The 131,118-nt window shown below is 39.2% G+C and overlaps 2 protein-coding genes across 2 annotated transcripts; one reads left to right on the top strand and one right to left on the bottom strand.

The window, feature by feature from the left end:
* Positions 1-431: 431 nt before the first annotated feature.
* Positions 432-46,648, top strand: vopp1b (VOPP1 WW domain binding protein b). The gene is made up of 5 exons (XM_084747179.1): positions 432-743; positions 35,497-35,555; positions 42,155-42,232; positions 43,286-43,419; positions 44,740-46,648. The coding sequence occupies exons 1-5, from the start codon at positions 693-695 to the stop codon at positions 44,943-44,945; spliced, it is 528 nt and encodes a 175-aa protein (XP_084603305.1). The 5' UTR covers positions 432-692; the 3' UTR covers positions 44,946-46,648.
* A 12,085-nt stretch (positions 46,649-58,733) lies between these two features.
* Positions 58,734-100,182, bottom strand: lancl2 (LanC lantibiotic synthetase component C-like 2 (bacterial)). Its single transcript, XM_084747602.1, has 10 exons — positions 99,898-100,182; positions 96,605-96,812; positions 86,643-86,760; positions 86,337-86,544; positions 84,169-84,316; positions 73,674-73,820; positions 67,464-67,646; positions 65,385-65,561; positions 63,075-63,147; positions 58,734-59,715 (listed from the first exon to the last, which is right to left on the bottom strand). The coding sequence occupies exons 2-10, from the start codon at positions 96,767-96,769 to the stop codon at positions 59,639-59,641; spliced, it is 1,296 nt and encodes a 431-aa protein (XP_084603728.1). The 5' UTR covers positions 96,770-96,812; positions 99,898-100,182; the 3' UTR covers positions 58,734-59,638.
* Positions 100,183-131,118: the final 30,936 nt, after the last annotated feature.

Here is a 131,118-nt window from a genome sequence, read left to right as displayed (position 1 = left end):
CGACCCAAATAAAATCTCCTGTGACCCACCTGAGTGTCACAACCCAGTCTCTGAGAATGATTGTTTCAGAAACACGTTGTGCATCAAATGGTTAATGTACACTGTGGATCTGAAAGCAGTTCATATTGAATGGAGCTTTAATTAGCATCATTGGTAACACCTGTGTTTACCCACTATTTCGAGTCAATACGGCTGCCATGAAAAGTGGACTAACAAAATATAAAATACAAAATGTCGAAAAAAAATCTGAACAAAAAATACAAACACACAAAAAAAACCCCCAAAAAACAAACAAAAAAAAAGAAAAACAAAAGAACAGCACTTAAAAATTTCTGCGTGTGTGTGTGTCTGTCTGAGTGTGTGCAGGGTGGGGGGGGAGGCTGGGAAAAGGGGCGTGGATTGCTCAACAACATCACAGGCTAATGCAGCTCCCCACCATGCCATTAATCTCCGTCTGCAGGCCGTCTGATCGTCACCCAGGTCGCCTTCATCCGTCCCGTCACCCCGAGGACTGCGCGTCGGCCGCGGCTGCTCTGGACCTGATCTCCGGGTGTCTCCAGTAGCGGGATGAAAGCGACATAGTGATAAAGGAGCATCTCCTCCTCCTCCTCCTCCTCCTCCTCCTCCTCCTCCTCTTTGCCTTTCTTTCCTCCAGAAGCGGAGCCTGGCTCCACTCTCCTCCCGGCGGAGATATGAGGAACCCACTGACCGATGTAGCCCTGACATTCTGGCTATTTCTAGAGGTGAGCGACGCTTGCCATTATAATCGCGATATTATTAGAGCTTTGACAGACAGGCGTGTGTGTTTGACAGGACAGTGTTGCCCTTTATGATGCACGGACAATGCGTGGTTTTGTTGCGGGCTTATCGCTCCTGCCAGCGGGCTGTCTGTGATGTAACGTTACCTCTGATACGTGCCGCTCCGTATTGTTTTGAGAGCGATGTTCGCCAAATCCCATTCAAAATTCCTATAATTTCATATTCCTTCGGCTAACGCTAAAATTTCACAAACCCTAGAAGATTAATTGTGATCTTTGTAACACAAATGAGACGTTCCGGTAACTTCGGCATGCAAGTGACCCACATAGAAACACTTTATACTAATAAAATCTTAACTTTTAGATTGGTTGGCGCTCTTCTCACCCATCATCTCCATTGTGATTTACAGAGCAGGGGTGATTGAAAAGAAATGTCAAAAGAGAGGATACTGGTGGCATAAAATGCAGCAGATAAGATAAAGATAAGCGGAGGCTAAAACAGCCCTCTCTTGATGACACAACCACATTAGATTGTCTGCAGAGATGCTGTACAGCAGGCTACAGAGCTACCTGTGATTCCATCATCCTTTGTCCTTGTTCCCATGCAGACCCCCATAACAGCTCACTAGGTTACTGGGCCTGTAGGACACACACACACACACACTCACTCACTCACTCACTCACTCACTCACACACACACACACACACACACACACACACACACACACACACACACACAGAGTTTATGGTAGACAGAAGGCTGGATCCCAGTATAGGCAATGATATTGAAGTTTTCTTTGTCTCATGATATTTTACGTGGTGTGTGGTTTTTAAGTAGTACACAGATTTTTTTGCCCCTTGTACATATATACTTTTTGTGAATGCAGTTGGGTGCCACCTAAGTGCTCCTCTTGTCCTTACCTTGTCGTCTGAAAATTAGTAAAATTTTTAGTCAAGGGGATTTCAGGATCATTTAAGGAGAACGAGGGGACAACTGTGAGTTCTAATTTTGTTTTACAGGCCTCCCTGAAAGTAGCACAATGTGGTCACGATCCCCACTCTTCCTGGCAGTCCAGTACCTCTGACACTCATGTCTATTCATGTATTATTTACTCTTCATCATTATTATTTTATTTCGTTCAGCTGACTTGGCGAAGCACATCCATTTTGAATGTGAGCATGCAGGCAGCCTGGAGGGAATCCAGCCCTCAGACCGTGTAGCGGTGCTGCTGTGCTCACTTTGATAAGTGGTTCTGACAAGCTGTGTGTTTGGGTTGAGGCGACTAATGTTTTATTTTCAGCAGCTTTGACCCACATCAGGGTATGACATGTTACGTCTGTCATGGTGGACTCACCCTTGTTAGCAAAATGACCAAAATGCATTCGCCTTGTCGACCTGCCATCGCCCTCTCCATCCCCCAGTAGCAGAGAGAGTTCAGAGGGTTTGTTTAGTTGGATATGTTTGTCTAGTGTGTGACTCATTGGTCTTTTATCTGACTGTGGCCCTGACCATGGCTCTGACATATCAGCAGTCTGTGCTGTATGTTGATAAAGCCATTGCGCTGTCCGTGGTGCTGAAGTAGCAGACAGATCTGTAAATGAGACTTTTGACTGAGTCCTGCCTGTCCATATTAAAAAATACAGACTCAGAACAGTTGTTCATGATTTGGTTTGCTGGTCACAGGTGAACAAAAAAAGATGGTTCCATCCACCATGACAAAATTTAGCAAATTGCTTATTGGAAGTCAATGAAACCAGGATATTGTGAAACATTTATCTTACACATGCCCAGTAACAGTTCAGGCTTAGATTAGAATTAGGTCAAGATTCTGTCCATACTCATGATCAGTCTTTATGGTCACTTTTGGGGCATTGAAAAACATTAATTCAAAAAGATAATGTGGATTTCTAAGTCACTTATACTTGAGAAATGTGACAAAAATGCATTTTGAGGGATTTTGATTAAATTTGTTATTAAATGTTACAGTTGACGATGTTAGATTTGTTCATTTCACAGCATAGCTGTAGTGAGCAGCCATTTTATTTTTTAAAGTTGCTCAGAGCTGCAGAGTTGATATGTTATGGCTGACACATAGCAATATTATTTAATGAATTTATCAAAAAAATCGAAAGTTAAGCAGTATTCTTGCCTTTCTTAATCTAGGAAGTGAGACAGGGGTCCTTAAGGTATAGCTAACCCTTTTTATGCCTGATTAAATCATGTTTTTGTAAAAATATAATGGTACTTGACACCATCTGAGGGGCAACATTTTCATAAAAATTAGATACGTTTCACCAAAAAATATGAATCAAAGTGCTGGTGTTAACAATTTTTAAGATTTCTTTTGTTAGGACTTCATTTATCCCAATTCTTAAGAGTGGGTGAAGCGTTTTTGAAGGCCAATCTCACTAACTACAAGGAATTAAAATGGTTACTATTGCTCTGTCCGTGGTGCTGAAGTAGCAGATGGATTTGTAATTGCGACTTTTGACTGAGTCCCGCCTGTTCATATTAAAAGATATAGAATTAGAAGACTTGTTCATGATTTGGTTCACTAGTCACGGGTGAATGAAATTAGATGGATCCATCCACCACGTTAAAAATGAACAAATGGCTTACTGGATATGACTCTCAAATGAAGGCCAGTCTGGCTAACTTTTCTGGGTTTTTCAAATGGAATCGTCCACTCAGTGCTGATACCCTCCTTCCACTATCCTCCTCTCGCCACCAGCGACGTTGCAACCTTCACAAGCTGTTAGCTTTTATGGTAACAAAAATGTCAGGAAAGTAAATATTCTTACACCACTTATCTGTAATAAACTGTACACCACTTTTTTAGTCTCTCCACTGTTCAACAATCACCAGCTCTGGTTTGGTTGAAAATAAATCCTTAATCCACTGTGGTAGATGTGAAAATACTGTGGCCCCTCGCTGCCTCTCTGATGCCCAAACTTGTTGGGGTGGTCCCTGTCGCTCTCAGGGACTGTGCTTGGTGCTGACTTGGATGTATTCACCGAAAAGCTGCTGAGCTCGATTCAGTTTGTTATACCCCTGGTGCTCCAAGCTTCAGGTCTGTCCAGACTCCAGATGTATTAGGGCCTTTAGCTGCACAGCTAACTGAGCTAACAGCAGCTGGGAGGTTAGCTACAGCCAAAGAGAGTTACAGCAGAGAGTATAGTGAGCAGTTGTTTGTTTGGAGTTACCTTTGAAAGGTGGTCATATTTTACATGCTGCTCCAATCTCAGGGGTTTGTATAGCAATCATCATGCAGAACACTACGCCACGTCACATGGGAAAACTTTTTTAGAATGGCTTGGACAAATAGCACTTTGACCCACAAACCTATGTATTTCAGTCGAAATTTAAATGTTCAAAGAAAAATCCTCCACCTCATAACTTATATCAGAGGGGCCGCTGCTGCTACCCATACTAATATCCAGGCTATCGCTCTCCATGCTAATGATGACAAGTCTGGTTGCCATGGCAATGGCTTATGTCAGACTATTAATCACACCTCCATTCTTTGTATGAGAAAGAACGCTCAGCTGAAAACATGAGTTAACACTGGCTGGATCAGGGCTTTAAGTGTCCAGTCTTTAGGATTTTGCCATTTTCAGCGTAATACAAGTTGTCTGTGATTCTTTTTCACGGTGAATGACGTGAGTCAGAGATGATCTTTGTGCCAAAACATGTAGCCCATTGAATCAAGGAGACTGAGGGTCAGTGACATGGGTCCCAGCCATGTAGGATTAGACTGTTTCTGGGTAAGAAGAGAGCTGACTGATGCTCAAAGCCTCTATATTATATGAACACACTCTACACAGACTTAAAGGTGCCCTGTGGAGTTTTCTTGTAAACAAACAAAAAGATATATTTACAGTCAGCTCTACCAAACACTTCATTGCATTTTCCTCCTCATAAAACATTTGCAAAGCCCATTTTAAGTATTTTAAACCTACATTGTTACATCCATGTTATGTCCACATGATAAACAAAATACTAATGGAAACACTACTAGAGGGGTCAGAAACTCCACATAAGACCTTTAAATGCCAACTTGTACCATCAACGACATGAGCCAGAGAATAATGATGGCTTGACTGTCAAGTTGAAGGGCATCAGATGCATCACATGACCATGTGATGAAAGCTAAATGGACAGACAGCCATGGCTTTCCGTCACTGGTTTGATCCTCTGTTTGATGACAATGTGAGTCACTGCAGAGCAGGATTCTAGTGTGAAAACATTGTGGACCAGTTTGCAACATTTCTATCACTGAACCATATGTATACTCTCTCTGAGACTTGCAGCCATGTGTGCTCTCATTTGCAAAAATATTCATAGTGAAACCACAGTGTAACAGTGTTCATGACCAGGTTTGAAGAAGATCCTACAGTAGGAATGTTTTCTTTCTACTAGAAAGAAAGTAGTTCCTACATGAAACTGCTCACAACAAGGTCTGTGGATTATCTTTAGTAACATGGTCATGATTTTTGGAAAGAGACACATCTGTTGAGTTTTTTAGGTTTATTTTGTTGGTGCTTCGAGCTGCACAAGCTGAGTGCAATTTAGTCCCATTATGTTGGAGAGAAGACAAACATCTCCACAGCCGATATCTCCAAAACTCACACCAAAACTAGGTAGATGGATAAATAGCATTACATGCCAGAGGAAAAATATGTATTTTTGATTTTGGGGTGAACTGTCCCTTTAATAATACAGTTGTTTGCTGTTCGAGAACCTCACCAGTGCAACACAATCTGAAAAATTGTCTAATGCTCTAATGAGTGATGGAACAGGAAGAATGACTAATATAGCAGGTGATTAAAACATCCAGTTATAGCTACCTGTATGAGTGAAAATCAATTAACAAAAACTGATATTTGTAAGACACAATAATGCATACTGCTATAAATCTGATAAAACAACAGAGGATGCACAGGGCTCCACACTGTGATCACTTTTTTTTTGCATTTTTCGAACATTTTTGGAGACATTGTTACTAAATCTTTGAACTAGGAGCACAAGTGTTTTTTTTCAAAATCATCATCATACTGTATGACACGTGAAACACCAGCAGTGCATCTTCCTCTAGTCTGTCTTGCTAACATTAGCTGAGCAGTGAGTGTATCTCCTGCACTTCCAGGGATGAAATACAGGAAATACAACTAGCCTGTTTATAACGATTGATAAACGCAATGGATAATGTGCTCAAGTGCATGTGCACAAAATAAAACATGGCTTTCCAGCAGCGACCTCTGTCGGGAGTCAAGACAATATATGGGCATGATGACACTCCTTATAGGTGCACATCAGGGTTTCTCCATGTGTATTGGAGGCCTGGTGGCTCACCACCGGGTCAAGCATCTGTGAATTTTATTTACAGGGAATGCGTTTTTAAGACATTTCCTTTAACAACAGTTACAGTGCGATGGCTCAGTTGAAAACGTAGATATAATGGTTGGAAAGTTCACCAGTGACATCTGTCGGTTAAAATATAAATCCCTCTCCCTCTCCTTCTTGTGCCTCTGATGGGACCTTATTTCAGATAAAATATAGTCAACAGCAAGTTATAAATAATATTTTGATAATGTTTGGATTGTGCCATGCATTATACATACGATCTTTGTCCGTTTAAAAGATAATTTTACAAATAAAAGTTGCAATTACATTTTTTTTTTTGTTGTAGAAAACACATAAATGACTTATTTATTACATATTACTTGCTGCAGGTTTTGTGGACACCCCTCAAAAAAGTCAAAAATACTTGCCACTGGACCTAACAACTTTGCTGGGGGGAACCCTGATTAAAACAAGAAAATGACTGTTTACTCTTCAGTTCAAGGTTTAGTAATAATTCTGGATTAGATGAATTTTAGTTAACTGACTGGACTAATTATCAGCCAGCAGAGCCAAAGCTCAGTGTTACATTTTATTATTTTCTACAGTTTCTGATTTATGCTAATAAATATTCATTTTTAGACTGACAGATGGAGCAACCTGGTTTAAAGGAAAGAGGATTGTAGTGGGAGCACTGGGGTTGACTGTGTGGCAATGGCAAATGCTTTATTTGGCACACGGGTCAGGTACAGTTAGAGGGCCCCTTATAGCAGAGTCTGTCTTAGGGCTTAGGGAGTTGTATGTTGATTTTTAGTGGTGGCCCTAAATTTTGTGCTGGTGCTCCTAAAATTTTCAGGTGGGAATGGTAAATGTTTGCAAAGAAAATGTTTGCACTGACTCTGTAGGCTTAGTAATAAGCACTGACACACGTGCTAATATGAGGTGTGTGTTCTGAGGACTTGGGATGCACAGTATTATTGTGACATCATCAGCATTGGCAGATAAAGGCCTTATCATGAAATATTTTATCGGCTTGAAATGCTAATCTTTCCACTTGTGAGCTGATGCTTTAGTTATGTGCACATGGTGTGAGTGTGTCTGTGGTGTGTAGTGTGGTGGCAAACGAGAGCTGATGCAGACAGGAGGCAGAGACAGGTGTATAAACATCAGTGGATAAGAGGAGCAGTTTCTTTGACAAATACAAAATGTGTGTGCCTCTGCATATGCATGTATGTGGGTGTGACCTTGATTGAACCCAGATGTTTCCTCAGTTGGTAATTTCTGAGAACCCCGTCCACAGATGCTTCATTGTCTTGGTGTTTTTAAGAATGTGGTGTGCCACAGCCTGTTGAAGTTAACAACCTCTCAAAGTCACAGAAAGTTCATGACAAACACAGGAAGAATTACACTGTTGTTTGTGATAGAATATGAAAGCATGATGCAATATATTTTACGTGACATATGTTGGCACCACCATCGTAGGTTTAGTATCTAAACAGACATCAAAGCTGCTGTTTGCAACGATTGTTCAGCATTGGTCATGTAAGAAGGAGCTAATCACATTCCTTCAATACCACAGATTTAACTGATCCATTTTAAGAGACATCATCATGAAGAAATTGACAAAGAGAAAAAAAAAACTGTCAGGTGAAGTAGTTTTCTTATTTTGCTAAGCGAATGTGTCCGTTTTGAAAAGTGTATTTTATTTTGGAAACAATTGTATTTTATTTTGAAAAGCATGCTATTTTATTTTGAAAAGCATGCTATTTTATTTTGAAAATAAGTGCATTTTATTTTGAAAAGCATTGTATGTCATGTTTGCATCTGTCAGTGGGCCAGCATGATAAGAGCAGGCAGAGTAACATGTTAATTCTTTACAGGAGACACTTGATGTTCTCTGACGTCAGGCGGGAACAACGTGTGCAGATATCTGTATCTGTGTCTGCCAAAATTAACTGGAAAATATCAGCATATCATATCAGATCAAAAATACAATGTTGTGCATCCCTCCTGTGCACTTAACATGGTATTTAGAGCTTTCAATTTTGTTTGCAAGTTCAACATTTTGTGTTTAAAGTTAAGAATTTAGCACAACTTCACAGTGAAACTTGACAGAATTTGACTTGAGGGTGATGTCAGAGAAAACCACGTTTTTATCTGAATCAAACAGGTGTCTCCTGTGTGCAGTGGACAGGTTAGGACACCTCACAATCACTGTAGGACAAGCAGTGACAAGGATCACTGATATTTCAAACCGGGAAGGTCACAGCCGGTAAACGCCAGTGTCTCAAAACAACCATGTACATCATGGAGAATAATTTGCACCATTAAATCTTAGCTGTTAAACCTTTTTTTTTTTTTTCCAGTTTAATTACTCGATAGGACAGAGAGCTGCATTCATTTGTCTTTGCAACAAGAAGTTCAATGCACCTTCCATTGTTTTACAGTTTCAATTTGCAAAGGACAAAATGGTGTACTGGTGTTTCTGGCCACATAATCTAACATAGCACACAAAACCTCTACCAGAATTGGGACATACATCATACTAATGTTTAATCATTGTTGCATTAAAAAAAGAACAGGCATCATCAAATAATGTTCTCAAATAGCACCTAACTAAAACTGAATTTACAGTCATCATCTCCTCCAGATTATACAAATAGCAATAAAATAAAAGAAGTCGATCTATTAATCAGACTTTATATAGCACTTTCCACACAAACAGAATGCAGCATAAAACAATACCCCCGACCCACCCACACACACACACACACACACACACACACACACACACACACACACACACACACACACACACACACACACACACACACACACAGCAACAACTTTGTAATGGATAAAGCACTAAAATAAGAAGAGCACTCATTAAACACAGGAACTGAGGAAACACTATCATAACTTGAAGACTCCAGAGGCAGAATAAAAAGTAAGTGAAAAGTTAAGAACACAAAATAATAAAACATGTATTGAAATGAGAACAAAAAGGTTGGGAATTAAAATGAAAACATCCAGAGAGAATAAATAAATCATAAATCATCCACAGAGAATGAGTCATAAATAAGTTAATAGTCAAAAATAAAAGGATAGTTTACAAGGAAAACAGATTATGATGTATAAATAAATACACAATAAATAGATAAAAATCAGTTAAAAGCCAGGATAAAAAGTTAGGTGTTGAATTTGCTTTTAAAAATATCAACACTCTCTGCAGGCTGTTCCACAGATGAAGATATTAATAATAAAAGGATATCTCACCATGGCTTTTTGTTCTGACTTTGGAGATAATTAAAAGGCCACTACCAGAAGACCTGAGAGTTGTAGAGGGTTCACAGGATGAGAACAAATCTGATAAACGCGTAGAACCAAGACCATAAAGAGTTTTATAAACCAGTAAAAGGATAAAAACATCAATTCTGTAGCAAACAGGAATCCAATGCAGAGACTTTAAAGTTGGTGTAATGTGTTGACTTTGGAGAGAAACGGTCACACTTTGGTAATGTGCTTAGATGATAAAATGCAGTTTTAGTCATATTTCTAATATGCAGTTCAAAACTACGATCCGACTTTGTTTTGCACTGAGTTTCTTTCTCTGAGCTAAATGACCAATGATTAAGACCTCATTTTTGTCCTGGTTGAGCTGTAGAAAGCAGCATGTAAAGGTTAAAAGGTGTCAGACCTAAAATTGAGCCTTAAGGGACACCACAATCTATTCCATAGCTTCTTGATGAACATTCATCCATGCTTACATAAAATGTTCTATTGGTAAGATTATATTAAAAACAGTTAATAACACTAGAGAGGCCAACCGCATTGTGAAGTTGTCTAAAAGAAGTCAGTGATCTACTGCAGTGTTTCCCAACCCTGGTCCTCAGAGCTCACTGTCCTGCATGTTTGAGATGTTTCCCTGCTCCAACACACCTGATTCAAATGATCAGGTTGTTATCAGGCTTCTGCAGAGTCTTGATGACGAGCTGATCATTTGAATCAGGTGTGTTTTAGCAGGGAAACATCTAAAACATGTAGGGCAGGGGTCCCTGAGGACCAGGGTTGACAAACACTGATCTACTGTATCAATACTGATGAAATATTGTATTGTATTGTAGTGTAAATAGGCCAGCTATAGTCTAGAGTCTGACTTTATGTTATGTTGTACATACATTACCATTTTTAAAAAGGGGCACTGGAGGGTTTGCTCCAATTATCAGGGGGATCACACTGCTCAGCCTCCATGAGTATGTTTGCGCTTTTTATGGGAGCTTGATCATCCATTTTACATTTGCTTTTGTGGACTTGGAGAAGGCCTACGACTGTGGGGGGTACTGCAGGAGTATGGGGTACCTGGGCTGTTATTATGAGCCATCCGGTCCTTGTACAACCAAAGTGAGAGCTGTGTCTCTATCCTCGGCACAAAGTCAATCACGTTCTTAGTGTAGGTTGGTCTCTGCCAGGGCTGCTGATGATTCTGTTTGTGATATTCATGGACAGGATCTCTAGGTGCAGCCAGAGTGTCCGCAGGTGATATGGTTCTATTGGCTTCATCAGACCATGACCTTCAGCATGCACTGAGGCAGTCTGCAGCTGAATGTGCAGAGGCTGGGATTAGAGTCACTACTCTCAGAGTCTGAGTCCATGGTTCTCTGCTGGAAAACATTGGATTTCTTCCTCTGGGTGCAGAATTAGTTGCTGCTCCAAGCATCAGCAGTGATGCAGGCGTTGGACTGGACTATCATGGTGAAGAGGAAGCCTTTGATTTACCAGTCCATCCAGGTTCCGGTCCTCACCTATGCTCATGAGTTTAGTGACCGAAAGAATGAGATTGTGGATACAAGCGGCCAAACTGAGTAGAGAGGAGCTCAGACATCTGGAAAGAGCTCAGAGTAGAGCTGCTGCTCCTTCCCATCAAAAGGACCCCAGGGTTGACTCAGAATTTGCTGCAAGGATTACTCATCTGCCCTGGGAATGCCTTGGGATCTCCCAGGAGGATCTGGAAAGTGTTGCTAGGGAGAGGGACGTCTGGAATACTATGCTTAGTCTGAATGGATTACAGTTTAAACAACAATTTACACCACTGCAACAGATATTGTAACATTTTTAAAGTAATCAAAGAGCAAAAATTCCCTTTAGTGAAGTATTAAGAAACTATGTTGCAATACTGCTCATGAGGACAAAGATAGTAATGTAAGAAGAAATGTTTGCAATCACATGGTGCATTGACAGGGCCTTTCTCTGTGAGTTTGCATGTTCTCCTTGTGTCCACATGGGTTCTCTTCAGGTGCTCCAGCTTCCTCCCGCAGTCCAAAGACATGCAGGTTAATTGGTGACTCTAACTTGCCCATATGTGTGAATATGAGTGTGAATGTCTCTGTGTCAGCCCTGAGATGAACTGGCGACTTGTCCAGGGACAGGCTCCAACTCCCCCCCTGCCAACCCCTCAAGGATAAATAGTTGAATGAATGAATGTGCAAATATGAAGAGTCTGTATTCTGAGGACTGAGCATGATATTTAGAGTTTTACAGTGAAACCCTGTCGTGAGAACTGAGCTGAAGTACTTGTAACATTTGGACAGAGCTGCTCTTTGACCTGAGGGTGATGTCTGAGGAAACCCATGTTTTTATCTGAATCAAACAAGCTTCTCCTCTGTGCAGTGGACATGTTAGGACACCTCGTACTCAGCTGTGCTATGAGCCAAATGGAAACATGTTAATATTACAGAGGAGAAGTTGCATCTGGCACATTATGGCTTTTAGAGTTCAGCAGCTTAGTTCTTCAATCTGGTGTCTGACACACACACACACACACACACACACACACACACACACACACACACACACGCACACACACATACACACACACATCCTCAGATGACATGTGGAGTTCCTCAAGGGTCCATTCTTGGGCCTCTTCTCTTCAACATTTATATGCTCCCTCTTGCTCAGATTATGGAATATCACAACATCTCCTACCATACTTATGCAGATGACACACAACTCTATATTACAGTGTCACCAGATGACTACAGTCCCCTACATCTGTTAAATAAGTGCATTGATGAAATCAATACATGGATGTGCCAGAATTTCCTACAACTAAACACAGACAAAACTGAGATAGTTGTTTTTGGCCCTAAAGAACAAAGATCAAAAGTCAGTGCTCACCTTGAATCCATGACGCTAAAACCTAAAAATCAAGCCAGAAATCTTGGTGTCATTCTGGACTCAGACCTAAATTTCACCAGTCACATAAAGACAATTACTAAATCAGCCTACTACCACCTTAAAAACATAGCAAGAATTAAAGGATTTCTGTCTGGGGAAGATACAGAAAAACTTGTTCATGCTTTCATTTTCAGCAGGCTGGACTATTGTAACGGTGTCTTCACAGGTCTGAGTAAAAAATCAATCAGACAACTGCAGCTCGTCCAGAACGCTGCTGCCAGAATCCTCACCAACACCAAGAGAGTCGAGCACATTACACCAGTGCTTAAATCACTACACTGGCTTCCCGTGTGTCAAAGGATAGACTTTAAAATCTTGTTACTAGTTTACAAAGCACTAAATGGTCTCGGGCCTAAATATATCTCTGATTTGCTTATACGTTATGAAGCACCAAGACCCCTCAGATCATCTGGAACAGGTTTACTCAGTGTTCCCAGGATCAGAACCAAACAAGGTGAAGCAGCCTTTAGTTTCTGTGCTCCCCACCTGTGGAACAAACTTCCAGAACACCTGAGGTCAGCTGAAACTGTCGGTTTATTTAAATCAGGTCTTAAAACATTACTGTTTACTGCAGCCTACCAGTGAAGTGGATACGTTACATATTTTTAGGATAATCTGTAGCTATTGTTTTTATATTTGTCTGCTGTCGCTTTTGTTTTATGTTTGCTTCTCTCTTTATATGCATTTCTGTAATGTTTTAAACTATTTATTGTCCTGCTTTTAGCTTTTGTTTTTAATTATCTCAAATGCAATTTTAATGCTCTTTTATTGTTTCTAATTTAATGCATTTTCAAGTTCTGTAAAGCACCTTGAATTGCCTTGTGTATGAATGGTGCTATATAAATAAAATTGCCTTGCCTTGCCTTGCCTCAGGGTATGACTGCATTACCTTCTAGAGGCTTCTTACTTAGCAATGCATCTTGCTGCATTGGACCTGTTTTAGTGTTTTAGTGGCTTCCTCCTGGCCCCGTCCACTATACATTGTTTTACTATCTAATGTGCAGATGGCTAGAGGGACAAGCGTGCAGCATGACTCAGTGCTGTAAAAAAAAATCATAACGGCAGTATTAAAGAGCAGGTTTGTGGGTTTGGGTTGTTTCTCTTTTCTATGTAAAACAACTTCTATTTTAAGCGTTACTCAAATGGCACAAACATTTGTTACACTCACTTTTAATTGTCTGTTCTGTGGTAACACATCTCTAGACATGCTAAAAAAACAATGTTAGAATTAAGGATGAAAGATTTTAGGAAAACATTTATATATTATCTATTTTTCTGGCAAATATTGTGGTTTTAATTGTGACTATGTTCTGTATTAAATGACACAAATGCATGTCCAAAAATAATTACAGCAGTCCAAGTAGCAAGAAAGAGTCACAGACTGTATATTAAATAGGTTGAAATAATATAGTATCTATGGTTGAAGTGATTTGTTTCATCCACATTCTCCCCAGACTTGAGGAAGCTCAGGCAGGTCGCAGGAACACTGCAGGAGAAGCAATATTACACACTGACAACGACAAGCGATGACAAGCTCTGCACTGCAAGTCGATCAGCTGTTTATAACTGTCAGTTCAGCCTGTTATCCTGAAAACTGCTCTGAAAATACACACTCTGGAGTTTGAGTTCAGTGGCTGCATGTCTCACTCCTTCCAACATATTGATCAGTTTACCCGTTCTAAACATCTTTCGTCTTTCTAAAAGATTATTACTGATTTCTTACAACTCATAAACAGACACTAACTAATACAGTGAACATTCAACATTAAATTGGACTCTAATTCACAAGTAACAGACCAGATTGAAACTTCAAAGGACACTGCAGCTGAAGCGTTGTTGAGAAGACAGTAGGGCTGTGCGATTGCCTCTAAATTTCAAATTGTAGATTGTCATTGCTCTAGATTGCCAATACACGATTAAATTGGCCGGGGGGGGGGGGGGTCCAGCTGAAAATGTTCGAAAATTATGAAAAAAATTCAGGGACTCCTCAAACCACAAGGCAATAAATAGTATTTATTGCCTTGTGGTTTTGCCATCAATACAAGGCCAGCTGACTTGCTATCTTGCAAGGATCATACAAGCTCCTACATAACAGCTGTTTAAAGTTTTGCTTTTTAAATCGGCGCTACCCAAGCCAGCCGTAGTGAGTAACGCACTTCTGGTCATTTTCACAAAAATAAAACACCCGTTGTCTTTTACTATAAAGAAAACCATAAGGATAGAATTTGCGCTTTTATTTTATAAACAGGAAGCGAACCTCCCCTCGCTATAGCTAACTTGAAACCACCGTAACTGTGTTTTAAATTCCGCTATAGCGCTGGGAAAATCAGGTTTTAAAGCTTTTTCGTGTGAGAAAGTAGCCGTTTAGTTCCCCATTGTGCCGCGAGTTTATCCAAATAACGCTTGTTTGCACATTTGTTCTGACATGGTGGGAGAAGTCCAGACCAGCCGCACCTGTAGCGGAGCGGCGGAGCAGCCTAGCCCGGGTCTGCTGAGGTGACCTGCGGTCAAAACTTCACCGTCATACCGGTAGAAGAACAAGAGCCGATTACTGTACCTGCAGCTTTTTGTAGATTAAACACGGGCTGGATAGCTTCATTTCGGAAGATAAATGTATGTCTCATACATGAAAATAAACATCTGTGGCAGCTAGTTTATTTGAATGAAAAGTGTAAAATGTAAATAGCACCCGACAGTGTACAGAGAAACAGACAACAAGCGCGCACATCAGAGTCAAAAGCACACACGCCAATAGCGCCAATTCATCTAGCTGCAAACTAATGTAACTGTAAGGTTATTATTAGAAATTCACCTAAATCCGTCTTGTACAGCCAAGCCTTGTACTTGGGGTCGGCAGCCCAATCTGGGTCCCATCCAGATGTGCGGTGTTTTTCAGCTGCTGTCCCACCCGCCCTCTCCACACCTTGCTCTGCCCTCTCACCGTCGTTCTCCGTCACCGAGGTTGATGCAGCAGGTGTTTTTGTAAAGAAGGATGTAATTGATCCCTGTTTGGGATCACTGGCCTTCCTCTTTGACATGGTGAATGAAATTTGTCATGCAATGGGATGCTCTATTGCGCGGTTGTCACTTTTCGCGCTTTTTGATTTAGCATCATATCGTGCGCAAAGCGGGGGGCGCCTAAATTTTCACCTTTCTTCAGGGGGGGTGGCGGCCCGCCCCGCCAACAGAATGGTAGGGGAAACACTGAATGACGTTATTTTTAATGTTTTGCATCACATGCAAAAGTGAGCGACACCGCTGCGCTGACAAGCCGGAGACGTGTTGCTCCTCCTCACTTCAAGTCGCTGTCATTAACTTTTAACCTGCAAAGGCGGCAGTGCCGCAACACTGTAGGAATTTATGAAAGCCCTTGTGTGAACATTTCAGTAGTTACACATTAAAACAATATTTATTTGCAATTAGCCTACTGTGTTGAACGACCCCGAAGCATGAGCAAACGGGCTGCGTCAGTTCGAATCAAAGAGATGCGCCCTGTCACTGTCACAGGGCTGACAGTGTACCCTGTGCTGAGAGGAGACAAGAGAAGAGAAGAGAGAATGTGGATTGTAGGTCTGTTTGTAAACGGGGCTTCTCTAACAGTCATGTTTTTCCTCCAGAAACATCTCTTAATGCACAGTAGAGCGCCGTTTTTTTTTGTTTTTTTTTTCCAAAATCGCCTTGATAAACAGCAAATCGCCTGGCAACCTTCCAATTGCCAATATATGATTTAATCGGCGATCGTCCCAGCCCTAGAAGACAGTATTTCAACTTAGCATGTTTCCTTAATCTCTGATGAATATCATGGTCATTTTATGATGCAGTGCAGTAAACATATTACAGACATGTTCCTATATTGTGGAATTTATTTTATATATAGCAGTGTTTTTGTCTGGGGACTGACTTCTTTAAAAATGACAAACCATCATGACTCTGTTCACAATAGTCCTTATTAATAAATCTCTGTAAAATTTGCATAAATTAATGTTACTGACCATTTTAACTTCCATTTCCACTTTTCCTTATATTATGTTGACTAGAGCCGCAATAATTAATCGATTAATCGACTATTACATTAATCGCCAAATATTCTGAAAATCAGTTTGAGTAATTTTTTAAAGAAAAGAAAGTCATATTGACTATGAATATTTTCTTGTTTCTTTACTCCTCTATGACAGTAAACTGAGTAAACAGAATCTTTGGGTCATGGACAAAACAAGACATCTGAGGACGCCATCTTGGGCTTCAGGAAACACTGATCAATATTTTTCACCATTTTTGACATTTTATGGAACACTTATTGTGATGCATGTTGTTGCAAACATATAGCCGTTAAATATTTTGAATACTTCAACAGAAATAAATACATTTAAGCTGAGTTAACAGATGATCTGATTGTTTCCTCTCAGGAAAACAATATAGAACATTTTAGCCTACTAAATTATAATAGTATTATTTTAATAGTACTACTAAATTTCTTCCTTAGTCTTTTATTTATTTGGCGACCCAAATAAAATCTCCTGCGACCCACTTGTGGGACACAACCCAGTGTATGTATATAGTGTATCCTCTGGAGGTTACTGTACCAGATGAAAACAGGGAGAAGTTAAACAAAGCAGGAGCTCTATCTACCATATTGTGTCCCCCTCGTATTGATAATATTGATAACACAAATAACTCTTTTTACACTCATGTACTACACCTTTTTCACACCAGCCCATTTTCACATGAAGTAGCAGTGTAAACACAGGTGTTACAAATGATAGTAATCAAGGTGAAGTTACGGTCAGTCAGAGTCAGGGTGCTGCTGTTGTGCATGTTGTCTCACTGGAAGCACAACCTTAATTAGTATAATTAGTAACACCTGCGTTTTCACCAGTATTTCATATCAATATGGCCGCTGTGCCGTCTCTTGTATTAGCGATCTGGGGGAAGCTAGTGTGTATTGCACAGTTGGGACAGCACCCATTAAGAAAGACAATACGGAGATGATTAATTTTTGCAGTCCATTAAATTGCTAAATATGAGGTTATATGAAAATGCTTAAAAAGTAAAAAAAAAAAATTTAAATGTTTAATAACAGTTTATTAAGCTTGCTCAGCTCTGTGGCTGGTATGGTGCTGCACTTGCAGGCACTCAGATAACATTAACCCAACAACTCATCCAATCAAGGTTAATTAACTACAGCTGAGTAAACACTGCAGCTGGTCAGGTTTAAAACAATTTTTATGTAAATATGAAGTAATTAAATACATTTTCTGCTGTTTCTGAAACATGGATGCTTTTAGTGGGTGTTAACATTACGACTCTTTTCGATGTAGAGGTTTGTCTTCAGTACAGTATGTGGGAGCGATGTATCGAAATTCTCAAAATTAATATTAAGTATCACATATCTGCCAAGTGGGTGATTGGCTGTAACCTGCCATCCCCGCAGGACCTGCACGCCTTCAGGACCCTGCGGCATGCAGGTAAGACTGTGGCCGACCACTCCCATCCCAGCGGTCCACCTGGACCAAAACTTCACACCATAAGAACAGTTTCTTCCCATCTGCAACTGGCCTCATCAACAAGGCCCGAAACCCCTGCGCAAAATTACATTACACTAATGTAATTTTCACCTGACTTTATTTTGCACTTTCCAATATCCTCCTATACTATGAACTTGCACATTCCATGTCAAACTTTTTGCACTCCTACATAAATCCATGCAGTATATTTAATTAACAGAATACAGCAAATTCCTTATAAGTGAAAACCTACTTGGTAATAAACAGTTTTTGATTCTAATATATTTTGCTATATGTCACCTATATGCTAGTATCTGGCCAAAATTGACAAAAATCGTAGATATTATCAGATATTTCATGGTATTCTGGAGTTTGTCTTTTCCTGGAAAACAATTAGAAAAGGTTGATGATTTATTCAGCACTTGGGGCGTTACTATTCCAATTTCTCCCTTATGATGCTGCCAGTGTGAAAGGAGAAGACATCCAATCCATGGGAGCAGACTGGAGACTTTCTAGGGGTCAACAGCACTTTAGAAATAAGCTCATTCACTGATTTGGATAAACCTGGATCATATTTTATGGAGAAAATATCTTCTGGTTTCTCCTTTGGTGTCCTCCGGCTGCTCAGCTTCATCTCATGCTTATTTAATCACAGCATCTTTCCAGATAGACAGATGGTTTTAACTTACTTGTTGCTAATGTAGCTACCTGTAACTGTTAGCTGCAGACAGTGTGAAACAGAATTAGGCTCAGCAGCCTTCCTGTGAACATGGCTGGTCACCTGGACAAATCTAGCCTCCAAGACTGACAGGGAATACAGGATCATGGTCTTTAACAGAGTTTTCGTATGGAAAGATAGTTTTATGTGTTGCAGAGTAAGTTAGCTAAGTGCTTACTGAACTTAGCTTGGTTAGCCTTGGGTGTGGGACCAAACCCACAAAGAAGACCACCTTGATACTGTAGCCTATTCCCTGTCGTCACTGTGAAAACTGAGCCAGCTTATAGGGCTACTCTCCATTCTGGTCTTACATGTATGGGCCACTTTAGCTATGGCAGTGTAATGCACAGTACTATTGGCTGCTGTAAACGCCAATCAATACCTGTTACAAGTCCCTCCTGATCTGCTATGTAATGACAAATCAGGTCCAGGAAAGTTCTAAATCAAGTTTATCTAAAGAAGAAAAGTAAATTATCTAAACTAGGCAAAACTTCTTTAAAGCTGATTTCAGTCCAAAGGCTTGAGTTAGGCTCAAAACTCTAACATTCTCCAACTGTAAAAATATACAGCAAATTTGCAAAACGTTTTAATATTTTGTCAATTAAAATGTGCGTCATGGCCTATGTCTCTGGCTCCGTGTCTTTTCCTCTAAATTGTGACAGTGGCTAGTCTTCTTGAGTCTCCTTAAGCTACTTATGGATGCCAAATTTAAAAAAAAGAAATGTTTTCAGCAAAAAATGTCTCTTTTGATGGCAAAGGTTGCAGACTACTGCTCTAGTCGGTTCAAGGGAACTTTAAGCCTCCTGCTGTATTGTTGCAGTGTTGATTTGTTGTTAACATCGCTTTGAACGGTTTTGTTCTGTGTTTTCTTGAGTCACGCAAATCACACCTAATTAGTCTTGTAATGTGTGTGTCTAGAAAACATATACAGTATATAATATAACATATCATTTTCACCCAGAATAGCAGTTGATTTGAATAGTTACTGTGTTGAGCTGTGACAGACAGAGTTACTAGCATGGGGTAAATAGTGTGCATGTTCAGAATTATTGTAAAGTCACCTCTAATGGTGGCCCGTGGTGAGACATCCATGTGGTTTCCAGGAACATATTATTACTGCACAATCTGCTCATAATAACCAGCTGTAAAATTATAATTATGGTCATTTCAGACATGAAATCAGCCTGTTGCTAACTGACTGAACACTTGGATTTCATTTCCCACCAAAAAACATCTGAACAGTCTGCTAGGAGCTTAAAAAAACAGTTTCCATGTATTGTATAAAGCCTAATTTTAGACAGGATTTATTTTAGGAGCTGTTGGCCTTTTTGTGTTGTGTGACAGCTGGCAGGATGATGTGAAATATCTCAGGTTACATAAATTCCACTCAGCTGAACTATGAGTAGGGCAGCAGGAGCTATCTATCAGAGAAACTGACAGCCACTGTTGCCTCATTAAATACTAAGAGACTGGCTTAAGGATTTCACTGTAAGAGCTGCAAACCCGCTGTGAATGGCTTTTGTTGTGTTGCCTCCCAGTTTGAAGTGTACGGTATAATTAAATGAAAAGTAGCCAATGTGTTTTTTAGTCCTTTTAATGCCTGATCTGCCTCTCACATCTTTGAGTCTGTTCCTGCTATCATCTGGTTTGCTTGGATTGACTGTGGCATAGTTTTTGTAAATGCTCTGTGAGAGATAATTCATAGGTAATTTAGAAATTACAGAGTAGCTCTGCAGGAGTTTTAAAGACACCGTGCTTTAATTTTGGCTTTTTGCTTTCATTATGTGATGGGTGTAGCAAGAGATTGATAAGAAAGGGGGGAGAGACAGCAAAGGGCCACATGCTGATAATGTGTGGGCATCCTTATTGTGTAACAACAGGAGTGCCACTAGAAATAAGTAGCATAACTGTCACTGGTTTATCTTGATACAGATAATTTAGTATTGTCAGATTTTATGAGGACAGATGGGGAGTGTGTTTGCATAACTAAATATGCTCCTAAACAGAGGTACACATGCACAGCTGCAGACATCATGGACATTAGTAGGGGTACAATGGATCACAAAATTCACATTTCGGATTGTATCACAGTTTTGAGGCAGAGATCGAATCATTCTTTGGATCAGCAAAACAGAAAAAAGAGATGGGATCAGGGCTACATTATTTAAAAATGTTCTTGGCTTTGATCTCTCTCTCTGTCACCATAGTAATGAAATAATAATAATGATGATACTGATAATAATATTAAAAATGACACTGTATCAATAATAATAATAATAATAATACATACTGCTACAGTACTGTACTATGTATATACTATAGCACATATAATAGATAATTATACACTGTACAGTATAATACACTACCACACTCTGTAGTCTGGCTCAGTGTCCCGCCCACAGCATTATCTGATTGGTTATAACTGACAAGTACAATAAACAATAAACACAGACACACTGTGTCACAGACAGACAGACACAGATCTGCACCGCTGATCAGAGAGCAGCTGTTTAGGAATTAAGACAGCAGATATCACCAAAGTTTCAATAAATATCACAATCTTATCTGTTTCTTTGATGACAGCAGAGTTACACCAGTGAAAATGCCCAGAGCCATGATCGGGATTTCACTCGAGGCTTTTAAATCAGCTGTTCTTCACAGAGATGCGCTGCAGAGTAAAACACAGCGTGCATCTGCCCTGTCTTTCACTGCAACTCTGCATTGAGATTTTGTGCATTAAAAACAGTAATGCACAGTAATTGTACAGGAAAACTGCATCTCACACCATGATGGTTATATGTAATCCACAGATCACATGTTTGCCAAACCATGGGGTTTGGAGCGATCTGTATGGGACAAAAGACAACTACAATCTATTGCTCCCCTACCTATTAGTTGTGTTTATACTACTTTTTGGAGGACGTGTTCCACACATCCACAGTATTGGCATCTGTAGCGGCTGCATGGACAAGTCCACAAACAAACTGATTAATCAATTATCAAAATAGTTGCCAGTTAATTTAATAATCAATTAAGAATCTATTAACTGATTAATCATTGCAGCGCTACACCAGTTTTGTAAGTTTTTTTCTGTGTCAAAGGAATCTAGTTTCTGTACATCCACAGGTACACTACAAACAGACAACTAATGACTAAATCTGCATACTTTTAATGCTGCCAGTGTGTCAAAATGTAAATAAATATACAATAAGCTAAAAAAAATATAGGGTTCAATTTATAGCCCATAGCAGTATTCAGTTGATGCAATAGGCAGATTTATCTTACCATGATTCCTCTCTGATGTCCTTGTCCTCTTAAAATGTCATCATGTACAACCTGTACCAGCTCCTCAAATTAGCATCTGCACCATCTGTCCCATCCTCTGAATGTCTCAGAGCCTCTTTTTATGCCTCCGTTTGGCCCTTTATTTCACACGACAAAGACAGGCCACGATCTTCATTTGACCTGCGCAGGCCGCCGTATCCCTCCTGGTGCTGGAGCGGGCTTGTTGTGTGCAGTCATGCGGTTAATAAACAGCCCATTTCGAGCCTTGCAAGGAAGTCATTTCTGTGTCTATAATTAGAATATGATTGCATTATCACACAGCTATATGATCAAGGCTTGTCTTCTGCTGTTTGTCTCTTCTCTGGTGGTATTTTGGGAGAGATCAAAGATCAACAGTATGTGCCTCATAGAAGTGGTATACATCATCTGAAGATGAATGAGATGCATCTCAGCACTGTGTTTTCTTTAGGCACCTATTCACATTTTGAAAGTTTAGAGTGTAGAACATTATGAATTATATGATGCTCCGTCATGTCTCATAAGTTGCTGCAGAATATTTTTGGGTTTATATCATTTATGACATAGATTTGGGCTAAATTTAACCATTTTCACAACTCGAGAATTGATGCAAAGATGCCATAAAAAAAATCATACTGGATGATGAGCACTTTGTCGTCTGTACATATAGGAAAGCCATCCATCCTGTAGCTTGTGGTTGTGAAGTTTCACTACAATAAAATGGCTACTATGGGGACTAACATCATCACACATGAATAAAATTGGTCTGATTAAATCCAGAAGGGTCTCAGTGTTCAGGTTATGCCCAACTGGAAAGTCAGTGGAGTAATTAAAGGGCACCTATACCTTTACCTCATTTTCTGTTATATATTCATAATGTTGCAATGTTGGATGTTCATAAATGTTTTAAATAATAATATATGTAAAAGTAAGTCCTGTTAGCAATGAACTGAATGCAGCATTTTTCTACCTTTGTGATGAGCTGACATCAGCTTGTCACAGATTTCTTTTCTGGTCATCTGCTCCAGGCACAGCACACCCAGTAAGGAAGAAGCACCCACCCACTGTCTGTTTCTACCAAGGTGATTTACAGCAGCCATGACCTGGATCATATTTTATGGAGAAAATATTTTTCGTTTTCCTTCTGATGTCCTCTGGCTGCCTGAACTCTCTATGATTTGTGTAGTTTCTTAATGGGCAGATAGCGTTACTTGTTTAAAAAGTAAAGCTAACTGCTGCAAACTGTAACCTAGCTGCCATTATGTAGTTGTCTCAGTTAGCTGTGCAGTTAGTAGTCCTAGTATCTGACTCTCCACACTGGGATATATATATATATATATATATATATATATATATATTAATATTAATATTATTTTTATATTAATGTTATTTTATAATATAATATTATTTTCTGTATGTTACAGGATCCCGGTCATTTCTTTTCAAAAGCTGTGCAAAATCAGTTTAAAACCACAATTTTGCATTGTGTTTATAACTGAGGTACCAATGTAGTAATGATGTTTTTACTTCAGACCATAACTGGACATAGTCTATGGTAATGCAAGTGGGGTTTTTTTTGTGTTTGTGCTTGTTTTGTTTGTTTTTTTTAAAGATAATTTGACCATTCTTGTCGGGGGCATAACCAAAGTGAAAGTTTACTTACAGTAATACTGTAGATCATAATTAGAATATATGATACTTTGTCCAAATTAGGCTTTAAAACCTGCCATGCTAACAGCAGACAAACAGTAACAACTACCCAATAATACATACAGGTAGACCAGTAGATGTTTAATGGATGTGCTTGTTGCACATGACATAAGACACATCCTCTGGCTCTGTTTCCACCTAACACTTGAGGCCAAACGCTGACAGACAATCAAACAATACTTGCTGGCCTGTGTCTGCTTGCTAATGGCAGAGGCATCTGTGCGGTCTGCAGAGATCAATAAGACAGGAAGGAGAGGGAGAGGTGCATGCATAGGAAATGGAAGGAAAAGAATAAAGCAGTGAAGTACAGCAGACTGGAAGGGGTGAAACAGAATATTACAATCAAGCATTAAGAATTTTTAAAAGCTGATGTGGATGCAATTGTGTTATTTCCATTTCCATGCCAATGTGATGATCATTTCAAGTGGGCAAAGTGCTTATTATTACCAAATCACAGGGATTTAATTAATTCCTGGCAGGGTGGAAGACCATTTAGACCATAATGATAGATTAAAGCCTCCCTTGGCTTCGATGGCCTGTCCATGGTAGGTGGACACAGTACAAAACTACTATGTATGATGCAAAATATTGTTGGAAAGCTGAAATTCTTGTGTTTCAATCGATGTCAGCCATTTCGAGATGCAGTCGCAACAGCAGGTAAAATCAATGTCACCAACAAGCCAACAAACAGTTACAAAACTGAGGCAACTCACCACTGCAGACTCCCAGTAATCCACTGTTCGTAAATATTCTGACAAACAACAGGCTTGTTTCACTGGCAAAGGTCCAGTCGATCCAATCCAGTAACATATTTAGTCCAAAACACACTATTTGATAAATACCCACTAACAGAATTAACAAGCCTGTAGAAGTTGTGATAATCTAGCCTACTTAGATCCATCTGTGTCTGGAGTTTACATGCAAATAGAACCAATGTCTTGGTCCCGGCATGGCTGCTTCAGTCTGGTCTTTTCATTGACACCTCACTTGAGTCTATAGGATCTTCAATGTCCTGTCCACAGCCAACATTATCCAACGCGAGTATGTGTTGAAAGAAGGTACCTGCTGCTTTTCTCCAGTGTAGAGACAGAGTCATTTGAAATGGAAAATCCCAAAAATTAAAATATGCAGTTTTTATATGTAATATGAAGCCCGGGAAATTATGTATATTTAGATACTGAGTTGCTTTTTATATGAACTGCTTTTCCACCACCACTCTAATTTTGACACCTTGATATGCAGAAAATATTTCAGCAAGAGAAAAAGCAGTATACTGGGTTTTAATACTGGGAAACAAGATTCTTAGGAATTGACCTCCACACCATTTCTCATTTCCTGAGAAATAGAAAATGGGAAACCAGGATGAAACATTTGCAAAATATTCAGAGAATATTGGAATGTATTTAGAAAATATATGGGCCTGGTTTACTTTCTTAGAACATATTCAACAGCTGTGTGTGTGCGCAGGTGGAACATCTGTGTGCGTGTGCTGGTGGAGCAGTTTAATTAATTGATTAACAAGCACAAAGCGCACAAATGCTTCTGACTGTTAATGCAGTTAGTAGGATAATTTGTGTCTCTTCCATCTGAAAAAAGACAGACACAACATGATGTCTGCCACCAGCTTTGTGTGGAAGGGCTTAAAAAGATTGCAGTGTGCGCAGCTCTCTGACAATGCATCAAATGTCGTAGACTGCAGTTTAACAGGTGGTTTGCTGCAATATTTAAAATTTCAGACAAAACTCCAAGTGGAGCCCAAAGAGCACAAAATCACTGGATTCATACTTTATCAAAATACTAGCAGAAATGTTGCATGAAGGACTTACCTTCGGCAGTTGGCTGTGGAAGAAAGACGGCCAGAATCTCTTGAAAAATCCAGCCGAAATTTCAAACCAAGTGAGTGAGAGCTTTTTATAGCTTTGCTTTTTTAACTTTAAGTGATCATTAACTTTATCAGGCCGAGTAAATTTAACACCGCGGCTCGCACCGTGCCAGCCTTCTGCTGGAGACACGCCAGTCGTCTCTGAATGCAAACACAGTCTGTCTCAGCTTGATATCATGACTTTAAAAGCACCAAATGACTTTAATGAATTTGGTTAGTTTGTAATGTGAAGCACTGTAAACTATCACTTCCATGAAGTTGTTCAGACAGACAGTAATGAGTCACAGGCAATAAACTTTTATATTCTTTTCATTATAATGTTTTAATAATGTTCTCCCTCAGTAATTATTAATACCACAGATAATACATGAACACAGTCAGGTTTGGAACCCATATTTCACTTTGTTGTATATGATGTTATCTGAAATATGATGGTAGCCAAAATTATACCTCAAAAATAAGTTAAGGGGATTCCTGGGAAAATATGCTTCTTTTCCCTGGATAGAAAATGTGTCAGTTTTGGGAAAAATATTAATACCATGACTGTGCACGCCCTTAGATAAACATGTAAGTATTTATTTTTTGTGGTATTGTTTCATTTGAACTTGGGACTGGGTAAAGCTAAATGCTGTGGTACTGTTGTGTTTTCTAGCTAATAAGTCACAGCTATCTGCAGGCATCTTTTTGCAAAAATATTCAGGCAGAAATAAAAACCTTCTACGTCATAGTGTTCAATTTTTATTATTCAAAGCTGGTGACACTTAGAGTAATTCTGACTGAAGAGAATTAAGAGATCAAAGCCATGTATTGACTGAAAATTGGTCTCAGTGTCAGTTTGTCAGTCATCTTTTAAATGCTTTGAATGTATGAAAGGTACTTTACAAAAATCGATCGAAATGGTTTAAGGGCAGCTTTCAGCGTACTTTGGGAATACCATGGATAAGTGTTTTAAGTTTATTATTTTACAGGAGCAGACCTGGAAATAAGAGTAATAAGATAACATGCCATGCTTTGTGTTCAGTATGATGTAAATGTCCCAACAGAGAAGTCTTGTAACGTAGCGTACAAGCCAGAGAAAGAGTATGAGAACAGCCCTGCGTCGGAGCAAAGGTGTGCTCAGTGATGTCTGACTTTTCACAGGGAGCTTCTTTATTGACCCGTCTTTCACAATCTCATCCACTGCATCCTGCTACTTCAAAGGCAAAACACATCCTGATCACCGCACACACACACTCCAGCCTCTAAAGCTTTAATGTGCGGCGTAGAACCTTTTGAACTATTCATCCCCCCCGAACATCCTCCAGCCAAAACCCATCTGAGCTGCTTTTAAAGCAGGGAAACACATTCTGTGGTTGCGTAACGGTCATTTTTGTCCTGCGGGAGCACAGAGGGACATTTTCCTCCGCTGTCAGCGCTTTCACCGAGCTCTAATTAGAGGAAGACAATGAACAGAGCTGGACGGTGACCATTGCTGGCAGAGTGTAGGGAACAGGATAACAATTAGGTCCTAACTAATGTAGACTGATAACAACAAAGTCAGTAATTGTGAAATGAAAGCTTTGTTATTCAAGCTATTGTTTGTATTTCTATATCAGGCATAGTTTTTATTTTATATATGAGCACTGCAGTTTCGTCCTGTTTCTTTGCATGTTCTGTACATGGTATGCTAATGAAATAGTCCCCATTTGTCTCGCCTACTGTCGTATCCATCCTGCCAGAAGTGACATTGTTAACTGAGTCATATATAAAGGCTAATGCTGGCCTGAATATTGTGAGATGAGAGGCCAGAGGCTGTTAGATTCTGAGGAGGATTGAGAAGGAGGACCAAGAGTGTTCATCCCAGAGCCTGGACTGTTCACAGGATCTGCTTCAGTAGCAGAGTCTTGATGCACAGAGGAAGACACATATAGGAAATGGATGGTATTTCAATGAGACAGTTCACCTGAATTACACCAAAATTACATATTTTTTCTCTGGCCTGTAGTGCTATTTAATCCATCTAGATTGTTTTTGTGTGAGTTGCAGAGTTTTGGAGATAACCTTTATTGTGAGCAGTTTTATATAGGCATTACTTTCTGTCTACTGTCCACCAGCTGTATCATCACACATAGGGAAGTGTGTATCTACTCTAGGACTGACACTCTGTGGTCGATTGGTTGTTTGTTATGTTCTTATCCAACCAAATTCATTGGTCAGACAGGCACTGGTTACTTTAATGAGGAGAGAAACACTTCTTAACACTAGAAGTGGCAGAATTCCATAACTACAAAAATGGCCTTTCACCTCCCAACTCTATTATCTCTCGTGATAAATACCAGACTAAAAGATTACACCAAAATGTACATTGTGCAAAATTTAATTATCTATTAATCAATGATTGTATATATTGACGGCAGTATTTTTCTGTAGGATAATAACCATCAGTGATCTGATTCAAATTTTAGATTAATCTATAACAGTGTTTGTCAACCCTGGTCCTCAGGGACCACTGCCCTGTTTGTTTTAGGTGTGTCCCTGCTCCAACACACCTGATTCAAATGATCAGCTTGTCATCAAGCCTCTGCAGAAGCCTGACAACAACCGGATCATCATCATACAAAAATAAAACAAACAAACAAACAAACAAACAAACAAAAAAGCTGGAAACACTGCTGTTTCTAATAAGTAAGAGTACTTTGTTTCAAACTTTGAGAGCTTTAACATTAAAATCCAGTGAGTTATAGTTACTGAGACTAACAACAACTGTCCCTGGTCTCTCCTACTTTATTTCTAATTGAATGTAATTATTTGTATTTTAATGTCAGGAAATTGGAAATTTAGACCACTTGTGAAGTTTTATTGACAGAGACAATAATAGTTGCTTGGCAACCAAGACGCATCCTCATCTGTGTAAAAACGAATAATATAACAGTGGGAAATAACCACAGTAGTAGGTTGGATGCCAGTAAATGTTTTTTTCATGGGGCTTTATTGGAAGTTTATCCCGCAATGCACGTCGCATCGGCACTGAGCTTCGTTTGTGTATAGTAAGAGAGACACCACAAGGCCATAATACTTGTTCACGAGAAATATTCAAATCTAATAGGCAGATGTTCCCAGAGGAAGAACACGTCTTATTTGGATAGCAGTGTTGGTCAGATTGTCCACCACTTTGGTCCAGACTGAAATATGCCAACAGTTTTTGGATGGATTGCCATGACATTGGGTACAGACATTCGAGGGCCCCAGATGATGTATTTCAAAGTGATCCCTTGACTTTTAGCTCCTCCATGAGTTTAACCTTTTCATGTTTTAGTCAAGCATCTCGACAACTATTAGATACATTGTCAAGAAATTTGGTATCCATGGTTCCTAGAGGATGAATCCTCATGACTTTGGTGACATTTCCTCCAGCACCAAAAGCAGGTTGGAAATATCTAGAACGGACTGCCCTTAAATTTGGTCCACACATTCACGTTCCCCAGAGGATGAATCCTAATGAGCCACCAGTGAGTACAGTGATAGCAGGACACAGTGTGGACAAATGGAGTGGCTGTACATCGTGTCAGTGAGAGAGGGCAGGATGCTTTTCTCTCCTGCGGCTCTACATTGTTAACATCTCCCCTGCCATCTTTCTCTCAGCGTCTCTCCCTGTGTGTGTGCTCCTGCCATTTCCTCTGAGCCCAAGTGTCACAGTATGGTCCCATCCTCCACCAGTAGCCTGACAAATAACCTATTGTGTTGCCATGTTGTGAGCCACCAAAACAGCTCGACTTGGCATGCCATCCCCGTGGCTCTGCTCTCCACACAGATCACATAGAAGTGGATATTGTTCTGTCCTCTTGGGCCTGTATTTATCAAAGTGCTGAAAGAAAAAAAATGACACAAGTGAAAGATAAAAGTTAAAATCCTCCACTTATACTTGCAAACTTGAGAATAAACTTGAACTCTAAAATTTGTGAGAGCTTCTCTGAAATTGGTGATGAAGATTACTTGTATTCTACAAGTTACTTGTATTCTGTAGTTATTGTTGTTGTAGGCAGGTTGTTAGCCACTCCCTGGCAATGCCGACATTCCTTGGGTGAGTCTGATGACCAATCAGAGGCTGTATTCCTGACAGGGTGAGTCTATTGGACAATCAGAGGCTGTATTCCTGACAGGGTGAGTCTATTGACCAATCAGAGGCTGTATTCCTGACTTGTCAGCCAATCAGAGGCTGTATTCCTGACTAGATAAGTCCGTTGAACAATCAAAGGCTATTTTCCTGACGCGTCAATTAATGAAAGGCAGTATTCCTAACTTGTCAGCCAATCAGAGGCTGTTGTCCTGACTTGTGACAGTGCTGATCTTTAGGTGTATTGATAGACTGATGTCCTGATCTCAGTATGAGATTGACCCTTCAATCTAACATTTGCGGTGATGACTGTAATGAGCTCAGCCCTGCGGTGTCCAGGACATGACCACAGTATTGTGGTGATGTGGTTATCATCACAGCCCTAATAATATGCTGGCTGAAGCAGTTTGTACTGTGTAATTAAGAATATGGCATTTGCATTTGATTTGAACATTTAACGGGATGTTGCACCATTTTTATGGTATAATGCATTTATTAAGAGTGCAAACAACAAGATTATATATTATATTGGTTTTGTTTCCAGTCACTTCCCAAACATCTTCATTGTCAAGTTACATTTAAATATCCCTGCCATCAGTGCAGTGTATATAGGACTTCTAGTCATGGCTAATTTGTTGTCCTTGTCCCTGGTTCAGGATACCACACTGTAATACAGGCACAGAGACTAACAGTAAAACACAGACAGACCGTTTCATGTAGGAACTACTTTCTTTTCTAGTAGAAAGGTAGATTTTACTGCAGAAAGTAGTGAAGTGTGTGTGGATTATCCTGAGTAACTGGATCATAATTTCTGGAAAGAGACGCTGCTGCTGAGTTGTTCAGATTAAATTTTTTTGGCCACTTTGAGCACCACAAGCCATGGCTCATTTAGCTCCATTGTATTGGAGAAAAGACATCTTAATATCTCCAAAACTCTGAGACTCACACTAAAGAAGATCTATGAGGATAAATAGCACAACAGGCAAAGGGAAAATATGTATTTTTGATTTTGGGGTGCACTTTCCCTTTAACAATCAATTTTTTAAAGAGATTTAATGACATTCTCAAAGCTTAGTAAGTTATACTTCCTCTGAATTGACTTTTACAATGGTGCTGTAGTGATGTAGTGGTGATGGTGATGTAGTTTGCTTCTAATCAAATATTTTCAAATATTTCAAGCTTGTTTATGTAATTATGATTATAGGATAATTGCTGATTGGCTGGCCTGACCCCAGACGGTTACACAATAAGAAAGATGCAACAGAATCATGACGTGCATATATAGCTGCACAGTGAAACATTGTTTTTTCTTGAAGACTGCAAATTTTAAGCACTTCTTTAGTAACATTAACAATCGATTGATTGATTAATTACATATCAAACATATGCTTGAATATTGAATATCATGCGTAGCATGCTCATAATAAAAAATCTGATATAATTTAGATCTTTGATAGTAGACTGATTCATTTTATTTGATCCACTAAATTTTCAGTGACCAATTAATCAGTCATCAGCTAATCATTATCACGATGGTCCTGGACACTTTCCTTATATGTGCATCAAATTTCAAGTAGCAATCCAAGATAATAAAAAATGAAATAAATCAATCTTACTGCTCAGGCTCAGACTCTGAAGCACACTGCAGCATTACAGGATTTTTCAGTCTAATTCTTAGAGGTTTGATAAATACAGGCCCTGTGCTGCACCTTGTGTTGCTGGTAGTTCATATTACACCACCCTGATGCAATTTAACCACCACTGTTCTGTTTTCCGCCATAGACGACCCCTATAGACTCATTTTAGTTATTTAATTCCAGAGCACACGTCCTGTGTGACACATCTGGGTTACTGCAGTGAGCTGGGAGGAGATTCTGACAACTGGAGGCGCTGTTGGGTACTTATATAAAAGGAAGTGTATCAAAAGCCTGACTGATCCTGAATTTAAAGGCCAATAGCATTAAAACAGTCTAACAATATATATATATATATATATATATATATATATTAACATAACCAGAATGTAATATGTCTAAGTATAAATCTGTATGTTTTTGTGTGGACTATGTACAGGCTGTGAAAACAAGACTATCTACTACCAGACATTTTTGAAAGGATCCCTTAAATGATTGCAACCAATGTATGTGGCACCTTTTACTGTGTAAACATCAACTTGTCAGTGCTCTGTCATGGACAGACGATACCATGGAGACACTGTTTTTAAATGACTTCAAACATTCTGGCAGATATTTTACTTTCAAAGTGCTTTTCCGTAAATTACAGCAAAGAAATGTTATTGAATAATGGATAAAAAACATATGAGCAGTTTTCTTTGATGAAAAACAGGTAGTATTGGAGAGATGGGTGTACCTCCTCACAATGAAATACACATGACCTCTGCAGCTAAATGTCTAAAGGACATAGGTTAAAGGGGTAAATACTGTCTTTCACAAATATCTTATACTCTGGTAATACTTAACAGTCCAACTGCCCACTCATCACCTTTGTAGTCTGCCATGTCTCCCTCTTCTCGGGTCTCCAGCACTTCTGTCTTTCCCTTCAATTTTCTATCAGCAGACCAGTCTGCTGACCAAGATGTCAAAGCCCCCTTGGGTTCCAGGCCCGGACTGTGCTCTAAGGTCCTTGAAATCAGATTTGCACATGTTGTGAACCTGCAGTAGTACTGCAGGCCGAGAATTATGTCATTTTTAGGGCAAGGTCACTTTGATTTTTGGCCTTTTGATAAGTACTAATTTAATCATAATTATAAAAAATAAATGATATTTACACTGTATGTAGACATAATGTCATCAGTACAATTAGCTTATAATTAACCTGATCATCTACCATCAGTAATCAGTACTAATACAGAATAGTAGACTATTAATTATTAAACAAAACAATAACTAACTGTCATCAATGTCGTACAACCTTATCATACTTACTACCATGCCTACCATAGTGGTGAAAAAAACATTAGAAAATTTGCATACAGTATTATGAGTTTGAATTAAACTTAACTTCCCAGCACTCACTGGAGAAAATATGCCAAACTCCCTTTAAGAAATATGACTTTACAATTCCTTATATGTACATAAAATCCCACAACTCTAGAAACTTAAGATAAAAGGTTTTATATGTTGACAGTCTTCTTGTCAATTCTGCATCAATATAATTCATTATTATGATTTTAATATTTTTAATTGTCAGTAAAATTAAAATTGCAAGGCTAAAATTATCATTCCCACTAAACGTATTGCATATTGCCATTGAAATTTCAGTCAAATAATCACAATATGACTGTTTTTTTATTATTTTTTTTTACCATATTATGCAGCCCTGAACTACCACCAAGTAGTACCACTATACTGACCTGTAACTTTGAGGAAATTTAATAAAAAGGTATTACGTGTATTTTCATGGCAAAATGGAGGAGGAGGACAGAGGACTGGTAGAGAGCTGAACATTATGATGTCACAGTGAAGATGACCTTTGACTTTTGACTTCATCGTCTCCCATTAGATATTTGTGTGCAGTTTTGTCATAATTAGTGCATGAATTCTTGAGTTATGGACAAAAATGTGTTTAGCGTGATGTTTCTACACCTTTGACCTTTGACTACCAAAATCTAATCAGTTCATTCTTGAGTCCAAGTGATCATTTTTGCCATGTTTTAAAAGGATTCCTCAAGGCATTCTTGAGATATCGGGTTCACAGGAATGGGATGACCTGAAAACATAAGGCCTCTGGCCATGGCTGTTGCTGGTGTGGAACCATAAAAAAAAAGGTTTTCAAGGTTTTTCTAAAAATTGTGAATCACAGAGGTCCTTCAGCATACAGTCATGAATGTGTACAAAATGAACTAGGCTGATTGGCCCCATAGTGATCGAGATTATCTGCGGACAAGCTACAGATCTGTTGATCTTTCACTAATGCACACATGCAAACATGAATATCCAATCAGACTGACCAGGCCAATCATGGATTTATTTCAGTGAGCAGACAATTAAGATGAGGCTGAAATCCTGCTTTCTACAGGATACTTCCCGGGTTCAGAGACACTAACAAGAGCAAGGAAAGAAAAGTCTGATATGGCTGAAAAAAAAATGCAAGATCCACAGTATGTAAATCCAGTCCCCACAGACATGACAGAAGGAAAATATTGCAGGCAGGCGTGTGCGATTGTTTCATGTCATTGAGGACTGACTGACTGAGAGGATGTTTCACCTGCAGATGAAACATCAGCATTTGCTACTTTTTGCACTTTTAATTTTCAGAATAATTTTTATCACCAGCAGGAGTTAATAGAGTTCACCGCATAATGATGTGCTCTGAGTGAATGTCATATCAATTTCATTAGCGTATCCAAACTATCCTGCATGTTTTCATTTGCACTGAGACTCCAGTTAAACTTGTTATCTTTGAGAAGATGTCCCTGCTCTAATGGAAAGTGATGCTGTGTACGCTTCCTGCCACCCTGAGGCGAGACATGTCCCTGCAGTGTGATCCGCTTCATTTAGCACACTCTCCCCCCTCCGCCTGCAACCAGCTCCTTCTCCCTCCTATCTCACCTTCCTTCTCTCTTTCTCTCTTTCTTCTCGACACCCTCAGCCCATCCCGCGCCGCTTTGTTGCAGGGCGCGGGGCTGATAAAGCCGACAATCCTCTGTACGCTGCTACAAAGCAGGCTGTATTTTCACAGAAGGAGATCATTTCAAAGACAGTTAATTAAAGGCGCTCTTCAGCCAGCCAGCGTCAATGCTGTGTGCATTCTGGACTGAAGCCAGTAATGGAAAAAGGAGAGTTCATGCACAGTGGGTGCAGGGAATCCTCACTGGGTACACTGCTCTGCATGCCATAGATAGGTATCAAATTAGGCAAAGTAACAGGTTTCTAATACGAAGATACACCTCTAAATATTTCAAGATTTCACGCTGTTCGGCTTTTTGAGTATTAGTTGTTGTGCACACTCATGGCCACAAGAGTGCAGCGTGTGCTGACAGGATGTACTTGTATCAAGTGAAGCAATTTATGCTTCATTATCCTTCCAAAATTAGCCAAGAATTTATCATTTACTGACCCTCCCAACTGTGGTAACAGCTGTTCAAAGTGTCAAAAGCAAGAACTGGCTGAGCTACTCTTTTCCACTGAGAATATGACTGTAAGTCATCAGGGTGGCTCATTCTGATCATCACATATGCTAAGGAGAACCGACACTACGCTCTTAGTAATGAGGTTTCTTCCTGCAGGGCTGAGGCTCAACTTAGAACTATTTGCTTCTGATGAAAGGGCTTGTCTGTTTTCTATTAAAGAGAAATGGGAGAATCTAGTGTCATAATTCATAAATAATGTGAGGAAAGTCATTTGAGTAACTATAAGATCACAACAACAGTCCTATGTGGAGGGAGTCTGACTGGAAAGTTAAGGTTAGGTACACGTGGCTGTGGAATGATCAGGGATCATGTCCATATTTTTTGGGACTGTCCCAAAATTGCAAATTGTGGGAGAATATTAAAAGTGACATTAGTCATTTTAGATGATGCTTTGAATCTGCTATATTGTATGTTAGGATATTTTTGTAAATTGCAAGGAAGATTATCACAATATCTTTGTTGCTAAATTGACAAAGAGACTGAGACAGGTGTGCATAATGGAAGAACTGACTGCACAATTGAAATGAAAAAAGACATTTTTGAGCAGAGATGGATACTTGTGACTCAACATCTGGCGTTATTGCTACCCATGCTACAGTAGCTAGCTAAAAGTGGCTGATGTATCAATATGTCTCTGTTTCCTCTCTCAGCAGAAGTGATTTGTCTGTTTCTTGTTTGCCAGCCCTAAAACCCATACTGTGTTGTTTCTCTTCTTTCTAGCCAATGCCTGCTTGGCATAAAAATGCTGTTGCATCATTTTTTTAAATGATAACTTTGATCTGTCTTTCTCTTTTACAGTGTGTAGAAGCCAAAAAGTACTGCTGGTATTTTGAAGGTGGATACCCCATCTACTTCATGTAAGTACCTCAATGTTCAACTCCTATAACTTTAAACCAGTAAACTTGAAACACCTCAAATATATGTACAGCAGAGATTTGACAAAGCTGTGCAGCTCAAGTAGGAACGTCAGAAAATCGTGAAAAAAAAAGTTAAAATATTGCAAAACCACTTTTATACTTGATTGCTATATTGATAAAAAGAAAATGTGGGTTAGGGTTAGAAACAGACTAAGTAATTATCAGAACCTAAACATTATTCAAGTTTCTGCTGAGTAGCTGAAACTAGTACACAGCACAGTGCAGCAGTCATTGCTATTTTCTGACTGACACAGTTGTGATTTCCTCATATAGTGCCCACGTTGTGGTGGTACTTGCACCCATCTGTGTGCCCATGGGTGCATTGGTCTTAATATGAGGTGTCGTCAGCACATCGCTGGTGCATTGTTATTTTGAGGCACCAGAAAGCGACTGTGCTTTTGACCAACAAAAACCTGGTCTATAGTCTAATGTTGCAGCATTTTCTTACTATTTAAAGAGTGGATTATTCAGATAGTAAGATGTGCACAAATAAGCAGGTTCACAATGTGCACTCTGTTCTGCACTGCAGTTAAAGGCAGAGTCAATATAACTGGTCCAAGCTGTTCTTAAGTGACATCAAATACTAACATTTTGATTTGGTGAAGCATCCAGAGCACAGCAATACAATGAGAAAAAATAAGTAAACTCAGGCAGAGGGTAGGGTCTGTGTAGATACAGACACCACCAGACAATTTTGGTAGGTGGTGATTGAAAGGGATTGTGTCATACGAGTTTATACATTGTTTTCTTAAGGAAAATGTTGGAGATTATACCTTTAATCTGTGGGTCATAAAAATTAACATTCTGATTGATCATAGATGTTTTGCAGGTGGGTGAAAAAGGATGAAGCTCTGTGCACTAAGAGCGAGACACTGTGTCAGTTTACACAAAGCAGCTGTAACTTCACTGAGTCTTCACTGAGAATCTGCATTTATCTAATGTTAATTAATGTTCTGTGTTCTTCTACACATCCAAAAGGTCTCAAACACAGCCGAAGGTCATGTATAAATCCTGGCTTCCATCAGAGCTATATAGAAATTATTTCATCTGTAGAGTTTCCTCTGTCCCATCTGTTTATAACTGCAGTTTTTAGCTTTTCTACTTTAATATTAACAATATGTGCTGCAGCGACATTACTGCACACATGGAAATGAAACATCTTTCTGATCATTAAACCATTGTTTCAATGATGTCGAACACCACTGGCTTTCGCTGTGATGTCTTCATTGTGTGTTCTATTGTCTTTAACAATTTATTTTAATAATCAGAGAGGCTGCTTTCAGTAATTAATGTACTGCAGTAATGTTTCCATGTGTGCTGTAATGTCACGACAGTCATCTTTCTCTGCCTTGGATTGTGCACAACAGTGAACACACACAGTTAGGACAAGGGGAAGACGCTCCATCCCGTTTCACCACCTGCAGCCCACCTGCTGTTAATTACAATGTTAATGTTTATGACCCGGCCCGCCCAACCCGCAGCAAAATTCAATTCAGTTTGATTGAATTGCTTATTTGAGCTTTTAACTCTGCTCTTCTCAGTGTTGGGAAGCTGAGTTACGTTAACTGATTCAGACAGGTGACAGACTTCTCCCACACTCTCCAGCATTCATCCATCTAGTTTGCTTTCTCGCTGCCGGCCACAACTCCAGTGGTGATTAGGAGGAGGAAGAGAGGGAGAACATCAATGAAGAGAGATTAGTGCACTAATGAAAAACAACTGAGAGAGAGAAACTCCTCTCTCCTCCATTTTCTGTCTCCTCATCTTCCCAGCTCTCAATTTCTGTTTCTTGCTTCAACAACAGATAACAAAACTCAATGTGATTTATGTTATTTTATCAAATAGTTTAAATGTGTCATATGAAGTCATAATTAAGCTCTGTATCATACATTCTTTGACATTTTATAAAGATTCCACTTGAAGTAGAAATGCTAAAATGAAAAAAAAAAGATGTAATATCACTGTACATATTGAGGCAGTCTGGTATTGACATTTTTTTATTGTGATATTGTGATATTTTACATGTTGCTACATCTCTAGAATCAAAATAGTACTTGCTTCAAAATTTCACTTTGAATCTATACAAATAACGATGCCCTGCCTTGCCTTTTAATGGTGCCAAAATGTCAAATCCATGCCAACATTATACTTGGGAATTGTAGTTCCAACACTTCAGCATAACTGTGATTGTCCCCCACATCAAAACAGAAGAAGAAGAGGAAAAATACAAGTGTCAAAACCCATTATTATTTTTTCATATTGTACTATCAATGTTTTTTTGACAGTACTGAGGCTCCAAATATGAAAGTACATTGTGTTCGCAAAAGAAAAAAAAATGGTGACCTCATGTCATGATACTGAAATCCAGACTTTTTGTAATTATAACTCACCATCCTGTAATTACCAGAAAGGATCTTATAATTTTGTGAATTTCATAATAATCTCATAATTATGAGATTTATGAGATTTATGAGATCAGATCTTTTGGGAGCCACAAAATCAAACTGTCCATCCCCTGTACCTCTGGCACAGTATTCATATCATACAGCAGGGTGTCTATGTGTCACTGTGCAAAGACTCTACTAGTTTCATTAACAGAGATAGTGGTTTCTCATCCCCAGTGCCAAACAGGACTGGGAGTCTGAGGTATGCATTGCCATGCTGGCTATCCGCACTCATCTATCACACGCACACACCTTATTATCTCAGCTGTATTAATGCAGGCTTCCTGCTGTTCTCCATAGGCCGATCAATCACCGCTGGCCTCTGTTGTGAATATTTGGCTCTCAGGCTGCTGGTTCTGCCATTTAAAACAAAACTTTTTTAAAGTTTTGTTTACAAAGCAGAAAACGTGATGAATGGCAACATTACAATACACCTGTGTCTGTTGCTTTGAGGCTTTGTATTGTAGAGGAAATGTCAGTGCACTATAGTGAGAGTCTCTGCCCTGCAGTAAAACTGTATATATAGACAAGAAGTGATTCTCTGCAACTACAGAGGGAAACTTTTTTACTTCCTCTGGTCTGTCTTCCTCCCCTGTTGACTAGTGTTTAAAGCTGCAATCAATATTTTTGTCAGAACAATGGATCAAATGATTATATATAATGTGGAAGGGACATAGGTAATGAATTATCAACCACTCTGTAGCAGGGATGGGATGGATACAAAATCACAGAATCAAATATTGGAGAATAAATGAAAAAAGTATAATCTGATACAATTCATCAGTCTAAACTATCATCTACATGTTTAACACTGTGTATCAGGTGAACGGTACTAACAGTAAGAGTGTAATTTATGTTAGTTATCTAAAATAAAATAAATATTGAATGCTGATCAACCAAGAATGCTGCTAAAAGCTCTGTGTAAAATTTTAAAGGAGAAATCTGTAATATATTTACTGTAGAAATGTCAATAACTCTTTTAGTTCACCCTTTTCATGTTTGCATGCAAATTAATGCTGAATGTGTGCCCAATGACTAAGTGTCCATTTGAGTCATAAGATGATAATGAGCTACTCTTATAATGTTTCTTATGGTTAAACTGAGCAATATGTTAATGGAGTCTGGCAGGCAGTGACTCAACTATTATAAGACTATTTCCGTTATTAACAGCTAATCAACTCACAGCGTTGGACTTGTCCTCACTTGTTATTGTCAATTTAAGAAGAAGAAGGCATACAAATTACATTCTTTTCACTCTGTTGTAATTTTTTGTACATACATACACAGGCCCAAAACACACACACATGCACAAACAGGACCTATAGACATGCATTTGAAAGAGGAGGCTGCACACATACATGTAGTCAGGCACCCCAAGTTGTTACAGGTCTAGTGCCTTGCACAGGGGCTCCTCAGCAGTGCCCAAGAGGTGAACTGGCACCTCTCCAGCTACTAGTACACACTCCATACTTTGGTCCGTGTGGGATTTGAACTGGCAACCCTTCAGTTCCCAAGCTAAGTCCTTACACACTGAGCTACTTGCCCCTGACTGTTTTAGCCAGGCTGGTTAGCCAGCTCTGTGTTGTTGTTTATGGACCGGCTCACTAGGTTCAGCCAGCCTTTGGCTTCCCCTTCCTCCCTGACATCTGGAAGTGTGTCAGCTGAACGGCTGGTTGACTTCCTGAGAGTACAGGGCAACACAGAGGTTGATTACTCCAGTGTGCCCCCACTTGGATGAAGGCCTCACCCTCATCCATCCACCAACCTGATTCCTTAATTGACCAGCTGGTCAGCGAGCAGGAAGTTGCTACCACTGCTAGCGGGGAATAAGGGAATAAAGAACAGCGTGGAAGGCATCTGTGCTGCCAACTACCCCCCCCCCCCCCACACACACACCTGGTCAAGCTGTTCTTCTGGGAAGCACCATTGGCTGGATGAATAACCTTTTTCAGGGTGTTTCAGCGCCTTGGGGTGTGTGTTGGCTCCCTTCCCCTTGCTATGAAACTTAGTATAATCAACCATTCACGTGGGAAATTTGGGCAAAAGTTTGACAGTCTCTTCCAGGCCAGCAGGGGACCCCTACAGATCTGCAAGCCACAACATATGCATTAACATCTATTATTTTTTAAAAAGTTTTTTTTTAATGTGCTTGCATTTGTCAAAGTACTTAAAACAGGCACCAGGTATTAGTTTTTTCCTGATATTTGGAAATATTTTTGACAAAGAGGAACATTTTTTTGACACTTGGGAGCATAGCTCCTTAAGCTCATCCAAAATGTCAAATATTTCTAGGTACATGGCAGGCTGTCCAAATGGAAATCCAGACCAGTTCCTCCCTCCAGCCATCTCCAGAGGGCCTAGGCAGGACCCTCAGTCTCCTTAAACCAACCTCCAGCAGTCTCAATGATGTATATTATGACATTTTGAATTCTTTTGAATGGGATCGCTAGAGACTCAAATGGACAATTGCAAATGGCAAAAAGTGTTTGCAAATTTCAGCATGAAACTTGGTAGTCCTGGTACTGCAGCAGCCGTAAAGACAACAGAGCTGGACCCCCATGTGTCAGTACCTGGACCATGTGTGAAAGCACAGAGTACTAAGTCCCATTCTGACAACTGATATTTGTGAGTTTAAAAAACTGGATAATGATAATAACATATCAGCTGATAGTAATCTCTAAACATAAACACACCACGTTAACAATAATCTTGATATTTATCTGTTATTTCTCCTTATTGTGAACAAGTTAAATACTCAGCAATACATTTTACAGTGTAAAAACAAACTTGTTGCTCTCTGGTGGACAAACTATGTAATGCAATGTAATTTCTGTACTGCAATATCCATTATTATTATTACTATTATTATTGGTCAACATATACACAGATACTGATATATGTGCAATTAACAATAATTGCAATAAAATATCGATCTGGCTGATTATCGGTTTTATTCTAATGTACACAAAACTGTATTCACATGCTTGGGTCTGTCTCGTCATGACTGCATGTGAGCAGGCAGGGAGACAAAACAGATCAAGTGTCTGCTTATGCATCTTAAACTGGAGGAACAACTAGTAAAGTACACATGTAACACCGCAGTTACCACCCAAATAACTAAAACAAATTATAACAACAAATTATTTGAAAAGAACTTTCAATTAATATACCTCATGACAACATGACACTGCCTGCCCATCTTTACCAAACAAAATGGAACAAAAACATACAAAAAATTCCAGAAATGACCAAAAAAGTCCCATGTTCTAATATCTCAAAAGATGTAACAGTAAATTTTAACTTTGAAGATGCTGTTGAGTGCTGTGTAAATGAATAAACTATCATCATGTATCTTAGTTTTCTGTCTCTTACTGTTGTAAGCTGCCAGATCTTTACAAAAACATGACTGAATCAAGAATAAAAAGGTTTAGCTACAGCCTAAGCTCCCCTGTCTTACTTCCTATTTTCAAAAAAGGCAGAAATACTGCCCAGACACATGCAAACACACGTAAATGTAACATTTTGTCACTTCTGTCAGATTTTCCATCTGACATCTATGTGATTATCTATGATTTGAATTAGTACCTTTTTCAATTTAATAATTAGATAAATGAATAAATAAATAAGTAAACAAAAAATAAGCATGTATGTGTGTGTATTATGCCTGGATGCCATACAAATCTTGTTCAACAGACTCAACAACTGTCACATCATCATGATTTCCAATATTTCATTAAATATAATGAAAATGAAAATATTGATACTAAAATGATCATTTCCACTAATGGTGAATCATAGTATTGTAATCACAGTATCTGTCAAAATAATTGCAGTAGTGGTGTCTTTTTTTAAAAAATTATTATTATTAACCATATCGTGATGAAAAATGGTAATAGAAATCCAGTATCAGTCGGCTTTGTTCAAACATGACCCAGTAAACCTTCTGATTATGGACATATGAGTACTTAAGACTAACCACTGTTGTAGTGGTTGGAGGGCTGGTATGAGTCAAAAAGTCCAGTTTCAGTTTTCATTCCCAGCCTGTCCCTGGCTCCTACTGACCTATATGTCTCACTGTGTGCCTTTTTGTTGCAGATGTCGCTCCTATGAGGACTGCTGTGGGACTCGCTGCTGTGTGAGAGCCCTGTCCATCCAGAGACTATGGTACTTCTGGTGAGTTATGGTCTTAGAGGGATGAATGCCTGTTTCTGATCATACTGCTGTTTCTCTGTTTATTTAATAGAGTGAACATTTGTCAGGCTCTGACTTTATGACAGCTGATGGAAAATGCATCACACTATAATGCCTATAATTTTTCAGAGAAAAAGACAGATGTTTCTTTTCATGATGCCGTTTGTCTAATAAACAACCGCTTACTTATTTAGTCCTGTATTAACACTGTGATATGAGGTTTTACTCTGACAACACATCTGGCACATACTCATCTGATGTCATATACTATATCTACTGCCTGGTGTGACTTGATGGTAAACAACACGGGTTTATTGTCTTAAAATTTTCAGGAAAATAGTCACTAAGGACCTTCACGCAACACATAAGGGAATACTTACTAAAAGTTTAAAGGGTTTTCCCTTATGCCACTCCTTTTTTTTTTCACAAACATCCTGGGATGAAAATTTAAGGGAAACCTTAGTCTAAGTGTAGTAATGGAACTGGACACTGGATCCTATTTCCCCATGTTTTTGTGTCCAAGTGACAGTTTTTGAAATTAGTTCGGTATTGAGCAAGACCACCAGTGAAACAAGCTGCTGTGTCGTCCTTATGGACAACTATGGAACATCAAAGTACGTCCACTAAAAGTGCTTGTTTTTGCCACTTAGTTAGCTTAGCTAACACACTTTGTTAGCCTGCATTCGCTATCTTCTCCAAAATGGACAACAAAAAACAGAAAAAAACAAGACAAAAAGACAAAAGACAAAAGATGTGGCAAGAAGTAACTGACAAAATCAGTTTGAGAAATCTGATGTGAAGCAAAGCAGAGTAGATATGAGAGTGTTTGCTTACTAATTACAGAGTTGCTTGTGCTAATGTCAAATCTGTACTCTGAAACAAGTTGCATATTGCTCAAAGTGTCCAGTGGGTTTTTCCTGTCCACTATAAATTATCCATATGTTCCACAAATTATTATACTTTTAAGGGACTGTTGTGGGTCTCTTAAAATGAACTGAGGAAAATGAGGTGAGCTGTCCTCTGTTTTTCACTCAGGGTGCTGCTGATGATGGGGGTATTGTTCTGCTGTGGTGCTGGCTTCTTTATCCGCAGAAGGATGTATCCGTCTCCTCTGAGAGATGAGCCAGCCTTCAACGTCTCCTTCACCAGACACCCTGTCACCACGCCAGGTACAGTAGGATTTACGCTAATACAAAAATTTTCCATTTGGTGACAAATGCACTGCCTCAAATGCCTTAAAACAGGGTCGAATGTTAAGAATAAAAAAATTAAAGAAAAAAGAAAAACCTAAGTTTTGCAAATAAAACTGTGAGATTTCATATTTATCACATTTAAGATGCTATTGGAGTTTACTGAGGGCTGGATGGATAATCTTAGCAGAGGCCATGTGTAGGATATTATTTGTCATAATTATTGGTAAGGTTCATTTAAAAAAAGTAAATGGTAAGTATTTCTGGGGAAATCCTTTCTGATCCTTTCCTTTCAGGTATATAAATATAGAGGCATAGGCCCACACTGCTCAGAGTCAGCCCTAGATTCAGATACGCATAGTGGTCTTATTTTATGTTAGTTTAATGAATGCATGTAAAAGTAGGACTGGAAACACCAGAAATTCAGAGAAAAGTTGGTAAATTCTGAGTAAATGCTATATACATAAGATCAGTCTTTTGATCAAGAGCAAGATACAGGCACAACCACTGTCCAGATTACAAAGAAAGTGGGGATGGAGTTACAGTCTATGGTCTAAGTCAAAATGTCTTGTTATGCCAAGTTATCTGAAATATTAAAAAAAGTGCTGTGAATCCTTATTATCCTGGATCAATCAGTCCTGTTCAATGAGATCAACACTGTAGCATTAAAAGATTCTTCTTTTAAACCTTGAGATTTTGGAAGAAAGTTGGGAAGCTGAACAAACTCTCTAAATCTTAAAGGAATGGAACTTAAATCTGTGTCAATCAGCCACACAGAAAATTGACTGGAGTGCTCCAGTAATAACCAACATCTAAAAGTCAAGTCATGTCAAACTTTATTATTACCTGTGATCACAATGTATGTTCTTCAAAGAAGAGATTGGGATCAAATAGAACATAGAGATGTTTAACACAGAGGCTTTGTGACATTGTGGAACCAGCTATGCTCAGAGACTACTGAATTTATTTCTAATCTGTTTCAGACCAAGAATTAGCAACTCTGTTTTCTGAGCATTTAAGAGAAGTTAGATGACATCCATCATTTGGTTTCTGACATGCATTCTTTTTCACCAGCTGATGACATGCATCAGGTTTAATGGAAATATAACATGTAAATGGACAAGAACAGGACAAGAATTGGACCGAGCACAGATCCCTGAGGCACACCATAACTAACCGTGTGGTTTTGTGAGCAGTTGTTGTGAAATCTGTCAGTCAAGTATGAGTAAAACCAGGTGAGAGCAGTGTCATTGAGACCAACATACATTTGATGATAATTGTGTATTTTCTTCTTCACAGTTTCCCAGCAGCCAGGAAGTATGCAGGGCTTTGGGGTAAACGGGATGACAGGTGGCGACCCAGGGGTTACCATGACACACCCGGCATACCCAGCACAGCCTGGCTCTGCACATATGATGATGAGCTCTTATCCTCCACCTCCGTCCTATTGCAACCACCCACCTCCGCCCTACGAACAAATATTTCAGAACAGCGACAAGAAGTAACGACTGCAGGGGACTAAAGAGATGGAACTTGAGCAGGAAAAGGGGAAGAAAGGAGGCAGTTAGAGGCCAAAAGTTCAGACAAGACAAGGAAGAAGAACGCCTGCCAATTGTTTGCAACTTAACTGTTTGTGGATGTAAGACTTGGAAAACACACAATCTTTTGTCCTGTGAAAAGACCAAAAGAGGCAAAATAAGCAGAATTTAGATGCACAGACACACACTTGTTCACTCACATACACTGCTTCATCTGCAGTACTTCATTTACCCTGGATTTATGTGGATCTATGTGTACAGTGACCGTGCCAGCCTTGTTGAAGTGAAGATGAGCGAGGATGGACCCGTTCAGGTGGAGGTTTTGGATTCATCCATTGTCACCTGTTTACTCCACCCTCCCAGTGCAACCACAGCTACAACTGTGCAGAATGGAACAGAAAATGATAGTCAGACTCATCATGTATTAAAATGCTGGATACTACTTGTCTCAATCAATATTATTTTAATAATTAAGAAATATTTTCAACTGAACAGCTGAAAAATGTAACAAAGTAAAATACATCATCATAAAAAGACATTTTGAAAAGGACTGTCTTTGGACAAATAATTCTTTGAGACAATTTCTGGGATCACACTGACTCAATCCAGCATTTTACAGCAAGATGGGCTCTTTACTAAATGATGACTTCTTGATACATGTTTTATTACAGTAAGTGTAGCCAAGTTACAGAATGACATAATGAACTGCTCCAGCAGTTTCTGCCTCTATTCCCTTTCAGCAGCAATGAAGTTTCAGTTCACCACAAGATGAGTCAGACATGGACAGAGTGATGCTGAGATGGAAAAGTTGCTCATAATATGCAGCTCCAGTTCTTGGGTCATATATTAAGTCTTATTGACATAATAACAGTTGGCATGTTGATGCAGTCCACCTGGCAAATGGGACATAAAAATGGCATGTCACACCACACTCCACTGGCATACACTGATTCTGCTACACATGCCACTGATCACTTTTTAGATACTGTGCTATCTAAAAAGTATAAAATAGTAGTTTATTCCATAACATAAGCCTTGATCGACACTGATCAACTCTATATTTTCAGACAGCTAACCCAGTGAGGCTTTCTGTAGCTACTTATTAGTCCTGTACAGCGAGCATAGAAAGTGTATGGCAAAGAAAAATGGCATATAACAAGTCTGAGTTGCACCAGCAAAGACTAATTCACTTTAAAATTAGTTCTAATCAGAGGCAAGCAAAACCTGATTTAAAATTTTGTAAATCCAGTTTTAAAATTAAGCTGAGCTTTATTGCACACTTAAAAACTAAGCTCTGTTTAGTAAATTCAAGTTCATCGATGTAAACCAAAATTAAATAGAGTTTAGTCAGTATGGATATGCTTGCTTACTTGAAAGGGTAAACCCTTTCAGCTGTTCTGTAGTCCCTAAGAGAACTTAACATTGTGTGCTAGCTAGCTTAAACGTTTCCAAAGCATTCCATAGTTTGCTAGCTTGCCAAAAAGATAACTAATTTCCTGGCTAGCTTAAAAGTTACAAAAACATTAGATTAATCACCACCCTGTAAAAGGTTAAGACAAACTTACATTGTTAACTAGCTAGCTTAAAAGTTAACACAATTTCACATTGTTTGCTAGCTAGCTAAAAGATTGACACAATGTTAAATTGTTTGCCAGCTACCTAAAAAAGTTAACAAAACGTCACATTTTTCTTATTTAGCTAAAGAGTTAGTTTGCACACCTGGTAGACCCTAAAACTCAGCTGGCTGTTGTTAATGTTAAGCCTCAAACACAAAAACTAATGGCATACTGTCAGTCATACTGTCTTGGCACAGCTTACAGACATGATGTGACATGTCATTGTAGGACCATCTGGGTAAATATTTTGGTCAAATTTAAATAAGTGAGTAAGTAACTGGAGTGACATATTGCCATAAACAAATCTGTACTGATATTTAAATAACAGTGAGAGGAAGGAGAGCACTGGATGCAAATGGTCAATCTTCTGCTCTCTGACTGTGACGCTGATGTCGTAGTGTGTAGGAGCTGCAGCAGTGATCCATGTCCCTCATTTGACTTTCCTGCTGAATCATTAAGTGTTATGTGCCAAGAGCCTCGTGCATCAAGCTGCTTCCCAGAGTGGCTCAGGGCAACTTTAGGAAACTATTTCTTTGCATCCTCTCTCATGCACGTTCAATGAAAGTCTAGTGAAGGAAAGTCAAGTTTAACTCTCCTTAACATTTATGTAAAGATCTTTATTTTTCTCTCAAGTTGCTGCAACAAAATATCAAGTGCATCAAAGGTAAAATCTCACAGTCCAGAGGGAATAGAGTTAAGTTGTCACTATAACACCCTTTCTGCTTGGGTGAATCAAACTGGCCTGAGGAGGAGAAACCTGTGTTATGAACAAAAAACACCTACCAGCACCTTTAATGCTCTCCGTTGGACTATTTCTCTGCCAGAACCAGCAGCTTCCTCTGCACTGGTGGTCTGGCAACTTCATGGTGACTAGTCCTGGCCAAGAAATAGTCCAGCACATAACATCGCAACAAAACCATACTGCATCATTTTTACACTTTGTTTTTGTATGTATCAATCAAACAAGTACCACAAATGAATTAGTGAGCTTTAGAGGGGCTGGTAGGTGGATTGTGTTACTTTTGTACAGAGCTGGGCCAGCTGTTTCTTCCTGCAACCGGTCTCTATGCTAAGCTAAGCTAACCAGGTGCTGGCAGTAGCTTTATATACAGATGCGAGACGGAAATCCATCCATCAAAACTCCTAATGTACCCTAGAACCTCATCAACAACCACTAAACCCTAGAATCCCCTAAAGGAACTCTACAACCTTCTCAATGTCCACAACCTCTTACAGGATCCCTCAGACCTGTTTTGACCATCAGAACCCCTTAGGTACAGCAGGACCTCCTTGATGACCACTAGAAACTCTGAAAAGATTCCTTGAATCAGTCTCATAACAGATCCCAAGAACTCCTCAAGGGCTTCTAGACCCTCCTCAATAACTACTTAAACTTCCTAAAACCCCTTAAAGACCCTAAGAACTTCTGTAGGTTAAAGTAAAATGCAACACTAAGTATGTTATTAAAGCTTGGACCAGGTTCTTCCTGTAATCTGTCACCTGTTTGTATATGGTACATGGGAATGGCATTAATATTTTTGTCTAAATTCTCTGCTGCAATATATGTTTTGGCCACTAGTGGCAGGTGGTGATGATGATGATGTGGTGGTTGTTTCAAGAGGTAGCCAAGCTCTTTCTGTAGCTCTGCTTAGTCACCACTGCCGTCCCATTGAAACACTCATCCAACAAGCAGCAACAACCCTGAAAACCCAACAAGGCCTCATGCAGCAACATTTTCATCCTTTTCTTCTACACCTTTGTCTTTTTTTTCCTCTGAGATTTGCTTGAGTCATAAGAGCTGACTGTCAAACGTCTGAGTGATGATCCCAGTGGTGGAAAGTAACTGAGTACTTTAAGTACTGAGCGTAAAAACAACGTCGTACTTGGTTGTACTTTACTTGAGTAATTCTATTTTGTACAAAAATTTTGAAAGGTGTACGCTCTTAGAAACAAGAGTTCCAAACAGGTTCTTCCTGAAGGGCTCAGGTTCTACCCAGAACCAATTGCTTTTGAAGAACCCTTTTCTGAAGCAAGGTTTTCATCAAGGGTTCCAATAAGAACCCTTTTCATCCAACAAACCCTTTTGAGAAGAGATAGTTCCTCAAGGATGTTTAAATCCTTGAAGAACTCTTTCATCAATGGTTGGTCAAGGGTTCTTTTGTACCATTAAACAAAAAGGTTCTCAGTGGAACCCCCAGTAGGTATTTGGCAGCACCCTTAGAAATTGAAAAGAGTCTGAATAGAACCCCCAGAAGGGGTTCTAGGAGAAACCATAGCACCATAGAAGAGTTCTCCTTTAGAAGCTCTCATTGGGGATTTAGGGTTAAACCTTTCACAGATGGTTCTATGTAGAAGCTTTTATGTTGGGTTCTAGGCTGAACTCGGGAGTGTTTGAAGTGTAACTTCTGTAAAAGCTTCTACCAGGAACTAAAAAGGGTGAAAAGGGTGCTGAAAAAACCTTCATGGTTCTAGGCAGAACCTTTAGTTTTAAGAGTGCACACCTTTGATTTTTTCTGAGGTTTGTTTGAGTCACAAGAGCCAAACCTCTAAGTGATAATGTTAGTGGTGGAAAATAACTAAGTACTTTTACTCAAGTACTGAACTTAAAAACAACAAGGTACTTGTATTTTACTTGAGTATTTCCATTTTGTACTACAGATTTATCAGCTGAAGTTACTTTTCAAATGAAGATTTAACATTGAAAAGAGATTTTATAGAATACAGAACGATTAGCTGAAGATTAAAAAAGTGACTGGTCCAGTTTGGTCTCATTGTCATGCATCAGATTTCTGTGAGTTGTTGATGGTTTCATTTAAATAACTGTTTGAATTATACTATAAAAATCAATTAGTAGAGCAAAAATCCCATTAATCATCTTGCAACCCCTCAGATTTATCTCATGACCCTTTGGAGGGGCCTGAACCCTAGGTTGGGAGCCACTGGACTAAACTACAGAACTTCACTGTATGAGGTATAATTTGGAGAAAATACTAACAACAATATTGACTGGTAGCTCACCACTACATGAAACACAAATCTGTTTGCCTGGTTCTTACATGAGGTGCGTTGTTCTTGGATGTAGACTGAGGACTTTGAGTTATTATAGTTATATCTGGTGATCATAACGAGTTCCACAGCTTCCAAACCTCAGGCTGTTGATGTTTCCATGTTTCAGATCACGTCTCAACAGAAGTCAGCCCGCCTGGTTGGTGTCTTTTTTAAGGAGAAGTGAACATTTATTTTGTGGCTTGCATGACTAAGTTTAAAATAAGGATAATAAAAGAAAACAACATTGCCCGTATAGGTTTAATAAAATCAAGGGTTTATCCTTTATATGGCACAATCTGCTGCTCCTCAGAGGATGAATGCTCTCTCTCAGAGAACGTTTTTGTCATTTTTCACACAAGTAGAAATTTGGACCTGATAGGGGTGATAATATATACAATAAAAATATTCAAAAAAGTTTCATCAAAATTTTTTCATTATTATGATTAAATATATAAGATCTCTTTATGACTTTCTGTCTCATAAAAATGACTAAGACTGGATTTCACCAACAAAGATTAATTTAAGAATAGTTCTAGTCGGAATTGAATTGTTAAATCAGTGTGCAGTCCTATCCAAATCAAAATGAATGAAAAAATCAGTTTGAATACTTTAAGAATAAAAAGACTTTTAGGTTCTTTCAGCTGCTCTGTATTCCTTTAAAAAGTGTTACATTGTTTACAGTATAGCTAAACAGGTAACAAAATGTTAGATTGTGTGCGAACTGAATAAAAAGTTGGTACTAGCTAGCAATCTATCTAAAAAAGGCAGCCATTTAAAAAGTTAAATTCTTTCATGTGTCAGTTTGAACTTTAAAGGTACACTTTCTACTTAATACTGGACACATTTTAAGTTGGAGTGTAATATTTTAGTTCAACAGAATTTAATCTAGGTTTAGACTGATAATTAAACCGAGGAGTGAGGTTGAAATTTCATCTTGCCTTGATGCAACTTAATGTAAATTCATGATTTAATCAGGTTTAAAAATGTATCCTTGTTGGTGAAACCCAGCCTTAGCACTGTAGGATCACTGAGAACCTTAATATTTCAGAAAATTGAATTACTCAATTACTGATGAAGTCACTTTTTATGAGTGAGTCATTGTGAGTCAAATCATAACTTTGAGATATTTTTCACAATTATGAGATAGTATAATTTTAACTTGGTGTCTCATAATTCTGACTTAATATCCATCAAAATGAGACAATAAATGTAATGATGAATAGCACCAGATGGGGCTGTGAAGTCCAACAGCAAAGCCTGTATTGGCACTTTGTTGGGACCCTTGAGTTCCTCGCCGTTTTCACATTGAAATATATTTCCACTCAGACTCCCGTCCTGGTCCATCCTGCTCTCGTGACACTTGTGGTGACGTTTGACTGTGAAAGAACATGCTGGTGCACACACCTCTGATGGAAGGTCACTTCAGAGAGTTTTCTTGTTGGATATTGGGAACACACAGCACAACATTAGAGGAGGTCTTCTGTTTAATCATGTCCAACTATGCAACAGCTACTGGAATTGTTAAAGCATCTTAACCCTGTGTTCTCTGTCTCTCTGCTGTTTTATCCTCTCTTTGTTAACCTCTTCTCCTTTTCTTCTGCTCTGAGGCTTTCAACATTAAAAAACATTATACATTGTGAAATATGTAAATAAATGTCACTTCTGATAAAATGTGAAACAGACTAATGGATTTACTGGAAGTTGTTTGTTCACTGTCATACTGTTTTATAAAATGAACAGACTGCATGTTTTCTATCACATCTATCACATTCAAGCAAACACATTTCTCTGCACATTAGTTTTTACCACAGCATTTACATGCTACATGAGGAGGGCAGAGTGTGGGGATTACCTCAACATAATGCAGACAACACTTCCACTGAGACCTCTTTCCCTGCCAGTGTTTTTTAGTGAAGTTTCCAGCCAGCGCCAGCATTTTTGAGAAAATTCTCAACATCCACAGAATACTCAGTATGTTAACTTGGAAAATATCAAAAGAAAAGACAAATCTTCTATATTCAAACACAAAAATGGTTTTGTTCTAGCTTCATTCATTCTTGTTTTAGGTTGGTTGCATCAAAAATCCACTTGTCAGTCAAAAAATGGAGTGGATGGAAAATTGACTTTTTGGGAAAGAGACATTTTTAAGCAGAATATGGACTTCTGTGGTGGGGTCATGATGTTCTCTGACCCACTGATCTCCAGCTGAGCACCGATGTTTTTATGCTAGCTAACACCATCTTCCTCTTCTGCTGCTCAATTTCAGTGGTTCCCTTCTTCTTCGACAAGGTATCTCATCAATAGCGGGGAAAGAGTTAAAAATTTACGTGTGGCTGAATGAACATCTCTCTGACAGTATCAATAAAAACTGAACATTATAAGCCTGAATTTATAGTGTAAGATTTTACGGACATGCTAGTGACCCTGAGGCTGCAGTACACAGTGGTGCTCTGAGCTACATGCTAACATCAGAATGCTAACATGCTCAAAATGATAACGCTATCATGCTGATGTTTAGCAGCTATAAAATATAACATGGTCACCATCTTAATTTAGCATGTTAGCATGCTTATATTTACTAATTAGCACTAAACACAAAATTCAGTTTGGGCTACTGTAGGATTCATGCAGCGGTCACAAATCAAGACTGTTTGCAGTGCATCATGGGGATGAGTCTGCTGTAAAAAGCACAATGTAAATTCACAAAATTTCTTCCCTCATTTGTTGGAAAATGCTACACTCCGAGTGCCAAGTGTTATTACTATTATTCATTTATTTTTTAAAATTTTTTTAATTTTTTTTAAAAGAAAGAAAGAAAAGGGGCAACAGCCTGGAAACACAAATATTTTTTCCATCCTCTTTTCTTTTGTCTGTAGTTATTCAGACCCTGAAGTTCCTCAAATCAAATCCCACAGTGTTCCAGACTGTGTAGGAACCCTGATAGACTCTTCTGCACCAACAAAATCTGAGACTTCAGGTCCAAAAGTTTCAGGCTATTAGCAGCTCCCTGTACAGACAACTATAACTGGATTATTTTGATATTGACAATATCTTAGATATGTGATTAATGGCAGACAACTTGTGAAGCATCTTTCATTGATGATTTCGAAGCAGATTTATGGAGGTTTGATTGTGATGGACATCAGAGACGTCACACTGAATGATATCAACATGTGTTTCAGCTTCAGATTTAGATTTGTGATAGATATGTCTGTACTTACTACAGACTAAATCCTGTCATTTCATCTCCCTCCACTCCAAATGGGGCTTTAGTCTCTCCATTGTTACTGTTCTGACCTGTGTCCAAACTTAAAAGCGTCCCTGACCCCAAAATCTGAGAGTTTCAATAGCGTCTTACATGATCCTATATAGAAAGAAAAGCTCTGAAAGAAAGTACAGTGTGAAGACGTGGATGAAGTGAAGAAACTCATCGTCCTCAGTTATGAACTACAGAGAAACTAAGTCTAGAATATTGTGCTGTGAACTGTACACAGACCTTTACGAGCACCACATGCAGCAAAGACACAAAGTCATTCATCATTTCATATTAATGTCACCACTGCAGATAATTATTTCCCACAAATCAATGAGATGCTTTTCTTGCCTTTATTAGATAGGATAGCTGAAGAGTAGACAGGAAAGGGGGGTGAAGAGAGAGGGGATGACAAGCAGCAAAGGGCCACAGGCTCTTACTGAACCTGAGCAGGAAGGTCCCGGGACACTTGTCTCTCAGCAGAGTCTTCTCCCTCTCCTTGCTGATGAAGCCCATGATGGAGCTGCACACAGACAACAAAGACATTCACAAATCCACTCTGGACCTCTGGGAAATGGTCACCACTCACTCTGAAAATCACAAAACACAAAAACACTTCTCAGCCATCGTTCCACAGGGGAAGCAGGCGTCTTTTAATCACATCCAGGATTCCTTCGATCCACAGCCAGAAGAGAAAAACTTTCTCATTGGCACTTTGCTGCAGGACAAAAGACACAGATGTTTAGTTGAGCAAAGATGAATTAACTGTACAGATACCACTTCTGAAAAAAGTACAATAAATACATTTTGCCTTAATCTTTAGTTCTATTTCTAGTATTATGTTAGTATGCACCAACATGCCACAGTAAATTCCTTGTAAGTGAAAACCTATTTGGCAATAAACTCATTTCTGATTTTGACATTTTCATAACCTGGCTAACAGGTAACTGTCCTCTTCTAGAAATGCCCCTGTCTGCAAGCAAAAGTCCTGTATGTACATTATAGCCGATCAATACTGGAGTTTTGAGGCTGATTTTGATATTTTTTTAAAATATCACATAATATAAACAATAATCTTGGTATGGATCTGTTTTTATTCATCCATTCATTCTTTGAGAGAATGGACTGTTTCTGTCTGATTTTATTCCTATTTATTAGTCTATTATGATGCTTATATTTTATTATGATGGTTTACTATTTTATTGATGTTTTTATTGCACTGCAGTCACTGATCAAGAAATGAAATTTCGTTCTGTTGTATATGTAAATGCACAGTGAAAATGACAATGAAAAAAATCCTTGATCCTTGTGATAAATACACATACTGAGCAGGACATTTTACAGTGTAAAAACAAATTTGTTAGTGCTCTCTGATGGACAAACTTTGTTATTTTACGTAGTCTGGATTTTATGTACTGTTATTTCAACCAGCACTGCAAACACTGCAACTGTATATTTTTTTCTCAGGTGTACACTCTCATGTGGTACTGCAGATACTGTTGAGTAAATCTTTTCCCACAGACATCACAACCAAATGGTTTCTCTCCTGTATGGACTCTCTTCTCTCTTGAGAAATTCATGTTGTGTAAAGCTGACAGTATTGCTGTTGGTTTGGCCAACTTGGGAACAACATGTCACCTCAAAACTGGCTGCTCTCTTACTTATATTCATAGTCAAAGGGAAATTTTAACAGAATGTTAGCTGTCTGGTTTTGGATGTTACATTAAAAAACTGACAGTGAACTCTTGATAACTGGGACTAAAATGTGAGTGTGAGCAGCAACAATAAAAAAGTGAAGACCTGTTCTGTGTTACTGAACTATGGGGTTGAAAATGTCCAGTAGGTTACGCTCAGTTTCTTTCACATGAGAAAGTTCCTCCTTGTACTCTGCTGTGGTTCTTTAAAACACGTGGTTTATGTGACATAATAATGAAAAAAGAACAATAAACACTCAGTACAGGAGCTCTATTAATCTTTATTTCCAACAATATCAAACCTTGCATGAACTTTTTGTAAGCGCTGGCTAGCCAAAAAGCAGGTTAAGAAGAACAATGAAGACATCTCACTTGTCACTGCTGCTGCTGTCACTGAAGCCCAGGAGTTTACTGAGGAAAAATAAACACGCACAGTCATATCTCCAAACCAGTTAGGCTGAGATCAAATCAAATACACAGACAGGGACAAAGATCCAACATTCCTCACCACCGGGATCAGGATACAAATCACTACCAAACACAGTGAACCTGGACACACTCCGACACATGAACACACACAATTTTATATGTGACATCCTCATGCAAAGACATTCATGATGAGATCTCTGCAAGAGAAGTAGGCATTTATGAGCATTCGTGTGCTGTCGGGATAACTGGATATACTGTACACTTTTACTACCAGGTATTATTTCATCTCCTTTTGGGTATCACACAAACCATGATGGCTACCAATGATGCTCTTTTGCCTAAAAGTGTCGCATCAAGTTCTGCCAGGACTAAACCATGTCAACTGCCTAATATGAAGTCTGTTTTAGTCCTCTGAAAACAGCATAATGCTTAAAGTAATTAATCACTTTTAAGCTTTAATTTTGTGCTGAATGTCTCATTAAACCCCCCCCCCCCCCCCCAAAAAAAAAAAGCAAAATCTCTAATTTCATTTTAGTGTCAGAGTGGATCCAATCAAGTCTGCTTGTAACATACATTTAACATTACATACATTTTCATATTTCAATCAGCTTTCAGTGTTTCCACACAATTATGATGTCATTAGCGTTTGTCCAAACTGTTCGTAAACGCATCAAGGCATAAAATATTGACGTTTTGGGTTGGTGAGACGTCCCGAGCACAACAAAACAATGAGAAAAAATAAGGAAATACAGGCAGTGGACAGGGTCTGTGGACAGACAGACAACACCATACACTTCCGGTAGATCGTGAGTGATGACTGAAAGGGATTATGTAATTTGAGTCAATACAGTGGTTTTTTTTTGGGGGGGGTTTTTTGTTTTTAGGAAAATGTTGCACATTATACTTTCTATAAAGATAAATCTGAATTTGATGTTTTTTATGCATTTACTAATTCAGCAAATAGTTTGACTAGCATTGCTTGAACTGAACATTTAGAAAACATGACCTAGTAGAAAGCCACAAAAAATGACCTCTTGGCTTTATTTAAACTACAACGTAGCTCTAATCTTAGGTTAGACTTGGGCAGTATCCAGGTATTACATTGTACCAGGCTATTAAGAAATCAGCAATGGCATGATTTTCGGTACTGTCAAAAATGCAGATGCTCCTCTTTCAATTAAACGGACATGGAGATACTGTATTGAGGTGATGTATTGCAGTGTGCAGCACATGCCACCAGAGGTCAGTCTCTCTTTGAGTGGACAAGGTAGCTGAGCTGAGAAACATGAATAACTGGGCAAAAAATGCCTCATATACTCTGAAAGTATTTTGGGTTTAGTCCTAATGATAAAGTTGAGCCAGCAAACACTGCAGACCACTGATTAGTTCGAGTAGCATAGTGTTCTGAGTGTGTAACTTTAGTTGAGCAAGAATGAAAGAGTGAGTGGCACAGTGGTCATGAATGCAAGCTGAGTGGAGGAAATGTTGAGTAGCAAAATTGTCAGTCTGGCAGTAAATGTACAGTTTAGGATTGGGTTTGTCAGTCAATAAAAGCTGTAGCTTCGCTGTAGCATCACTATGACAATCAGCTTCATCTATCTTAAGGGGGTACTATCTGCAGTAGAAAACAGAAGAGGGATTCAACCAAAAGCGAGCAGTGCCGAGTTAAAACATTTCACACAAATAACCTATACCTCATTATACTCTATACACTGGTCAAAGGTCAGGAAGGTATGAAGGGGTAAAAAGAGAGATTCAGCCCAAGCCTACCTCAGGTAACATATATGCACCTACCCAGCAAAACCAAATGATACAGAGGCCAATTAACTTAAGCACATCCATGTTTGGTTCCAGTTCTGATAAAAAAAACATGAGTGCACACAAAACAAATGTTTAATTTCACAGCTGTTCAAAGCAGGTGAAGGTGATACTGTAGGTGAAGAGAGCAACCACAGTGAGGAATAATTAGGAAATAAAACAGGATTAGTGCATGCTGTGGGAGGGAAAGTACAAGGCCATCAAACAGAAAACAAACTTATTTTAGTCCTTCTCTATTTACTCCCAAAATTATTTTAAGTCAATGATAATGTGTCATTACATATTATACCCAATTCCTGGTGTGGTAATAACAACAACGGAATCAGTTAATTGTAAATATTTTGACACTTAACTGAAAGCCAATGTGTGCTGCAAGATGCAAGCTAACAAACTAGCTTGGACTTGTTTCAGCAGAAATGCCGTTAATGCAAAACAGTGGTGTTTTTTTCCCCTGGTAGCAAAAGACCCCCCCCCCCCCCCAAAAAAAAAACCCAAAAAACCAAAAAACCAAAAAAACAGTATTCTAACTTTTAATTCAATTCATTTGACACTTGTCACATTGTGAAGAAAAAGTCTCTGCTTCAGCTGGGGACTGACAACCATTTAACTTGCTAGCTAACTACCTACATAACTTTTGGCTTTTCGGGGAAGGAGCTTAGTGCTGTTACCGTGATACTTTGCTTTTATATCTAAAATCACTAATAACTAATAACATAAATACATATTTGTTAAGAAATATCTTTACCCCTCATGTTTGGTGTGGCAGCAACAGGATGCCATAAAAAACAGGCAGAAAAACAGATCATCACATTATGGAAAATTTGTAACAATCACTCATTCTTGAGAAAACCATATTTTGGGGGGTATTGGTTTTTACTCTTCTATTATGCTGATTAAATTATATTTTAAAAGATCAAACTCTTGGCTATTAAGCCTTGTAACAGGCCAACAGCATATTGATTGAATTTATTTTTTAATATAGCTGTGCTTGAGCAGTATTCCTGCCTTTTTTAAACCAGGAAGTGACAGAGGTCTTAAGGGTATAGGTAACCCTTTTTATGACTGTTTAAATCATATTTTTGTTAAAAAAAAAAAAAAAAAAAAAAAAAAAGATGGAAATCTGGGACACAACTTTAAAGGGGCAACATTTCCATATAAATATATTTAAAAACAAAGATGAATATAATAGCATTTTTATATCCATGTTATCAGTAGGTATTGATAGTTTTAGATTTTGCTGCAAATCTGTTACTGACTGACTGAGAGACCATCAGTACTGTAAATACACACCGATAACATGTAGTAGAATGGACAGGATCAAAGCCCCCATGAAAGTGAAGTCGAGGCATCCTGGTCATCCCCTGGTGGCTGGCTGCAGTATAGGTCATAAATCCTGCCTTTCAATGTTAATACATCACACACGGGCCAGTTATAGTCATTTGATGATATAAAGATGGGTTTTATGACTGACAGCTCACAACAGAGTCAGCTGGCTGTGTGGGTGGGAACTTGATACCGTGGCTCCAACCCTGGTCTCCATTGTACAGACTCTGGCTCCAAATAGCGTCACCAGTGCAGGATGTTAACGCTTGTATCAGAGATTTTTTTTGGCTTCAGTTTTGTACAGTAGGAGGAAGTGGAAATGTGTTGTCTTTATTTACTGTCATTGATATACACTGTTATTTAAATATTTATTTCATTAAATATTTTGTTGATTTTGGAGGCTATTGTGGCCAAAAGTGGTAGTGTTTCTATTGTCATTTCCTGATTTAGCTTGTTTTTTTGAGTCATCTTTCTTTTGTGATTCTGAACTGGACTTGATTGAACTGCTTTTAAACACACTCAGATCAACCTAGTACAGTAACTGACACACAAAATTTAGGCATCAAAAGCAGTATTGGGAGGGAAAAATGTTATTGGAACATCTCTAATATGGTTTATATTCCTTCACACAAAAATTAAGAGAGAAATCAAATTGGCAGCCAGTACACTGATTAGCTTAACAAGTCTGGCAATCTTGAAACTCACACTAAGCTTGTTTGGACTTCTTAATGATGTGAAAGATGACAGAGAAACTTTTACCCACTATGTGACAAATGGAGAACTGAAACAGCACAACTACAAACACAGGAAGAGGAAAGCACTACATTGACAGGATATGAGGCACCAAGAGCTACTAACAATGAGCATGCAGAGGCATAGAAATACCAAAACAGCTTTAGTTCACTTCACGCACACATACACATCCACACACACACACACACACACACAAACACAATCACACCCTCTTTCTTGGCCTAGGTGCTACGATATTAAAGGCTGAGGGCGTAGAGTGTGTTCTTCTGTGTCCATGCCAGCTGGCAATAAATTGTAAGGATGAGACATGTCTTCACCCCAACACACTGGAGGATGACAGGGGACTTCTGAGCTGAAGGACAGATTTGACAGTGTTCCCATGATAGGCCTCACAGGGTGCGTGTCCATCTTTAAGAAGGAAAATGTTCATTAACACTGTCCTCTTCAGTCCACCTCAGCAACATTCAACCTGTAGTTTTGTCCTAAAATGATCCTCCCTTTATTTTCTTGTACATGTCATGAATCAAACCATATTTACTCCAGCAATAATCACCTGCACTCTGCTCAGTTCCAGCCTGATGTTCAGTCTAATTCAGTCACTACTTCCTCATGACCAAGGTTGAAACCTGGAGCACAACTACAGCCTTATCCAGCATTTGAGCAAATCCTCAAGTTCCAAAACAGTTCCCCGTCCCCTCTTCATCCTCAGTCCCACTGGTTGACAGGTCAAAGTTCAAAGGCAGGGAAACAGGAAGCTTCAGGGGTTGCCAACTCTGATAGATAGTAGATGGCTCCTGCCATACCTGAGACAAGGGACACAAACACATTTGACATCACTACCAATGTTTCATAGCAAATATTATTAAAGCTACAACAAGGAACTTTGATATAATGTTGATTTTGGAGCATCCTGTGGAAAAAAGTGGTAGTGTTTCAGCCAGAATAAATACAAAATAAAATGTCAATTATAAGATGATTTAAATAAAAATCTGCTTGTGCTTCTTCTTAACCGGCTAAGTGCTTTTCACTGTGACTTGGCTGGGAAAACAAACACAGGCTTGCTTCATCTGATTTGAAGGAGAATCCAAGCCAGTAGCAGCAATAAAGAATAACTATAGAAAAAGCCAGTGTTCTCTCTGATGGTCTTGCTAATTTATGTAGTTCATATAGAGGCATCAGTATTGAATTAAGACAGTTATATAACCAGTTAAAACATCTTGTAGTGGCTTTGAAGTTCCCATGAAATGGCTTAAGTGCTTATTGCTTGTGTACAGCAGCTAGGGAGGGACTTGCCACAGACATTGATCAGTGTTTAAAGTAGCCAATAGCACTGAATATGTGTTACGCAGAAAGGAGAGTGGGCTTATTGGTTGACTCTTCCCCGACTGAGAGGAAAAAAAACAGAAAATATTTTCCCCATAAAATATGATCCGGTTTCATCGAAATCAGTGAATAAAGTTGCGCGTATGTACAGTGTGGTCCAGAAACACTCCACTCTGGTGAATGGATCTATTCTCCTTTCATGCATCTGTGGCCTCATAAGCAAGAAGGTGGTCACAATTTTAGTGTACAGTCTGAGTGCACACAGGACAAAAGGGGTACAAAATATAACTGAAAATAAAATTATCTAAAAAAAAAAATCTTCTGCTTTTTAACTGGCTAAAACGACCTACATTTGCTTATGGAGGTCATATAGAGGCATGTAAGTTAAACTGAGACTTTTTCATAACTAGTTAAAACCTCCATGTAGTAGCTTTAAACATCCATTTAATCTCGTGGGAACTAGCCAAAAAGATCTTAGAGGATTCAGAATCTGAGGAGCAAAAAGGATTTTTCTAGAAAAACGATTACTCTCTTAACAGACAGGTACATGAACATGAAAATCTTAGCAAAAACACAACACTTATTCTAAACACATTTCTTGCATCACATATACTGAAAAACAGAATCGCACACAGTTCTGGTTTTACTCCACTGAGTGTCTGCCATGGTAGACGTCATTAATTTTGGGTTGCATGCTGCTGACCATCACTAGAGGCAGATGATGAAATTCATTTCAAATTATAGTTTGACACATGAAATATATGTCACGACTATGTGGATGTCAAAAGTGTCACTCTGGGTGGTGGGGTGTATTTTAGCTTACGTCCGATGTATGCTGTTGGATTTTCAGTGTTTGAGAGAGGCTCAACTTTTAGAGCTTTGAGATCTATTTTGACTGGATTCTCTTTTTTGCAAGGCCTCATATATTTTTGTCGAAAATATGGGGTTAAATTCAGTTCCATCAGCCATTGGGTTTATCATCCAGGCATTGTAGCTCAGTCATAGGATATTTTCCATGGCTGGAATCACCATAGTTCGAGCCCAAAGTGCTTTGATGTCCCCCACAGCCAGTATCTTTCCCACAGTCTCTTCCTCAAGTTCTTTTACCCACTTCATTGTCTCCTCATGGATTTCAGGAAGTCGAGTAACCAGCCTCTGAAGGTCAAAAGTTTGCCACGTTATGTATTGTCACTGTGTCACCTTTATTAATATAGGAAATTGTCCTGGATCAGTGTAATATTGTGGATGGTGTATGTCTGGTCTTTTGTTAATGTTTGTGGTAAATGCCAGACTTCCTCCTAGTATCTCTCTCCTGAATCCAGTTACTCTGCTCCCTCCTGTAACTTGTTTCCCTCTGTCTGTGCTACTTTGTTTTCTTCCCCACTTTTACGGTATTAGTCTGCTTCCTCTTCTGTCTCAACACCATTGTGGTTGGTCTAGGATTATCCAATACAACTCTCCTCCTCCCTTTCCCATTAGGGCCCTATTTCTTTCCTTGAAACAATCTAGTAGTGTTTTTTTCACAGCCTTTAGATTCTCCTTTTTTCTTTCAGTGCTGCAGTATTTTGCAAAGGGTTTCTTGTTGTTATCCATGTGGAGATGCTCTCTTTTATTATGTCTCTTATTGCTCTTGTCTTGTAGTCTTTTATTCAATGTTCCATATGATGATATGATATGAACTGAATGAATGAGGGATCTAAAACTTAAGTATCTTTGTTAAAAGCATTTAGATTTAGAACTACAAAGAGACAGCAACTAAATATTGAACATTTCAAAATGTTTTCAAGGTATCAGGGTGTTCTTGAACATTAAAGAGAATAAGGAAGAGAATTTCATTTTTGATGGTGTGAGGGACACTTGAGTGAGTCACAGTGAAGGCTGGACTTAAAGCTTGACTTTTAAAACAGATAAAGGTTTTAAAGAGCTTACCTTTTGTGTCTTTGTGTAAATATTATTTATGAATTGGTGGACCAAGATATGTGTACAGCCACATTATCATATATATGCACATAAATTTAACCTTTGTTCCAAAATGCATTATTTGATGTAACAAAACACTTCTTTTGTTTATTTCTTTTTCATTTTCTTTGTTTTCATATTGTTATTCTATTTCTAGTTCTCCTGCTGGTGGAACAGTGCCTACACATACCAGGATGCAATGCACACGAGCCTCTGATGTCCGCATCCATGTTCCCAGGCATCACCACCCTGGTTCGTTTGTTGGCCAAAACATTGTGTTAGGTGACAAACATACTTATCTAGCATATCCCCTGGTTACCCAGAGGTGAGGACTACAAAATCCATGCTGTAGTTCATCTTTAACCCCAGTGACATCACTGTGACATCAGGAGGAACAACAGATCTTCTTGGTCAGCATAGCAGCACTGAGGAATTTCTTGCTTCATTTAATACACATATCATCCTTCCTCGCTAAGAAGACAAATTATTTTAAAAACCAACAAATAAGAAGTATTTTATATCTCCTTAGCTGTGCAGTTTAAAAGCTATGATTAGACCTCACGCTTCTGTGCAGTCAGAGGTGGATTTCTACTCAAAGAAGCTTTTCTGCTTTGTTGTGCTGCCAGTCGGGTCTTTAATTCCTTCATTACAGCTCCGTGAAAGGCCACTCGAACTTCTCACTGAGAGAATTACACAGGATGCTGCGTAATTGGCCTTTGATGGAGGAAGAGACAGCGCCAGCAGACTTAATATTCGCAACATGAATAAAAGGCACATTATTACATTGATTCACAGGATGCTGTTATTGGGAGGGAAGAGGAATGTCAAAACAGTTTTTTCAGTCAGTCTGGTGGGAAATTGAATAATTAATATCTGGTACCTTCAAACAGAGAGTAGGGTCTGTCTGGGATGCGACAGCCGTGGGTCCCATAGGCCAAACACCACTCAGCAAACTGGAACACGGTAATAACAAGTTTACAGACATTCATGCAACATTCTTCTGTACATGTATCATCTATTACATGTAATATCTTGTTTCTTGGACTTTGAGTGTTTAGCATTTGAACTGAATACATTTGTGAGAAGATGCAAAAAACAAACAAACAAAAAAAAAAAACTCAGAATGCTATATATCAAGTTGTGAGTAGGGATGTGCACTATTAGTAAATTACACAGTTAAACCTACTTAAACCTGGTAGTTGGCACCAGAAATTAATATTTCATTCACATACAACACCAACAATGGTAAAATGCTGTAAACCAGCAAGGTGAAAGCTGGGACAGATGCCGGCTCATAAAACCAGTGTGGTTTGGTGTTTATTTTGATCTAGACCACTGGGTTTTTCATTTAAAATACAATTTGGTTTTTGATATCAATAAAACACAACTTCTTTTTTGAGGAAAATGTTTTAAGCATTGATTAATAAATTGTGATCAATTTAAATGAAAATGTCTGTCAATTTTACAATGAACTTGGTCTCTAGAAATATCTCTGGTCATTACTTTATCAAATCAGGGGTTTCCAAACTTTTCCACACCATTGCCCCCCTAATAGCATTAGCAAATGGTTGGGCACTGCCCTCCTTCAATAAGTCTTAAGAACCCAGGATTTTGATGCAGAGAGGACATCTGGGACACTCTGCTCGGGACAGCAGTAAATCCATTCTTTATGTATGCTGCATCATACCTGGGAGTTTTACTTGGCCAAGAGTTGTTCAGATTTTTTGTAGCTCAGCTTCTGTCAGCTGGACTGTTGGTCTGCTCAGCAAGTCTTTTCCATTTCAAAAACAAATCTATTTTTGTGAGTTACCACTAAATTTCAGGAGCAGAGCAGCTTCATGGCAGGTCAACACTGACAGCTTATGAATGATGGTTTGACTGGCAGGCAATTAGAAAAATAGGCACAGAAAATTTCAAGATTTCAATGTTACCTTTTGTAATAAATTAGATTTTACTCCAATTCCAAAGAAGTTGGCATGCTATGTAAAATGTAAATAAAAACAGAATGCAATGATCATTTCTGACTTGTATTAAACTATAGTACAAAGACAAAATATTTAATGCTCAAACTGATCAACTTTATTTTTTTTTATGTAAGCCTACACTCATTCTGAATTTGATAACTGCAATGTATTTCAAAAGTTTGGATAGGAACAACAAAAGACTGACAAAGTTGTGAAATTCTCCAATGTTCCTATTTGGAACATTTCACAGGTCAACAGGTTCACTGGTAAAAAATGACAGTATCATGATTGGCTATTAAAGGGGCGTCCTTGAAAGGCTCAGTCACTTTGTGAAAAACTGAGTGGGCAAATAGTCCATTAGTTTAAGAATAACATTTCTAAACACAAAACTGCAGGAATTTAGAGATTTGACTATCTATAATCCATAATATCATTAAAAAATTCAGAGAAATCTCTGCATGAAAGGCGCAAAGTCGAAAAACAACGCCGAATGCCTCAAAGGCACATACAGGTTTTGAAGTAACGTCTTTTTAAGAAATGTCCCTGCTTATTTCAGTAAGACAATACCAAGACACGTTCTGCAACAGCATGGCTTTGTAGTAAAAGAGTTCAGGTACTAGACTGACCTGCCTGCAGTCCAGACCTGTCTCCCAATGAAAATGTGTGGTGCATTATGAAGCACAAAACACAACAACAGAGACGGCGGACTGTTGAACAGCTGAAGTCATATATCAAGTGAGAATTAGAAACAATTTCACTTTCAAAACATCCACAACAAACACTGACTGAGTGTTTTTAAAAGAAAAGGTAATGTGTCCCAGCTTTCTGGAAACGTGTTGCAAGCATCAAATTCAGAATGACTGTAGATTAAAAAAAAACAGGTTAATCAGTTTAACATTGAATATCTTGTCTTTGTACTGTATTCCATCCAATATAGGTTGAAATGTCAAATCACTGGAATAAATCATTGTTGCAGTCAACATATTTAGTGTTCTTTTTTTGTTAATTCATTCTCACATGAAATATAATATGATCCAGTTAATGAAGCGTTTGAAGCTACAGTATGTACTGATTTCCTTAAGGGCATATTACTGATCTTAATAAGATCTTAATCTTTATATTTACAAGGGTGGTCCAAAACTGTTCATTTGTTGTCAAGTCAGCACCAAGAGACTTGTTTTTTGCTGTTTATAGTCTGGCAGACGTAGGCAGGCTCTTGTTCTTACCTTGCAGACACGGTACAGATATTTCTTCTCCTGGGTGAGCTTGTAAAGGGACAGGAAGGCGTAACCATTGCCAGCAGTGCCGTGGCAGATACCGTAGCCTTTTCTGAGCAGACCCCGGTGCCAGATCACCTCAGCACATTCTGTAGCCTCCTTCAAGTATTTCTCCTCCTTAAACACCTGGCAAGACACAGATGAAGCCCAATGAACAGTCAAGCCTGGGACACATGAGGAACTGATGTCAGATAAATTGGACGGGCTTGCACTTTAAATTCAGGACATCAGCATTCTGAGGGAAAAATAAATAAATAAAATCATAAAATGTAAGAAGATGACAGTGATGTAAAAAACATGATGAAAGCAAAGTAAAAGATGGAACAAGACAAAAAATGGCCTAACTGGACAAAATGACATAACAATCCATAACAAGACGAAAACAACAAAAGATGTAACAAGATGAAACAATGGAACAATATGCAACAAGATAAAATCAACATAACAAGACAAAATGATTTAACAATACATAGGATGAAAATTATGCAAAAGATGCAACAAGACAAAAACAACATAACATGATAAAAATGATGTGAAAGCCATAACAAGAAAAGCAACGTAACAAGACGAAAACAACAAAACAGATCCAACAAGACCAGAACAAAGTAAAATACATAACAAGACAAAAACGACATGAGGCACATAAACAAACAAATTAGACAGGAGGAGACTTGATGATGGAGAGAAGTTGAGGTTCAGTTATCTTTGAGTACATTTCAGAATGTGTACTTTCTTACTTTTATTTGAGTTCAGAAGTTGAATCAGTGCTTATACCTTTATTTTTTATTATTAGTAAAAGTACAGACAGAAAAATAAGTAATGTGTGTACTTTTATCACCTCTGGGCTACAAATCCCCTAAATTTAGCGTGCCACTACATTTTTGGTGGCCGCAATGTAAACTTGTGTGATACAAAACAACACAGAAAAAGCTTAACGCTGCCTCCCATCACTGTGACACTTTTGTAGTTTCTTCCCATGAATTGTGATGTGGTTACCTGATACCAGACAGAACTGTCTGTCCTCAGTAATGAGATGAGGAAAAAGAATGACCCCTCGCTAACCTGTTTCACAGGGAACATTAACATTAACAACATTAATCATGTAGCTGGTATACTGACATGCTTTCTGTTGCCAGGCAACAAGCAGCCTTTGAAATCCTCCTCTTATTAGTGATGCTCTCAGCTTTACTTGTGTAGGGAATACTCACAGACTTAAACTGTTTGTAACTTATTTCTGTAATAACAGATATTACTGTTCAATAAATCAAACACTGTATGAACATGCTTGTGGAGCCGAACTCATCATGTACTGCATCACACATTTGGTGGAGGAAAAAATGAATTAAACCAGCTTTAAATGGAAGCCAGCATGTAGACAGTACAGCTGTAACAGCTGACCTGAAATGATCCCGGACTAAATCCATGCAGCCACTGAAATGCTTCTCCTGCCACTACAAATGGACGATCTGCTGTGTTCTGTTCATAGGGAGACAGTGATAAGCAATTGTGTCTCCCATTGTGCTTTGTTCTCTGTGTGGTGCCACAGTGTCTCTGCATTAGTGAGAGGAATGCCAATGCCAGAATAGCAGCACATTAGCTGCCAAGTGGCTCCCTAATGGGCCAAGAAAAGAAGAAATTTGCCTAGAATGCATTACTGCAGTGTGTGTGTGTGTGTGTGTGTGTGTGTGTGTGTGTGTGTGTGTGTGTTTGCACAGCCTAGGGGGAGCATTCATATCCCTTCTTTGTCATAATCGTCTCTTAAATTAATCAGTGACAAGATTAAGTGTATTTAATCAAACAGATGAACCACTTTTTACAGCTCTTCTGTTCAAAGTGGCAACATACTCCACCTTTCCACATGTATGTAACACAGTATACACTCCATGTAGTGCAGAGCCCTGCCACTAGGTGACACTGCTGTTCATGTGTTTCACACAGACAAGGTGGTCTCATTAGAGGGGTCAGATCAGACAGATGTTGATGCTTTTACACAGGCTAAGCCCACACCGCAGCAAAAACCAGTCTCACCTTATGAGCCATAATGAGCATGTGGATGACGCCGGGGGCTCCGTGGCACCAGTGAACCAGCCGGTCGCTCTCGTTACTCAGCGATGACGGGAAGTTCCCTGAGCGAAACTTCTTGTGGCGCACGTAGTCGATGCTGGGGCGGACCAGCTCTGACAGGATGTCTGGATTGACCTTCGCTCCTGGCTAGAGAGAGACAGAGACAAAATTTCACTTTTATTGGTCATTTCTGTCTCAGTTAAAACTCTTCTGCTTGGCCAACAAGCACGTTCTGTCCATTTCAAGAGGCAGATTACCCCAAAATCAAAAACAAAGATTTTTGAGTACATAGAATACATTATCAGCTGTAGAGATGTCAGCCTTATCTCCAATATAATGAGACTAAATGGCACTCAGCAGGATTTTTCAAATGTATTGTTTTGTGCTCTGAGCACCACAAGCTGAGTGTCATTAAATCCCATTATACTGGAGAGAAGGCAGACTTCTCCATGGCTGGTATCTCCAAACCTTTGCAACTCACACGAAAAAAATGGAGATGGATTAATAGCATTGTAGGCACTTTTTTTTTTTTTTTTTCAATTTTGGGGCGAACTGTCCCTTTAATGCAGTTAAGGCAGTGTGAGGCTGAACAGAACTGTGAAAGATGGAGTCAGAATTTAAGGTAGGAGAGTAAGAATTGGGGAAAGAGAGTCTAGCAATTGATAATGATTGAAACTCATCATGTGGCAACATAAGCATCATGGAAATAGTAATAAAGCATTTCATTATTGAATAGTTAATTGTACATTATGTATGAATAATCAGACTAAATTACAAAGTAAGTAATTACTTGATATTTTAATGAGCAATATCAATAGAAATATCAATCGATCAATAAATAGTTATAATTAAAAAGGGATTTACAAAAACATAACAGTCAATAAGCACATCTTTTAGTAACACATTAATGGATTCACAAATAAAGAAATGGAATTTAAAAATCTAATTGAAAGTGCACTTAAAGGAGAAATAAATAACTGAATTTACAAATTGAATGAAGCACACAGATTTTAATTTTAAGGCATTGAAAAGTGAGATTTCCTTTCCCACTGTCATTTCCATTTCCCCACTGTTTTTATTTTCCCATTAGCTTTAACTTGCTCAGTCATTTAGTGTCTCCATTAAGCCTTGCCCTAACACTCTGGGCCTTGCACCAGTAAGAGTTAGGTAAAATAATGCAAATTAGCAATGGAGTGGACCAAGCTGTCCGACTGGTTAGAGAGCTGCAGGCAAAGTGTCACCCAAGTGTCAGTAAGACACACCGCTCACATATGTAGCTGATGTGGCCCACTGATCATGTTACCTCCCCCTTCATTTCCCCTCAGATTCTCACTGCACTCTCTTACAGAGGCAGAAAAACAGCAGCAGCACTGAGTCTCAACCAAAACAACTCTCAGTCCTGGACTGTGGCTAATTAATCAAGACGAAAAACAACAGAAAATGGAGCAGAGACATAACTAGTGCCAAAGATGCCTTTGAGTGGAGAAAAATTCACACTTGAAGACATAACTCCAAGGACAAAATGTTCTCCCAAACTTCACAAATTCCTGTCTGTCGGTCAAAAGAAAAGCTGAGCAGTTAATTAAAATTACTGTTTAAAAAAAGTTATTAATTTACATTAGTATTCAGTCAAATATGATTAAGCGTTGAGGTCCTTGTGTCACAGTTTGTATTCATCATAACAAATCTTTGTTACATAAAATGCAAGTATGTGCTTTTTGAGTTGGACGAAATATATAAAAATGTTAATTGTGCATGTTGGCTGACTGGGAAGGCTCTGCTTCACTAACTGGAATGAGTTAATTAGTATCATAGGTCAAAATGGCTGCTGTGAAAAAGGTCTATTAGGACAAAAAAAAAAGAAAGAAAGCCTGGTTTCTTCAGGCTTTATACTTTGAGCATTCTGACGTGCACATTCTTAAGAATTGGGACAAATCATGTCCTACAAAAAAATAAAAATAAATAAAAAATAAATAAAAACTGTAAAAATAATTAATACCAACACTCCAATTCCTAATTTCTAAATTTGCTCTGTGCCAGATAACACCCTTGTCCCAGACAAGAATTCACAACTACAAATAATTTAAAAATGTCTTAAAAAGAAATTTTAAAAGTAACATTACCTACTGATAACATAAGTATAAAATGCACTTTTATAATCTTTGTTTTAAAATGTATATTTCATGAAAATGTTGGCCCTTTAAAGTTGTGTCCCAGATTTGTGTGAACTGTCAAATTAAACAAAAACATGATTTAATCAGCCATAAAAAGGTTTTGTTATACCCTAAGGACATCTGTCTCACTTCCTTGTTTAATAAGGTGTATTCTGATTAGCATTAAGAGAACTCTGAGCAACTGTAGAAAATAGCATAGCCACTCACTATGACTCTGCTGTTAGATGACTCTATCAAATCGAACTCTATCAAATCGAAAATATGATGCCTACATTTAATGAAATATTTAATAACTACAAGGTTGGCCTTTTACAAGGTTTAATATATATCTTTTAAAAAATATTTTCCCAACAGAATCAAAGGGTAAAAAACCCTCAATATGCGGTTTTGTCCCTATTCTCACAAATGAGTGCATGATATAATGACAAACACTAATGCTGAACAATGCCCTTCTTCTCAGTCTTTTTTCAAAGTTGAACATGGACTTAAAACACAAAGCAGAACTTTTAACTGATCTAAATGGACTCAACACAAAGCACAACTTTTAACTGATCTAAATGGACTCAACACAAAGCACAACTTTTACTTGATCTAAATGGACTCAACACACAGCCAGAGATTGATGTAAAGATGAATTATTCATGTCCAGTAAGAAGTTCAGTGTGTTAATGAGAGCATCAGTTAACAGGAAGGAGACACAACACAGTCACCTCTGTGTGAAGGACTAGTCTGAATTTAAGTGGCAATATTGTGACTGTTGAAAGGTCGCTGTGCAGCACTAGACTATTACTCTCATAGTTAATATTATCATTTCCATGCTGTCTGATTGTTGATGTTGGCAAGAATTAAATAGCAGAGTAAATTCACTTTGCATACTGTGCATTAGGGTTGGGCAACTGAATGAGATATATATTGGCTATTTTTCTCATTTTATCTTGCCAATGAAATGTTCTGCCTCTGAAGAGCGACTGACAGCCGTTGCTCAGGGACAGACTCACATTCGGCTGCACTGCACACACCTGACAGGGTACACAATCTGACAGGGTTGAGAGAAATCTGTGAAACTCTCTGAAACTTTGAAGACTAACATTTTCATTAAAAAATTATTTTAAAACAAGGATGTTTATAATAGCACATTTTTACACCTATGTTATCAGTAGGTATTGTTAGTTTTAGATTTTGAAGGCTTGAAGGCACATTTTTAAATTGTTTAAAATTGTGAGTTCTTGTCTGAGACAAGGCTGTTTTCTGTCACCGAGTAAGTTTAGAAATTAAAAAAATGAAAGAAAACCAAAACATTTTTATAAATAAGATATATTTCAAACATAAATCCTTAAATAATACATGTTCACCAAAAAATTGTAAATAGTGTTGGTATTAATCATTTTTCAAGTTTTTTTAGGAGGACATGATTTGTCACAGTTCTCAAAAACAGATCACCAGCAATCATCTGTTGTTGGGTTGACTTAAACATATCGCCAAACCCTACTGTACCTGTATGTATCTTGTTTTTAGGCTGTTCACCCGAGCTCTAATTCGAGCTGATAACAATAATCCCAACAGCACTTGGAGGTGCAGGAGCCCCAGACTGTGGGCAGACTGAGATCCACGTAATTCTCATTTGCATGCCACTGTTTGATCAAATCTCACAAAAGGACTGATCTAGCTGAGCTGCCAACAGCACTTGTGTGATGTGTGGTTGTAGGAGTTAGCAGCTCCTCCACTGGCTCTCCGCCCAGGACAGAAAGACTCTACAACAAACATTAGAACAACATTAAACCACTGACCTACTGATTACTGTTTCCTGCTGCACTGTGTGCTGGCTAGAGTCCATTAATCAGAAGACAGTTTTCCTACCAAATAATGAAGCTGAGTCATTGGAGGATTTTAAAGATTGAAATGGTCACATCATAAATGAAACTAAGAGGGTCGAAGCTTTATTATAACAAGGTCTGTGAGGGATGGGAGCCAGCATCAATATTATGACAGCCAATATATTATTCTAATTATTTAGACCATTTTAAAACCATGTTTTAGAATTGTTTCTGCTGTCTATGAAAATGTCCTCCGAGTGAAATGAGAGAAATAAAGGTGGCAAAAACAGAACAAGCATGTTGGCTCAGGCAAAATGTCTGGTTTACAGCCAAACAAAGTGCAACAATTCCAATCTGCATGTTTTAACACTTGAGATTAAAGCCACAGCATAGAAAAACCCATCTACTAAACTATTGCCATCAGCAATCCGAGATTGATTAACCAGACTAGCATGAAACACATGCCTACAGCTGCAGAACTAAGAGGATCTAAGTCTTTGAGACAGACACAATATCCCTGTCTTCCCTGCATCTTTACTACAGGGAATTATGGATTTTTATGATCTCATCACATCCCAGCATCAACACAGCTGTGTTGACACCACATTAAACAAGCTGGGATTTGTGTGGTATGGTAAGGTTGGGTAGATCTCATTGTCCGATTACCATTCTTACTTTCATTTCTACATTCTAATTCTCAACAAATTAAATTCAAATTATGTCAAAAGCAAAAAACAGCTTCTATATTCTGAACATGTGGGCTGCCTTAAAAAGAAAACTGTCATGAAGGAGGAGGTCATGTGTGATGTTCAAGTGTTTCTTCTACCACATCAGACCAAATATAAAATGGTTGTAGTCGGTCTCCTATCACTCTGTCCAGTTCCTCGTCAAAGGAACAGCTCATCCAGTTCCTGCTAATTTGTTATTTGTGTCCTTGGCTTTTCTGAAGGCATTTTTTTAGGCGTTTGATTTTACACTAGCATTGCTGCCATGACCAACTGTAACCATGGTGCTGCATGTTCATTGAAATCTCCTCATAACCCGCCTGGTTGTGATATGAATAATCCTTTTTCCATTGTACTGACTCTTTCCTTAATTCCCAAATGGAATTCAGACTCTGTGGGAGGATTAATGAGTAAAGACAACTTTTGATAAGTGCCTGATGTATAATTAAGTCTGACATGTGGCTGACTTGCCCTTCAGATGAGAATGTTTCATGTTTTGTCTCAGGAGTGCCAGCCTGTCTGGCACACAGATATCTTGAGCCTTAGATAAAGTCCTAACAACTTTTGTGACATTGATAGATGATGTAATGTAGCGCCCTCCTGTCTAGTGTTCTGATGAAACATGATTCTGTACGACGTGAAACACACTGTAGTGTTTTTATTGCATCTTCAAGCTTCTCTGTAGCTTCAGATATTTTCTGTGTACAGATATGTTTTATTAAACTCAAATATTCAAGTAAAAACAACTGAGGCTCCTTGAGTTCATTCTTTTGTTCAAAGTGAAGACTGACCAGAAGTACAAGTTTTTCTTCATCACACAGCTTGTTTCTTGTGTGCTCCATCCCTGACAATCCATTTTGTCTGTTGTTCTGGTTTCTCCATCTTTTTTTAATGTTGCTCTTTGGTCTCATCTTTTTGGCTTCTTCTTGTTGGTTCTCACTTTATGGTGCACAAGTACTTTGCTTGATCAGAGCATGTTGGTTGAGTTAAGCAGTCTTTCAGGACACAATGTGTACGCACTGCTTAAAGAATGTGGCCACATGCTGCCCAAAACACCTCCGAATGTGGTGTGAGAAATCAGACCTCAAGGTGTCCTCAATGTGTCTTGGGTGCATTCACACCTGTACTCAGAGCTGTCCACTTGTGATCAGATCACCCATGACAAATGTCAATACCAGGTGTTAACAGCCCTGATATGTACCATCAAAGCGGGGGCTGGCAGTGACGAACCCACAGAGAATTATCACCAACTCTGCAGTCCACAGATTCTTCAGATCATAATTGCTCACAGGAAGGTGCAGATATCCAAACCATACAGAAATATGACTACAGAGCACAAGAGTGACACTAAGTAATACAATCGATTTTGGTTTGTGTCTGAATCATACCCTGAAAATTTGACCAAGAAAATAAAGAAAAAAAATCAATCAAAGATCATATGACAATACCAACATTTCCTACCTGCATGAGCATGTAATAGATACCAGCCATGCCATGTGCAGCACCAATATACTGCTTCTTGTGCCATTCATAGAGCAGAGGGCAGCGATCTGTCTTCTTCTGCTCTGCTGACAGATTCTTCCCCGATTCCACGATGGCAGTCACCACCTGAAGAGTAGAGAAGAGAAAGAAGAGATTCAGGCAAGGTGTTAGTTCTCTCTCTGATAACAGAGTCCCTACAGCTTCCCAGCTTAATGTGCTGTGTGTTCTAATACACATACTACCACACTATTTAGCATGCAAGAAAAACAGATTTAACATTTCCTACTACATAATGTGTTAAATTCAATATGGCAAAAATACCAGGATGTCCTACTGCATCCAGTTACATTTTGCAGTATGAAAGTGAGCACGCTTTTCAAGCAATTCTGACCCATAAACCATTGTGATGGGTGTATGGGCAAGAGGGTTCAAGGCAAATTGTTATGAGGAAGTAGTATGTCACAATTGTATGTATACTGCATGCAACAGGATGCACTTTGTAAGGGCAACTGCAGTACATACTAAAAGTAAAAATAAAAAGTATGCAATTCAGAATGTGTGTCTTCATAATCGAATCTGCTTATCAAACAAATCTTTTCAAATCCCTTTATCAAATCAAAGAGAAGCATTTCAACATGTACTTTTAACTGCTACCTCCTTCAATAGAAAACATTCATGCTGTGAGACAGAAAAAGATCTGACACCCTGGTTCTCATCTAGCTATGCTTGTATCACAGTAGTTCCAGTGATTCAGATGCAGCGCGGGTTATACAACATGATGACCACACACTGGACATCACCACAATGACAACAGTCTTCCTACTGCTGTAAGTGTTTCCTTCCACCTATCCCATCTATGAAGAAATTAAAAAAAACACTGTGTATGTAAATAAAAACAGAATGCAATGATTTGCAAATCCTTTCCAATTGAATACCGTACAAAGACAATATATTCAATGTTCAAACTAATAAACTGTATTGTTTTTTGTAAACATAAACTCATTCTGAACTTCATGCTGCAACTCATTTCAAAGAAAACTGGGACAGGAGCATGTTTACCACTGTGTTACATCATCTTTTTATTTAATAACACTCAGTAAGCATTTGGGAATTGAGGACACTGAAGTTTTGGAAGCAAATTTTTTTGCATGTTTCCCATTCTTGCTTGACATACAACTTCTGCTGCCCAAAATTAGGGCTGGACAATTCATTAAAATATTATCAAAATCAAGCATGGTGATGCCACAGAGATGCCCCGGCCTACAAATTATATTCTCCAGACATAAGGAAACATGGCTGCTTGATACAGCCCAGCAAAAATCACAGAAAAATAAAATAAAATAAAATAAAAAAAATCACATTTTATATTTTTTTCACTGAGAAAAGGCTCTGCACACCTGAATATGTGACAGATGAATCGAAGAAAGGTTCTGCTTTAAAACTAAAGAACTCCAGCACACTGTGTGGCTCACTGCTAAATTACTTTGTAAGATTATGACATTTAGGTCAATCTGACCTCGATCAGGTTTATGTGCCGAATCGAACCACTTTCATCCAGACACACATAGGAGCTGCCTCTATAATCCATTCACCCCATCAGAGAACTGTAGCAACTGATTTGTCTGATGATCACCTGAGACTGCTCGGTATTTAATTAGTTAAACAATAGCATTTAAAGGATACGACATCACACAGTCTAATTAAATAACAGTATTTTAACAACATAGCTACCTGAGATCCCCCATAAGTCAAAAAATAGAAAAAAAAAGATGTAATAAATCAGTATTATCAAACATGATCACTTCATTTTGTCAACTAATAAAAAGGTAAGGTAAATTTGACAACATTAAACTACCAATATACATTAAGTGTATCTGACCATGAACACCATTAAATAATTACAAGTGATGGATAAATGACAATTCATCAGTGAATCATTACACAAACATATTACACATTTTAAAACAACAAAGTACACATTTTAAATAGTAAATGATATATTTTCTCAGTGAAAGTAAAATGCAAAATGTACAATTCACAATCAGAATATCTGCCAACATAAGATTAATTAACCGATTAACCAGACTTGGTCAAACCTTAGTATATGGCTGGATTACATATGATCAGTGTGCAAAAATCTGGCCCCTTTGTACAACGGGTGGTGTGTTAAGTCTATAATGTCAATTCCTGGGTATTAAATGCACATCTGTACTTTTCTTGTTCTCCAATTATTTTTTGCTACTCAAGTTCTATATAACATGGTTACACTATGTTTGACTCAAAAAAGGTTAGCATCCCAAGATAGGAGAGGAAAGTATGGTTATGTTTGATTTGAAATAGAACATACAGTATTTTATATTGTAACGCTTCTATTATCACTCTCCCCCATGCCCCTCAGCACATGCTGAGCTGTTTCTCTCTACTGCACACTGCCATCAGAAACAACTGGAGTACAACTGGCTGAAAATTAGCCTGACCATCCAAAGTCAGTAATCAATACCCACATTATTGAACCATTAATCTAGTCAATGACTAACAGCAGTCAACATCAGCCAACCTTATCATTCTTTAGCGGTTAGCGTTTGTCGTTGCAACACAGAAACAACATGTTAAAAACACATATTCGTAGTTTGAATTAAACTGAAGTTCTCTGTGCTCTGCAGGTAAAGTATTACACCAAATCCCCTTTAAGAAATAAGACATATTAATAATTCCTTGTGCATCTGGAAACCCATAACTCTAGAAACACAAGATAAAAGGTATCATATGTCGACAGTCTTCTTATCAATTCGGCATCAGTATAACCCAAAAAAGATAAACTGGATTTCTGTTCAAACTTAACATTTTGTCACTTCAACTCTTCCAGCTTCCCTTGGTTAGCTGTGCTATTTTAGTGGGAGACACACATGGCAATGAGAGGCAAACTGTTTCAAAAGTTACAATTCTCACCAAAATAAGTGCTGGTTGGTGGATCATAGACATCCTGAGTTTTTTCGGCCCTTACCAAAGTAACTACCCACCTTGCTTTTTACTGTTTGGTGCTCAAAAGAGTGCCATTACCTTCTGATTATATTAAACATGTTTGACATAATGGAAATGTAAAGGCAAGAAAAATACATTTTTTTAAAGATTCAACTGAAACACAGCAACTGGAAACCAAAGTGCTATTCACAATGCAGTTAAGTGTTCACCATGAGTTAAGTTCCAGTTGTTTAAAATAGGGAGGTTGTGTAGTTTGGAGCAAGGAGAGCAATGAGACGAACAAACGTTTTGACCAAAGTGCTCAGGAGGTGCCTGAATACGACTCTCTATTTGCCCTCACCATTCATTTTGAAAGAGTAACAGCCAGTGGTTAAACATCACATCACATCAACATCATGGACAACCACATCTGTAGGGCCCCAAAATCTGTTTCAGTTCAGCCAAAAATATGTTAACAGACAATGTATATGTTTCATGTATAACTTCTCAGGAGCTCTCAGGTTTTGTCATGCGTGGTTTGTTCTGCCTTGTTAGTCTAGAAAAGGCAGTAACTGCAGCCCATTTGATATTGTTTTGTAGCACATTAATTATTAATTGACTGTTAATGTGATTATTGACTGTTAACTTATTCAACTCTTGCTTATTTTTTGGATTATTTTTTGGGCTTCTGTCTTTATTTTGATAGGGACAGCTGAAGATATGACAGGAAAGGGTGTAGAGAGAGAGGGGATGACACGCATATGAGCCACAGGCGGGAGTCGAACCAGTGGCTGCTGCAGTGGACTGACAGCCTGAGTACATGGGGCGCACGTTCTACCAACTGAGCTACAGGGGTACCCCATATTCAACTCTTAAGGAAAACGCAAAAAGTTGCAACCAAACTATAGCCTAGTGTAGCTTTAAACTGACAATGAAATCAACAAAAGCCCATTAAGTTATTTAAATTTCTCATTAGCAGAACTTTTTTTTGGAACTATATTAAGCTTATCTTTTATCGTTTATGCACTTGCTGTGTAGAAACATGCATGTGCACAGAGGTCATGCTGTACATTAAAATATAAAGTGAGCAAGAGAGGTCAAGACTATGAATATGTAGACATACATATATGTGCAGTGAATCAAAGGCTTGGACCTGGAAAGGCTAGCTCTGGTCATGGAAGACTCCACTGACATTTGAAATCTAGTTAGGGCTAACTGGGCCCTGCACACATGCATCACTGCCTCCCATAATGAAAGAGCCAATGTGGAAAAATAACAGAAGGCCAAGCGAGCCCTGAGAGGAACAAATTAGCTGAGAAGGTCAACAGCTGAGCTCAATAATGAGGAGGACAGGGATCAAATCTTTTCTTCTACAGGCACAATATGAACATGCGCTCATTTCTGTAACAAAACCTGCTGACTGTTCACCTCAAAATCAAAAATACATATTTTACATGTGTATAAAAGCACAGTTTTGGTGTGAGTTGCAGAGGCTGTGGAGATGCCTGCCTTCTCTCCAATATGATGGAACTAGATTACACTAGTGTTGTAAAAAATACTGATTATCAATAAATACTGATGCTAAATATTTTAGTCATTTCAATACTCATTTTTTGCAGTATCAATACTCCAGTACCAGCTGCATTTTCTGGTCAAAACCCAAATATTGATATGCTCCTGGACAAAGTGCTATTAGTATTTATGTAATACTGCAAAACAGCTGACAGAGCAAAATATTTATAAGCATGTCATCACTTTACTAAATTAAATGAAAATTCAGCTAAATGCAATAACTCTGAGAACAATATCAGGGTTCAGCATTAATGGTTTTTTTTCACTTGCCTGTTTGGGCAAGTGATTCAGAAATGTACTTGCCCAAAGTAAATTTTTTCACTTTCCCCCATATATTTTGTTTTATTTATAAGCAGTTACCAAATAACAACAGACTTATTTTATAGATGTTGCAGCCCAAGATTAAACATAACAATTAACTTGTCAGAAAATAATGGAAAATGTCCTTCCGAGTTTTTCAAAGCGCAAGGTGATGTCTTTAAATGTCTTGTTTCATCAGTCTAAAATCCAAACATATCCAGTTTAATAAACAAAGAAAATCCATATTTAAACAGCATTTTCTGCTATTTTTGCATTACAATCCTTGTGGTTTAGCACTGAATTGAAATAGCTTTTCTGTGACAAAAAAAATATCTTTTCACATCTTTTCATGTCATGTCTTTATATTTTGCACCAAATTATGGTGAGTAGTATCAACAAGAGTTTTGATAAGTATCAAAATTGATAAGCAGTATCAGTATAGATATCTGTATCAGTAACAGTGTTTCCCTACCATTGTCTTGGGTAGGGTTGCACCAAAATGACTCACCTAATTAAATGGTAAAAACATGCATCTGCATCTGTGTGTTGTGATGTACATACTGGATTAACTGTTAATTCCTTTCTTAATTGTTGATTAAAGAGCAGGGTTTGTTTGGTTGGTGGTTGGTCCTGATAGTCAAATTTTAAGGCTGTATTGTGAATGTTTATACAAACCATACTGTGGGTTTCTGTCCCTTCTGTTGCGTAGCTGTATTGGTTAGATGATATACAGTGTATACATGTGTACGTGAGTGTGTATAAGGGTGTGTGTATAGGGGCTGGGGGTTCTGAGTCAGCAGTTTATGCAGTCCCCATGGAAGATAGAGTGAATGAAAAAGAAAGGAAAACAGTTCTGCAGCAGCAGCACTGCCTCTCTCATGACGGAGCAGATTTACAGCCAGCTTGTTCAGTTACACGTCCCTTCACTCCTATACAGCTATACTGCCAGCCCTGCCTCTCCTCACCTTAAATGCCCCTTTATACCCCCCCCCCCCCAACTAAAACTAGTTTTCACTATAGTAACTTCAGCCTACAGGACTAACACTTAATTTCCATTAATCCACACATGAATCTTAATTGACTTCCATATACATTTAATTTGAAGCTCCTCCTATGTCTTGCCAAGGCAGGCACCACCCATCAAACCTCCACATCTTTCTCTTTCTCACTCATACAAGCCTCAATAAGCAATCAACTGTCTCTCTTGAAGGGGGGGTATAATTTAGGGGGAATTAAGTGTAAATTAATCACTGCAAACAAACTGAAGCCTGCGGGATTGTGGGATTGAGCACCAAGAGGTCTGAACAGGCCAAATCTAATTTAAGAGCTGTGGATATGAAGGGCCGACCAGATCCAAAACCAACTACATTCAACTTATTAATTTGCATGTGGCCCGTGATGCAGTGTCAAAACACCATCTAAAACTGAGGACAGGAGTGACAGGGACTCAGAGTTACTTGAAGTGTTGTCAGTTTGTGCTGACATCAGCAGTCACTGGAGCCTGGAAAGCAGCCTGCTGTTATTTGACAGTATAAAACTTTAGAGTCCATCAGTCTGCCAGCATGCTAGGCCAAAATTATTCAGTCTGATTTAACCTGATCAACCTTGATCAATTATGTAAATGCTGTGTATGTCCTGAGTCCTTAAGCTGTTGAACTGATGCACACGCAACATTCTGATCTAGTAGTCATTGGTAAAGGCCAATAGCCGACTAGTTGTCACGTTTCTGATATTAATTTAGTGATTTAAATATAGATTTTTGGGGCATGAAGCTCATATAGGACTTGTTGTAAACACAGGAATAAATAACTTATGACTTTACGAAAAGGAATACTTGCAGAATAATCAACATGATGGATGATGTGTACTTACAAATTCACTTGCTACAAACTCGTCTCTCAACCACTTCACAGCTCTTGTGCCTGCCTGAACCCACCATGACTTCATCAGTACTGAAGTCCGGAGAACTGGTCAGAGCTATTGTAAATCACTTCGGTATTGTTACCAGCTGTCACACTGACCGTCTGTCTTGGAGGCTGTGTTCCACTTTACTAGGACTACTAATTAAGCTAACTACGAAATGGCTACTACTACACAGTTAGCAGCAGTGCACCAGTGATAACAGTGTTGCAAGAGAAAAGGTCTGTGATGCAACAATCCCCCATCCCAGAGCCCAACGGCAGGGCGCAGCGGTTTGAGTTTGCAGTGTTTTTTTCCTGTGACTAACAAATGAAAACATGGTCGACTAAGACTCTTCTCATCATGTAATCTGTTGAGTCTACTGTGCACAGCACATCTGTGCCACGGTTTTGATCCGTCCTCCAAATGGCGGACAGTGTTCTGCCCACTTGTTTATGTTGACTTGCTGAGATTTTGTTGAGTTGATCCTCTTTCCTTGTTTTTTGTGCTTCTACCATGGATAATTGGACTACGTAGTTAAATTGTTGCTTTTTTGTCTGTTTTCATTATTGCAAGTATGCACAGGGTATTTCATTTGAAAACTGCCTGGATTCTCTCTGCTTCTTCTGTGTCCAATGTCCTGCCCTCTCAATCTACTCAGTGCAAACTGACACAGCAACTGACAGGAATAGACTCAACATATTTGAAGCAAAGCAGAAAAAACACTTTGCAAGTGATTGGATGAACCATCTGTCTGTCAGATCTGAGACGGGCTAACCAATCAGATCAAACACTTGCTGAAGCCAGGCAATAAAGGCCTTCAGTGTCGTTCTTTGCTCTTCTTTCAATAAAGAAATAATCTCCAGTTCTGATAGAACTGATGCTATCATTTTATCTACGCTAACCATTTCAGGAGCCACCATTAGTTTGTATGAAATGAGTTGTTTACATGGACATTTTTTGATGTTGCCACACCTAAAACCATACCCATAACTGCCAGTAGTCCCTCCTAGGATGTTGATTGGCTGCAACACTTTTGGTGCGGACACAAGATGGATTCTCTCCTGATCTTGTGAATCCAGCTGCTTTGCAGGTGATTGAATACAAGCATTTAACTCCAGCTGACATGGTGTAGCGGTGATGCAATACAGCCAGGGCCTGTGGAATCAAGCTGGTTTAGTCGACTATTAGGTGTCTGCCCTAGTTAGCCACTAGTGATAGTGTTAATTTCATTCAGTATTGGAGTGTGGAAGATTGAAGTCTCAGAGGCAAACACACAGCAGGGCAGAGGCATATTAACATAGTAGTCTGCCACAGGAACGTAGACTGACAGTTATGTTGGTATCTCCTGGAACACACACAAACATGTTTTATATTTTTTTGTATTTTTTTGAGTCAGCACAAACAGGAGACACTGTATCTGGCTGCAACCCAAACAATCTGCTGGTGAAAAAACACCAACCCCTGAAAAACACAACCCTCAGCTGAAACTTTCTTTTCAGCACTCTATACTGCAAGCTGTCCATTGGAACAGACACACACTCATACTCATAACAGACCCCAGCAGGAAACTTTGAAACAGACTGATCAGACACACACACTAAAATAGCCCAGGGAGCAGAAGAATGAAAAAACCTGGAGAGACAATCTTGACATGAAAAAGAATAGAGTCTCACGATGCTTCAGAGAGAACAACACTGAGGTAAGAGTCCAAAGGCAGAGAAAAGACAGCACCCTGGAGCTCAGCCACCATTTGGTAAAGCTTGCAGAGTGATGCTGTGTGTGTGCGTGCGTGCGCGCGTGCGTGTGTGGTGACAGGTATATGAGTACAAATGATGGGGAGATGAACAGCAGTGCGGTGCTGCAGGAATCTGGGGCTTTAAAGCTCCACATTTCTATTTCTTCATTAGTCACAATAAAACATCCATCCAACACTTCTGAGACTGTGAGCCCGCTGCTGCTGCTGCTGCCTACTCTCTCAGCCCTTCTGTCCCGCTCTGTTTCAGAGTGTGTGTGTGTACAGTATATGTGTTTTGGCCTGGCACTTAACCAAAGGGGACAGCTGGTCCTGCAGTTTCTGCAGTGAGCATGTGTGAGCTTAAATAAATAATCAAAATGAAGTGTGGCGGGATTATTATCTATTCCTTGTGTGTGTGTGGGTGTTTGAGTCCTCTATGCCCTGATACTAGTCCACTTTTGTCTCAGCTCAACATCTAACAGATGGTTATTACAGCAGGCTTACAGAACAAAAATGTAGTCTATCATCTGAAGAAACTGTTTCACCTCCTCTGTTATAAAGCAGAGGTGAAGGTGAAGGTCACACACACTTTCTATGCATAGATTAGAGCCTGGTCTGAGGAAGTGTACATGTGTATCCTCATTTATCAGACTGCAACTGATCTGACAAGCTGCGGCAGTAAAACACTGAGAACTAGAAAAATTATTCTTGTGCCATTTAAAAAAAACAACTGCCCACACAAAGTCTCCTGACAGATACCAGTGCCTGTATATATTTCAGCCAGTAAGTGACAATAAAATTGCAATACAAAAATGCCAAAGACATGTCTGAGGAAATCTGAGGCAGTGTATCACAGACTACCAGCCATTAAAGATGGTGCCAACAGTACCTTTAGATGACAATAAACTGTGTTCAGGTTTGTTGACTAAAACTAAACTAACAGTGATCTTATAAGTTTGTAATAAGTACAACCAACAATAATGAATCCGTCCTACAGGAACAAACTGAGACCATTTAAAATCAGGGTACTCACTGCAACTTCTTAGGTCTGAAATCTTATGTTATCTCAATGTAGGATGATATCTAGGATTTTTGGTATTACAGAAACATGTTTCCTAATTGCATTTAGGAAAATATTACCTTATTTTTGGACAGGAATTTTGCTCCAACAGAACTGTGCCAACTGAGGAATTTTAGCTCAGATGGCACAGACCCTGTCCTGAGTTCAGAATAACTATGTCTGAATGGAAATGACAATGAAGGTGGGGAACAAAATGAACAGAAATATTATGAACTCAAACCCCAGGATGACTGTTTAAATTTCCCAGACCATGTACGCATTTAAGCAACAATAATGCGTATTCTTAGTTTGTCACACTACAGAAACATTATTAACCACCCAAACAAATCTGAATGAAGAAAAAAAACCACTAAATATATAATTACGTGTCTGCTCTGCTGTCTCAGTGTCAAACACCATCATTGTTGACCTCAGGAGGGCTGAAGTAATTCACTCCCCCACTACAGGTCGATGATAAGACTGTGGAGTAGGTGAACAGTTTTAGGCTGTTGGAGGTGCACATCAGAGAAACTCTTTTTGAGTCAGAACACCTCCGCCTTAGTGAATAAGGCTCACCAACGCCTGTACTTCCTGAGAAGGCTAAAGACAGTTGGTCTGTGTGAATCTATCCTGCCATCAAGGACAAGAGAAAAGCCTGCAGGACTTATCACTTTGGCCCAGTCTCACAGGCCAACACGCTCAGCACCTCAGCTAACTTAAGTGTAGTTTCTATGCTTATTTTTATTGTTTAGTTTTAATACTGGTTTTATGTCCTTTTGTCCACTGGTTGTTTCTGTTTTAGCCACAAATCAAACACACAATATTATGGTTATGCTTCATTGTACTTTGAAGGACTAGATGTTAGTTAGATGTGTAGTTTTACATGGTGAACTGTACAAATCTGAATAACTTTGGGACAAAATCCATGCAAGTGTGTGTCTCACCTTTGTGATGGTGTCCTCGTCCACTGTGTTAGCTCCTATCTCTTTGTTAACATAGAGCAGAGCATAAAGGTAGCCAGCGCGGCCGTACAGCAGCTCGTCTGGCATCTCAGAGTCTGGACTCAGCACTGAGCGCTGCAGCTGGAGGAGCCTGACACATACAGACAGGCTCTAGAGTTAGTTCAAGAATTGCTGATAGGGTTCAGGTTACTATTGAACAGTCAAAAGATCATAATTCTGGTTCCTATACATAGCAGAATCCCTCAAGTATAAGACATCTGGAGATACTGCATAACCCCATGAAAAGACCTAAACCAACAATGAATGTATCGTAGAGCTGGGCAATATCATATTTTCCTTGGTGATGATTAATAAACTATATTTCTAATGTGCATCTCTGACACAATCAAGTCTGAAAGGAACGCAGTGTACTTAGTATCAACACGTCCAGGGAACACATCCTATATATTCCCTGATAATCTTGAGATGTTGTCATATTCAAGTTTTCAGTGTTTCCATTGATTGTTGCTAAGGGGAAGTTATGTTACTTCAGTGAGCCATTAAGTGTGTAGATCAGCTCAGGTTACAGTACTATAGTAACTGAAAGGCTGTGTGTTGTGTTTGCTTCCACAAAAAAGAAAATAAAAGCTCCTGTTTATCTACAGTACTCCACCGTCTTCTTGTACTCCTCACAGCAGAGTTAATCTAGACTGTGAAAAACTACTGTTACCTAGTTAACAGCTACAAGTCAGGCTAAATTAGCCTAAAACCAGAGGTCTCCCAAATACAGTTTGGAACTGTGCAGCTGCAGGTAAAGAACTGAACACAATCAGATAACTGATCACATTTTTTTTCCCGCCACAGCCAGAACAAAAAAAAAATTACTGGTGGTAGTTGACTGGTAGCTGCTAACTAGCTCACTGTCTCAACAACAAAACCGCTAGACTCACACACAGGTTACCCACAATGCCCCCCTTCCTTAAAGGGGAATACTCTGGTTAGCACAGCCACAGCCAAACTGTACCTGTGTGTTACCAGCAGAGGTGGGAGAAGAATCATGTCCATTACTTAAACTACTAACCCACAATTTCCACCAGGCACAGCTATGCTGCGTTAGAGCCACGCCACAGCAGTCTGAGTGATCCACGGCCATTCTAGACAATGCTCGTGTTTCCACCAGAATCTCTGCTCCACTTCAAATACACGCCACGTCTATTTTTTGATGGATGCCGCATCAATTAGCACAGAGCAGATCGAACGGGCAGGAAGTCAGAATCAGAAAAGGCAGGGAGAAACCTGTTAAATTTCAAAATAAAGGACCCTGTGCAGACTTGTGATCATAAAGACAGAAAGAAAATAAAACTATTTAATTACGTAGCCTGCTTATCCATAGTAGAAGCACAAAGAGCAAGGAAAGAGGACCTAATCAACAAAATCTGAGCAAGTAAACATAATCAGGCACTGAAACGCTTCTGACACACTACTGGTGGGCGCTGCAGCTGTGTGGAGGACAGATCAGAACCATGGTGCACATGTGCCATGCCTGGTGGAATTTCTGGGTAAGTAAGTAACTAAATACTTATACTAAATCCACAGAGAAAATACTCCACTGAGTACAGGTTCTGCATCCTAACCTTAATAAGGTAAATGTAACTTTTGCAGCAAAATTTCCATAAAGTTTAAAAAGTAAAACAAATCATTGCGCAGTAAAATGATTCCCGTCTACGGCTGGGTGACGAACTCTGTACTTTTTTGTAATTACATCCATATGACATCAAATACAAGTTTAACACTACAGTACATCAAAAAACACAAATTTTAATCAGGGGACCACTACAGTGAAAACCTATCAACATCACTGAACATCTATAGATCAAACCCAAATTCTATGTGAATTCCACTAAAGATTTATACAGCTGTAAGCTGTTCTAAGTAACTGTGGCTTTTGTGAGTATGTGTGTCAGTATGTGTGACCAGCCCCTCTCGTAGTAGTTCTCCAATCAGATACTTGCTTTGAGTTTGTAAAGCAGTTTGTAAAACATCATCATAAAATCTGCTAATCTGCCTGTCACAACACAAATCTTGCTCATTGTGTAATGAAGATGCCATGGCTCACATTAGATGCAACCTGCTAAACAATCACATCCACACAAACAGTCCCAGACACTCACCTGGACAGACAGTCTTTACTGTCAGCAGTGTTGTTCAGTTTGTGGTGGACCACGGCGCCCACAGCCAGTGGCCCCGCATCACCACACAGGAAGGTCACTTTGCGACCATTCAGAATCCGCATGGCCCTCTTCACATAGTCCAGTGCCCTCTGCAGGTGGGAGGCTTCCTGGGATACGCGGTGCAGCTGGAGATACAGCAAGGCAATGCCTGCAGTGAAGACAGTCGATTGGAGATGAGTCATAGGTTGAACCTGACACGTCACTGGCATGACATCACATGTTTACAGTGGTGCAGGGGTGACAGACCTGTCCAGCCGGTGTAAGTGGAGAAGTCATGGGGGTCGGCTGTCTTCAGGCCCTCCTCCATCTGCTGGAGGAGATCTTTGATCTTATTCTGGACCTTCTTCTGGAAGGATGCACTCACCTGAGGAGGACAGAGAGAGAGAGTTTATAAACCCCATCCAGCTTCTCAAATGGAGATATTTGTCGGTTTCTTTGTCCTAAATGATACTACGTTCTTCTGATGCAGATATCAGTGTCAAAAGTGTCTCCTAGATTGGATATCGACAAGTGCACAATTCATACAGGATCCATTATCACAGAATTTATTAGCCCTGAAATGGGACCCTGAGACTTCCCAGCATCCTCCTGTACACCCAGGGGTGTCAAACTCATTTCAGTTCATGGGCCACATACAGCCCAATTTAATCTTAAGTGGGCCAGACCGGTAAAACCAATAAAGTGTATAATAATCTCTAAGTGACAACACCACCCATTCTATCCTTTCTTAGTGTAAAGAAGTACAAGTACATTCTGAAAATGTTCACAATTAACAGACCAACTATTTACATGACAGATGATGAACAGGCTGACATGTCTTAAGAACAATAAGTGCCATTTCAACAATGTCTTAATTCTTGCACATTCAGTCTACTGTCATCACATGTGCACTGCAATATATAGAACACAGAACATTTTTGTATATTATAACTGGACAATATTGTATTTTACTTTATGATACAAACAACTTCTAGATCTAGAAATTTTAATTTTCCAGACTGTGCAGTAATGCTGCATCTCCACACAACGCCAACTAAAGTGGAAGCTAATAGGGGAAGGTCCAACAATATTTTAATTATTTTGTACTGAAGCTGCAGATTGACAATATCTTGCACAATGTTAAATATTTTAAATATGACCACAATAAGTAGGCCTATCCATTGTTTTTTTTTTTCAGAGGACTATGTTCTGGTCTGTAATTGATGAGTGTTTGACACCCCTGCTATATACATTTTCTTTTTAATTTACGCCTGGCTTGAGCTTTACAGAATCAGATTGGTAGAGATGTCTATGCATGCACTGGAATCAGTATCAGGAAAGGAAAAACTGTATTGGAACATTTCCAAATGATTGCACACTAAATTTCTTTGAAACTGCCTGTCTTGTCTGACCATTGATCCAGCAACCAATGTGTTAACTTGTGACTCTTGAAACATGTGATGGGCTTTTTTCCCCCCATTTCTTTGTTATTTTTAAAACAACTTCCGGACATAATATACTAAGTTATTGAGAAAATAATCAGCAATAATGTACGATGAAAATAATTCCAATCTGCTGTCCTAACATGACAACATAACAATAATAGAATTACATGTATCAAAACAGAAATCAGAATATTATTTTTAATAAAAATATTAAAATGTCAGAAGAATAGCTTGTCAATTTTTAACAGATTTCACCCAATTAAAATAGAAATCAAAATAATATCATCTTGGGTGGACAAGTAGCTGATCAGATTGCAACTAAAGTAAATGCATTCAAGAAGCATTCACGATGGACGGAAATCTGACTGCTCAAATCACCTCTGGAGGTTTAAGACACCTTCTTGCAAGATGGAAATCCATCTCTCCAAGATGCAAATGTAATCTTTACTTCTTCTATAGTGTAACTATGTCAGTACTAACTGTCTGATTTTCTAAATGCATGCTCTGTCTCCTCTGTCCTTGTGGTAAAAGCTGAAGTTTTACTGAAGTGGCATGTTAGCCACCATTCTTTTTCAACAAGGAAAAATGGCTCCTGAGATTTCTTTAATGAAATTCACTGTAGCATTTATCCAATCCCTGGACAGTTCCACCACTGAATGATCTGTATGGATGAGGGAGCAATGTGACTTCGCAGCCATTCTCAACCAGTGAGCTGTGACCTGTGGAGGCAGTGGTTTGTCTTAATATCACCATGCCGATCATGACACATCATCAAGTACAGACAAACATGTTTTGCCTCTGTTAGCTAGCCAACATTCCCTTGGATGCAGTGACATAAAACAGACCAGTTTTTGAAATGAAGACGGGGATACAATCCTGCACCAGTAAAAGCTAACTGTGCTGAGGAAATATGACACTGAATACATTAAATTTGGATTCATAATAGCAGGCAGTCATGCTGAGCTTAAAGCACAGTGTGTTGAATGTGGTGAAATCCTGTCACATCTCAGGAATTCTTCTCCTTTTTATCCTCATGTTGAGTTCTTTTCTAATTTATTTGGTCTGGTTTCCATAAGAATTTGATAGCCTGATAGCCTGAGTTAGAGCTATCAAGTAGCATGCTGTCAGGAAAACAGAATATCTATCTAGATGAGATGAGAGTGTAGAGCAGGGGTGCCCAATACGTCGATCGCGATCGACTGGTCGATCGCAAAGGGAGTGTGGGTAGATCGCATGTCATTCAACAAGAAAATTAGATGTTAGCCTATCATCCATACCCAGTATGGCATTTGCCACTTGACTGACGTACAGGGCAGCCAGTGTGAGACATAGCCGCGGGAACATATTCTCAGCACTCGCAACTCCCTGCATTGATAATAATGATTCAAAAATACCCGCACAGTAATTAAGACTGCAAAAATCTGTCTGTATAACTGTCCATGGTGCCGATCACCTTGTCAACCATAAACAATTTGTCACGGCTGCTGTCCATGTCACTGTGGTGCTGAACTCTGTGTGTAAAGATGCCGTGTGCTGCGCGGCGGCAGCATTAGAAAAGAAAAGTGTCTGACCGGCGTCACACAACTCCAAATGTGGCTTTCCTCTCCGGGTTGGCGCTGATGAAGCTCCTCATTAGGCTGCCAATGTCCAGACTGTCCAAAACATCTCCATGAACATGAAACAAACAACGCGATCGCCGTCCTCAATATAATGGAGCCATCTCCATTTGCTAAACCAGCTCGCACTGAATGACCGACAAAACGTTTCTTTACCAAATGACCTTCCCGGAAATGTGAAGCTAGTTGTTTGATGCGGTGCCTCTGAAATACTAGCATTTTGACCTGGGACGTTAGCTTGAGTTGCAGGTGCACAGCTGATGTCCCGGTCCCGGGGGTCAAAATCTGGGGGTGCTGCTGCTGTCTTGATCATTTTCGGGGTGGGTGGAGTGGGCTGTGAGTCTGCCTCCTCATTTTTAATGTAGGTAGATCATTTTGACTTGGTCATTTTAAAAGTAGCTCGCAAGCCGAAAAAGTGTGGGCACCCCTGGTGTAGAGTGTAGATGAGTGTCAATCTTTTCTGAATAAAATCAGGTGTAAATGTGACCGGAGATTTTAGACCATTTTGTTCCAGTATTGTTCTCCAGCAGGTAAATACCAGACACCTGACATGTTACTGCTTTAAGTGAATACATGTTGATGAAAGTAAGTACATAACTTTACATTTTAAATGGTTTCTGAGGGAGTTTTTGACCTCTAGTAATACTATGGGGAAAGTTTTCTAGGGCTGCAACTAACCATCATTTTCATTGTTGATTAATCTGTCGATTATTTTCTTGATCAATTAGATAATTGTTTGGTCCACAAAATGTGAGAAAATGGTGAAAAATGTTGATCAGTGTTTTGGAAAGCCTGAGATGACATTCTCAAATGTCTTGTTTTGTCCAAAACACAATAAAATTTAGTTAACTGTCATAATGGAGTATATACACATTTAAGAAGCTGGAACCTGAGAATTTTTCTCTTAAAAAATTACTCAAACCGAGTTATCAATTATCAAAATAGGTGACGATTAATTTAATAATCAGTTAGATCTGCAACAATTAACCATTTATTAATTGACTGTCAATAGTTGACTATTTTGATAATTAATTACTACTAGGTAAAAATGTCAAAATTTTCTGGTTTCAGCTTCTTAAAATGAATATTTTCTGGTTTCTTTACTCCTCTCTGACAGTAAACTGAATATCTTTAGATTGTGGACAAAACAAGACATTTTCACCAATTTCTGACATTTTCTAGACCAAACAACTGATCAATTAATGTAGAAAATACTCAATATATTAATCAGTGAAGAAGGGTTACAGAAAAAGACATGGAAACTAGGTCCAAACGTGGAGAACATGAATGTATGTCCGAGTGCTCCACATGGACCCATTTTCAACTATCAAGAATGTGATCGTCAGATTAATCAACAATGAAAATAAATGTTGAGGTGATTATTTGATTAATCATTTCAGCTCTATGCACAATGCCAGGAGTGTAAAGCTGGAGATATACTTGCTTTTAAATATGTGTTCACGCATCCATACACATCATGGCTGCCATGTTTTGTTCATTCGGAGCAATGGTCATGTGCATCCTCAGAAATTAATGGTATGCATACAGGAAAGCAAACGTGGATAAACAGCAAGTATATTTCTGGCGTAAAAGCAAATCAGCTTCAAGGGACAATGGACCCCCATCCATTTGATCATTTACACCTGTGCACCTGTTAAAATGTCTTCCGAGTAAAATGTGTGCGTAGAGCAGCAGGCGCTGACAGATTCTCAAACAGAGATGCCAGATTGTTAACTGACTGCTAATGTCACCTGCACAGGTTACACTACTGGGCTCCACAGCTGCCATCATACTGCGACTAATGACCTCATCTGATGAGTTACAAACACTGTGTTCATCTACGCAGGTTGAGTGAACTCATGAGCTGCAGCGCTGCATTTGCTGTGTCATAAAATGCCTCAAAGTGTCTACTGTCCGTCACGTACTGTCAGCAGTTGCAAACCTAATCATTTGTCAGATATGAGCCAGTAGGTTATGACCCAGACTCTCCATCATTAGGATTCATTTCAGGAAACACACTATGTTAATGAGGTTATTTTCCACAAGGCTCAAGGCTCTACTTAGCCTTTACAGATTTAGTAGCATAGGTCAGAGCGTGCTTCAAAGGCCAGTTTGATTGTGGATACGGAGTTAATTAATTCTCTACAGGCTCCATTCCATTCAGCCTACAGTGTGAACTGTATGAAGAGAAGAGCCAGAGAGCTCACTGATTCAAAGCAGCCACAGAGATTTCACTGAGCGTCTCTTACTAGCCACACATAAGTCTGGGAGCGCACAAGGAGTGCAGGAGCTATTTGTTGGGAGTCAAGGCCCATTTACTCCTATCCACTGGCCTGAGAAATTAACAGGAACCACTTTGAGAACAGCTTTCTCAGCTTTGGCCAATCACTGCTGCTGCTACCAAAAACCAGTCAGCTGGTACCAGCCTGCATCTGCAGTCCCCTATTTGCTCAACCCATGATGGAATACAGTGATTAATCAACAAGCCAAAAGGGTTCACTTTAAAAAAAATATGAAACTAATAAAAGTAGAAATTCCTTGCACCTGCTGCATCTAGCAAATGTTCTGTGTTTACACTTGATAAATGACTTCAGCAAAGAAATATTTAAGAAAAAATACCATTAATCAATTAGCCATTAACTAACTGTCGGTGACTAATTAATTGACCATCTGCTAAACCATTCCCCCAAACAGTAGTTGTCCAAAACATTGGTTAGTAACAGTACTGTAACTAAGCACAGCAGGCCTGTCAAGATGCTGAAGTGATAAACACAAGAGCAAGACTGTAAGGCATTGATTAAACAGTGAGTTTGTCTGCTCTATCATAAGCTGCAAATGTTGTCCAAGTATCCAAGCAACTATACCCAAGTGTGTTACATTCACCAAACACACTGGTTATTCCTCATCCTAAAAGCTTGTTCTCATCACATTAAGGGCAAACAAATGCTTAAGCAGAACCTCTGTATTGCTTGTCCAGAATATCACTATTACACTGCAAGACAAGAAAAATGCTGTTTCTGTATTTCCATTTCTTCTGCATGGATCATCAAGAAGGTTGGGTATTAGATACCAGTACCAATAACAGTACCCATGAAGTGATACTGATACTTACAGAGTACTTCATATTAAGGACGTCCCGATACAACTTTTTCACTTCCGATATGATACTGATATTGCAGCCTTGAGTATTGGCCGATACCGATATCGATCCAATACGATATCAGCACGAATCATACATACTTTTATTACTTATTTTGTAGTGTGGAATGTTAGAAAAGGCTTGATCAAGTGATGTTACTCAAACAGAGAACAATAGTCAGCAACCAGAGTCACCTATGGATAGAAGTGCTGGAGCGGAAAATGGACTGCTTATCGGAGCGCTTATATTGGAGATTTTAGATGCAGTCCGATAAAATCCGATACTCGTTTTTTGGCTGATATCGGACCGATATCCGATATCAATATCAGATCGGGACACCCCTACTTCATATGCACATTTTGTGCATTTATTTTCATTTGACACCTCAGGTGTGTAGTATAGCTATACTTTACAATATTTTGGAGGCGTCTTGCTGAACTGCAAATTCCATCACATAAACCTTCACCTTCACAACACAAAATACTGTATGGGTCGTAGCTCAAAAAGGAAATCAAAAGGAGGCTTGCAGTGATTGGTTGCAAGTGAAACCATACAAATGGTCAATTTTTACTACAACTAGATCTGGGTACAAATAGGATTCAATGTAGGCATTGTTTGACTGGAGGAGTGTCAATACTACTTGGTACTGGGTTATTTCGGTCAATACCCTCAGGCAGTGATTCCCAAAGTGTGGGCTGTGGCTCACTGGTGGGCCATGAAGGCTCTGCAGGTGGGCCTTGAGAGGTTGTGAAAAATAAATAAAATGTTTTTAAATTTCAATTTTGTAAGTTTGAAATTACCATAAAATTTAATACGATGTACACTGCCCACCCCTGCTTTTCCTGGCCATTTTGTGTTGTTGATTCACTGGAGACACTACCATCAACAAAGACACAATGCTCTCGTCTGCCCTTATTTAGTCTGCTCCAGTTTCCATTCTGCTTCAAATCACTTGCTCATCAGTCAGAAAATCCTTTTTTCCCCCTCAGTCCAGTTGTAACAGAAGTGACAGTCATAAAGGCTAAAACCCAGAAAAAGAGGCTGACCAGAGCCTGCCCTCTGTCCTCAAACAGAGAGGTGATGACCGGGCCTGTCTGTTCTCTCTGCTCTGAGTCACTGCTACAGTCATCCATGGATGAAGGGATCGATGGTAGAGGAAAGAGAACAAAGCAGAGGCACAGTGACAGACAGGATTGTCTCACAAGAATAAATGTTACTGTTTAGCATAACAATGGTATGTTCAGAGAAGCCAAGGAGGAGGATGAGAGAGAAAAATGACACACAAAGCTGAAAGCCTAAAGCACTGCCTGCAGCCCCTGTACAATACAATACTATACACAGTTTATTCAACACACAATGTGTTATTAGTACTATTTAAATATATTTCAGACAGAATATTTACGTTAGTTGGAATCAACAACAAATGAGGGTGGATTAAATATTAGAAACATCTCCCATTAAAATGCTATTTATTTCAGAAACACCACAAACTGATGCAAAACAAGCTGCAAAACGACCAAAAGTTTAGGTCAGTTTGAACACAAACTAAATATTAAAACCTTCATGTAGGTAGGATTCATTGCAGGACTGTTGTATTACTTTTATCCAGTTCAAATGAATAAACTGGCTACAGAGTGGAGTTGGGTGGTGTCTACCAGACTGGCATATGACTAAGGCTGCAACTAACCATTATTTTCATTATTAATTATTCTGTATATATTTTTCCGACTAATTGATCAGTTATTTGGTCCACAAAATTTCAGAGAATGGTAAAAAATGTTGATCAGCGTTTCCCAAAGCGACATCCTCAAATGTCTTCTTATGTCAAAACACAAAGATATTTAGTTTACTGTCATGAGAGGACTAAAGAAACCAGACAATATTCACATTTGAGAAGCTGAAATCAGAAAACGTGAATACTTTTTAATAATAATGACTCAAAATGATTAATTGATTATCAAAATTGGAGCTGTTTAATATATTCAATTGTTGCAGCTCTACATATGAAGCTGTCTACAGTGAAACATTGTGATGGACAGCATCGTTGTATTATGCTACATGCTTAGTATAATAGAGCCAAAAAAGAAAGTAGATTTAAAGAGAATTTTTATATTTGCACTTAAATTAAAATATGCTTTCACTGGGCACTAAATAGTGTAATTAATAAAGTAGTTGTTTGGTATCAGAAAATTGTGAAAAATGTTGATCACTATTTCCTAAAGTCCAAGATGTCTTGTTCTGTCCACAACCCAAAGATATTCAGTTTACTGTCACAGAGGTGTAAAGAAACCAGAAAAGATTCACATTTAAGATGCTGTAATCTGATCATTTACATTTTTTAAATTAAAAATTAGTGAAAATAATTAATTGATTTTCAAAATAGTTGGTGATTAATTTAATAATTGATTTCTAATTAGGGCTGCAACTACAGATTATTTTCCTGGTGAATTATATTCTTGATTAATCGATTAATGCTTTTTTGTAGTCTTGGAAGGTATAAAAGTATTTCAGTATACCTGGGTATGTAGATAATTTGAAGATATGACTTTCAACACTGTCATTGTGAATAAAGTTATTGAAACATAGAAGTAGCAAATATTTTTATTTTTTGTTTTCTTTTATTGGTGGAAAATAAAAATATAAAATGAAATTGATTAATTTCATTTTGGGAACTTAGCCGAAAGAATAATTATTTGGATGTAGAAAAGAAATAATTGATTAATCATGTCTGATCTATAGGCTAGATCTGCTAGCTAATTCATTAAATGACTAGATACGGAATAATTAAAATATTGCCACATATAACTTTATTTTGAGATGACATCTTTCAACCACAAAAGCAGTTTATTAGCCCCATGATACACCTGTAAATCATCTCTGTTCAGCCAAATGATATGCTGGTATCCTTAGCAACAAGTGTCATTTGGTCCCTTAGCAAGAATCTATGGAATAAAGATGCTTATTTCTTATGTATTCATTTACTGACAGTATTTAAACCCACAAAGACTTGTCTGAGAAGGCTAATTGCATCTTAGACACAATGATTTGTAAGCTAGACAATGTCACATATGCGATAATGACTTCTGTCACCAGCATTTCACTACTTGTTTTTCACTTAAATCCTGTCGTATACTGTAGACCCTGGTGAAATGTCAGGAAGATGTCCACAACTCAAATACTCAGTTTACAGTCATAGAGGAGTAAAGAAACCACAAAATATTCACATTTATGAAGCTGAAATCAGTTTTTCTTAAAAACTCAAACCGATTAATGGATTATTAATATAGTTGACAATAAACTTAAAAATTGATTGATTATCGTAGGCATATGTAAAATACCTCTGCAGTATGTGAAATACATCCTAATAACACAATTTATAGTACAGAATTTTTATCCCTTCAGAGGCATTTATATTCAAAGTTTAAGGAAAACTGATATGCTGTTATGGTCTGTGGTATAATTTTAGGACATGTGTTTGGGTGAAACCAGAGCTTTTTCAAAGCAACTATATTGATTTAAAACAGTAGCATAAACACAGGTGTCACCAATGATACTAATTATTATGGTCCAGTTCCATTCAGGTCAAACAGAGTTAGGATGCTGCTACTGTGCATGTTGGCTCACTGCAAACGCTTTCCTACACTAAATGGTACTGAACCTTAATTAGTATAACTGCCAACACCTGTGTTTACGCTGGTATTTCATATCAATATGGCTCCTGTGAAAAATGTACGCAGTAACGTCCATCAACTTCAACAAGACACAGTTGTTCCATGAGCTGGTGAGACTCATGAATCGTGCTCAAAGTCTCAATTTAGCATGAGCCTTTATACGTCTGAATCCAGCAAAGCTCAGTGTGTCCCATTTGCCACCATTCCCGTTTAATGTCACACACCCCCGAATAAATAACTGCAGACAAGTTTTAGCAGCTACGACACAAGTGCAGGTGTGGGCCAGGCTAACGTTAGCTTAGCTCTAGTTTTTAATCAACACGTTATTTAAAAACACTACAGAAGCCAAAGCTCTCACCTTTCCCTCCGCATCAAACGGGTCGTTGTAATCCACGTCTGCTCCGGAGTTGGAGGTGAGGACTCCCTGCTCCCAGTCTGGGTACGGGTTAGGAAACGAGCGCTCCTCCATTTCTGCCTCTGTAGCTGAGATGAGCTTCAGCCGCTTGGACATATTATCTCCCATCGCTACGGTGGCCCGGCAGGGATAAAAACCCTCAATCTGCACACTGTACGGCCATGAGAGTGGAAACAAGCAATCGCGTTTCAGTAAAATTGTATATTTTAATTTAACCATACTAAAGTGATACAAGTTATTAATATGAAACTGGAATGTGGTTATTAATATGTGTTTTTATGCATTTAAAGACTGTGATTACATTAAAAAGCGACAAAACATAATGTTTAAATGAGTTTCAAACACTAAGAAAAATTCAAGGCCAACTAATAACTATTACTGTGGGCTAAAGAAACATATTATAGCCAAAATAGCCTGTACTTTTATTCTGAGACAGTATAGCTCATACATATGGAAACACATGTCTGCCAGTCAAAGAAAAAAATATCCCCATGATAAGTCATCATTATGACAGAATAAAAAAAAAGAAAAAGAAAAAGAAAAAGAAAACAGAAATGAAGACTTTTATTACCTTTTAATCTTTAATTTTGACCTTTTAAGTCATAATTCTAAAGTTTTTTCTCAAATCATTTTGATTAATCTCATAATTATGATTTTCATGTTCTAATTATGATTTTATCCTATGTTGACTTTTATCCCATGATTATGACTTTTTTGTCTCATTATTTTGACTTTGTAAGCTGTAACTTACAATTTTAACTTTTTGCAGTATCTCATAATTATGACTTTTTATCTCAGATTTTCAACTTTTAGTCTCATAATTATGATTTATTATTATTATTATTATTATTCACATCTGTATGAGGGTTAGAATCACAATAACATTGTGAATATTACTTGCCAGTCATGGTTGGTCTTTTATTATTATTATTATTATTATTATTATTATTATTATTATTATTATTATTATTCTTTTGCCAGTAAATGATTTTGATCGTGGTTCCCATATTTGTACTAAAGGTTGGGGTGTTTCATTGTCTACAAAAAAAAGGTCTGCTCAGATGAAAAAAAAAATTAAAACAGCTAAGGCCACTGACCTTCATTGAGGCATTAAGTTTAAACATATGAGAGTAAAATCTTTACTTAATGAATGTCATCTAGCTGAGCTCTCCTAATTTTCCTCATAATTTTGACTCCTTATCCCATAATAATTAGTTTTTTCTCACTTTTAACTTTTTATCTTATTATTGTGACTTTTTTTTTTAATTGGCAGAAAGAGGCTTCCTTAAGTCCAGCTTTATTTTACCATTGACCATATTTTTACTTCAAAGTGCAGATTTCCCATCTAATCTTTGTCATTTCAAAGCATATTTCTATCTAAATTAGGGTAAAAGTCACAATAACCTATTTCCCACTTTTGGACCAAAGACTGGGGTGTTTAATTGCCTACAGAAAAAGTTTGCACAGATGAAACTTTTGAATAAATCACTAACAAATTTTAAACAGCTGAGGCTACGGACCTTCATTGAGGCATTAAGTTTGAACACCTGAGGGTAAAAACTTCATCTAATGAATGTCACCTTTATAGGCTGAGCTTTCAACACAGGCATTGGTTTATATATGAATTTAGGAATTTTTAATGCTATTAGAAATGGCAGAATTTTCCATACCTCCTTTGTTTTACACAAAAGCAGAATGTGAAGGTAAAGTAAGAACAATGAAATGCAAAAAGCCTCAGTGGGAATAGAAAACAATTGTTGCTGTAAAATGGATCATTATATTAGCAGGCAGCCACAATTAATAAAAGACTGCAGGTGCTGACAGGTGGAGCCAGCATCGTTCTTACCAACAGACTCTCTGTGTCTGGTCAGCAGAATCATAGAAGAGCCTCAACAGCCTATAGGCTGACTTTTATTCTGAAGACAATTTAGCTCACACATATGGAAGTGCAATTGTCAGTAATATAAAGAAAAGATATCCCCATGTTCATAATTGTACAAGAATACAAGGATACAAAGCTATTTTATTTATCATTTACAAGGTTGTAAAATGAGATTACAATAAGATTTTAAAAAGTTATTATTATGAGATAGAAATTATGGCCTTTAAGCTCACAATTATAACTTTTTATACTAGATTTTTTTTTTTTAACTCAGAATTTTTACTTTTTCATCTTACAATTATGACTTTTTATCTCATAATTGACTTTATATTTCATATTGATGACATTTTATCTCTTAATGTTAACTTTTAGCTTAATTATGAGTTTTTGTCTTATTTTATTTTGACTTTTATCTCATAATTTGGAATTTTTATCCCATAATAATGATTTTGATGTCTTTTTATTTTATAATAAAGACTTTTTATCTCATGATTGAGTTTTTTGAAAAAAAAACAACCTTTTATCTAATATTTATCTAGTTTTGACTTTTATCTCATAATTTAGATTTTTGTTCCATAATATTTTTTTAATCTCAAAATTATAACTTTTTATTTTATGCTTCTGACTTTCTATCCTATAAGTATGACTTTTTATCTTATAATTTCAACGTTTTATCATGTAATTCTGATTTTTATATCATAATTTTTCACTTTTTATCTCATAATTTCGATTTATGACTTTTTAGCTCAGTATTCCGACTTTTTAGTTCAAATTTTCATCTTTCAATCTCATGATTATAACTTACCATGGGCATTTTTTTTTTTTTTTACTGGCAGAAATGGTCCTCCTTACATACAGCTTTATTGTATCATTGACCATATTTTACATTTGGAAATGTAAAATTTGTAATTTTACCATTTGCACATTTGTAAAAATCACAATAACCTCACATGGTGTTTAATTACTTACAGAGCCAAAAAACCTTTTAAATAAATGGCTAACTAATTTAAAACTGTTAAGGTTATTGACCTCTATTGGCATTAAGTTGAAACACCTGAGGGTGAAAACTTTAGCTAATGAATGTCACCTTGAGTAGGCTGAGCTTTCCACACAGGCCCAAATGGTTAAAATATTAAATAAAGCATTTTTAATGTTGTTAGAAATAGCAGAATTTTCCACACCTCCTTTGTTTTGGTCGCAGAATGTGAAGGTAAAGTAAGAACAATGAAATGCAGAAAAGCCTCAGTGGGAATAGAAAACAATTGTTGCTGTAAAATGGATCATTATATTAGCAGGCAGCCACAATTAATAAAAGACTGCAGGTGCTGACAGGTGGAGCCAGCATCGTTCTTACCAACAGGCAATTTGGTCAGCAGGGTCTCCGTGTATGGTCCGCGGTCCCGGTCTCTCACAGCTTGTTTGTGTGCGTCTGGTCCTGCTCGGTGGTTGCGGCAGCCTCCAGCCTCCCGGCAGCGCCTCTCAGCATCCCAGTGCCCGGCCCAGCGTGTCCTGTTTCCCGCTGAACGCAGGGTGTAAGCCGCAGTCAGAGCGCACAGTCAGCCATGTGTTTCACCGCATCACCGTGTTTCTCTCCGGCTCTGCCTCCTCTGCGCCTCCCCGCTCCTCCTCTCCATCACACTGCTGCTGATGCTGCTCCGCGAATCAGAGATCCCCCCCTCCTCCTCCTACTCCTCCTCCTCCTCCTCAAACACAGAGACCCCGTACGCTCTGTACAGACCACGGGCTCAGGGAGGTGTCCTAACCCCCACCCCTCAGCCTTCTCCACCAGTACCCGCCCAGTACCCGTCAGTACCCAGCAGTCCGGTCCAGGCAGCAGCTGACTTCAATGTGAATGGTGACAGATGGTGTTGGTGTGTGATGCTGCCTGGATTAGGCAATATAGCAAACAAATCCACACCCCCCACCCGTCCCTTACACACACACACACACACACACACACACACACACACCACCACCACCTCCCCCTGTGCTTTCATCCATTCTCTCCTCCCTCTCTGTCACTTTCTCCTCCTGCTTCAATGGGCAGCATTTATATCATTTTCATACATCCTGTAATGCAAAATGGGCACCAAACACTGGGATCTGAGCCCAATCAGAGACAGGGGACACATTCAGAGACAGGGGACACATTTAGAGACAGGCAAACCAGACGAGAATGGGTGAAATTCAGGACAGGGAGTTGGGAGCATATCATGTCAGAGTAAATAGAATAATTTAGAGTAGCATCATTTTTTATTAATATTATGAAGAGGACTCATGTAGTCTAAGCATGATATGAAGCACATTGTCCTGGCACAGGTAACAGGTGTGTTTAAAGTGATAGTTCACCCAAAAATGAAATTTCACTCAATATCTCCTCACCCCTGTGCTGATGTGAGGATGGGTGAAGATCTCCAGTTCACAAAACACTCCTGGAGCTTCAGTGGAAAACAGCAGCCAAATCCAGTACAACTGAAGTGAATGGTGACCACTTTTAAAATGTAGAAAAAGAACACACACAAAAAAACACAAAATGTCTCCATACTGCTCGTGTGGTGTAATCCAAGTGTCCGTAAGCTGCGACATTAAAATTTGACTCAAAAAGTCTCCATTTACACCATGTTTTTAACCTAAATGTCAACTGTAGTCTCTCAGACCTGATCCTCGTGCACAAGCCTGAAGAAGGTACACAAGCTCTCGCCCAAGCATATTATTATATAAACATATTTTCAGCACATATGATTGTCATTAAACCTCGAACACTTTATTTTTCTAGATATTTTTTATTGAGCTGCAATGATTAATCAGTTATCAAATTAACTGCCAACTACTTTGATAATCAATTAATCAGTTTGAGTAATTTTTTAAAGAAAGAAGTCCAAATTCTCTGATTCCAGCCCTTTAAATGTGATTTTTCTTTGGTTTCTTTACTCCTCTCTGACAGTAAACTGAATGTCTTTTGGTTTGAAGACGTCATTTTTTGGGAAAAAATTATAAAAAAAAAATGTTCACCATTTTCTGACGTTTTAAAAACACTCAAACTGTAAACTTTCCCTGGTATTTTTTTTTTAAGAATTCTAAATAACTATGAATTAGAAAAATAGAAACACACAAACAGAGCTCAGTATATACACATATTAAACCTGAATTTTAAAAAAATGACTGGAAGGTTGAACTATGCCTTTAATAAATTCACTGGGAGCAGTTTCACATATTGTCTTGGTGCCAATGCTTGTTGTTCTAAATTTTTCTGTTTATGGCCAGTGTTGGTTTATTAAAAGGATTATTCACAATCCCACACAACAACCTCATGAACAGTTTGTGACAACATGTAGCTGGCTCAAGGCTAACAAGAGAGAGGACTTTTATGTTAAAATTGCCAACATTTGGGCAAAACAGTTTCCCAGTTAAGGAAGCCAGAATGTGAAATTCTTTACCAGTGAGTATCAGAGAGAGCAGTAGGAAAGAGCTGGTACCAAAGTAATACTTGTAATTTTAAAAGATAATGTTACAGACAAAAATGGATTTTTGTTGTGATCAATAACGTGTGCTCTATCAGTACCAGGTACTACTTTGTACAAATATGGAAGGATTTAAGTATAATTTGTCTTCGAACAGAAGTTGCGCATTCCTACTTTTGACGCAATCAATTTGGGATGAAAGTAACACATGTTGGGTCAAAAGTAACAGTTGAATTATTTATGTTATTCTGTTTTCATTAAAAAATATATGACAATTCCCCTGTTGATATGTTATTGTAAACATAATTTCCTTTATCTTAATAAAATTTATTCAAATTTATTTTTATTTTAATTTCGTCAAATGTTTTACACCAGCAGTAAGACCAGTACTCTTTTAACAGAAGACCTCACAATAATATAAAATAATGTATTACTTCATTTGATATTAATCATTCTATTTTTATTTGTTTTGTTTTTTTTATCTGAAAAAAAAGTAAATGACAAAAAAAGGACACCCACACTTCTCTCTGTTGTTCTCAGCCTGACTCTTGGCATATTGTGTTGCTGAAATATGAAATAAATGCTGTAAAACAAGCCACTGTTGCATACAACGTGTTTCTCTACTCAAAAAAAAAAAAAAAAAAAAAATCAGACATGGCAAACTTTGACACAAATACTGCTTGAGTGAATTTAGTTACCGCGGTCTAAAACAGCCTTCCAAGGACAACTCTGCAATTGATGTATCCACAACATTTCTGTCAGTTCTGGTTAGTGTTCTGCACTGTATGAGCACGGTTTGGCTTATCAGACTCATATGGGCTCAGACATGATCAATGAATTACTTTTGTACCATTTTAGTTTTGTATCATGTTACTTTTGTTCCAGCTCTCCCCTACATTTTAAATATTTTTAAGTAAGTTTGAAAACATGGTTGAGGGACAATCAGGTGTGTAAGCACTGAGCTAAAAGACACTGAATATAGCCAGTACTGGTACTGAGTGTTTGGTTGCTAATCTCTTGTACTGAGGTTTAATTCTCCACAACTGATCTTTTTATCTCTGTATTCTGCGTATCAATGGTAGTCATCTCCACCAAGGGACCACAGATGAAAATGAACTTTTAGCTAGCTTCCTACAATACATGTATAGTGCATTGTCCATGCTAAATAAAGAATAAATAAATGAATAAAGCTTGAGTCTTACTTAATGTGATTCCCTGGAGTTTTCATCAGTTTTATCTAGGAAACATTTTAGCTTCATCTCAATAATATCCATGAGCACTTTACATAAACGCTTTTCCGTACAGGCTGACCACTATTACAATTAGTCAGATCAGAGCACTAATGGCATTTGATTCAACTACTTCCCATCTACATTTCACTCTCCCAGTATATCTCCAGAGTAAAGCGCTGCTAATCCAGTCCAACATAGGCTACAACATAACCTCGACGGCAGCAGCTGACATGGGATGCCTCTTTCCAGTGAAGCTCTCAGTCTCTTATCTGTTCACTTTATGTCACACCACCGTCCATCAGAGGAAATGCATGAGCTCTAAATGACTGTTCTGAATAAGTGGAACTTATCTGCTATAAGGTTGGACAGATAAAGCTTTAGCTTGTCTGTGTAAAATAAAATAAAATTTGAATCAGTGTTGTCCAAACTGCCATGACACTGGATTTTCTGTGCACACAATTTATAAACTCAGTCATTCAGTTATTTATTATTTTCTTTAAATTCAATCTTCACTCCAAAGGGCGACTCCCACCCAGCCTTTAACAAAAGGCGGTCACGTAGGTTACAGCACTGCCACCCTCCCCTCCCTTAACCTCGAGGGTTTGTCATCATGCAGAAACCTATGTCAGGTTACATAGGAAAATGGTATTTTGAAGTAGTAGTAGAAGTACTTTGACCAGAATTTGATTGTTTGGATTAGTGTCCACATCAAAAATGGTGCAGCCAAACAACGTCAGAGGGACTACTTACAGCTACAGGTGTGGTTTTAGGTGACAACAGCGAGAAGTGTCCATGGAAGCAACTCATCTCAAACAAACGATGGCGGCTTCTCAAGAGGTTAGTGTAGATACTGTGATAGCATCAGTTATATCAGAACCGGGGAGCATTTCTTTATTTATTTAAGAGCAAAGAATGACACTGATGGCTTTTCTTCATGGAAAAGATGTTTTTGCTCTTTCTCAGACTGGCTTCGGCAAGTAACCTGACACTCCAGCTGGTTTGTTACACAGAACCGAAGGATTCTCATTTGATCTCGTGAATCCAGCTGCCTCACAACACGACTCTCCTACTACATCATATGGTTTGTTGATCCAATCGGTTGAAGTTAGCCTGTGTTAGACATGATAGACAGATGGTTCATCCAATCATCTACCAAGTGTTTTTTTTTTTAAATTATTTTTGAAGGTGCCCGTCCTTTTCCAAACAGTTTCTAAGGACGACTTCCCAGATGGTTCTGTGTAACTAACCATCTGGTGCATCAGGTTAGAGGTTTATATGATTATTAAGAAGATCAGCTAAAATGTTTTTTTGTTTTTCAACATGGGTCACAAATAACAAGTACTGCAACTGACAAGTATTGCTGCTGCTCTTTCAGTAACCCCCTCAGAGGCTGCAAAAGTAACCAATAAGCAAGTTAATATTGGATGACTTTGTATGACAAGATTATGTCCAGTTATGTAGTATTTTGTACAGTAGTTTTGAAATTCATGCTTCTCAAAGACATCTGCTATTGTGTGTATTAGTGGGTGAATTTGGATTCATCAAACAGTACCATTACAATAAATTTACTATTTTTTACCAAAGGAGTCTGGCTACTTTAGAGAGATAGTGATATTGGCCTATATAATGGTGGTAAAAGGCTGTTTGATGGTGCAGTAAAGCAGTGATTTTTTTTAGGTATCTAAAACACATTTTGCTGTCCACAGCAGTGTATTGCTTCACCTTCTACACTGGTGCTCCTCCAGCTTCTCCAAATTGGGGGCGTGTCAACCACCACACTGTAGTTAACACACTGACTATGGTTAACTAATTCATGCAACCACATTTCAAATAGTCTAAACTATCCCTTAAACTGTAACATGCATATGTTGTGTCAAGATGTGTGCTATATCGTTGCACATACTGAGGCATTTACGGCCTGAACAGATTTACCTTAAACACTGGACATCTACACAAAAAGTGAATTTTCCCTTTAATACTGAAGCGTGTATATGTCATGATCATCGCTTTCTGGCATATTAGAGCTACTGTGGATGCAGAAATCAGTATCTGAGCCTGTTGAGGGATGTATTTCCTCCTATACAATTGTTAGGTTTTTCCTCAACCTGGTTTGTTCTCTGTTTTCTTTGATTATCTGCTCCTCTCTCTCCACAGCAGTTACTCACAGAGTACATAATGAGCTAATTTTGGAACAAAGAGGAGGAAGTGTCAAGAATCACCAGTCTAATTCAGCTGCCTGTCAGCAAAATGATCAAGAGAAGAAAGACTCCATTTTAACTCAGAACGTTGAAGGAGATGAAAAACTTCTCAGGGAGAACAAGTCTGTGTTATCAGTGAAAGGACTCAGTTAAAGACAGTCTCAGTTTAAGGGATGGTTTCTGCTGCTAACCCTCAGGATGACTAACCTACCAGCAGAAGTGGCAAACACACATTCTTTACTCAAGTAGAAGTACAGATACCTGTGTAAAGAAACAAGATTGGTAAACGTGGAAGTACTGATTCAACCTCTTTACTGAAGTAAAAGTGAAAAAGTACAGGTTCTGAAATGTACTCATAATATAAAAGTAAAAAGTCGTCCTCTGAAGCACATTTCTACTGACTGTTTCTGTGCAAAGCTAACTGACCCTCACCTTTTCTCTGCAGTTGAGTCTTTCCCTCTTGTCTGTTTCATCTTGTTACATCTTTTACATTGCTTCATTGTTGTTACATCATTTTTGTGTGTTGTGTCTTAAGTTGTTTTTATCTTGTGAAATTATTTTTGACTTTGTCTTCACTTTTGTCTTATGTATTTTACACCATTTGGTCTTGTCATGTCTTTGAAGTTGTTTTTGTCTAATTACGTCTTTTACGTCATTTTCATCATGTAACATCTTGTTACATTATTTTCATCTTGTTACATCATATCACTTCATTTTTTGCTCATTTCATCTTGTTGCATCTTGTTATACAGTTTTTTCTTGCTACATTGTTTTCATCTTGTTACATTGTGTAATGTCATTTTCATGTTGTCTTTTACATCATTTTTCATGTTATGTCTTTTATGTTGTTTTTGTGTGTTATGTCCTGTTCTATTGTTTTCACCTCGTTACATTGTTTTCATCTTCTTACACTGTTACTTAATTTTCATCTTCTGTCTTTTACATCATGTTTGTCTTGTCATGTCTTTTAAGTTGTTTTTGTCTTTTTACGTTGTTTTATCGTTTTCATCTTGTTATATCTTTTACGTTGTTTTCATGTTGTCACGTCTTACATTGTTTTCACCTTGTTGCGTCTTGTTACCCGGTTCATTTTGTTCTGTTTTTTTGTGTGTTACGTCCTGGTAAGTCTTATTGTCACTGTTTTCATCTTGTTACGTTCTTTTCATCTGCTTACGTTGTGTTACGACATTTTTGTACACGTCTTTCATATCATTTTTGTCTTATGTCTTTTACATTATTTTTGTCTTCGTACATCTTGTTATGTTGTTTTTGTCTTGTTTCATTGTTACATTTTGTTCCTGTTGCACTATGTTACATCATTTTTGTCTTGTTACTTCTTCTAGGTTGTTTTTGTCTTTTCATATCAGTCTTTTCTGATATGCAGTGATGAATACACCAAGGAATCATCTTATCGATGTGTTATTGTTCTATCCATTTTGATTGAAATCAGTCTTGATGTTGCAAAGGCAGAACACAGTGAAGGAAAATAAACAATAATTTTCCTCAAATATATTGAAACTAAAAGAACAATCCTGTTTTTAACATGTAAGAAGTAGAAAGTACAGATATTTGTGTATTTTTATGTAAGGACTAAAAGTAAATAGTTGTTACAAAAATAAATATTCAAGTAAAGTTCATATACCTTAAAAATCTAGCACTGTAGCAAAGTTTTTGTACTTAGTTACTTCCCATCTCCGTCTACCAGTCACTGTAGTGCAGGCCCAGCCCCACTTTACCGTCTCCTGGGAGCTGCAGGCAACTGGTACTACCATCTGCTTTCTCCTCCATGTACAGTACTTCCTGCATCTACCCATTCTTTCCCACTTCCTGTCCCCTCACAGTAATGAGAAAAGACAGTTCCAGTGCTGCTCTGGCGGACCTTGCAGAGATTGTAGCAGTTGATCAGCCAGCCACAGACACACAGCATTATCACAGCGTTTACAAGTGTTTTGTGCCGGATTAGGACATCCTCACTGCCCGTCATGATTTCATCAGAAATCTCCCTCTGAACGCTGGATGCAGAGGGTGGAAACAGAGGGATCAGGCAGCAGTTCTCTGTTTACAGCAGGACATGGTGGATGCTGCATAAATGCAGCAAGTGAAGCGTGTTAATTGCTCAACCAGCAGATGTTTCCAAGATGTGACATGCTCTCTGTAGTCCACCTCATCAAGCTCCTTGGGCTAAATGCAATAGGTTAGCCTACATTCAGTTCTTTTTCTAGCAGCTGCTGTGTTCTTGTTTAATGTGTGCACATGTGAATTTCAGTAGACAGCAACACAGGCTCTCGAAAACAACCCTCACAAAAACAATGACAATATTTTCAAAGAGTCGTAGCTGATGCACCATTCTTCATCCCTGTCAAAACCTGGGGCCTACATTATCCACAATGCAACTCAATTGCCAACAGTTTTGCTGCAGCTTCTTCTGCAGATCTTTAAATTTTCTGATCTCCTACTAGAAAAAGTACAATGGCCATGGTGCCACATGAAGTTGGATTTAAGTCAAAATATGACATATATTTACTGTGCTAAATCATAACATGACAATGATACGTCACTGGAGATCAAGAAAACTCCTCTGAAATTTCTATTCCAGGCTGGAAGAACTCTTTCGCATTGTTTTCTCTGTGTTACATCTCGTTACGTTGTGTTACTTTATTTCATGGCTTTTCTGCTATTTTTGTCATTTCATGTCTTTCATGTTGTTTTTGTCTAGTTATGTATTTTACATCTTGTTATGATGTTTTCATCTTGTTACATCTTTCATGTTATTTTCATGTGGTCATCTTTTACATTGTGTTCATTTTGTCACATAATTTTTGTCTTGTTATGCCATTTTCACCTTGTTAAATTGTTTTCAGTTTGTTACATTGTTCTCGCCTTGTTATGTCATTTCATCTTGTTACGATGTGATGTGCTATTTTCATCTCGTTATGTCTTTTACACAATTTTTGTCTTGTTACATTTTTACTTTTACTTGCTGCTCTCCAGACAACCTGGATCTAAAAAAAATTTTGACCTCCCACCAGAAAAAGTACAATCGGACACAACTCCAGTTTGGATTTAAAGGAAAAATATATATCTGCTGTATTTAATCATAAAATGTCAATGATATGTTGTCAGACACAGGAAACATGCTGCTTTTGTTTGCCTGTTACAGGTTTAAACAGAGTTAATGTCTGTTCATGCGTGGTAAGAAATCATTAATAATCTTTTAGAAGGAGTAGATGTTTATAACTGTGAAATTGAGTGATATGTAAATGGAGCCTGACAGGCAGTGAGACAGGCAGCCACTCAACTCCAACTCCAAGTCTCCAAGTATTTCAGAGCAGTGGGCTTTTGTTTTCAGGTTAACAGTCATAACTTTACATCAGCAAACAACAGCAGACAACTGACAGTCATAAACAGCTGAACAACTTGTAGTGGAGGACTTTCCTCACTTGTCACTGTCAAAGTATAATGAGGCACTCATCTTGCCCTGCACATGGGGAAAACATGACTGACTGTTATGGGAATAACATTTGAGATTTGTATAAAAAGATAAATATGACAAGGCTATAAAATGAAAATGGATATTCAGCCAGAGCAAATGAGACAAGTGATGTGAAGCAGACATCACTCTGAGTCAGTGAGAGGCGTGCAGCTGGTAATATTAAAAGTCATATAAGAAAGTCATTCTATAATGAAAGAACGTCATTAGAGTTGTGTCATATTGACCAATCAGTAGGAAATGAAACATCATCATGATTTTTTGACTTGTTTTTCTCATTCAGAGTGACATTACTGACAAATTATGGCATTACAAGTTATTACATTATCATTTGCACTTTTCCTCTCTTGCCTTAGAGGGAAAAGAGATCCATTCTCATCTCTGGTTCTCTGCCAAAAACACACATTTGCTCCTCATTTCCATAACAATACACAACTCTTATAGGGCAGCAGTCAGAACTGCCGGCTCAGCTCTTTCTCCGGCTGTGTGTGTGTGAACTGGGAGGATACCTTACCTTAGTCATTTCAAAGGTTTCTCTTATTTCTTAGCGAGATGTGATATCAGGGAGCTAATGCCGCAGTAACAATGGCAGAAATCTCCATGTTGCTGTGGTGTTTCCAGATCCAGAGGAGCATTGCTGTGCACATCAGACAGATGTGTTGGCAATTTGAAAATGAAAAGCCAATGCAGAATTATGCCAGAGCTTCAAATTCCTCATTACCTCGCTTTATTGAAGGCTAATTCCTCAGTCTGTCTTGCCAGACACGACACACAGCAGCAGTCATACATGCCAAGCCAACATTAACACACATAAAAGCACCATGTGAACATATTCATTCATTTATGTGTGGATGCATTTATGAGTGTGCATGTTTATTCATCAGGAGTGTTGGTTTGTTGGAGATTATCTGAAAAACTGAGCAAAAGCATTTTGTGAACTATCTTCACGAGAAAGATCCCAAGTCTGAGAGCTGTTTCCCCTCTTATACACTTGGCAAGAGACAGGGAAGTGTTTGGAGTGCTCATAGTTAGAGCTGAATGACTTTGAAAAAATATCTCATTGATGTGATATGATTTGTGGTGCCAATTATTACATTATTATTCTAATTTTCATTGAAAAACATGATGATGATAAGCTGTGATTTTTGCCAGGATCTGTACCAAAGAAAGATGTTTTCTTAAAGTGATAGTTCACCCAAAAATGAAAATTCAGCTATTATCTACTCACCCTCACGCCGATTGAGGGTTGGGTTTATTTTGTTAGTCTGCAAAAAACTGCTGGAGTTTCACAGGAAGACAGTGTTGCTGAATCTCTTAAACAATGGAAGTGAATGGTGACCAGTTTTCAAACATAAAAACAACTGGAACAAACATAGAAAATGCCTCCATACTGCTCATCTGGTGTAATTCAAGTCTCCTGAAGTCCCGATATGCTGTTTGCACACCGTCACCATTGTGGACTACAGAACATTTTATTTTATATTGGCCGAGACAAACATGAGACATTTAAAACTACACCTCAAATAAACTAGATGAACCTAGACGTTATAGTATCACAAAGTCTGTCTTGTGCTGACTGGACAAAAATCTTTAAATACACATGTGAGTTCAGGACAGAGACACAGTAACATTTGGGAAAGATACAAAAGTAAAAGAGGTTATCCTCCATTTGTCTCCTCTAACATTAACACTCAGAAACATTCATTCTTGAACGTACCTGTGAGTCCATAAAAAGTCTCTTTCATGGAGCAGCTGTCTCTGTGGACGAGGACGGAACAAAACTGGAGGCAGCAGTGAACATATATAATGACCAAGCACATGGTTTGGTCTGATGGGCTGGCTTTCAGATTTAAGAGGCTCCGCCCCCTCAGACACACCTTTTGCTCCACCAGGAAGTGAACCGTCCCCAACAACCACAGTAAGTAAGTAAACAGAGTGAGAAGTGTTCACTCCATTTAAACAGTGAGAATGTGTTCACAGTGTGAGGATACAAGCAAAATAACAAGATCACATCAAACAAACTGTGTCATGTGAACTGTTTGCATGTCTTTGACTGCAAATAAAATGAAATGAGTCTGAATGGCTGTTAGCATATGTGACTGTGGTCATCAAACATTTAGCACACTTTTTAAATACACCACTCATACAGAGCAGCAAAATAATCTGTGCATCTCCAAACATGTACAGAAATGAAGCAATGGTAAAACTACTGGTGTTAAAATGTTTAAAGGGACATTCATCCCCAAATCCATTTCTCATCTGTTTATTAATCAAGACAGATTTGGTGATTTGCAGGGGTATTTTTATATTCTCTCAAATATAATGTAACTAAATGGCACTCGACTTGTGGTAAAAAAAAAAAAGATAAGTTTAACGGCAACGTCACTCTCTCCAGTTTCATGTGGGAACTGTTTTCTTTCTGTAGTTGTATCTACAGGTTAAAAATGTATTCCAAGTTACTAATTACCAGTTAAAAATGTAGTCAGTTACCTAATCCAAGTAGAATAATATTAAAGTAATACAATTTTTCTGCCCCCACTAACTAACAAGAAAAAAAATTCCATAACAAGGTGAAACAGACAGAGAGGAAGACTCAACTGCAGAGAAAAGGTGAGGTTCAGGTAGCTTTGCACAGAGACAGTCAGTATAAATGTGCTTTAGAGGACGATTTTTTACTTTGAGTAAAAACTTACTTACACAAGTACCTGTACTTCTACTTGAGTAAAGAGTTTGTGTACTTTTGCCAGCTCTGCTTTAGATTTGACACAATGCAAAAAGACTCACAACTCAACTTGGACTTTAACACCAGTGACTCGTGACCTCACTTGGACTTGAGTGTTTTGACTTGAAAATACTTGTTACCTTCCCCCAGGCTCAAAAATTTAAAAAGTTTGTTATTTAAAATTTCCCTTCATTTCCTGAATCATCTAACATTAACACTGTTCATTCTCAGCATGTTGAGACTTAATCAAGTTGCAGGAGAGAGCCATAAAGAACTAATTTTATGTTACTGAGCTCCAGCTGAAAAAAAATGATACCAAAGATAATTTTGTTTTCTAAGATACACAAAGAACAATAAGCTCTGTTGTTAAAATGGCATTAGATTTGCTGAAGAAAGAATTATGACTTGTTTAAGACTCGTTTAGGAGATGGAACTTGATTGCAAAGCCTTGAGACTTACTTGTGACTTGGTTCTACCTCCGCCTCACCACACAGGCTGACATCGCCTCACAGCGTATCTGGATATTGAAGTCCCATAAATCCAAGTGTTTAGCCCTTGGAACCTCTTGCTGAAAATATAAATGCTTGTGCAGCTTTTTTAAGAGGGAGACGGACGTGATTCATCACCACAGCCTCATCCAGAGGATATAAATTTATTGGAGCTCTGCTCTGTCTGCCTCCTGACCAACTCTCCAAACTCCACTTACCCCAGCCTGACACTTGAGCCTCCATCAGAGGTCAGAGAGGCTGGATGTTGTCGGGAGGATTTTGCTCAGTAGCCTCTCTGTTGGATTTGTGTCTCAAGGGCCTTTGTTTCATGCTGCCTTCACTCACTCTATTGTTAATGACCTTTGGCAGTGTTGAGTTATGAGGGTTGCAAAAGCTCCGGCTCAAGTGAAATAAGGGCTGCTGACATGAACTGTTCTATGGAGACAACAGTTTGGAGGCTACAAATTGCCCTTTATGACTCATCAAGCAAGAATGAAGAAGATCCACAAAAACAGCATTTATTATATGTTTTCTCAGCCATCCATATCAATGAAGGCTGAGTCAGATTTTCAAACCCATCACATAGAGACTTTAAGTTTACTGAAGACCAGGCAATTGGACTCGAGTCATAGGGACTCGGACTCGAGTCGACTTCATAACTTTCACATTTGAGTGCAAAACCTTCACAAATAAAATCTGTGAATGCTTTTATTTCATATTGTTGGCAAATGATCTTGGTATAAGAAGGACAATCAACCTGTAGGTGTGTGTTAAACAGTTCCTCACCTCAACATTGTGCCTTCAAACTGTTTAATGCACACTTACTCATTGGTTATCCCTTACTTGATTATTGGTGTAGTTTGTCCACTTTGGATGAAGATAAAAAGCTGCTCCAATGAAAATGTGAGATCATGCAGGAATCTATCTTGCCAGGCTCCGAGTTATCTGTCTGTTTTTGCACCAGAGGTGGTGCAAGCCAATCAGAGTTCTTAGAGGGACTACTGGCAGCTACAGGCATGGTTTTAGGTATGCCTGGTGTTAGCGTAGATACTGTGATAGCATCAGTTATATCAGAACTGCAGAGCATTTCTTCATTGAAAGGGGAGCAAAAACTGGCCCTGAGGGCTTTTATCAACGGAACATTTCCGGATGGCTGCGGCTTCAGCTGGGTGAGTTGATATAATTGGTTGAAGTTAGCCCATGTTAGACGTGACAGATGGTCCATCCAATCACCTGCCTAGTGTTATTTGCAAGTGACCTCCCCCCTTTTTCAAACAGTTTCTATGGATGGCTTCCCAGATGGTTCTTTGTAACAGACCATCTGATGTGTCTGGTTAATGAAAACGTTGTTGCTAGAGATAAACTCGGGATCTTTCAGCAGACACCAGGATCACTGACGTGCCTTTAGCCCAACATACAGTAACTGCTGAAACCACAGGGTTTAACCTTTCCCATTTTTCACTGTGACATAAGACTGACCATAAAACTGGCCTTAAGATGCCACAAAGTTTAACAGTCCCAGATTAATTTCTTGACTTTTCTCTGTCATTAATTTCAGTGTGTCTCCTTTCTTTTTTGTCTTTCTCAGGCCCAGTTCTAGAACAAAGTGACTAGGATTGCATCTGAAATGAGCTTAGATGCACTAGCTTCAGCAATGTGGGCCAGCAACAATGAAAAATAGTATTTGTTATGAGTGTATGGTCCCTGATGACCAGATTATGCTGGAACACAACTGGAAAAAGTTCAGAACAGTCTTAAGCAAATACAACAGTTTGCCTTGTGAGTCAGGATTGTACCAATGATATGTAGATGAATCCACAGCTGCTGTGTCGCGCCAGCAGGAAGAGCTGTGACCCGACTGGTTGTTTATAACTCCATATTCTGCTTTTTTATGAAGGAGACATCTGATTACCCGAGGTCATCATAACCACTTTTCCAACTTTGTTCTTAGCAAAAGTAGCTCATGGGTTATCCCTGAAACAAAGGCCAAATGCTATAACATTAATTACTGAACTATGTGACCATGTCTGAGGTGAGATACATTAGAATTATGAGCACAATAAACTCTGATGAGATCATCACCAAATCAGTTTCTTTATGTCTTTTTTAAAATAGTAATTATTGCCTAACTACACGAAGGAAAATCATTCTTCATCTGTTTTTGGATGCAGATTTGTGGTGATGTTTATTTATGTTGTAACGCTCTGATCCAAACATTTTCTGAGATAAAGCATAATTACTGTATCATGTTTAACTGTGACTGGCACAGCTGTTTCAGAGCTATGAGAGCAGCGATGTTACTGGCTTAGAGAATATTTAATGATCACAACACCCGCTGACCTATATTCCCCTCCACCCAGCCCTTTAACATGTTGTACTGCTGCACATATATGAACCAAAATGTGCATGAATATGTATAGTCTGTGTGCCCTGATGCTCCAAAAGGATGTGTACATGAACAGCTGCAGACACCACGGATACGGGACCTACAGCCTTGACGCTGGCCTTCATAATTCCAATTTCAACTGAGTGTGCAAAATATTAAACTGAAGACTGAGGTAATGCAGACTTTTGCACCCTTGTAGAACCGAACCTGGTCTTTTTCCCCATCAAAAGGTTTCTTTGGGGAGTTTTTCCTCATCTGAATGGATGTTGAGTGCTGTGCAGACACACACAGTGCTTAACAAATTTATTAGACCACCTGTCATTAAAACGAGAAAACAAATATTTTAGAAATATTTCAAAAGCTTGTTTGAAACTAAAAATGTTATTGTTATTTATTTGGCATATAACAAACTGAAACAACTAAATAGTCCTTTTTCAGACATAATAACCAAAAAACTTCATATTTTGTTTGGCCTCCTTTGGCCTTCATAACAGCTTGCATTCTTGCTGGCATTGTTTTTTATGTACTTTTCGACAGTCTCTTTTCTTATTCAGTTCCAAATATTTTTTAGCTGTTCCCACAGACTTGCTTTAGATGAAACTTTTGTGCAATCAATCCTTGAACCTACTGAATCCCAAATTTGTTCAATAGGATTCAAGTCCGGACTTTGACTTGGCCAGTCCATCAGTTCCAGTCCTCCAGATTCCTTTTTCTTGGTGAAATAGTCTCTGCACAGCTTTGAAGTTTGCTTGGGGTCACTGTCTTGTTGGTATATGAACCCATGACCAATCAGATTCAGTCCAGAAGAGATTCCATGATGCACTAAGATGTTGTGGTAGACGTTCTTGTTCATGATACTGTTGATTTTTACTAATTTGCGCACACTGTTTACACAAATGGTACCCCATAATTGAATCTCCACTGTGTTTCACTGTGGGTGCAATGCATCTGGCATCAAAACGTTCTCCAACTTTTCTGCGGACATAAACACAACAATGCTGACTGAAGAGTTCAAACTTGGACTCGTCCGTCCTTCTTCCAGTCATCAACAGTCCAGTGTTTGTGCTCCCTGGCAAATCTGAAGTGGATGTTTGCAGGCCTCAATAATGTCTTCTTAGCAGCTAGTCTTCTCTTTAAGCCTTGTTCCGTCAGTTGTCAGCTTGTGGTCATTCTGGAGACGTTCTCAGACTGATCTAGAAGCATTTGTCTCTGCCTGAAGATCAGCAGTGGTTTTCCTTCTGTCTCTAGTACTTCAGATCTTGAGGTGTCTGACATCAGCTTCAGTTAACTTTCGTTTCCTGCCTCTTCCTCTGTGCATTTTGTAAGTACCAGTCTGTGCAACTGACTCCAAAGCATACTTGACCACACTGTGAGACACTTTATGTCTTTCCCTGTTTGTCTCAGAGACCATCCAGCATCATGAAGTATTTTAATGTGGACTCTTTCATTTTCAGTCAGCTCTCGATTTTACCATTTTGAACAGGAATGAAGAATTTCAAACTGAAATCACCTTTTTGTACCCAAATTTGAGGCGGCTCACTGGGCTTCTCTGAGAAGTCAGAAATGAATCAAACATAACATTCAACCACTAAAACTATTTTTTCTGTTCAGGAATGCAAGTAAATAACTATAATTTGACATCTTAATCAAGAAATAATAATGTGCTTTACTATTTTTTCTGTTTTTGTAAAACAGTAAATCTGAAAATTCACAGATTCAATAATAATTATATTTTAGCATTAAAAATATAATTTTGGTCAAAGAGCTTCTATATACTGGTGTATTAACCTTTACAGAAACATAAAAAATTATTTTGGTAATTACCAATGTTGTTGATTTAGGGCAGCTGTGGCATAAACCTTACATTGGGTGGTGGTCTACATTTAGGTAAATTGAGTTTACATGCAGATTGCTTCCAAAAGTGCATCCAGTCAATGACCCCACCCCGCTGTTCTATTTTCCCAGCAGGCACCGCCTTGTCTACAAGCTCTGTGATCACAGAGTCTATAGACAAGATGAGGGAGATTATCTCCACGGCAACCGCTTGCCTTGATGACAGGGTTCAGGAATTTTTGCAGGAATGTGCGAGCGGATAACCACACACATCCTATCACTGCTGTTTTACCCGCGCACACACACAAACACACACACGCACAGGAATTAATCAGAGAGAAAAGTGGGTCGCTGACTGCTAAACTCAGCAGTAAGACAATGACCTCTGCCCAGTGGTCACTCCCCAGGCCCGGACATTTAATAACCCTGACATTTACACAGTCTGAGAGCTCTGTAGTAAGATGAACAGAACAGTGATGTGGATGACTCGAACAGCAGCTCATTTGAGAACTCTAGAGGTTCTGTCCTGTCCTTCAAGGATATGTCTGGTGTTACTCACATGAAAGGACTAAAATAAACCATCTCAGTACTTCCCTACAGTCAAATGTATAGGTTAATACTCTATATAATAAGAATACACATTTTAATACCTTAACTCCTATTTAGCTTTTGCCTCGGACAATGACATATCAGATAAATCTAAATAAATACCTGTGTTTTGCTTTCATGATTTAATGATTGCATTAAAAAAAAATGTTTGATATGTGTGCATCAATTTTCTGGAGTCATCTCTCTTCTCTTCTCTCCTCTCCTCTAATCAATCTCTGACCTCTGTTGGTGACCAGTAGGAAATGCAACAACACTGATGGAGCTCATTTCCTTTTTGACTACACCTTGTGGTGCAGGGTGTTTCCCTTCATTGAATGAATGGATGATAAATCTGGGGGATGAAGTCTCTCAGGTGAGGAAGACCAGAAATAATCCTATATAGCTTTGCAATTATTTCATAGATAAGGTTTTATATATTACACATATTTTCATATACTTTTAAGTTATCCTGCATATCACTTTTTATTTTAACCTTGTTTTCATATTGTACACAGGGCTGTAGTCTGAATTTTAGACATACTGAGGTCATGCGTAAAAGTGTTTTATTGAATTCATTACTGATTATTAGATTGCCAGGCTGATGCAAAGCATTGGGTTCTTATTTCTGTCTCTCTTTCATCTTCCTACTGGGCTTTGAATATGAGCGATGAACACTGTCAGAATTATTAGTAAATTACATGAAAAAATGACTGTGTCACTTCTCAGCAGAGGGCGGAAGATAACATTATCACAGAGCCTCTCTTTCTCCGAGCAGCTGCCGTGTGTCTGTTACACGTCAGTTTGGGAGTACAATCCAGGCTTCGCTCAGACTCACCCTGGGTCCAGGTGTGCAGCTCCCTGTGCCATTGCAGACATTGAGCAGTGTGAAAGCACCCCTGATGATGTGAGTCTTTGACATTTAGGGGGCAGTATTAGTACATACTTTACTGCAGACTGTTCTCCCTTTGGAAAATGGACTTTTCATCAAGTGCACCGCATTACACAGCAACAATAATCTCTGACTTTAACAGGCAATTTATTTGTCCAGGCAAATGGGTTTTCATAAGCTGCAAGCTGCATGGAAAGGAAGAAAAACACAATCAGAAGTCTGTCTTAGGGCTGTATGGAGACCAAGTATACAGTGATGATAAAGGCCTTGTCACACCAGCATTTAAGATTTTTGCAATTTTATTTGGGACGAATGAAATGATTGGATGGGCTTACTACAGACCTGTGACAGACAAAGACACAGATTTATTTCCTTCTTCTTATTTGTTGTGTCTGAGCATGTCAATAATATAAGAAAAAATCATTCTGAAATACATGACCTACCCTTGCTTTAACAGAAAGCAGAGCTAAGATAAAAATAAAAAAAAAAGAGTTCAGTGTCATATAAAGTGAAAGTAACAGCTCTTGCTTAAATAAAGAACGTCTGCTGTATTTAGTAAACACAACCATTTTGTGATATTTTCCAGCATTTTGACAATTCTGTTCTTGTTTTTCCATTTTGGTGCTTGTGTATGTGAAAATCATTGTTCCACTGACAGACCAGTGTGCTTTCAATCATGTATAATCACCTGAAAAAACTAAGAATTGTTGTGTTTTTATTAACTCAGAGTGAGCCCTTCATATCTCTAAAAACTTGGTATTTCCCGTACATGGAGTATTGTGTGCCTGATGCGTGTTCTTTTCAGTTCTCTTTGGGTTGAGATTCCCTTAAAACTTGCTATTTTGCCTGGATGGGTGTGGTTTTGCAGGATGTAGCAGCGGGTGCAAAATAAAGTTGCTCTGAGTGGTTAAGTGTAGGCTCATTTTTATTTTTAAAGCTTGGAAAATTAGGCAAATTTGACTTAAAAATATACACATACAATATAAGTTAGGTTTATTTGATGTTTTTAAGCCAAACCAAAAAAACAAAGCAAGCTGACAAGAATGCACATCAGGCACACAACACTCTAAGTGACGCACAACCAAGATTTTAGGGTGCCCTTCAGTCCCTTTGAGTCATCTTATTTTCTGGATAAGCTGGCAAAACCGAAACTTAAAAAGTTGTTTTTTAACCTAATCTTTGCCTTAAACTCAAAATTAAACATATAAGAGACCTCATGCCTGATCAGAACATCAAGCGTCAATGCTCAAGTTGATCATCGTACTGTTATATTGGAAAATATAATTAAATAGTGCTTAAATTGACATGATTAAAAAAAGAAGACATCTGATCAGAAGATTTTTTTTCTGTGGTCATTAATTTACAAAGATACACTTAGACTTTTACTAGACTTACCTGCAGATTTTCAAAGAACTTTAACCCAACTGTTGATCAATTCTCAAATCAACCATCATAATGTTATATTGGAAAATATAATTAAACAGTACTAAAATATATTGTTAAGATGGACTGAATTATGTCCAAAAACACTAAAATGTGGGGTCTGTTTTGTGATATCAGTGTAATTTCTTGCCCAAATGTGCTAACAAGGTTTAACAATATCATCTCATATTATATGCATGTTTTATTCTGTATTATTGAGTCAAGTTTGCCTATTCCAAGGTTTAGAGACACACCTAGCCTATACTTTGCCACTCAGTCCAACTTTTTTATGTAAGGCAAGGTCACAAGCTCACCAAAGGGTGTGCTGCTGCATCCTGCAAACCATGATCAAACGGGTGAAATACCATGTTTTTAGGCAGTTCCCCACAGAGGACATGGGCCCTCTTCCATGGAGGCCACCATGTTTCTTGCAGCCCAAAATGGACAAACCAAACATCAACTGTAGGTGCGGCCTTTTACTTTTTTGGCAAGTTTTGTAGGTTCTCTTTGAAAGGGGAGGGTGAGATGAAGTGTTTGCAATTTGTAAGCTCATCGCTAGATGCCACTAAAACCTACATACTGGTCCTTTAAAGCTTAAAGCAGAGCATAGAGCTGAAATATTTTAGCTATTGATGGCAAAGTGAGTTAATTGATATTATTCTTATTCACTCTCCTAACATTGTTTTTTTATATGAATATTTGCATTTTGACAATTCACTGCTTCTGTCATCTCACCCCCAAGTTTCCAGTCATCTTAAATGCTGAGATTTACAGGTCAGACTGACATTCCAGTGCATTCTGTCCTGTTCCTGCACTGATTACAATCACACAAGCTGCATAAAAGCTTCTGGCACCTCATTTGTGTTGAAAGGAGCTCTGAGGACAAAGAGACTAAGACAGAAACTTCCAATTATGGAGACACTTGCAGGAAGCGAGTCGCGTCACACTCAACAATTTATAGTTTCAGCAGACAGTGCCACTTGATCTCATCTAATTACAAACAACACTGCTGCTGCAACATACTCACATTCAAATCAGAGGAGCTGCTGTCTGCCAGAGAGCACACACACACATACAAATACACACACACACACACACACACACACACACACAAGTGAACACATCAGAATGTTAGGTGGCTGTGATGTCATCAAAGGGAATGTGATGACGTCACGGATCCTGTGCTTTGATCTAGCATTGGCTCTGTGATGTCATCAGTGTTAGGTTATAACCCTAGCACCATGTCATTATCATACCTCCACTGGTTTTCGGGGGATAACTTTTGAAAGGATGGTGGTAGAGACTTGAAACCAAGCTCTGCACCCCCATTTTCACACATTCCGGATCCAACGGTGCCACCCTCGAGTCTCTATAAGGTCGGGAAATGGGTCAACCAGAACCTTGAGGACTCTGCTGCACACACACACACACACACACACACACACACACACACACACACACACACAAGTGAACACATCAGAATGTTAGGTGGCTGTGATGTCATCAAAGGGAATGTGATGACGTCACGGATCCTGTGCTTTGATCTAGCATTGGCTCTGTGATGTCATCAGTGTTAGGTTATAACCCTAGCACCATGTCATTATCATACCTCCACTGGTTTTCGGGGGATAACTTTTGAAAGGATGGTGGTAGAGACTTGAAACCAAGCTCTGCACCCCCATTTTCACACATTCCGGATCCAACGGTGCCACCCCCGAGTCTCTACGAGGTCGGGAAGTGGGTCAACCAGAACCTTGAGGACTCTGGTGCATACACACACACACACACACACACACACACACAAGTGAACACATCAGAATGTTAGGTGGCTGTGATGTCATCAAAGGGAATGTGATGACGTCACGGATCCTGTGCTTTGATCTAGCATTGGCTCTGTGATGTCATCAGTGTTAGGTTATAACCCTAGCACCATGTCATTATCATACCTCCACTGGTTTTCGGGGGATAACTTTTGAAAGGATGGTGGTAGAGACTTGAAACCAAGCTCTGCACCCCCATTTTCACACATTCCGGATCCAACGGTGCCACCCTCGAGTCTCTATAAGGTCGGGAAATGGGTCAACCAGAACCTTGAGGACTCTGCTGCACACACACACACACACACACACACACACACACACACACACACACACACAAGTGAACACATCAGAATGTTAGGTGGCTGTGATGTCATCAAAGGGAATGTGATGACGTCACGGATCCTGTGCTTTGATCTAGCATTGGCTCTGTGATGTCATCAGTGTTAGGTTATAACCCTAGCACCATGTCATTATCATACCTCCACTGGTTTTCGGGGGATAACTTTTGAAAGGATGGTGGTAGAGACTTGAAACCAAGCTCTGCACCCCCATTTTCACACATTCCGGATCCAACGGTGCCACCCCCGAGTCTCTACGAGGTCGGGAAGTGGGTCAACCAGAACCTTGAGGACTCTGGTGCATACACACACACACACACACACACACACACACAAGTGAACACATCAGAATGTTAGGTGGCTGTGATGTCATCAAAGGGAATGTGATGACGTCACGGATCCTGTGCTTTGATCTAGCATTGGCTCTGTGATGTCATCAGTGTTAGGTTATAACCCTAGCACCATGTCATTATCATACCTCCACTGGTTTTCGGGGGATAACTTTTGAAAGGATGGTGGTAGAGACTTGAAACCAAGCTCTGCACCCCCATTTTCACACATTCCGGATCCAACGGTGCCACCCTCGAGTCTCTACGAGGTCAGGAAGTGGGTCAACCAGAACCTTGAGGACTCTGGTGCATACACACACACACACACACACACACACAAGTGAACACATCAGAATGTTAGGTGGCTGTGATGTCATCAAAGGGAATGTGATGACGTCACGGATCCTGTGCTTTGATCTAGCATTGGCTCTGTGATGTCATCAGTGTTAGGTTATAACCCTAGCACCATGTCATTATCATACCTCCACTGGTTTTCGGGGGATAACTTTTGAAAGGATGGTGGTAGAGACTTGAAACCAAGCTCTGCACCCCCATTTTCACACATTCCGGATCCAACGGTGCCACCCTCGAGTCTCTACGAGGTCGGGAAGTGGGTCAACCAGAACCTTGAGGACTCTGGTGCACACACACACACACACACACACACACACACACAAGTGAACACATCAGAATGTTAGGTGGCTGTGATGTCATCAAAGGGAATGTGATGACGTCACGGATCCTGTGCTTTGATCTAGCATTGGCTCTGTGATGTCATCAGTGTTAGGTTATAACCCTAGCACCATGTCATTATCATACCTCCACTGGTTTTCGGGGGATAACTTTCAAAAGGATGGTGGTAGAGACTTGAAACCAAGCTCTGCACCCCCATTTTCACACATTCCGGATCCAACGGTGCCACCCTCGAGTCTCTACGAGGTCGGGAAGTGGGTCAACCAGAACCTTGAGGACTCTGGTGCATACACACACACACACACACACACACACACACACAAGTGAACACATCAGAATGTTAGGTGGCTGTGATGTCATCAAAAGGAATGTGATGACGTCACGGATCCTGTGCTTTGATCTAGCATTGGCTCTGTGATGTCATCAGTGTTAGGTTATAACCCTAGCACCATGTCATTATCATACCTCCACTGGTTTTCGGGGGATAACTTTCGAAAGGATGGTGGTAGAGACTTGAAACCAAGCTCTGCACCCCCATTTTCACACATTCCGGATCCAACGGTGCCACCCTCGAGTCTCTACGAGGTCGGGAAGTGGGTCAACCAGAACCTTGAGGACTCTGGTGCATACACACACACACACACACACACACACACACAAGTGAACACATCAGAATGTTAGGTGGCTGTGATGTCATCAAAGGGAATGTGATGACGTCACGGATCCTGTGCTTTGATCTAGCATTGGCTCTGTGATGTCATCAGTGTTAGGTTATAACCCTAGCACCATGTCATTATCATACCTCCACTGGTTTTCGGGGGATAACTTTTGAAAGGATGGTGGTAGAGACTTGAAACCAAGCTCTGCACCCCCATTTTCACACATTCCGGATCCAACGGTGCCACCCTCGAGTCTCTACGAGGTCGGGAAGTGGGTCAACCAGAACCTTGAGGACTCTGGTGCATACACACACACACACACACACACACAAGTGAACACATCAGAATGTTAGGTGGCTGTGATGTCATCAAAGGGAATGTGATGACGTCACGGATCCTGTGCTTTGATCTAGCATTGGCTCTGTGATGTCATCAGTGTTAGGTTATAACCCTAGCACCATGTCATTATCATACCTCCACTGGTTTTCGGGGGATAACTTTTGAAAGGATGGTGGTAGAGACTTGAAACCAAGCTCTGCACCCCCATTTTTACACATTCCGGATCCAACGGTGCCACCCTCGAGTCTCTACGAGGTCAGGAAGTGGGTCAACCAGAACCTTGAGGACTCTGGTGCATACACACACACACACACACACACACACACACACACACACACACACAAGTGAACACATCAGAATGTTAGGTGGCTGTGATGTCATCAAAGGGAATGTGATGACGTCACGGATCCTGTGCTTTGATCTAGCATTGGCTCTGTGATGTCATCAGTGTTAGGTTATAACCCTAGCACCATGTCATTATCATACCTCCACTGGTTTTCGGGGGATAACTTTTGCAAGGATGGTGGTAGAGACTTGAAACCAAGCTCTGCACCCCCATTTTCACACATTCCGGATCCAACGGTGCCACCCCCGAGTCTCTACGAGGTCGGGAAGTGGGTCAACCAGAACCTTGAGGACTCTGGTGCATACACACACACACACACACACACACACACACAAGTGAACACATCAGAATGTTAGGTGGCTGTGATGTCATCAAAGGGAATGTGATGACGTCACGGATCCTGTGCTTTGATCTAGCATTGGCTCTGTGATGTCATCAGTGTTAGGTTATAACCCTAGCACCATGTCATTATCATACCTCCACTGGTTTTCGGGGGATAACTTTTGAAAGGATGGTGGTAGAGACTTGAAACCAAGCTCTGCACCCCCATTTTCACACATTCCGGATCCAACGGTACCACCCTCGAGTCTCTACGAGGTCAGGAAGTGGGTCAACCAGAACCTTGAGGACTCTGGTGCATACACACACACACACACACACACACACACACAAGTGAACACATCAGAATGTTAGGTGGCTGTGATGTCATCAAAGGGAATGTGATGACGTCACGGATCCTGTGCTTTGATCTAGCATTGGCTCTGTGATGTCATCAGTGTTAGGTTATAACCCTAGCACCATGTCATTATCATACCTCCACTGGTTTTCGGGGGATAACTTTTGAAAGGATGGTGGTAGAGACTTGAAACCAAGCTCTGCACCCCCATTTTCACACATTCCGGATCCAACGGTGCCACCCTCGAGTCTCTACGAGGTCGGGAAGTGGGTCAACCAGAACCTTGAGGACTCTGGTGCATACACACACACACACACACACACACACACACACAAGTGAACACATCAGAATGTTAGGTGGCTGTGATGTCATCAAAGGGAATGTGATGACGTCACGGATCCTGTGCTTTGATCTAGCATTGGCTCTGTGATGTCATCAGTGTTAGGTTATAACCCTAGCACCATGTCATTATCATACCTCCACTGGTTTTCGGGGGATAACTTTTGAAAGGATGGTGGTAGAGACTTGAAACCAAGCTCTGCACCCCCATTTTCACACATTCCGGATCCAACGGTGCCACCCTCGAGTCTCTACGAGGTCGGGAAGTGGGTCAACCAGAACCTTGAGGACTCTGGTGCATACACACACACACACACACACACACACACACACACACAAGTGAACACATCAGAATGTTAGGTGGCTGTGATGTCATCAAAGGGAATGTGATGACGTCACGGATCCTGTGCTTTGATCTAGCATTGGCTCTGTGATGTCATCAGTGTTAGGTTATAACCCTAGCACCATGTCATTATCATACCTCCACTGGTTTTCGGGGGATAACTTTCAAAAGGATGGTGGTAGAGACTTGAAACCAAGCTCTGCACCCCCATTTTCACACATTCCGGATCCAACGGTGCCACCCTCAAGTCTCTACGAGGTCGGGAAGTGGGTCAACCAGAACCTTGAGGACTCTGGTGCATACACACACACACACACACACACACACACACACACAAGTGAACACATCAGAATGTTAGGTGGCTGTGATGTCATCAAAGGGAATGTGATGACGTCACGGATCCTGTGCTTTGATCTAGCATTGGCTCTGTGATGTCATCAGTGTTAGGTTATAACCCTAGCACCATGTCATTATCATACCTCCACTGGTTTTCGGGGGATAACTTTTGAAAGGATGGTGGTAGAGACTTGAAACCAAGCTCTGCACCCCCATTTTCACACATTCCGGATCCAACGGTGCCACCCTCGAGTCTCTACGAGGTCGGGAAGTGGGTCAACCAGAACCTTGAGGACTCTGGTGCATACACACACACACACACACACACACACACACAAGTGAACACATCAGAATGTTAGGTGGCTATGATGTCATCAAAGGGAATGTGATGACGTCACGGATCCTGTGCTTTGATCTAGCATTGGCTCTGTGATGTCATCAGTGTTAGGTTATAACCCTAGCACCATGTCATTATCATACCTCCACTGGTTTTCGGGGGATAACTTTTGAAAGGATGGTGGTAGAGACTTGAAACCAATCTCTGCACCCCCAATTTTCACACATTCCGGATCCAACGGTACCACCCTCGAGTCTCTACGAGGTCGGGAAGTGGGTCAACCAGAACCTTGAGGACTCTGGTGCATACACACACACACACACACACACACAAGTGAACACATCAGAATGTTAGGTGGCTGTGATGTCATCAAAGGGAATGTGATGACGTCACGGATCCTGTGCTTTGATCTAGCATGGGCTCTGTGATGTCATCAGTGTTAGGTTATAACCCTAGCACCATGTCATTATCATACCTCCACTGGTTTTCGGGGGATAACTTTTGAAAGGATGGTGGTAGAGACTTGAAACCAAGCTCTGCACCCCCATTTTCACACATTCCGGATCCAACGGTGCCACCCTCGAGTCTCTACGAGGTCGGGAAGTGGGTCAACCAGAACCTTGAGGACTCTGGTGCACACACACACACACACACACACACACAAGTGAACACATCAGAATGTTAGGTGGCTGTGATGTCATCAAAGGGAATGTGATGACGTCACGGATCCTGTGCTTTGATCTAGCATTGGCTCTGTGATGTCATCAGTGTTAGGTTATAACCCTAGCACCATGTCATTATCATACCTCCACTGGTTTTCGGGGGATAACTTTCAAAAGGATGGTGGTAGAGACTTGAAACCAAGCTCTGCACCCCCATTTTCACACATTCCGGATCCAACGGTGCCACCCTCGAGTCTCTACGAGGTCGGGAAGTGGGTCAACCAGAACCTTGAGGACTCTGGTGCATACACACACACACACACACACACACACACACACACACACAAGTGAACACATCAGAATGTTAGGTGGCTGTGATGTCATCAAAGGGAATGTGATGACGTCACGGATCCTGTGCTTTGATCTAGCATTGGCTCTGTGATGTCATCAGTGTTAGGTTATAACCCTAGCACCATGTCATTATCATACCTCCACTGGTTTTCGGGGGATAACTTTTGAAAGGATGGTGGTAGAGACTTGAAACCAAGCTCTGCACCCCCATTTTCACACATTCCGGATCCAACGGTGCCACCCTCGAGTCTCTACGAGGTCGGGAAGTGGGTCAACCAGAACCTTGAGGACTCTGGTGCATACACACACACACACACACACACACACACACACACACACACAAGTGAACACATCAGAATGTTAGGTGGCTGTGATGTCATCAAAGGGAATGTGATGACGTCACGGATCCTGTGCTTTGATCTAGCATTGGCTCTGTGATGTCATCAGTGTTAGGTTATAACCCTAGCACCATGTCATTATCATACCTCCACTGGTTTTCGGGGGATAACTTTCGAAAGGATGGTGGTAGAGACTTGAAACCAAGCTCTGCACCCCCATTTTCACACATTCCGGATCCAACGGTGCCACCCTCGAGTCTCTACGAGGTCGGGAAGTGGGTCAACCAGAACCTTGAGGACTCTGGTGCATACACACACACACACACACAAGTGAACACATCAGAATGTTAAGTGGCTGTGATGTCATCAAAGGGAATGTGATGACGTCACGGATCCTGTGCTTTGATCTAGCATTGGCTCTGTGATGTCATCAGTGTTAGGTTATAACCCTAGCACCATGTCATTATCATACCTCCACTGGTTTTCGGGGGATAACTTTTGAAAGGATGGTGGTAGAGACTTGAAACCAAGCTCTGCACCCCCAATTTTCACACATTCCGGATCCAACGGTACCACCCTCGAGTCTCTACGAGGTCGGGAAGTGGGTCAACCAGAACCTTGAGGACTCTGGTGCATACACACACACACACACACACACACAAGTGAACACATCAGAATGTTAGGTGGCTGTGATGTCATCAAAGGGAATGTGATGACGTCATGGATCCTGTGCTTTGATCTAGCATTGGCTCTGTGATGTCATCAGTGTTAGGTTATAACCCTAGCACCATGTCATTATCATACCTCCACTGGTTTTCGGGGGATAACTTTTGAAAGGATGGTGGTAGAGACTTGAAACCAAGCTCTGCACCCCCATTTTCACACATTCCGGATCCAACGGTGCCAGCCTCGAGTCTCTACGAGGTCGGGAAGTGGGTCAACCAGAACCTTGAGGACTCTGGTGCATACACACACACACACACACACACACACACACACAAGTGAACACATCAGAATGTTAGGTGGCTGTGATGTCATCAAAGGGAATGTGATGACGTCACGGATCCTGTGCTTTGATCTAGCATTGGCTCTGTGATGTCATCAGTGTTAGGTTATAACCCTAGCACCATGTCATTATCATACCTCCACTGGTTTTCGGGGGATAACTTTCGAAAGGATGGTGGTAGAGACTTGAAACTAAGCTCTGCACCCCCATTTTCACACATTCCGGATCCAACGGTGCCACCCTCGAGTCTCTACGACGTCGGGAAGTGGAACAACCAGAACCTTGAGGACTCTGGTGCATACACACACACACACACACACACACACACACACACAAGTGAACACATCAGAATGTTAGGTGGCTGTGATGTCATCAAAGGGAATGTGATGACGTCACGGATCCTGTGCTTTGATCTAGCATTGGCTCTGTGATGTCATCAGTGTTAGGTTATAACCCTAGCACCATGTCATTGTCATACCTCCACTGGTTTTCGGGGGATAACTTTCGAAAGGATGGTGGTAGAGACTTGAAACCAAGCTCTGCACTCCCATTTTCACACATTCCGGATCCAACGGTGCCACCCTCGAGTCTCTACGAGGTCGGGAAGTGGGTCAACCAGAACCTTGAGGACTCTGGTGCATACACACACACACACACACACAAGTGAACACATCAGAATGTTAAGTGGCTGTGATGTCATCAAAGGGAATGTGATGACGTCACGGATCCTGTGCTTTGATCTAGCATTGGCTCTGTGATGTCATCAGTGTTAGGTTATAACCGTAGCACCATGTCATTATCATACCTCCACTGGTTTTCGGGGGATAACTTTTGAAAGGATGGTGGTAGAGACTTGAAACCAAGCTCTGCACCCCCAATTTTCACACATTCCGGATCCAACGGTACCACCCTCGAGTCTCTACGAGGTCGGGAAGTGGGTCAACCAGAACCTTGAGGACTCTGGTGCATACACACACACACACACACACACACACACACACACACACACACACACACATACACACAAGTGAACACATCAGAATGTTAGGTGGCTGTGATGTCATCAAAGGGAATGTGATGACGTCACGGATCCTGTGCTTTGATCTAGCATTGGCTCTGTGATGTCATCAGTGTTAGGTTATAACCCTAGCACCATGTCATTATCATACCTCCACTGGTTTTCAGGGGATAACTTTTGAAAGGATTGTGGTAGAGACTTGAAACCAAGCTCTGCACCCCCATTTTCACACATTCCGGATCCAACGGTGCTACCATTGAGTTTCTACAAGGTCAGCAAGTGGGTCAACCAGAACCTCAAGGACTCTGGTGCATACCTCACCAGGTTTTTGTGGAATAACTTTTGAAGGGAATGTGGTACAGACTTGAAAGCAGGCTCCGCACCCCATAAATTTGTCTGCACACACATACACATACACACACACACACACACACACACACACACACACACACACACACACACACACACACATACACACACACGCCTGCCTCATACAGAGCTGTCTGATGTGTATTTTTCCTTTCAGCAGAACAGGGAGTCATTGAACATCATGGAAATACAGTAAACTGACTGTAGCTTACATTTTTATAACAAGCCTGAACACTGATATTTTTGTCTTTAACAGAATTTCTGCCACTTTTCACAGAAATGTCCAGTCAGTGTTGATGGTAAATGTAGTCAGTTGAAACAATAAATTCCTCATTGCTGCTACATTAATAGAGGAAGCTGAGTTCTCCTGCATCCGGTGATATCACAGTGATGTTGTTGGTGTTATGGAAAAACTACAGGCTATTTCAGCTTGGATTTCTAGTTTCCTCCTCTGGGTAACCAGGGGGCGTATCAGAAGAGCATTTTGTCATTTAACGCTATGTTCTGGCAGACAGAGTAATAGTTATAGGCTGTGACATGTCCGCTTCCACAAAGGTTTAAAAACATGCATTGCACAGTTAGATGTACTAGATTTTTCACCCTCAGTTGAAATTGGAATCATTAAATGCCAACCACAAGGTTGTAGGTCACACATCCGTGGTTCCTGCAGCTGTCCATATATGCGTCCGTTTGGAGCATGTTTAGAGCAGTGTGTATCCGTGTGCATTTTGATTTGTGTGTGCAGCAAGTTGAATATAGATCAGTTGGTGTTGTGAATATTAAATATTCTCTTGTTATTTTCCGGATAAGCTAGCAAACAAATGAGTTTAATGTCATATAACGTGAAATGACAGTGCATAAATAAAGAATGGCTGCAATATTTGGTCAACACAATCATTTTGTGATGATTTCCATCATTATGACAATTACATTCCTATTGTTCCACTTTGGCACTTCTGTATGTGAAAATCATTACTCCACTAAAGGAGCTTGTAAAAAGCTTGTAAAATTAGGCAGATTTGACTGTATAACACACCTGCAACATGAAATGAGTTTATTTGATATTTGTGAGCCAAACAAAGAAAAACACAAAGCAAGCTGACAAGAATGCACATCAGGCACACAACACTCTAAGTTGGTACAACATAAGGGACCTCTCCCAGATGAAATACCAAGTTTTTAGGGTGCCTTTCAGTCCCTCTGGGTTGTCTTGTTATTTTCTTAATAAGCTACCAAAACGATAACCTAAAAAGTTGTTTATTAACCTAATCTTTGCCTTAAACTCAAAATTAAACATGCAAGAGACCTCACACCTGATCAGAACATCAAGCATCAAAAGCATCAGTTCTCAAATTGACCATTGTACTGTTATACTGAAAAATATAAATAGTGCTAAAATATATTGACAAGCTGGACTAAATTATGTCCAACAACAAAAACATACTAAAATGTGTTATGGATGCTCCATAGTCACAAGTGAATCCCACTCACAATACACAATAAATCCAGTCCCATAATTGTCCCTGCAACTGTCAACCTAACTGTCACTATAACCAATAGTCATCTT

The sequence above is a fragment of the Lutjanus erythropterus genome, chromosome 21 (assembly GCF_056507025.1).
Source record: "Lutjanus erythropterus isolate fLutEry1 chromosome 21, fLutEry1.hap2, whole genome shotgun sequence".
Lineage (NCBI taxonomy): Eukaryota > Metazoa > Chordata > Actinopteri > Lutjaniformes > Lutjanidae > Lutjanus > Lutjanus erythropterus.
The sequence above is the reverse complement of the archived record's forward strand: the minus strand, read 5'-3'. Positions and strand labels throughout refer to the sequence as shown.

Excerpts from the sequence above, each read along its gene's own strand:
- lancl2 (XM_084747602.1), bottom strand. The coding sequence starts at position 96,769 with ATGGGAGATAATATGTCCAAGCGGCTGAAGCTCATCTCAGCTACAGAG. Across the intron at positions 86,761-96,604 it reads CGTTTGATGCGGAGGGAAAG|GTGAGTGCATCCTTCCAGAA; the intron begins GTGAGAGCTTTG and ends TGTCCTCCTCAG. Across the intron at positions 63,148-65,384 it reads ATCTGTACCGTGTCTGCAAG|TTTGCTGAGTGGTGTTTGGC; the intron begins GTAAGAACAAGA and ends ACCGTGTTCCAG.
- vopp1b (XM_084747179.1), top strand. The coding sequence starts at position 693 with ATGAGGAACCCACTGACCGATGTAGCCCTGACATTCTGGCTATTTCTA. Across the intron at positions 744-35,496 it reads CATTCTGGCTATTTCTAGAG|TGTGTAGAAGCCAAAAAGTA; the intron begins GTGAGCGACGCT and ends TCTCTTTTACAG. Across the intron at positions 42,233-43,285 it reads CAGAGACTATGGTACTTCTG|GGTGCTGCTGATGATGGGGG; the intron begins GTGAGTTATGGT and ends TTTTTCACTCAG.